Source organism: Bos grunniens, chromosome 4, assembly GCF_055505025.1.
Source record: "Bos grunniens cultivar Pamir isolate PY7600 chromosome 4, Bosgru_T2T1.0, whole genome shotgun sequence".
In the NCBI taxonomy this organism is placed as follows: domain Eukaryota; kingdom Metazoa; phylum Chordata; class Mammalia; order Artiodactyla; family Bovidae; genus Bos; species Bos grunniens.
In genome coordinates this window covers 105,793,163-105,937,341 of record NC_141168.1, presented here as the reverse complement: position 1 = coordinate 105,937,341, position 144,179 = coordinate 105,793,163, and the positions used below count along the sequence as shown (strand labels likewise).

Sequence of the window (144,179 nt, the reverse complement as noted above, 5' to 3'; positions counted from 1 at the left end):
TGTATGTGTTTCAATTGGTTACTTTGGAAATCAACGAACACTTTGGTTGCTACTTCTACTTTTCAACAGCCCTCACTTTGCAGGCACATACTATCTGCCTGCATGCACTATTGTTTCTTCTTTTTAAAACACATTACTTATTTACTTATTTGCACTATTGTTAATTTAAAATTGGGTTGGAGGAGTGGGTGAAATGAGTGAAGGAGACCAGAAGATAAAATATTCAAGTTATAAAATAAATAAGTCACGGGGACGTGATGTCCAACCTGGTGACTATAGTTAATAGTTTTGTATTGCATGTTTGAAAGTCGCTAAGAGAGGAGATCCTAAGTGCTCTCATAACAAGGAAAAAATGTAACTGTGTATGGTGATTGATGTTAACTGGACTTATTGTGGTGATCATTTTGCTATATATACAAATATCAAATCATTATGTTGTACACTTGAAACTGATATATGTATCAATTATACCTCAGCAGAACAAAATAAAATGAGGTTTAGGGCTATCTGGAATTTTACTTACAAGTTCTAGGAATCCTTGGAACTATAGAGGGGAAAGATGCTTTGTTTTTTTAAGCTCTGGACTTAAGCTCCCCACAGAATATATACAGATATTGCATTAAATCCTCTCCTAGGAAAAAAAAAAAAGGAAAAATGGAAATCAACAAATTAGTGAATAACTGATACAGGCTTTGAAAATGTTCATAGTACAATATGGATGCGCTATTCTTTCCCTACACTTTTCCCTTACCTCCTTTGTTATTTGAGTCTGTCACTGCTTCAGGGGTGTACTGTTTTATAGCTTTTTCACACTTGCTGTTTAAGAGTTTCAGACACTTTCCGGATCATGTTATAGAGTAACTGTGCTAGGTCACTGGTACTTAACCTGCGCAGTAAACTTGGAGAGAATAAGGAGAATTCTTTAGCATTGAGAAAAAGAGGTGAACTAAAGAGCTCATCATTGCTACAGTGATAATATTTTTTATAGAATTATTCCCGAAGCCAGTCAATTGGGTGTAAAACTTGCGAGAGGATATTTAGTAGTTAAAAATCGTGTGGTAATTTCCCCTTATCTTACAAGAACAATGAGAAAGATTGGAAGAGAAATCGAAAGATGGAAGCCGAGGATAGAAACTGCCAGGCATAAATGACCACCCTGCTGTTTCGGAATTAGAACAGTCATTGAGGATGGCATTTAGGAAAAATACGAGTCCACCCAAGGACTGTTTTTTGGGGGAGCACTTCCCAGAGAGGTTGCAATGAATGGGGTAGAAGGTGCTAATGACAGTTATAGTCTTTGTGACTTTCTTTTACTGGGTCATTAAATTCAACGTGGCCCTAAATATAACAGTTTAGAAAAATGTTCTCTAAGTTTTCTAGTATGTTATTGGGTTTCGTTCCTCTTCATAGTCTGATGGTGAACATTTGGCTTGTCTTTTGCAAATTTTATAGACCTTTAAATGGTTTTTTCCCAAAGGGATTTCATGTATAATTCACTTCTCTTTCCACGGTAGCCTTGAGAAGTAGCTATGTCAGACTGTTATGGGTGGTCTTCAACTTTTATATATTTGCCTTTCCTTTAACTTGGGCTTGCTCATATTCCATATTGGCACTCTTACCCAGCCCTTTATTGGTGGGTTTGAGCCATGATGTGGTGACATTGCCTGCCAGCCACTACTGTTGGGACCAAAGTGTCAGGCCTTGGTGTAAGCAGTGCCAAGTGAATGTCCCTTTCATGCCTTGGAACATCCAGGCATGGAATGTTTGGCTCATGTGGGGCTGCCGTCTCCCCCTGCCTGGCCTAATCCCTCTTTCCCTCTTGCTGCCAACCTTGCAGCCTTCCCCTGTTCCATGTGCTCAGCGTTGGGCTTGCCTAACCTCGTGCCTCCTGCAGGTTAGTGGGCACCGGCGAAAGGGAGCTGCGTGGCTCAGCTCTCTGCCTGTGAAAGATAAGCTGCCCCCTCCCTTGCACTCCAGGTGGGTGGGCCAGAGGGAGGCAGCGCTGATGGGAACCGTTGCTGCTGCTAAGTCGCTTCAGTCCTGTCCGACTCTGTGTGAGCCCATAGACAGCAGCCCACCAGGCTCCTCCATCCATGGGATTTTCCAGGCAAGAGTACTGGAGTGGGGTGCCATTGCCTTCTCCAATGCATGAAAGTGAAAGTGAAGTCGCTCAGTCGTGTCCGACTCTTAGTGATCCAACTCTTGGCAACCCCATGGACTGCAGCCCACCAAGCTCCTCCATCCATGGGATTTTCCAGGCAAGAGTACTGGAGTGGGGTGCCATCGCCTTCTCCTAATGGGGAACCGTTAGGGACTTTCTATTTGTTTAGGTCTTTAGAAATGAATGGGATTCCTGGGTGGCTCAGATGGTAAAGAATCTGCCTGCAATGCAGAGACCAGGGTTCAATCTCTGGGTCAGGAAGATCCCCTGGAGAAGGGAAAGGCTATTTCCACTCCAGTATTCTTGCCTGGAGAATTCCATGGACAGAGAAGCCTGGCAGGCTGTGGTCCATGGGGTCACAAAGACTGAGCAATGCACATGGCTGAGCTACTAACACTTCTTTTCTAGGAAGGGAATATCCACTTTCAACTACGTTTATTTTGAATAAAAGGTATTCCTTGAATGCCTATTTGACAGACTAGTAAACTAAGGCTCAACGAGTCTCCTTTAATAATAATAATACCTTGAATTTTCTTAGAGTTTTGAGCTTAAAGAATCTCAGCAAATTCTCTATAATTTAGTATTTTCCCCCACAGTACTCTTGAGAGATAAGCAGAGCACTGAGGAATCTGACTTCCTAACTCATCGGATGTACGCTGTATGAAACTCTGCTGTTACGTGAGGTTAATCAGAAATTCCCATGGTTAAAGTGCTGTCTATATCTGTTTTCCTGTTTCTGACTTCACTCCGTATGATGGTTTCTAGGTACATCCACTTCTTTACAAATGACCCAACTTTATTCCTTTTAATGGCTAGTATTCCATTGTGTATATGTACCACATATTTGCATATGTGTGGGATCTAGAAAAATGCTACAGATGAACTTATTTGCAGGGCAGGATAGAGACGCAGATGTAGAGAACAGACCTGTGGGCATGATTGGGGGAGAGGAGGGTGGGGCAAATTGGGAGATTGGGATTGACATATACGTGCTACCATGTGTAAAACTGATAGCTAGTGGGAACCTGCTGTATAGCACAGGGAGCTCAGCTCAGTGCTAAGGACCTAGAGGGGTGAGATGGGGGTGGAGTGGGAGGGAGGTCCAAAAGGGAGGGGACGTATGTATACACATAGCTGATTTACTTTGTTGTACAGCAGAAACTTAACATACTGTTTATACCCCAGTAAAAAGTGCTGTCTGTATACACACACCAAAAAATTGGTCAAAAGCAAATTTGGTACTCTTTTAATATATAAAATAACAGTATTCAGTAGGCATTTACTATGTGCTAATTATTTTGTGTTTATTTTTTCACTTCTTTATAGCAGCGTGCAAGGAGGCGCCTCATTATCCCATTCACAAGGGGGAATGTGAGACAGAGGTTAAGAATCTTAGTTATGCAGCTGTAGCTGGCAAGTTTATTACATGGGGAATCTCCAAAGCTGGAAATCCTCCACCTTCCAATAAGAGCGAAGAATTGTGGCTTTAGACACCAGGATAACATTTTTGTTGTTCCTTTTCTTTTTCTTAGTATTCTCAGACACATTCAACACATCTTTTAGTTATAATAGTTTGTTTTATCCTTTTTCTTGGCCACACCACAGGGCATGTGTAATCTTGTTCCCCAACTAGGGGTCAAATCCACGCCCCTTGGAGTGGAAGCACAGAGTCTTAGCCACTGGATCACCAGGGGAGTCCCTGTAATGGTTTGTTTACATCAACAATTTTCTTTCCTTTAATGAATCTCATTTTTTTTTAAATAGGATACAATTGATGGGTATTAATTTAGGAAGTTGAATTGAGATATGATGTAGATCTGGGTGTTCGGCAGTCCTCCGGATTGGAATCAGGAAAATTCAGGGGAAAGTTGCTCTAATAGGGAAGCTTAATTTCATAACTGATGTAATGAGCAAGTGGTCCCTGGACCTAACTAGTGATAGTCCATGTAAAACTGAGTGGGAGACCTTATTCTACCATTTTCCTCCATTCTTCACCCCCCCCGACACCTCCCCTCTTCACGTCCATACATGTATCTCATGCATCTATCTGTAAACTATTCTAACAAAATCTCAGTTTCTTATCAAAATTATGTGTGTATGCTCAGTTGCTCAGTCGTGTCTGACTCTTTTTGATCCCATGGACTGGAGCCTGCCAGGCTCCTCTGTTCATGGGATTCTCTAGGCAAGAATACTGGAGTGGGTTGCCTTTTTCTCCTTCAGGGAATCTTCGTGACCCAGGGACCCAATCCGGCTCTCTTGTGTCTCCTGCATAGGCAGGTGAGTTCTTAACCATTGCGCCAAAGTTATGTGTAGAGTGACCATGTATGGTATCCTTCACAGTGGGACACTTTTTTTTTTTTTAAGCAATGTTATGTTAGTTTCAGACCTACAAACACAGACGTTTTTGAAAATTAAAAGATGATAATAATTACCCTAGGACAAAAGCTGGAATGTTCCTGGCCAAACCTTAATTTTAGAATATATTTCTGAGACTCTGCAAAGTATTTTAGGAGGCCACCTTGGGAAGTCCTATCCAGTAGCCTGACATTATGGGAGTTTTCATGGTAGGGAGAGCAGAGGTTTTCTAGATGCCTTGGGGTTGAGCTACTGGGCCTGTACCTGAGAGGTTGGGGAGGGTCGGGACCATCACCAGAGGTTGTGAAGGTTGCACACTGCACAAGGGTGCCATGATGAAGGGAGAATGGGAACCGAGTCCCGCCTGTACTGTATTTGCCCAGCTATGTATCTAAGCGAGGGGCTGTGTCTGCCCCGGGAAAGGTGCATCTGTCTCTAGACACACCAAGACACCACATAGACTGGGAGAATCCCTGAGCGCAACAAAATTCCATCTTTTGTCCAATTTTTCCAAAGTGTTGACTCTCTATCCCTTTTTCATTTTGATTATTGTCTTTTTAATAGTCTTGGCAGAAATCACGCCTCTATGTTTTAAAAATCACTTAATCTGAGTCTCCCGCATAATAGAAAACTGCAGAGGCCTGAAACCCGAGGCTCCCAAATGCACAAAAGTATACTGAGAGGTTTTGTTTTCTTTTAAGCTTGGACCGTCCTAAAGCTTTTGAAAATCTGGTATATAGAGAGGATAAATGCTTATTCCTAAACTGACCATGCATTCAGGGGCTGTATTTCTTTTCTTCTGTGAGGCGTGCCGTATGCAACAAAGATATCTCCCTTACTGCCAAGGTTTCTTCAAAGAGTGAAACTTGGAGGACTATTACCTTTCACAAAACTTTTAAAATGTACTCATTGCCCTTGCAAAAGAAATCACTATCTGGTGCAATCATGTTGGACCATAGACCCGAAGAACAATGAATGTTTCAAACACAAATTGCTTTTGAGAATCACAGTTCTATTCTCGGCTTGAAGACATTCATGGAGGAAATTAACAGAGAATTTTAATAAAAACTCTCTGGATAAAGGAAATTAGATGAGGAATGCCAGTTTGTCTTTTAAGTTGCTTGAGCACATCTGTCATAACAGACGTTGCCCCAGATTGTGGAACCCTTTCCTTCCAGAATCTCTTAATGGTAGTAGAACTTACAGTGCCATAATTTCCTTTCATTTTTGACAGTGTTATCCTATCTTTACAGACTTACACTGACAGCATTTCATCTTAACATCATTAGATCATCTCACCTGACTTTTGCATGTGGCACACGTCATTACATTGCAGGGATGGCGCTATGCAATTACCAGTGCAGTGAATAGGATATTAGCATGATTACTGGCGAAAAAAGTTAGCACATACAGATATAGCATTCTGCATTTGAAAGCATATTATGGCTATTAGTTAGTCTGCCCAGTGCTCCTGGGATCCGGTGAAACTTACTATTCTTTTTATACCAAGTAGGCTTATGAAAGGAGACAATATTATAGGACCAGGCACTGGCTGAACTTTCCTTAACTTCTTCGACTTTTTTAAAGTTAAAAAAGTTGTATATAAAGATTTATGGTAACCAGTCATTGCCTTTAAAGGCCGGACATGTGAGAAAATTGCATTTCCCCTAGAAATTCTGCTTTACCTCTTTTCCATTGACGTGACTTTCATGGCAGTTAATAACAGGTTTTGTGAATGTTGGTTGATATGTAATCTGGAATTACTGAAAGCATCCATATTGAGAAAATAGAATTGATTTAATCTGAGAAAAATCCCTTAATATTTTAATTGAAGTATACGCTGAAGAATTGATGCTTTTGAACTGTGGTATTGGAGAAGACTCTTGAGAGTCCCTTGGACTGCAAGGAGATCCAACCAGTCCATTCTGAAGGAGATGAGCCCTGGGATTTCTTTGGAAGGAATGATGCTAAAGCTGAAACTCCAGTACTTTGGCCACCTCATGAAAAGAGTTGACTCATTGGAAAAGACTCTGATGCTGGGAGGGATTGGGGGCAGGAGGAGAAGGGGACGACAGAGGATGAGATGGCTGGATGGCATCACTGACTCGATGGACGTGAGTCTCAGTGAACTCCGGGAGTTGGTGATGGACAGGGAGGCCTGGCGTGCTGTGATTCATGGGGTCGTAAAGAGTCGGACACGACTGAGCAACTGAACTGAACTGAACTGATAGTTGATTTACAGTGTGTTAATTTCTGCTGTACCATGAAATGATTCAGTGATACATGTGTATATACATTCTTATTATATATAAATTCTTATATATAACATATGTATATGTAACGTTCTTTTCCATTATGGTTTACTACAGGGTATTTTATTATAGTACCCTGTGCTTTATAGTAAGACCTTTTTTTTTTAAATCTATTTTCTGTATAATAGTTTGCGTCTACTAACCCCAAACTCTTGGTTGATCTCGCTCTCATCTTCCCTCCCCCTTGTCAACCACAAGTCTCTTTCTGTTTCATAGATATGTTTGTTTATGTCATATTTTAAGTTCCACATATATGTAATATTATATGGCATTTGGCTCTCTCTTTCTGACTTACTTCACTCAGTACGATAATCTCTAGGTCCATTCATGTTGCTGGAAATGGCGTTACTTCATTCTTTTTTATGGCCGAGTGGTATTCCATTGTGTGTATGTGTGTGTGCGTGCACGTGTGTGTGTGTGCACATGTGTGTGTGTGTGTGTGTGTGTATACTATATCCTCTTTATCCATTCATCTGTCAGGGGGCATTTAGGTTGCTTCCATGTCTTGGCTATTGTGGATAGTGCTGCAGTGAACATTGGAATGTGCATCTTTTAGAATTGAGAGTGTTATCTGGATATATGCTCAGGGCTGGGATTGTGTGATCCTTTGGCAGCTCTGTAGTTTTTTGAGGAACCTCCATAGTGTTTTCAGTGGTGGCTGCACCAACTGACATTCCCACCAAAAGGTCGGTGGGTCCCTTTTCTCCATACCCTCTCCGGCATTTGTTATTTGTAGACTTTTTAATGATGATCATCTCACAGGTGTGAGGTGATACTTCACTGTAGTTTTGATTTGCATTTCTCTAATAATTAGCAATGATGAGCATCTTTTCATGTTCCTGTTGGCCATCTGCATGTCATCTTTGGAGAAATGTCTGTTTAAGTCTCTGCACATTGTTTGATTGGGTTGTTTGGTTTTTCTGATACTGAATTGTAGGAACTGTTTTAGTATTTTGGAGATTAAGCCCTTGTTGGTTGCATCATTTGCAAACATTTTCTCCCAGTCTGTAGACTGTTTTCATTTGTTTATGGTTTCCTTTGCTGTACCAGAGCTTGTGAGTTTGATTAGGTTCCATTTGTTTATTTTTGCTTTTTTAGCCTTGAGAGACCAACCCAAGAAAACATTGGTATGATTTATGTCAGAGAATGTTTTGCCTATGTTCTCTTCTAGGAGTTTTATGGTGCTGTGTCTTATCTTTCAGTCTTTAAGCCATTTTGAGTCTGTTTTTGTGAATGGTGTGAGGGTGTGTTCTGGCTTCATCGATTTACATGCAACTGTCCAGCTTTCCCAACATCACTCACTAAAGAGACTGTCTTTTCTCCTTTCTGTCTTCTCGCCTCCTTTGTCATAGAATAACTGACTGCAGGTGTGTGGGTTTATTTCTGGGCCTTCCGTTCTGTTCCACTGATCCATGTGTCTGTTTTTGTGCTGTTTTGATTACCATGCCATTTTGATTACTGCAGCTTTGTAACTACAGTAGATTGGCCTGAAGCCTGGGAGGATTGCCTCCTGCTTTGTTCTTTTTTCTTCAGGCCTAATTTTTAAGAAAAATTTTTATTTCTTTCTTTCTGGCTGTTCCGAGTCTTCATTGCTGCCCACAGGCTTTCTCTAGTCGTGGTGAGCGGGGGCTACTCTCCAACTGTGCTGTGCAGGCTTCTCACTGCAGTGGCTTCTGCTGTTGCAGAGCAGGGGCTCTAGGCACACGGGCTTCGGTAGTTGTGGCACTTAGGCTCAGCAGTTGGGGTGCATGGGCTTAGTCTCCCTGTGGCATGTGCCAGGGATCGAACCCTGTGTCCCCTGCATTAGCAGGCAAGTTCTTAACTACTGGACTACGAGGGAAACCCAGGCCTTAGTTTTTAATCACTAACCAGGAAGTCATGTGATCAAAGGATGACATCGAAACTGTTTTAGAGCTATAGAAATTTTGCTAATTGAAAAGCCTCAACATTTCCATCATATTTTTTCTAAAATATCTCACAAGCATAATAATGCCTGAACCAATTTGGGAGACTCAGTATTGTCTGGGTGGGAGAGGATGGGTTGATTGCCTTTTATTTAATCCCATAATTCACCATGATTTCCAATTTTAAGGTGATAAAAGAAATTGATTGAATGAATTGATCAAAAGTTTTATAAGCTTTCTGAGCCCCAGTTTTGGAATTTGAACAATTACAAAAGTATTTATTGTAAAGATTATCACGATGGTAAAATGAGATGACGAATGTAAATCTCTTGACTCAGAATCTGGACATAGTAGATAACTCAATAAAGAGGAATGATTAGGATAACTTGAGAGAGCTTGACTGGCCTGGGAACTAGGGCAGAAACTTAGTGGCTGGGGAGCGGGACTTCTCAGGGGACATTTCTTCACTCTTGGCCCTTCTTCTGCTAGGTTCACATTGCCAGGATAGGCAGTATTCCAGGATCTCAGGGTTTATTATTTTACTTGGCCACCCTCTGCAATGATTCAGCAGTGAAAGGGAGCAGTGTCAGTGGATGAACTTGTGTAGATGGATCAGAACCAGTTTGTCTGACTTTGACTAGTATTATTTTACCAAATCTTCCCCCACCCTCCTGTAAAAGGAAGAAACCAAATGTTGTTGTTGTTCAGTCGCTCAGTCACGTTCGACTCTGTGTGACCCCACGGACTGCAGTACACCAGGCTTCCCTGTCCTGCACCATCTCCCAGAGTTTGCTCAGACTGCACGTCCACTGGGTCGATGACGCCATCCAACCATCTCGTCCTCTGTTGCCCCTCTTCTCCTCTTGACCTCAGTCTTTACCAATATCAGGGTTTTTCCCAATGAACCAGTTTGTCTAACTTTGACTAGTATCTTACCAAGTCTTCCCCCACCTTCCTATAAAAGGAAGAAATTAAATGAAAAGAATACAAATTTTCACTTTAATTAAATAAAGTCATAACTCCTGGGACTATATGTATGTCTGTATGACTTACTGATAGTCATATCTATTTTGTGACAAACTAGTATTTTTAATCAAATGAGCTTTTGAGGTCAGAAATATTGTATCTTTTATTTTATGCACAACTTCAGGACTTTCCTTATACCATTGAATTTACTCTTTCCTTTTGATGCCTATGTTATCCCAAGTCCTCCTTGTCTCAAGCCCCGCTATTATAGTAGCCTCTGATTTCAGTCTCTCCATGTTCCAGTCCATCAGCCTCACCTCTGTTGTGTCTCACCAATGATAGATGTTCCCTGTGAGATCAAGCCTGAACTGAGATCAAGCCTTAACTGAACACTGTGGCATGAAAAGCTTCCACAGTCTGGTTCTGACCCCATCCATCCAGTATATTTCCATCTTGAGCTTCCCCAAACAATCCCATGTCTTCAGTCAAGATGCTAATCTCCTTGTTTCCCAATCATAGTGTATACTTTCCCACTATCTTTGACTCTCCTGATCCCAGCTGGGGTTCAGTGTAGAAAGCAGAAGTCATTCGAGATGTTCTAGGCAGCGAGGGATTTCAGGCAGTTGGGTACTTACAAAAGCATCAGGTCTGGAGGAAGAGTCTAGACCCGGCCTCCAAAAACACCTCCTGGAGCATAATAGAGGCTGCTAACAGATTTGATTCAAGAAACACTACAACAGTCCAGGGAGATCAGAAGCTGCTGCTATCACTGCTGTTGCACTTACCTCTTAACCAAGGAAGCTGGAGGGAAGAAACCCAAAGACTATTTTCCATTCCGTGTAGCTAGTGTAAAGAGCCAAAGGTTATGAAAATGGCCTTTCCTTCATGTCTGCTTTCTACATGAAAAAAAATGCGTGTCTTTGCAACCTGAATCCTTGCTGCAAAGGAGTCTTCCTGTACATGAGGGAAACTAGAAAAACGGTGGGTAGAGTTTTGTTTTTCTTTTACTTAGAGGATAATTGCTTTACAGTGTTGTGTTGGTTTCTGCCATGTCAACATGAGTCAGCCATATGTTCCCTCCCTCTTGAACCTCCCTCCCACCTCCCACCCCATCCTACCTCTCTAGGTTGTCACAGAGCACCAGGGTTGAGCTCCCTGTGTTGCACAGCAAATTCCCACTGGCTGTCTGTTTTACATATGGTAATGTATGTTTCCATGCTGCTCTCTTAATTTGTCTCACCCTCTCCTTCCCCTGCTGTGTCTGCAAGTCTGTTCTCCATGTCTCTGCATCTCTATTGCTGTCCTGCAGATAAGTTCAGTAGATGGAGTTTGAGAGAGCTAGTTGATGGTTTAACTCCAGTCCTTGCTTACCTCTCCTGCATATAAAATATATGAGATATATAGAGAGCATAAAACTAAGGTCTGCCCTCTCCCTTCTCTACCTTGAGTTACTTATTTCAAGGCTCAGTTCAAATGTTTCCTCCTCCAGGAAATAGCACGCAACGTCAATGGCAGATCTTTTTACGTCATAAGCCTCCTTAACCCACATTGCAGAGGTGGTAAATGAGTGGTTCACATAGCCACACTCTGGCTGTGCACACCCTCACCATCATCCCACGTGAATAGCGAGATTAAAGCACAGAATTTACTCAGCCTGGAATTGGCCTCAGAATCCTTTATATCACAGTGCTCAGGTCAGCCTCAATATACTGAGAAGTTGTAAAGGTATGGTTCCTGCCCTCAGCTGGGTCTTCCCTTACTCTTCAGACTTTTAAAATCACCCCTCTCTTTGACTTCCCCATCCACGGAGTCTGTCAGTGTCCTGTTCCCGAGATAGCTCCTGCAGTGCTGAGATTTTCAGCAGAGGAGCCTCTTAATGCCCACAAGCCTGGGTTCTACTTCTCTGTTTCCAGCCTCTCTTTTGAATTCCAGTTATGGATCTTCAATGGATGTTTCAACTGATTCCGTAATTACCTCTAACTCAGGCAGATTGGGGTTTCCCTGGTGGCTCAGAGGGTAAAGAATCTGCCTCTAATGCAGGAGACCTGGCTTTGATGCCTAGGTCAGGAAGATCCCCTGGAGAAGGGAATAGTAACCCCACTCCAGTATTTTTGCCTGGGAAATCCCATGGACAGAGGAGCCTGGTGGGGCTACAATTCATGGGGTCGCAGAGCCGGACATGACTGAGCGGCTGAACACACACAGGCAGATAGACTTCATCATCATGGTTCTGATTTTCCTCTTCGATGAATCCACAATTCTTCTAATCACAAAGCTGGAAAACTTTGCAGTCAACCTTGAGGACCCCTTCTCTTTTATATCTGTAACAGGAATAATATTTGTAATGGGGAGGATATGAAACAGATATATACAGCTCAACCTGGAATAATATGGCATCCCATGGCTATAGTACTCTAAGGCCTTTGAAAGGATGCCTGCACTTATAGTCTCACAGCTAAATTATCAAGAAAGTTGGGACAAGAAGAAAAAGCTGGGTACAGTGGAGCATTATTCAGCCTTTAAAAAGTATGAAAATCTGACACATGTTGCAACAAAGATGAAACTTGAAGACATCATTCCGAATGAAATAAGCTAGACACAAAAGGGCACTTATATTAAGTACCTAGGAAAACAAATAGAGACAGTGTATAACAGTGATTGGCAGGGATTGGGAGAAGAGGGGGTGGGAAGGTTTTTCTTTTTCTTTTTTTTACTATGCTGGGTCTTCACTGTGGAATGCAGGCTTCTCTAGTTGTGACGCATAGGCTTAGTTGCCCCACGACATGTGGGGGCTTGGTTCCCCAATCAGGGATTCAACCTGCGTCCCCTTCATTGGATTCTTTACCACTGGACCACCAGGGAAGTCCTCCTGGGAAATTATTGTTTAATGAGTATAGAGTTTTAGTATGGGATGATGAAAAAGTTCTGGACATGAATAGTCATGGTGGTTGCACAACAATATGAATAGATTTAATGCCAATGAACTGTACATTTTGAAATAGTTAAAGCGATAAATTTTGTTATGTTTATTTTACTAAAGGAAAAAATGTAATATTAAAAGAAACACACAGTGAGATACCACGTCACATGCACTAAGATAGTGATCATAAAAATTTTTTTTAATGGAAAAAAAATTGAAAACTGTCCCAGTGAGACCTTCAAACTGGCCAGGACTTGGCGCAGGTCTCTAAACTCTGTCCTAGATCCCTGGAGACTTTGTTTTCCTTCTGGAATTGAGAGTCTTACTCTGTGTTCTGATGCAAGTCCTCAGCCCAAAGCCTCTTTCTTTTTTGGGAACTTTCCCATCTCCTGTCCACCGCATCAACCCCTGTCACCTTTTAGGGTCCAATTCACATCCCATTTTATGCATGAAACCCTCCCAGATCACCACCCTCATTTTTGTGTCCTTTAAGCTACACTTGACCTTATGTTTGTGTAATTACTGAGCCCTTTTCATAAACTGTTTCACATCATTAAAATATTTTAAATAGTTCTTTATGTATCCAGGGGTTGATATCCACATCGGCATCTATTTATCCTGTGCTGAATGTTCACTGTCCAGCTCATCTATATACACTTTTAAAAACAGGAGTCAAATTTTGTGTCTCTTTTGTTTTCTTACAATAACTGATAAAGTAGACTGCGTATATTGTTGCTCAACAATTGTTGGTCTGTCATTTGACTCTGAGGAGTTGGTGATGGACAGGGAGGCCTGGCGTGCTGTGATTCATGGGGTCGCAAAGGGTTGGACACAACTGAGCGACTGAACTGAACTGAACTGAACTGTTTCTGCTCATATAATCTTGACGGAGCTTTTCTGAGAAAAATGCCTAAATCCAGGGTTTCTCAACATTTTTTGTCATTGCTCTGTCAACCTGCAAGGACATTTATGGGCATCTTTTTCTAATCTCCTTTCCCGTGAAATTTTAATGCTTCAAATTAGCAGTATATTTCTTTATGGAATACCTGTATGCGAACATGCTAAGTCACTTCAGTCATGTCAGACTCTTTGTGGCTCTATGAACTGTAGCCCACCAGGCTCCTCTGTCCATGGCATTCTCCAGGTAAGAATACTGGAGTGGGTTTCTGTGTTCTCCAGGGGAATCTTCCCAACCCAGCAATTGAACCTGTGTCTCCTCAATCTCCTGCAGTGGCAGGCGGATTCTTTACCACTGAGCCACCAGGAAAGCCCAAGAACATGTGACTTAGACCAAAGAGGAGATGAACTGTTAATGTTCTGCAGGAAGTCAGCGGGGGAGATGTTTAGGTGGTTATTCAGGCGTTTCGGCTCCTTCAAGCATAGCTTCATGGAGAGGTTCTTCTAGTCCAGCTTCTTATTACCTAAAAAACCCAGCTGTTTTTTCCTTCTGTGTTTTTTGCTTTCCTTCTAGTTGTCTACATTCACAAGTGAGGACAGAGCCTGAGAATGTACTTTCTAACATGTACTGATTTCTTGAACTCTCATAGTTGTTCAGTTACTCACTGGTGGAAGGGGTGGGGGCAGAATAAGCTGCTGTCGTTGACACAGGGAAACATACAGTGTTGCCTCTGCAGGTGCATGGGGCACCTTAGGAAGGATGGAGCACAGCAGACAGGGTGCAAGGTGGCTGCGAGCACACGGAGGGTCTTGCTGGAATTAGGGCAAGGAACCGCCCTCCTTTAGGTCCTAGAGCCTGGCCGACTCCCAACCTGCTCACACCTGAGCACCCTTGGCTGGGTGACTTTGGGGCGGCAGCCAGCTGTACACCCTCAAACTGTAACACCTGAAAGGATAAAGAGTTGGGAATGTAGAAATGAACACATTTAAAATACAGTTTAAAGGCTTTGAAGCAGTTTACGAGACATGCCTTGGGCAGCTACAAGCTCCTTCTCTCCGCTTACTGACTGTGCGGGGTTTGGTTTGGAAAAGCTGAGCCAAACTCTTGATTTCACATCCTTCTCTTTGCTCGGATGTGGTGTGCAACTGGCACGGGTCCCACGTTGGAGTGTGGGAGCATCCGGACAGAGAGCGTTTCCAAAGAGAACTCCAGACAAGTCATCCCGCAGAACACACATCTCTTGGGACCTTTTGCCCAGAGTTTTAACTGAATTCCGCCCCCCCCACTCCCTGATAATCTGAACATGCCATCTGAAATACTAAATTTTAGTTCAGATTAAAGTATCCCAGAACTTCACTACCAATAACAAGTGGTTAATTTGCAAACACATTTTAACATAACACAAAGTTTTGTTTTTCTAGTTACTAGTGATCAAAAAGTTCCGTTTTTTTAAGCTTAAACCTGGGATTTCTGCCAACTGTCTGATTTTCTATTGTTACCACATTTTGACCTCAAATGGAAATAACCATCTACATTCCAAATATTATTGCATCCTATGAGGGAAAATTTGCGTGGCTTCTGATAGAATAGAGGAATATTAGTTGCTTTTTGTTGTTGTTGTTGCTCAGAAGTAGCCTACAGTGAATTAACATGATTCCAAATGGAAAAACATGTAAACTTTCTTTGTGGTTAAACGTTTTACTTTATAAAGTATAGATTCCATGCTATCATGTTTTTCAGATTGTATATATGCTTTCTAGCTTGTTGCCACAAAAGAATCGATGAAAATAACTGAATGATTATAAGCTTAATTTGAGATTTATAAACCTGTGATTTATATATGTGTGATTTGTATATACTTCATGACAAACAGAACGATTCTATTTTTCTCCAATGTCAAAAGTTTTTTTAAAAAAGTTATCCATATTGTTTCAATATCTCATAGTACTTTGCCAATATAAATACCTGTTTCTTTTTATGTCTCCATTTTTACTTGCAAAAAGAAATGTGTGTTCGTTCTCTGAAATTAAACCAATGTATAAAAATCAACATAAGAACTCATCACAGTGCAAATAGTGTTTTAGAGGAGTATCAATAAATATCAATAGGGTATTTAAAATAGAGGTTAATGTACTTTGTCACACTTTCTTGGTACAGATTAGAGAGAGAAACTTCTCTGATCGTTCAGTTCTATGTTGCAAAGATGCTGCTCAAGGAATTTTTCAGCCTGACTCAGTCCTTGTAGTGAGCTAGATTAGATGGTTGGGAGAGAAAGAACATCTTTTGTTTATTGCTCTGCCCTCAGAAAGCTGGCTTCTGGCACGCTGCTGGACCGGTGCATCATGTCTGGGACCTGGAGGGTCTTTGCTCTCAGAATCTTCTGAATTCTCTACCTTGCCCTGGAACTGAAATGTCTTCTGTGCTGAAAGCACAGTGCCAGATGAACCGGGACACTGTGAGATGAATCTCTCTGATTTTGTGCTCTTAGGAGTCCAGCTGAGGAAGTAACCAAGTAGTTCTCCAGAGATGCAGATGCCTGGGGGGAAAAAGGTAATTCATCCTACAAGGCATGGAGACTTGGCTGTGCATGCCTCCCAGAGTTCCTAAAAAAGAATCAGGTTTGAACACTTCAAAAAGAAAATTTTTTTAAACTTTCCAATTAAAAAAGCCAAAGACACCCTCATGAATCTGAAGAACAATTATGCATCTTTAATCCCTTAACTCAGCTGAATGGTACTTCGTGATACCCATCTTTCCCTCCTTTATGAAAGGACTATCAGAGATAGAAGCAGGAACTGGCATGGCACGCTTCTGCGTACTCCCAGGAAAACAGGGGCTGGGAAAGAACCTGGGCGCTTCAGATGGCAGCCTTATGAATCCTTGCTTCCACTTGCATGTGTCTCTGGCTTCCCACCACCTTAATTTAAATAATATGTTTGAGAAGTAGGGGAAAAAGAACTCGAGAATTTGGGTTAAATACAATTCAGTTACCACAGGGGATGGTCATTAAATATTTCATAAGGTATTTTATACAGCATCTATTTACAAAAAGATATACAGTACTACTTAAGAGCTTTTATTAGGCAGACAAAGCATTGTTATAAGATGTGATGTTCAGAACATAAGCTATAGCCTAAACATAACTAAAATATCCCAAATATCTTTAATGGCTTGGTAATGAGGACTGTGTAAAACATGAAAGAGTATGGCTTTGAGCTTCCAAATTGTCCACTGTATTAAAAGCCACATTATGAAATGGTGACACAGATTTCAGAGATTCTGCTTGTGGCACTAGATCTGTGACACACATAATTCAAGGAAACACTCCAAGTCAGATATTAAGTGGTTAAAAAATTTTTTTTAAACTCACTTGAACTAATGCACTAAGTCAGTATGGCTGCGTATACTGCTTAAGAAGCGACAGGTCAGCCCCACACACAGCACTGCAGAGTCCCCAGTGCTAGAGAAGAAAGCTGTGTTAAAAATAAGAAAGCAGCAGTTGCAGCCAGCTTATTTTAGAAATTGTAGTATGCCCTTAGACAGGTAGCTTGAATTTATCTCCCGGGAAGAAACTGGATGTGGGGGAGATCTGGGTTGTGGAACATTTTGGCTGGAAGTATTAAGGACCTTTAAATTTTCTCTGTGTTGAGAACTATTTTAAACCCTCTGGACTGCTTAACCTTGCGGTAGGCTAACAACAGTGACATCTAGTGGTCATATTGATCTCTCTTTCTCTCTTTTCTTCTCCCCACCCCACCCCAAGAAACAATGTTAGCAGAGTTAAGTGTTTAAAGTTGAATCTCTCTATTAATTATCCATACTCAGATCAGTTTTCTGGGTCTCCAAGTTGCTTCAAATACACGTGTTGATGGATTAATACGGAAATGTTTTACTCTACCTCTTTGACTTGTGTGAAAGTCACCAAGCTGCACAGCAAAGAGGAATAATTGGGCTCAGTAATTTCAAAGGACAAGTTTGACAGCCCAAAGCACTTGGTGATGGATGGAACATAGGCAGGTACTCCGCTGGCTTCCGCACTGTCCCTCCACCTCCATCCCATCCACGCAGAAGGCTGCGGCAGACGAAGCGTCCTGCATCGTAAGGCTGCTCAGTCCCTCAGTTGCCCGTCACGCTGAATTCATACATGCCCGCCTGGCTTTTAAACAGAGTGGGCCACTCTATTTCTGTTTTAACCACCAGAGTGGTGCACTTTGTCTATTTCTCCCAGTTCCCCAGCTCGTTTGTCTATTCCAGTCAAGTCTGTTTGCTCGCTGACATCTAGACCTGGCATATTAATTTCTCCTTTACCGCCTGTGTTCTTGCTGCCTTTCTCTACTGCCTCCTATTTTTCAAGACTCAGTGTACGCCCATCTTTTCCGTGAAGCCGTGTCTTCATTACATCTGCACTGATCTCTCCGTTCTCTGAATTACTATTTTACTTATACTTAGTACCACACTGTTTAGCACTAAGCTGCCCTTCTAGTAGTTCATGTTTCTTTATCTTGTCTTATTTGCTAGAGTTTAAACCCTGCAAAAACAATGGTTGATGTCTAATGTGTTTTTTTGGATTTTCCTTAGGTTTTTTTTTTGTTCCTTTGAGGGGAGAGGAGTACTGTATTACTTTATTTGAAGGACTGCTGCTGCTAAGTCGCTTCAGTCGTGTCCGACTCTGTGTGACCCCATAGACGGCAGCCCACCAGGCTCTGCCGTCCCTGGGATTCTCCAGGCAAGAACGCTGGAGTGGGTTGCCATTTCCTTCTCCAGTGCATGAAAGTGAAAAGTGAAAGTGAAGTCGCTGAGTCGTGTCCGACTCTGTGCAGCCCCATGGACTGCAGCCTACCAGGCTCCTCCGTCCATGGGATTTTCCAGGTGAAAGTACTGGAGTGGGTTGCCATTGCCTTCTCCCATTTGAAGGACTGGTACAAATAAAAGAACTTAAGTAGATGATTTGGTACACTGTCAGCTTTTTAATGATATAAGGAAAACACGGCAGTGCCTGTGTCGCTAAGTCGTGTCTGACTCTTGCCACCCCGTGGACTGTAGCCCACCAGGCTCCTTTGTGCATGGAATTTCCCAAGCAAGAACACTGGAGTAGGTTGCCAGTTCCTTCCCCAGGGGATCTTCCTGACCCAGGGATTGAACCCAGGTCTACCTGCAGGCAGTCTCCTGAATTGCAGGTGAATTTTTTACCCCCTGAGCCAGCAGGGAAGACCAAGGAAGACATACCCTCTTCTAAACTATTTCTTAAACTTTCCTCATGTTTCAGTGGCAAAGGTCTATTTCCTTTTGTTCAACCAGCTGATAGACTATAGTTTTTATTGCTAGCCTGTAGTATAATGTTAAGCTGTTACACAAATCAGTAAAATAAGCCTTAGATCAACTTGAGTTGTTATAAAAGTTTATTCTCAGGAGATTCTCGAGGAAACATAAACATGAGATATTCTACAGACATTTGACCCTACACCAGCAGAGCGGAACGACATAGAATAGTGAGGAAATCTTTCTCAGTATTTGAAAATCTCTATTTATTTTCCTCTAGGAAGATCATCCACTCTAAAAATGTGATCCTGTATCTCTGTCTCAAGTTCTGTCCACTGTTGTTTGACATCTTGTTGCTTTTCAAGTCCTGTGTCACATGATCATGTGGTCTACCTAAGGAGCACTTGACTGTCAAGTTAAAATGAGGAATTTTTAATTAATTTTATTATTCACTTTTAATTTACTTTTTAAATAAAAAGAACTTCCCTCCCAGAATTTGAATAAGTAATATTTAAGATTCGGTTACACATACATTAAGCACTGGACAGATTAGTATCGTGTTGGTTAAGATTCAATGGGAAGATTGAATTCTCTCCCTAGGCACCACATTTAAAAGAGGCAGACAAGTTGGAGAGGGTTCAGCGGTGAAGAACAATGATCAAAGGTTTGGAAAATCAGCCCTGTGAGGAAAGGTGAAGAGAATCAGGCTGGTTCTACCCAGAGAAGAGAGAGCTGAAAAGGGCCATAATAACTCTCCAAAACACGTAAAAGGATGTTTTCAAGATCAATTATCCTCATTAGTCAACAAGGACAGGCCTGGGAGTAATGGGACTTAAACTACTGCCAAAGAAGAAAAAAAGAGATTAAATATTATGAGCACCTTCATGTCAAGGCTAGGCCTAATGCTTTTTCTGAGTGAGGGATAAAGACATCAGTCCTGCTATGATGGTTGGGGGAATATCAGAAAATTGCCAGAGGAAACCCTGACAACTCAGTAATTCTAAGGCAGGAAACAAGCAGATACTTTGTTATGTTACTTTTAACATTGAGGTAATGTTCATCTTACCAGCCCAGTGAGGGGGTTATTTTCACCCAAAGTCATAAAAACTGATACAGATTCACAGAAAGATGCAGACAGACATCCTTCACAGAAGAAAAAGATAATTACCTATTCCTGTACCATCTTGGCTCATTCTTTTCACGGAATGAACATATAAAAATAGGCTTATCTTAAAGTAATTCAGTGCTAATGCCATCTGTTCCTGGGATAAATATAATAAGTGCCAGTAGGACTGCTGGACATTTAAACACAGATAAAGTCAAGCATGAAAACAGTGTGATGGAAAGAGAATATATAGGTCTGAAAATAATCAAAATCTGCTGGCATGTGATTTGTTTATTACTTGCCATTTCCTCACTGTTTTCTTAGCCTCCTGCTTTACTGAGAAAGGGTTATCTAGCTTCAGTGCTGTGTATTCATTTATTCCACTCATAACTCATTCATTTCCTCTCTGTACAGCCCTGATTCTAAATCTCTGTTCCTCTCTCTCTGCCTTCTCTCAACACATGTGTATTGATTGTATCTGCTGTTTGACCAGAAACTGGGATGGTGTTTTTACCCAGTTTCACTGAATCAAACGCTCAGTTGTTTATTCAGCAAACACTCACTGAGTAACTCCCATATCCTGGGCACCATGCTGAACACCCTGGCTACAGCCATGGATGAGACATGTTTTGTCCCTGCCCTCGGAAAGCATGTGCCCTGGGCATAAAGACATACAGAGTGTGATGAGTGTTGGGAAGGGGCAGTTAGGAGGGCTGCGGGAGCACAGAGCAGGACAGCCTGAGTTAACCCAGGGAAAACTGCCCTCCAAAGGAGGTGAGATCAGGAAAAAAAAAATAAAGCTTAGCAGGTAAATGTTAGGGGAAGGCCACGAGGCCCATCTTCTAGGTTAAGTTCCTAGCAGGTGCAAAACCTCAGAAAGGAAAGGGAGACTTCACAATTCACATAGATTGTGAATTTATGTATTTTACAAAATTGCCTTAACAGGTATTTTTTTTTAAACACACATACAGACTTCCACAAGAGAGCTATCTACCCTGAGGGGAAAAAAAAACAACAACTCATATTTATATTTATCCCACAACTGTTAGCTTTTTAGAAACTTTTTATGAGTATGTTACATCTATAAGTATAGATGAGATGTTAGATTATTAGTATTATGAATTCATCACCTAGTTTCATTGATAATAAACATATGTGCAATCTGTTTCATCCATGTACCCTACTCCCACTACCATGTCCTAGTTGTTTTGAAGTAAATCAAAGGCTTTGTTTTTTGGTATGAAATAATATTTTATTTACCTGTCCTGGAGGGAACGTTAAGAGAGTAATCTGTATAGAATATGTTAGAAATACTGAGTTTCCTCTAGCAACTGGGGAGAGAGGGTGTAAGGTGTCCTCTTAGGCCTAAGAGAGGAAGAAATTGGAAAAAGATGTATGTACCAAGGAGAAATAGATGTCCCCAAGTTATTTCAGTCATGTCTGACTCTGTGCAACCCTGTGGACTGTAGCCCACCAGGCTCCTTTGTCCACGGGATTGTCCAGGCAAGAATACTGGAGTGGATTGCCATCTCCAGGGGATCTTCCCCACCCAGGGATCGGACCTATGTCTCATGTCTCCTGCATTGGCAGGTGGGTTCTTTACCACTAGCGCCACCTGGGAAGCCCGTGGAAAGTGAAGCCCAGGGGGAACAGTCTACCCTGCGAAATTCCTTAGGACTGGAATTTTGTTGTTGTTCTGTCACTAAGTCGTGTCTGACTCTTTGCAGCTCTATGGACTGCAGCAACCCAGGCTCCTCTGTCCTCCACTGTCTCCCAGAGTTTGCTCAAATTCACGCTATCTAACCATCTCATCCTCTGCGGCCACCTTCCTCTTTTAGCCTTCAATCTTTCCAACATCAGAGTCTTTTCTGATGAGTTCAGTTGTTCTCATCAGATGACCAAAAGACTGGGATGGGTAAAAATATTTAAGATTTAGAAAATTCTCTTTAATGTTATTTACTATTTGACTTGAAATAGTTTTCCATTTTCTCAAATCCTAGTTAAAATGTCTTTATTCGTGAAGCTTTGTGTTAGTGATGTTTGAGAAATGAAGATGGCTAACAGTGCAGAAACACTTGAAGATGGGCAGAAAAGGAGGGTGGATGAGATGATGAATATAGATCAAAAACTTAGCCAGAGCAGACATATGGACCCAAACATGGTAAGGGCTGTGAGAAATCCCAAGCTACTTTGGGATAGCTACTATAGAAATTGGAAAATAATTTAAGCCACTTCATTTGGATATTACTAGAAAGGGATATTAAAGTAGAATGAAAGACTTGGGCATTTGTTTGTTTGTTTTTTAAAATTGGGATTAACTTAAATTTTTTTTTTTTAAACTAAAGTATATTGTTGTTGTTCAGCTGCTAAATTGTGTCTGACTCTTTGCAACTCTGTGGACTGCAATATCCCAGGCTTCTCTGTCCTCCACTATCTTCTGGAGTGTGCTCAAATTCATGTGCATTGAGTCACTGATGCTATCTAACCATCTAATCCTGTGCCATACTCTTCTCCTTTTGCCTTCACTCTTTCGAAGCATCAGGGTCTTTTCAGTGAGTCAGCTCTTTGCATCAGGTGGCCAAAGTATTGGAGTTTCAGCTTCAGCAACAGTCCTTCTATTGAATATTCAGGGTTGATTTCCTTTAGGATTAACTAGTTTGATCTCTTTGCAGTCCAAGGGACTCTCAAAGGTCTTCTCCAGCATCACAATTCAAAAGCATCAATTGTTTGGTGCTCAGCCTTCTTTATGGACCAACTTTCACATCTGTACACGACTGCTGGAAATATCATAGCTTTGACTCATCACTTTGTTGGCAAAGTAATGTCTCTGCTTTTTAATACGTTGTCCAGGTTGGTCATAGCTTTCCTTCAAGAAGCAAGTGTCTTTTAACTTCTTGGCTGCAGTCATCATCTGCAATGATTTTGGAGCCCAAGAAAATAAAGTCTGTCGCTGTTTCTAAATTTTTCTCTTTTATTTGCTGTGAAGTGATGGGACCAGATGTTATAATCTTAGTTTTTTGAATGTTGAGTTTCAAGCCAGCTTTCTCACTCTCCTCTTTCACCCTCATCAAGAGGCTCTTTAGTTCCTTTTCACTTTCTGTCATTAGAGTGGTATCATCTGCATATCTGAGGTTGATATTTCTCCTGGCAGTCTTGATTCCAGCTTGTGATTCATCCAGCCTGGCATTTTGCATGATGTACTTTGCATGTAAGTTAAACCGAAGTATCGTTGGCATGTAATATTATATGTTATAGGTATACAATATGGTGATTCACCTTTAAAGGTTATACTCCATTTATAGTTATTATAAAGTGTTGGCTATGTTCCCCGTGTTGAACAATATATTTTTGTAACTTATTTTATATAACAATGGTTTGTCCCTCTCAATCCCCTGCCTCTGTATTTCCCCTCTCACTTCCCTCTCCCCAGTGATAACCACTAGTTTGTTCTTTTTATGACTTAGGGATATTTGTATTATCTGTATTTTTCATTTCTCAAATGTCAATGATTGTATGATAAACCATTATTTCAATAGTAAGTTTTGGGTATTGAAAAAGCATTTCTATGTTAAAATGGGGGAAGAAATGGATCTTGAACATATTTGTAATTATTTTTACAAAATGGGATCTTATATACACATCCTGAATCCTCGAGTATTCTTTGGAAAATGACCATATTTAAAAAAAAATGTTGTTGTTGTTGAATGTGACTGATATTCAATGTTGTATTCATTTCTGGTGTACAGCAAAGTGATTCAGTTATACATGTATATATATTTCATATCTTTTTCCACTATGATTTATTACAGGATATTGAATATAGTTCCCTGTGCTATACAGAAGGACCCTGTTGTTTACCTGTTTTATATAGTGGTTTGTATTTGCTAATTCCAAACTCCTAATTTATCCCTCCCCACCCCCTTTCCATAGTTTGTGAGTCTGTTTTGTAATAAGTTCATTTGTATCACACTTTAGATTCCACATATAAGTCACATCATGTGGTGTTTGTCTCTCTCGTTCTGACTATCTCGCTTCGTATGCTGGTCTCTGCGTCCATCCGCGTTGCTGCGTATGGCATTATTTCATTCTTTTTCATGGCCACATCCTGTTTATCTGCTCGTCTGTCAGTGGGTGTTCGGGTTATGTCTATGTCATGGCTGTTGTCAGTAATGCTGCTATGAGCATAGGGGTGCATGTGTATTTTAGACTTACAGTTTTGTCTAGATATATGCCCAGGAGTGGAATAGCTGGATCATATGGCAACTCTATTTTTAGTTTTTTGAGTAACCTTCGTAGTATTTTGCATAGTGGCTGTACCAGTTTACATTCCTACCAGCAGTGTAGGAGGGTTCCCTTTTCTCCACACCCTCTGCAGCATTTATTATTTTTTATTTAGTGATGGCCATTCTGACAGGAGCGAGGTGATACCTCATTGTAGTTTTAATTGCATTTTCTCTAATTATTAGCAGTGATGACATCTTTTCATGTGTCTCTTGGCCATCTTGTATGTCTTCTTTGGAGAAATGTCTATTTGGGTCTCTGCGCATTTTTCAGTTGGCTTGTTAGCTTTTTTTTTATATTGTATGTTTTTATATTTTGGAAATGAAGTGCTTGTCAGTCAGTTTGTAGGCTGTCTTTTCATTTTGTTTATGGTTTCCTTTCCTGTGCAAAAGCATGTACATTTGATTTGGTCTCATTTGTTTATTTTTGCTTTATTTCTATTGCCTTGGGAGACTGACCTAAGAAAACATTAGTACAATTTATGTCAGAGAATGTTTTGCCTAAGTTCTCTTCTAGGAGTTTTATGGCACCATGTCTTATGTGTAAGTCTTCAAACCTTTTTGGATTTATCTTCCTGTATGGTGTGTGGAAGCGTTCTGCCCTCCTTGATTTGCGTGTCACTGTCCAGCTTTCCCAGTACCACTTGTTGAAGAGACTGTCTTCTCTGCACTGAATATTCTTGCCTCCTTTGAATGACTGTGTTTTTATTCTGTGGGGATAAACTTGATTTTCAGACAGAAAAAGTAGTTAGCAGTGGATCTTTTGGTGTTCAAAAAGATAATGAGACTAGCTCGTTCTAATGAGATTTACAAAAATATTTCTTTGCACTGATCACAAAATGTATGGAACCTTAAGGTGTCTACTTTAATATTCTTTTGGATGTTTGCATTTGCTGCTTACCTTTCAGAGTCTTACTATTTTATGACTAAATTTGTATATTACAAATAATTTGGAAAATACAGTACTTACTTGTAAGCCTGCAGTGAAGCTAGAAGAGTTTTGTCTTTCAGAAAATCATGAAAGGAGGGTTGATTGGGTAGCAACTGAGTTAGACCTGACCACTGCTTCATGAACCCCTGTCTCCCCTACCCCATTGCTTTGTGAACCCCAGTTTTCCCTACTCTTCTCTATCTGAAATTCCTCTGGTGACCTGGCAGGCGGCATTCAGACCCTTAGTTATGGGAAGAGTTGTGAGAAGGAGTCTTAGTACACCAGAACTACTGGGGAGTAGCTAAGAGTCCTCATTTGTAGATGCTCTCTCTGTCTCTCTCTCTCTTTTTTTTTTTTGGAGTGCTGGCCTTTCGTTGCATCACACAGGCTTCTCTAGTGCATGGACTTAGTTGCTCTGTGGCAAGTAAGATCTTATTTCCCTAGCCAGGGATTGAACTCCTATCCCCTGCATGCCAGGGATCGAACTCCCACCCCCTGCATTGGAAGGCAGATTCTTAGCAACTGGATCACCAGGGAAGTCCCACAGATGCTCTTAACATCAGCGTGAAATGTGTGTTTGAGCTGCCTCACTTTGGACTCATAGCAAGTTCAGTGGCTACTCAAAGGGCATGGGTATGTGTGTGTATGTTTAGTGGGGAAAAAAAAAAAAACTTCGAATATTTTTAGCACCATCTTCTTTTTTTTTTTAATTTTTATTTATTTATTTATGTATTTTTTTACCATCTTCTATCTATAAAGAAAAGACTAAAGAAAAGGGAGACCAGAACCACACTTGGTACAGATTTTCTTCTCTTTAATTATATTATTATTACAATTTTCTTTTTTGTGAAATTATGCTGATGGTAGTACTTAGGCATTATTTGGGTAAATTAGTATTTAAATATAAAAGGTGTAACAGCCATCTTAAGTAGAGTTCTTTGGTTGCAAGTAACAAAAATCGACTCACGAATTTGAACAAAAAAGGAAATTAGTAGAAGGGTATTGTTGCCAGAACTCAAAGTGCTTGGTCTCTAAAAGAATGGGGATTAGAGCAGCTCTAGGAGGAGAGGTAACAGGAGTCAGTGGACAGTTCTTAAGGTCACAGCCATGAGGATGAATACACTTGAATTTATTTTAACCTTTGTTACTTGCTTGAGATTCAGATTCCAGGAGGAGAGCTTCAGGTTGGCCTGGTCTAGATCACACGCTGGGTTGCTTGATTTCAGTCCTCTCGAGGGCATAGCCAGTGAGGGAGACTTGGTTTTCCAGAGAGTTGGTAGGTGCTGAGTGGGCAAAAACAACAGATGTGTGCTTTTCAAAAGCATTGTGTCTTGCAAAAATATAGAGTGCCACGTGAGTAGCATTTCCGTTGTACCATGCATAGTGATTCTTGAGCATGAAATTTTGATTAAGATTCAGGCCCATGAAGCTATGATTGTCATGGCTTTTTTTTTTTAAACCATCAGTGCTTACTTCTAGATTCTGATTAATGTGGTCCAGAATGCAGACACCCAAACACAGAGATACTTCTGTATGAAACATTTTTCTTTTTAAACATTTTTATTTATTTGGCTGTGTCAGGTCTTAGCTGTGGCACACGGGATTTTTGTTGTGGTGCATGGAGTCTCTAGTTGTGGCATGTGGGCTCAGAGGTTGTGGGGTGTAGGCTTAGTTGCTTTGAGGCATGTGGGATCTTAGTTCCCTTACCAGGGATGGAACCTGCATCCTCCATTGCAAGATGCTTAACCACTGAACCACGAAGAAGTCTCAGCATTACTCTTACATACATGCAAGTCACATGCTTACCTTGAAGACCAGAAAAAAGTAAAGTTTTCCAGCATCACACACTAACGTCTTCTCCAAGATAAGTCACAGTTTTAGTTAAACTACATGGATTTGGAAGACAGAACCATACTTTTTCAGGACCTGGAGTCAGCTCTTAGCAAGAAAGGAGACAGAAATATGAGTTTGGAGAGTGTCAAAGCAGTCTTGATGTGAGATCAAGTCATTTTAAATTAGGATAATGATTGTGGAAATGAAGATAAATATGTGGATTCAAGAGATATATGTGGTCATCGTTACCATCTTTCTAAATTCTATATGTGAAACAGCAAAAGAGACACAGATGTAAGGAACAGTCTTTTGGACTCTGCGGGAGAAGGTGAGGGTGGGATGATTTGAGAGAATAGCATTGAAACATGTATATTATCATATGTGAAACAGATCTCCAGTCCAGGCTCAATGCATGAGACAGGGTGCTCAGGGCTGGTGCACTGGGATGACCCTGAGGGATGGGATGGGGAGGGAGGTGGGCGGGGGGTTCAGGATGGGGAACACATGTACACCCATGGCTGATTCATATCAATATATGGCAAAACCCACTACAATATTGTAAAGTAGTTAGCCTCCAAGTAAAATAAATAAATTAATTTTTTAAGAAAGGAGAGAGATGTGGGATTTATAGGATTCTGCATTGTAGGTTATTTTAGAAGTGAGACTCTGAAGTGACTATAGTAATACTATGCAGTATTCACTTTTTAAAATCCTCTTAACCCATACCATAAAATAGCCATCTGAGTATGAGTAACATTATTATTATTGTTACAACTCTGCAAATACAAAAGAGAAGACCTGCACGTATTTAGTGCTTTATCTAAGATGAAAAACAAGTCCTGTCACCTTGTTGATCCTCAGCTCGCTTTATACTGTGTGATAGCAGATGTGGTGTCTCATTTTTCTTCGTTTTTCTTAACTAAGGGTTTTCAAGGCATTTCCAGGTACCTTGCTATCTTCAGAATCAGCACATGTTCATCTATCTGTCTAAAAGCTCCCGTTTTTTAAAAAATGTTCTTTATTTTGGAATGGATAACAACCATGTATACGTTTTGAATGAGGAAATGGACAGCATATGACAGAAATCAGGACCTTTTCGAAAACCTGCTTGAAATTTCTACTCCTTTTACCTCTATTTTGTCGTATTTTGTTCATACTGACAGTAGTTGATGACAATTTTCATGAAAAATGTTTGTTAGAGAAGAAACCAATCATGATTTCTTTTTACCACATTTACTTTGTGGAGACTCTACAACTGCAAAAAGACAGATGGCAAAACCAATGTCTGCTCTACTGAAAACATGAGGTTTTTAGCATTTGTTTAATTAAATACGGCTGCTTCCACAGCTTCTGAGCCGGTGTTTTGAAGAAATAAACTCTCTTTAAAGAAAAACTTATTCATTTCATTTTATTTGCACAGTTGATGCCAAGTTTTCCAACCAACTCTCTTTCCAGACCTGTAATAATATCCAGGGGAACTCAGGGAAATATGTGAAAAATGGATTGACTACAGAGTGTTTAGAGTAGGGATTTGGGTTCAGCTCCGGGTGCTCACAAGTTCATATTTAGCGACCCGATTTAGCTGTAAATGCTGGTGGCATTTACAGCTTGCCTGATTTCTTGCCATTGGAACGCACACCCAGAAAGATCCAGTTGCTGAGGTCGTGATGCTTGTTGGAAGGATTTAGTGGATTAGACTAGAGGAAACAGGATTTTGGTTTCTGGCTCTGTTAGTGATTGTCTGTGTTACTTCAGACAAGTTACTTAGCTGCTTTGTGTACCCCTTTCCCACGTTTCCCCCCAGCAATGAAACGGGCAGTGAAAAATCAAGGGGAAGAATACAATACTAACTTACGTTTCAGGGCCAACAAAAGTAAATCTGAACTGATGCTTGGTGGTACCTTGTCTCTTTGTGATCAAAACAGAAAAAAGTGTGATTATTCAGACAAAATAAGAAGTCATCTTATGTAGGGTTTCCCAGGTGATGCAGTGGTAAAGAATCCACCTGCCAGTGTGGGAGATGCAGGAGACCCTGGGTTCGGTCCCTGGGTTGGGAAGATCCCCTGGAGGAGGGCATGGCAATCTGCTTCAGTATTCGTGCCTAGAGAATTACATAGACAGAGGAGCCTGGCGGGCTACAGTCTATGGGGTCGCAAAGAGTGGGACACGACTGAGCACACATGCATCTTATGTAACACGGTCCTTTTGTTTACACTTTGAGAGAATTCTTTTATTATATGCTTCCTTGCATTGTTGAACAAATTCACGTCAGTCAGCTTCTCATGGTTTATATATATCTGAACCCCATAAGCTGGCAAGTGTATCTGTTTTCAAGAGATAGTTTTCCATTATTATTTTTTACAAAGGTTTTTATTGTTCAATTTCATGCCACACAAATTTCGCTCAGAGGAAAAGATAATAATGACTGGTGTGTCAAAGGAAGTTTGTCTGGGCATGCATTAAGGATACAACTTGATGTTTTCATAAAATACTGTGCACAATAGATCTAGTCCCGTGCTTGCTTTTAGCAGTTGCCTACTTCTAAAAGAGAGCATTAGTTTTTGTCTGTGGGCAGGAAAGCACTTGGTAATTGATCACCTCCAAGTATATTCTGCCTGTTACAAATGACCACTTTGTGATGATTTGCTCCTCAACTCCCTTTAGCCTAGGGGCATTTACCCAGTTGAAGGCATGGAAATACACGTATGCTATGTGCCATGAGGTCTAAAGTTAGGGACTGTGTGATTTTCCTTAGTCCAGCTCAGGGCTATGATGTTTGCTGCTCCCTGCTCAACTGGGTTGACTCCATCCCTTGGCATTAAGATTGGCACATGGTCCAGGCCTCACAGATGAAGGTGCCACTCTGTTCCTTACCCATGGTGACTGGCTCTGTGTCTGTCACCCTATCCAGGCCAGTGATGGTCAGTTTGGGAAAGAAAGGCTCTTCGAGCTGGCACTGCTCTGCTAGTAGGAGGTAAGCCTAAAGCTAATATTGCCCATCTTTGCCATCATAGTCTATTCATTTTTGTAAAGGGACATAAGTTTTTAAGGTAGAAATTTCAGTAATTTTTTTCATACCCAGAACTCATTTATTTTGTAACTGTAAATCTGTACCTCTAATCTCCCTAATGTGTTTTGTTCCCCTCCCCAGCTTCCTCCCCTCTGACCCACCTGTTTGTTCTCTTTATCTACGACTCTTATTCCTGTTTAGTTATGTAGATTTTACAGATAAGTGAAATCACACAGTATGTCTTTCTAAGACCTTACTTCACTGAACATAATACTCTCTCGGTCCATCCATGTAGTCACAAATGGCAGAATTTCATTCTTTTTTAAGATTGCATAATATTCCATTGTGTGTATATATATATATATATATATATATATATATATATATATATATATATATAAAACATCTTCTTTATCCATTCGTCTTTTGACGGACAATTATGTTGCTTCCACATTTTGACCATTGTAAATAATGCTGCAACAAACATAGGATGCGTATATATTTTTGAATTAGTGTTGTTACTTTCTTTGGATAAATACCTAGGAGTGAAATTGCTGAATCATATACTGTTTTCCATAATGCCTGTTGTAATGTTTTTTTGAAAACAATTGAAAATACTTATTAATATTCTTTGTCAGTATCATGTTCTTTGGGAACAGACAACTGGGAACCTATTCTAAAAAAATATTTCTAGATATTGAAGAATTTTGGGCACAAAACCACAAACAACTATTGTCCAAAAACAAGAAAATATTAAGTAAATTAAAGTGGATACATTTGACATTTTAAGGTCAAGTGAAGAAAGCAAAATAAAAAAATATACTCTCATAGTCCCTAAGTATCATTTATATTATAGTTATAATTGATTTGCTATAATATGATTTGAGATAGTATGATAATATGAGATGGTTAGAGAGCATCGCTGACTCAACGGACACGAATTTGAGTCAACTCCAGGAGGTAGTGGAGGACAAAGGAGGCTGGCATGGGACTGCAGAGTTGTACACAACTTAGCAACTGAACAAATAATATAATTTGTCTCTGATATTTTGCCTTAAAATATACATATTAAACAACAACTGCTGTACACTTTGAATATCTTTCCACACGTATTCCAAGCTCTAGTGTGCTGTCTCAGCCAGCGGTACAGTGGAGTCTTAGGCCAAAGGCCTCCAGCCTCAGCTCGCCCACATTCAGCATATTGTGCGGGAGATGCTGTTTGTCCTGCCAGGGTCTCTCTTCTGCCATTCAGTGTGTACTTAGGGAAGAGTTTTGCCTTCAAATGGTTGACAAAAGTGTGTACTAGCAGTAGCGGAGCAACTGTTCCCAAGCGTCAGATCTTAAAACTAAAGTTTTCTGGAAGCTCAAGGAGTCTTCATGGAGATGGGCAGAGGCAGTAATAAATAAAAATAAAGAGGATCAGGAGATTGGCGGTTGGTGGAAATCCTCCAACCTCTTGAAATCATATACACGTCACTGCAAGTCAGCAAAATTTTTTAGGACAGCATTCCTCTCTCTCTGGGAAAACAGCTCTTTGTGGTTGTGTAACCTGTAATACATAATAAAAAAACAAAAACCTTCTACGTAATACATACCTAACACCCTACAGAATAAAAACTCTTTCAGACTGCATACTTTGCAAGATAAAAATGTGGAGCCCTTGTTTGGAAAGCAGGTGGAAAAGTGCTCTTACAGGTATACAAGAAGTATTTTCCTTTTTACCATCATCTCTCTTGACCTTTCCATGGTGTTTTATTTATTTTTTTTAAATGTCATTCTAAGTAGAGAAAAAATAGATATTAAATTAGATGTTAAATGAGTATTCCCACTTGTCTTTATATTCAGTGAGTAAACTGGTCAGTCACGTCCCAGTCTTTGTGATCCCACGGACTGTAGCCTGCCAGGCTGCTCTGTCCATGGAATTCTCCAGGCACCTATACCAGAGCAGGTTGCCATTTCCTTCTTCAGGGGATCTTCCTGACCCAGGGATGGAACCTGCGTCTCCCTCATTGCTGGCAGATTCTTTACCATCTGAGCCACTGGGGAATCCCTCTCTTTATATTGTGCCATGCCACTTTGAAATACAAATATCAGAGCACCATATAAAAATGAAGGGGAAATATTTCCTGGTTCTTAGCAGAGAAGGCAGTGGCACCCCACTCCAGTACTTTTGCCTAGAAAATCCCATGGACGGAGGAGCCTGGTAGGCTGCAGTCCATGGGGTCACTAAGAGTCGGACACGACTGAGGGACTTCACTTTCACTTTTCACTTTCATGCATTGGAGAAGGAAATGGCAACCCACTCCAGTGTTCTTGCCTGGAGAATCCCAGGGACAGGAAACCTGGTGGGCTGCCATCTACGGGGTCGCACAGAGTCGGACACGACTGAAGTGACTTAGCAGCAGCAGCAGGGGCCAGAAGAGACAAATACCAGCGATACTCAGGCAGAGTGGAAGGAGGAAGAGAGGACCCCCAAACAGGAGCTGGGGGTACTTGTGGGATGAGTGCAGCCCCTCACAGCCTCCCAAGGCCCGACAGTTATCACCTTCTGCTCCTGACAGCTCAGGAGGCAGGCCAGCAGCTTCAGTGGGAGGCGGGGTCTTGGGCTTCCCTGGCGGCTCAGCTGGTAAAGAATCCACCTGCAATGTGGGAGACCTGGGTTCAATCCCTGGGTTGGGAAGATCCCGGGAAGAAGAGAACAGCTACCCACTCCAATATTCTGGCCTGGAGAGTCCATGGGTCGCAAAGAGTTGGACTGAGCAACTTTCACTTTCACGACAGTAGCTGGGGCTTCCCAGGTTGCGCTGGTAGTAAAGAACCTACATGCCAATGCGGAAGAGGTAAGAGACACAGGTTTGATCCCTGAGTCTGGAAGATCCCCTGGAGAAGGAAATGGCGACCCACCTCAGTATTCTTGTCTGGAGAATCCCATGGACAGAGGAGCCCAGCGGGGTACAGTCCATGGGGTTGCAAAGAGTCGAATATGACTGGAACAACTTAGCACGCTAGGGAAGTTGAGGCCAGAGCAGAAAGAGGACCACCTGAGATCTTTAAAGCACAGGGCCGGCATGTGCCTCGGATCTGCATTGGAGTAGCGAAGAGGCTCGGCCGCGCCCAGACACGGCCTCTGGCGTGCTCGCTGCCCAGCAGATGCAATGCCCACCGTCATCACTTTAGTTCCCAAAGAGGCTCGGCCGCACCCAGACACGGCCTCTGGCGTGCTCGCTGCCCAGCAGATGCAATGCCCACCGTCATCACTTTAGTTCCCAAAGAGGCTCGGCCGCACCCAGACACGGCCTCTGGCGTGCTCGCTGCCCAGCAGATGCAATGCCCACCGTCATCACTTTAGTTCCCAAAGAGGCTCGGCCGCACCCAGACACGGCCTCTGGCGTGCTCGCTGCCCAGCAGATGCAATGCCCACCGTCATCACTTTAGTTCCCAAAGAGGCTCGGCCGCACCCAGACACGGCCTCTGGCGTGCTCGCTGCCCAGCAGATGCAATGCCCACCGTCATCACTTTAGTTCCCCTGCTGAGCCCAGGCTCCTGCCAGTGGCGAGGGTGGCAGCCGTCCTGGGGCACGAAGGGGGAGGTGGGACTGCCTAGTGTGGGGAGTGTGGCGGGGGGCAGCAGACCCCTGAGAACCCGTTCTGGGGAGATGCAGGGAGGCGGGGTCACACTGGAGCTGAGGCGCTAAGATCCTGGTGCATGCTCCGTTGCCCCACCGGACTTGACTCACAAAATCCACATCCAAAGATAACATTATTAAGACTTTCAAGACGGCAACCACAGAGCGTTAAACCCCAACTATGGGGCCCTTCCAGCACCTGGGCCTGTGTGACTGCGCTGGCTTTACAGCCCTGACTTTTTGCGGGAAGCACCTGGGCGAGGTAATCTTGCTGCAGCCTTCCAGTTTCAGGATATGTGGTCCCAGCCTGGGTCACGTTTCTGTCTCTGTACGCATATGGCATTCAAGATTCTATAACCTAATTCAGTACTTATTAAAAAAAATACAGCCCCAGTGAAACCACCTGGACACCAATGAGACCCTTAGGTGTTCAAGACAGTGTGGATATTACCTGTCATTTTCTTAAACTGAGGGTTCTGTCTCCCCTGCTGGCTTGTTAACGCCTCGGAGGACAGAGACCTTGGTTTTTATTTCTGTAATCCCCTTGCCTGTTATCATCACCTCCTCATTGCCTAACATGTGACCTGAGTCTTCTACGTATAGTGGTGGCAAGATGGTGTGTTTGAAGTTTTCTCTCTCCAAAGGAGGTAGTTCCCTTCTTTAGAACAACAAACTCAAACCTAGTCTTAGAGAAATATTTATGATTCCTTAAGAAAGGATATTGAGTCTTAGGATTTTAAAGTTGGAAGGAAGATGGGGGATCCCAGTGGATTTGCACTGCTGGTATAGAGTCACACAGCTTATTATTGACAGGTCAGGATGAGAAAACGTCTCAAAATTCCAGCTCAGAACCTTTTTATAATATATGATACCTCTTCTGCTGCAAGTTAAATTAGGAACCTACTTTGAATCTTCATAAGCTCAGAGCTTGTTGTACTATACACAGTGGGGAGATGACTTATGGGTATCTGAGAAAGAAGAACAGATTATGAGAGTTATTTGTTTTAGAATGTGATTTATGAGCAATTATTGAGAAGGATAATGAGAAAAAGGAATGGCTTGTTCACATAATATAAGTAATACTGCTGTCTGTATTTTTTCTGTTAAATCTCTGTGGCCTCCATGAAGTATATTCTTTGTGGTATAGAAATGGAAAATGTAAATTCCAGATCAGCTTCCTCCATCATTCTCCCATCTGGCTAGCAGCCTTCCTTCACCATTTATAATGCTAATGTTAACATTAATTTGCTGCTCCTCGAAAGATATCTCAGTTTATATCCCCCAATTATCCTGTGAATGAAACTGAACATATTTTTGCTGAAAAACTGTACTGTGTTAGATATGTGGCAGGATATAAAAATAATTAAACAAACAAACAAATCAAAACAACCCCAGGGACTTCCCTGGTGGTCCAGTGGTTAAGAGTCCGCCTTCCAAAGCAGAGGACATGGGTTCGATCCCTGGTCAGGGAACTAAGATTCCACGTCCGTGGGGCAACTAACCTGGCACACCACAACTAGAGAAGCACCCCCCATGCAGGAACCAGAGAAAGCATGAACCACAGTAAAGACCCCGTGTAGCCAAAAAAAAATTTGAAGAAGCCCAGGAACAAGGAAAAAAAACACCGAGTTGGTTTGCTGTTTTGTTTAATCTAGGTCACCTCTTACTAGGACTAATCAAAAGTTGAGATGTAATGGAAAAAACAAACAGCAGATGGGGAAGCTGGAGACATGGAATCTAGTTCTTACTCAACTTCTAATTAGCTATATGACCTTGGGCAGGTCACTTAATCACAATGGACCTCAGTATTTTTTTCATCTCTAAAATGACAGGTTTAGATAGGAAATAATTTCAAAGCTCCCTTCAAAGTCCAAAGTCTCAATTTATGATTACAATATATTTATGTGAACCAAGCAATCATCTAATTTATTCCAGATTATGTCAAAATTAACTTATAATTAACCGATGTTACCCTCACTTTAATTCAAGAGCTCTGAATAAAACTGAAATTACAAATTGAAATCAAAATGAAACAAAGCTTTTAGTGTTAGTGATGTTGGCAAGAAAGTTGATACTTAAGGTTCAATATTCTTTTTGTTTAGCTTTTGCCCAATCCATAGTTGCTGAGTGGGAAAGCCTTACTGTCTGATGTCTTTTTATTCTTCTTTAAGGTATGAAGCACATGCACACGCGCGCACACACACACACACACACAGATACAAGCCCTATTTAAGGAAGAGAAAGGTGAAAGAAGGCATTTGGACCCAGGGCTCACAATTCACCTATTCTTTGCACCAAGTGAGGGTTTCCTCTCAGCTGTGGTTGATCATGCTTTCTGTGTGGAGCCTTGGGCAGGCTGGTACAGATGCGTATACAACTTTGCCACAGATCGTGCCCTCACAGCTAAAAGCTGTGCATTGGTGGTCTTGACCCTTAGGAGCCCTTTTTGACAGGGTACAGTATAGGAGAACTCACATTCTTGCTGGTGTGCTCAAAAAAAAAAATTTTTTTTTTTTTTTAACATTTCAGCATATCTTTGCTTTCCTTTGATTCTTCTGAGGTTTAAGGGTGGTCATTGGCAGAATTACACAAATAGAGTGTTCACAGCTCAGCAGTCCTTGGAGCCACATTTGGAGTTCTACGTGGGTGGCACAAGAATAAATGCCAATAAGAAGCCAGGACAGATCTGTTAACAGAAATTAAGTGACTCAGGCTACAGCTCTGAAAGCTTCCATTAAAAAGCCTGAAACACTTAAGAATTATCATCGTAGGAAAAAGGCTGATTAAAAATTGCTTTGAATCCATTAATCTTTTCAAAAACATGTATCTTTTCATATGTCCAACAATTAGTATTTTTAATACTTTGAAAAATGAGAGGCAAAGTAGCCTTTAGCATCGAGTTTTGCTTCACATTAGATTTTTAAAAATTGAAGCCAGAAACAAAATTTCTTTGTGTTCCTACTCTGGCAAAAAAAAAAATGGGTTTGTGGAAAGTGATTTTAAAAATGAGGAAAATGTTACTCAAAATATAGCCTATGAAATACAGCATGTTTTTCTACCTTTATATCTTTCTGTGGGATGTTATCAGTTATATTCATGCAATCAAAATCATTTTCTCTGATTCAACATAAGTTTTTAATTAACTTTCCAGAGTCCTAATTAGTGCAGTATCAATGATCTGTGCTCATCTTTCTTTTTTCAAAAATATTGAGCTTGGCTGGCCTTACTGTTAATAAATAGCTTGTTCAAAAATTTTACTCAAAAATTATAAGGATTGAATGATGCATTTTGCATATGTGTAGAAGTATAGACATATATCTTTCAGAAAGTAGTCTCAATTTTAGCTGTTAGGGTAGCAGCTATTTCTGGTTCTGCTTCTGTCTGGGTACGGGCAGGATAAATATTGAAATATACAGTGAAAAGAATTAATTTTCAATATTTTCCTTTAACCATTGAACATTAGAAGCAACCTACGTTGAGAACTGTCCCCGCAGTTGCTGCCCACCTGGTTGGCTGGCCACCCATGCTGGGAAGCCACAGACCCTGATTTCTGTATCAAAGCACTATTTTCCTTCAGTAGTCCCCATACCACGCTGCTGCTGCTGCTAAGTCGCTTCAGTCGTGTTCGACTCTGTGCGACCCCGTAGACGGAAGCCCACCAGGCCCCACGGTCCCTGGGATTCTCCAGGCAAGAACAGTGGAGTGGGTTGCCATTTCCTCCTCCAATGCATGAAAGTGAAAAGTGAAAGAACGATGGCCTCAGACAAGGCTTTCCTGGGACACTGTAATGTGTCCTTCCCTTCCTCCTTGGCAGGGTGATTGTTCTCAGTGGAAAAGAACTATTTCCAGAGGGATTATAAGAGACTTGCTGGCTGCCCAAAGAGGAATTTTGAAAAGAAGTGTGATGCTGGAAGAAATGATCCTAACCGTGTGTGTTCCCTGATAATCTCACAGAGAGCAAAGCCGAGAAAAAGAGGTCCTTTAGAGAGAAGACTTATTCTCCTGTTTCACCCATTGAAAACCCCCGGGGCCTGCTGCTGTAGAGTCTGTTGTTGTTTAGTGACTTCAGTTGTGTCTGACTCTTTGCAACTCCATGGACTGTAGCCCGCCAGACTCCTCTGTCCATGGGATTCTCCAGGCAAGAATACTGGAAATGGTTGCCATTTCCTTCTCCAAGGGGTCTTCCCAACCCAGGGATTGAACCCATATCTCCTGCATTGGCAGGATTCTTCACCACAGAGCCACCGGGGAAGCCCCACTTTGGAGTTGCAGAATAGAGATTTAGGATGGGAAGCAGCCTTTAGGATGTGAAGAGCTTGTGCCGTCCATCTGTAATCAGAAGGTAACTGACATTGAGTTGAACTGGGGTCCATTGACTCTATTTGAGTCTCTGGAGATGCGCTACAGGAAGTTGGCTCATCAAACTGTTGTTTGACGAGGTAAGTGGGCATGAGGATATGAAGCCACAGTGGCATTTACTGAACACTTGCCTTGGGAGTATTGTTCCTCCTCTGTCCTGTTGATCGTCACAACCTTCCTAAAAGCTCCTTGGGCTCTTTGTAGATGTGGAATCAAAAAACTCAGGTGAATTGCTTAAATCCATCCTCTTTAGGCAAGTTGGAGCAAAAAAAGGTAAAGACTAAGCATCTTACCTCCAAACCCTGTGGTCTGTATGTGAAAATTCTCAGGCAGCGAGGCTGCAAGGCTTCTGGCCAGAAAATCTCTTTCCCTCAGGGCCCCAGCAGAATTAGGTAGTGAGCTCTGTGCTTTTTATGACTGTTCTAGTTATCTGTGCTGTGTAACAAACTACCCCAAAAGTTGGTGGCTTAAAATAACAACATATCTTATAATATTTTGTGGGTTTTGTGGGATAGTAATTCAAGAAGGGCTCAGCTAGGTAGTTTCTGGCTCAGAATTTCTCATCTGATTATAGTTAGACAGTGGTTGGAGCTGGAATAGTAGATTAGAACGTCTGGAAGCTAACCAGTCATCTGTCCCTTGCTATAGTCCTGGAGGCCTTTCCCTGTGGACTCACTGTGTAGGTTTAGTTTGGGCTTCTTTACAGCATGGCAGCCCCAAGGTAGAACCTCTTCACATGGCATCCCAGGGCTTCAGCGCAAATGTTTGAGCAATCTGGGTGGGCGCTGTCTCTGAAATTGTATCCTAGCTGGAATCTAGGCATGTGCCTCTCCCTAAGTGTAAGGAGAACTGGACACTATGATGTCAGCTTGGCAACTCGGTGTTCAGTTAAAATGTGAGATTTCTAAAAGGGAGAAGGGAGGATAGAATTAGGGGCAATAAATAGTCTCTGCCGCAAAATTATCATGGAGTTGTAGAGTCCATGTAGAAATGCTGGTAGCAGGTATGCTTACAATGAAGACACTGTGCCCTCTTCATTCTCACCTGACCTGCTGCAACCATGTATAATTTGAGTGTATTGAGACTGTAAAAGGGGTCTGGCTGGCTGAGGGTCCGAAAGGAGTGAAGCTGGATAGCTGATCAGCTCCAGATTTACAAGGGATTTTTTTTTTACTTTGTGGTATTTCTTTTTTAAAAAACTGTATTGAAGTATAATTGATTTACAATGTTGTGTTTAATTTCTGCTGTGCAGCAAAGTGATTCAGTTATACACACACACACATATTCTTTTCTATTATGGCTTATCATAGGATATCGAATATAGTTCCCTGTACTGCACAGTAGAACCTTGTTGTTTATTCATTCTGTGTATAATACTTTGCATCTGCTAATCCCCAACTCCCCATCCTTCCCTCCTCGACCCTAACCGTCTTGGCAACTGGAAGCCTGTTTTCCATATATATGAGTCTGTTTTGTTTTATATATATGTTCATTTGTGTCATATTTTAGGTTCAGCATATAAGGGATACATGGTATTTGTCTTTCTCTTTCTGACTTACTTAGATTAGTAAGATAAATCTCTAAGTCTATCCATTTTGCTGCAACTGGCATGGTTTCATTATTTTTAATGGCTGAGTAATATTCCAGTGTATATATACACACACACACACGTATATACACCACATCTTCTTTATCTATTCATCTGTTGATGGACATTTAGATTGTTTCTATGCCTTGCCTATTGTAAATAATGCTGGTGTGAGCATAACAGTGCATACATCTTTTAGAATTATAGTTTTGTCTGGATATATGCCCCAGAGTAGGATGGCTAGATCATATGACAACTCTATTTTTAGTTTTCCAAGGAACCTATATACTGGTTTCCATAGTAGCTCCACCAGTTGACATTCCTACCAGTAGTGTGAGATGGCTCCCTTTTCTCCACACACTCTTCAGCATTTATTAGACTTTTTGATGATGGCCATTCTGACAGGTGTGAGGTGATACCTCATTGTAGTTTTGATTTGCATTTCTCTAATGATTAGCAGTGATGAGCATCTTTTCCTATCGGCCATCTGTGTGTCTTCTTTGGAGAAATGTCTGTTTAGGTCTTCTGCTCACTTTTTGATTGTTTTTTTTTTTTTTTTTCCTGGTTATTGAATTGTTTGTGCTGTTTGTGTGTTTTGGACATTAAGCCCTTGTTGATCACACTGTTTGCAAATATTTCCTCCCATTCTGTAGGTTGTCTTTTCATTTTGTTTATGATCTCCTTTGCTATGCAAAAGCTTATAAGTTTGATTATGTCGCATTCGTTTATTTTTGTTTTTATTTCTATTGCTTTGGGAGACTGACCTAAGAAAACATTGGTACGATTTATGTCACAGAATGTTTTGCCTTTTGTCTCTTCTTGGAGTTTTATGGAGTCGTGTCTTATATGTAAATCTTTAAGCCATTTTGCATTTACTTTTCTGTATGATGTGAGGAAGTGTTCTATCCTCATTGATTCACATGTGGCATTCCAGCTTTCCCAATATCACTTGCTAAAGAGACTGTCTTTTCTTCATTAAATATTCTTGCGTCCTTTGTCAAGATTGATTGTTCACAGGTGTGTGAGTTTATTTTTGGTCTCTATATTCTGATCCATCGATCCATGTGTCTGTTTTTGTGCAAATACCACACTGTTTTCACTGCTGTAACTTTGTAGTATTGTCTGAAGTTTGGGAGAGTTATGCCTCCTGCTTTGTTCTTTTTCCTCAGAATAGCTTTGGCAATTCTGAGTCTTTCATCAATTCAGTCACTCAGTCATATCTGACTCTTTGCAGCCTCATGGACTGCAGCATGCCAGGCCTCCCTGTCCATCACCAACTCCCGGAGCCTGCTCAAACTCATGTCCATCAAGTTGATGAGGCCATTCAACCAGCTCATCCTCTGTTGTCCCCATACCCTCCTGCCTTCAATTTTTCCCAGTGTCAGGGTCTTTTCAAATGAGTCAGTCTTTGCATCAGGTGGCCAAAGTATTGGAACTTCAATTTCAGCATCAGTCCTTCCAATGAATATTCAGGACTGATCTCCTTTAGGATGGACTGGTTGGATCTCCCTGCAGTCCAAGGGAGTCTCAAGAGTCTTCTCCAACACCACAGTTCAAAAGCATCAATTCTTCAGTGCTCAGATTTCTTTATAGTCCAACTCTCACATCCATACATAACTACTGGAAAAACCATAGCTTTGGCTAGATGGACTTTTGTTGGCAAGGTAATGTCTCTGCTTTTTAATATGCTGTCTAGGTTGTTCATAGCTTTTCTTTCAAAGAGCCAGTATCTTTTAATTTCATGGCTTCAGTCACCATCTGCAGTGATTTTGGAGCCCCCCAAAATAAAGTCTGTCACAGTTTTCATTGTTTCCCCATCTATTTGCCATGAAGTGATAGGACCAAATGCCATGATCTTAGTTTTCCAAATGTTGAGTTTTAAGCCAACTTTTTCACTCTCCTCTTTCACTTTCATCAAGAGGCTCTTTAGTTCTTCTTCACTTTCTGCCATAAGGGCGGTGTCATCTGCATATCTGAGGTTATTGATATTTCTCCCAGAAGTCTTGATTCCAGCTTGTGCTTCATCCAGCCTGGCATTTCACATGATGTACTCTCCATATAAGTTAAATAAGCAGGGTGACAATAACAGCCTTGACATATTCCTTTCCTAATTTGGAACCAGTCTGTTGTTCCATGCCCAGTTCTAACTGTTGCTTCCTATCCTGCATACAGGTTTCTCAGGAGGCAGGTCAGGTGGTCTGGTATTCCCTTTCAGAGTTTTCCACAGTTTATTGTGATCCACACAGTCAAAGGCTTTGGCATAGTCAATAAAGCAGAAGTAGATTTTTTCTGAAACTTTCTTGATTTTTTGATGATTCAATAGATGTTGGCAAATTGATCTCTGGTTCCTCTACCTTTTCTAAATCCAGCTTGAACATCTGGAAGTTCACGGTTCATGTACTGTTGAAGCCTGGCTTGGAGAATTTTGAGCATTACTTTGCTAGCTTGTGAGATGAGTGCAATTGTGCGGTAGTTTGAACATTCTTTGGCATTGCCTTTCCATGGGATTGGAATGAAAACTGACCTTTTCCAGTCCTGTGACCCCTGCTGAGTTTTCCAAATTTGCTGGCATATTGAGTGCAATCCTTTCACAGCATCATCTTTTAGGATTTGAAATAGCTCAACTGGAACTCCATCACCTCCACTAGCTTTGTTCGTAGTGATGCTTCCTAAGGCTCACTTGACTTTGCATTCCAGGATGTCTGGCTCTAGGTGAGTGATCACACCATCATCGTTATCTGGGTCATTAAGATGTTTTTTGTATAGTCTATGTATTCTTGCCACCTCTTCTTAATATCTTCTGCTTCTGTTAGGTCCATACCATTTCTGTCCTTTATTGAGCCCATCTTTGCATGAAATGTGCCCTTGGTATCTCTAATTTTCTTGAAGAGATCTCTAGTCTGCCCCATTCTATTGTTTCATCGTTCCATATAAACGTAGTCTTTCATGGTTCCATATAAACTTTAGGATTAGTTGCTCTAGTTCTGTGAAAACTGTCATGAGTATTTCTATGGAACAACTTTTTCACTGATAGTATTGAATAAAAACATCAAGAAGCACTAATCTGTTGAGCACCAAAAATATGCAGAGTGTTGCCTTGGGAACCTAAGAGATAAAAGGAGTATGAGATGATACTTGTCTCCAAAGAACACGAAGTCTACTTGGATGGGTAGACTCAGTGTTGAAAAGTTAAAGAGGCATGAGTTTATAAAATGATTACTGAACATTTCTTTGGTTACTTGTCACATGCTCTGTAACACAAAAGGACCCTACATCCCATTGAAGATCCATCTAAGCTCTCTATTAGATGGGCTGTCTTATGCAGGCTAAAGATAAGCAAAACCAAAACAGCAGTACTGAGTGGTAAGGAGCTGGAAAGAGAAGATGCTCTGAGAGTGTGTGGACTGGGGACTGACCTGACCGTCTCACCCAATCCCAGCCATTTACCCCTTAGTCCCACTCATGGCCTCATGAGCTCTATAGAGAGAAGCATAGTGGAGTCCAAGGATAGGGGGAAATCTGGAGGTTCAAGTCCTCTTAGGGAGTTTCTCATTAAGAAATAAATGTCCCCTGAAGAATGGATAGAACGGAGAAAAGAAATCTTTTGAGATTAAGAGACAAGGGGAAGAGAGAGGCATATTCTAGGCCTCGCTAGTTATGCCGATTGACTGGAGTGAAAGGTCTTGCAGACACAGAGTGTGAGGAACAAGAGTTGTCATCAGTGTATGAAGGACCATGAATGCCCGTTCAAGAAATTTTTTTCATATGCTGTCTGTTGTGGAAAGCAGCAGGGTGGGCTTGGCAGCAGATGTTTTTAAATAACACGCTACACCTAGACAGTGAAGGCACACCACTTAGCTACATTAGACTTTAAATGTTAGCTGGAAGTTGTTAATCACAGTGGTTTCTTCTGGAACCTGGGGCATACACAAAAGTTCCATTTTGAAGATCTATATTTAACTAGCTAAGCATCTTTTCCAGACTTTGGTCTTTGAGCGTTTAATCAGTTTTTGTTTATCCTGTTTGATGAGCCTGGTCTCACAGAGCCTTCGTTGGGGGCTTCCTAAATATGAGTGTCTTCAGAAGGGAGAGGAGCAGGGGGTCCACAGGCCGTCTCTTCAAGCGTGTCCCTACCTCAAAGGGGTGTGGGGACTGCTGTACCATTACTGCTCCTTGGCACAGAGCCACAGAAAGATGGACACGAGGCCTGTACATTTGTGTTTTCCCATGGCTAAAGGCAGTTACGTTGGCAGGATCAAGGGATATTACTTTCACTAAAGATCAGAACAAAGTGATAAAGTTTCCTTAGAGTGAGTCTGCTCTCAGTGACATTAAGAAAAGGTGGAGAGGGAGGCTTTAGAGCAAGGGGATATATATATACAGACACACACATACATATGGCTGATTTGCATTGTTGTACAGGAGAAACCAACATAATGATTGTAAAGAATTATCCTCCAATTAAAAATTTAAAAAATAAAGAATGGTGGAGAACAAGGAGAAATTTATTAGAGGATCAGATGTAAGTTGGAGCCTACATTTCTAACACCTTTCTGTAGGTTAGTGAAGAGCATTTGGCTAATACTTGTTTGATAAAAACATGTATGTATAATAGTGCATTCTCATGCCAAGCACAGCGCCTGGGACATAGGAGAGTCCTAATAAATTGTGTTGAATGACTGAATTAAGTAATCTATATAAAATAGTTGTGGAACAAGTATCAATAAGAGAAATCATTAATCATGCTTCTGCTTGTGGAATAGTCTTTTATGTTTGCTTGCTTTGGTTTTAAATGGCTCTGCATACAGATTTCAGAAATTTAGGGGGAGAGGAGAAGAGACACATAATGAAAAGAATCACCTTTAATTTTACCTTTCAAAGGTAATCACCTTTATCATGTAAGTATATTTCTTCCATGGGCTTCCCTGGTGGCTCAGATGGTAAAGTATCTGCCTGCAATTCAGGAGACCTGGGTTTGATCCCTGGATTGGGAAGATCCCCTGGAAAAGGAAATGGCTACCCACTCCGGTATTCTTGCCTGGAGAATTCCATGGACAGAGGAGCCTGGTGGGCTACACAGTCCATGGGATCGCAAAGAGTTGGACATGACTGAGTGACTAACACTTTCATATTTCTTGTCATCTTCTTTTCTATATACATCTATGTTCATGTATAAATTCTAATTTGTTTAAACCAAGTGCATAACCTGAAGAACAGAAGCATAAATTAAAGAATACTGTATAGATTTATGGGCTTCCCAAGAGGCAGTAATGGTAAAGAACTCACTTGCCAATGCAGGAGATGTAAGAGACATGGGTTCAATCCCTTGGTTGGGAAGATCTTCTGGAGGAGGGCATGGCAGTCCACTCCAGTATTCTTGCCTGGAGAATTCCGTGGACAGAGGAGCCTAGCGGGCTACGGTCCGTGGGGTCACAAAGAGTTTGACACTACTGGAGTGATTTAGCATGCACACATGCATATAGATTTATTAAATCTTCTCTGCTGTAGCCTTAAGACATAAACATGATATGTAAACATATACCTATATTTTATATGAGTCACCATTCACTTAATCACACATTTGGAGCCTGCTATATCAACACACAATTCATATTATACACATGTTCATTTTTGCTCTCTGTTTTAGCAGTGTGCAGGTCTAATGTGAAAACTCAAAACCAAATCCACAACAAAAATGCAAAAACTCACGACGTTTTGAGGCCATTCAGCCTTCTGGTAATAATCCGACAGCTGTTCAGCGCGTGACCATTTGTCGGACCTTGCCTTCCTGGCTGAGACTTGAATAAAAGAAGTCAGAGTCCTGTGCATTTGCTGAGATGTGATTACCACCTCTGAAATTGGCCTGCAGAGGAGCCTCCAGGCCAGGGATCTATGGTGAAGATAGCACGGGGCCCAGTGACATATTCTAGTACATTGGCACTAGAAAATTGGACACTGTCCTTGTTTTCTATAAGTCTTAGAAGGCTGGCCATGCACTCAATGTTAAGGGTTTTGAGTGTCTCCCATTCTGTCAATAGGGTTGGAAAATAATGGGCTTTTCTTAGGTGAAATAAGGGGGGTTCCGTGAAGGGCATGTATTGCACAGCTGGGAGGTTTTGCCCTCTTTTTTCTCTTGCTTTCTCATTGAGCTCTACAGGAGGAAGGGCCATACGAGGAGGCTGGTATGTGCTCTCCTAACCCTTCACCACAAACCCGGCTGCCTAAGCTGAAGCAGCCACACAGAGAGCTAAGGAAACTTTAAAAACTTAATTAAGGGAAAAAAGCAAACAAAATAATGCTGTAGTGGATTTACTTAGGGCTGTAGCCTTGCCAGGAAAACCACAGAGTCTGCATGTATATGTTTCTTATATAAGACATATCTAATTAAAACAGGAGACGGGACAGCAAGCTTTCTTCTAAGTTCATTTAAATACATGTTTATGTTGTGTTTAAATTCCCTGTGGGGTAATGTAATGCTGATCCAAAGGCATAAGAGCAATTTGATTAGGCAACTGCAGGCCTCTGTGAATACTTTGAGCCCGAAGTACTTAAGACTTAATCTCCCCCGTACCCTATACCCCATACCAAGGTTACCCACGGAGGCTGGGCCAGCCCCACCCCTGACGGCAGTACCTCTGAGGCTGGACTGATTCATCTTCCCTTTGTAATGCCTTTTACTCTCCTGCCGTGGTTCTTTAACTCAAGGTTATCCTACTCAAGCCTTCTTTTTGCTTTTCTCTGCTCTCGATGATTTATGTTATCCTTTCAGATGACATTTTAACTTAAAAAAAATTTAAAGAAAAGAGTAATTTTTCTTTCTCTTTGCTTCTCATGCCACTTCTTTTTGAGGGCAATGAAAATATTCTAAATAGAACTTCAGTTTGCAGAAATGTAAAATGTTTCCAAGTCCGCCAAAATCTCCACATTGTATATGTCTAAACAAGAAGATGACGTTTGGGGAAGTAAAATGTCATTGTCTGTTTGCTTGTGATGTGGATTACGGTTTAGGACTTCGCTTCTTAAAGCGGGCATCGTCAGCATCATTCCCTGCAAGCTTGCGGGAGATGCAGAATCTCAGGGCCATCCCCAGGCTGACTGAATCAGAGTCTGCACTTTAATAAGAAACCCAGGTGATTAGTGAGCACGTTATCAATTAGGTACCAATTTAGGCACCACTTTAAACACCGATTTAGGATAAATTTGCCTGCTGGACACATCATTTTTCCTCAGGCCCATCTTCTTGAAATTTTATATAGGTTCTCCAACAGGAAGACTACGGAAAATGTTCTGTGCGCTCAGATTAGATTCTGCCTTGGGCATCTTGAATAGCCTTTTTATGGACTTATTAGAAATGTGCTACATGGAATAAAAGTGAAGAATCACTGCCCAAGGTTTGAAGTCCCCCCCTTTAATTACGTCTGAATTTAATTTATAATAGTTCTGGACTGAAATTAGTATATTAAAAATTGATTTACTATGCATTTATGAATATATTTAAATAGAGTACTTGTGAGCAAAATATTTTATTTAGGATAATATACCTGTATATACCAAAGTAGATTCTCTGTAGAATATTTATTCTGCATAGTTCTTGAAAAAGACTATAATTCCATCATATATCCATAAAGGAAGGCTAGTGTTATGTTCTTTTTTTTAATCCTTTCCCTCTTCATATTTTCCCCTTTATTTCATTTTTTTTTGTTTTTCTACTTTTTTATTGAAGTATAATTGCTTTACAATGTTATGTTAGTTTTTGCTGTACAACGAAGTAAATCAGCTATATATGTATACATTTTTCCTATCTTTTTTATTTTAAATTCATTTTTAATTGGAGGAGAATCGCTTTACCATATTGTGTTAGTTTCTGACCTGCAACAACTTGAATCAACTTTAAGGACATACAACCCCCTCTCTTCTGAGCCTCCCTCCTACCCCCACACCCAATCCCACCTGTCCAGGTCATCACAGAGCAGCGAGCTGAGCTCCCTGTGCTACACAGCCTCTGCCCACTAGCTCTCTATTTTACACATGCTGGTGTATCTATGTCCATGCTAGTCTCTTCATTCGTCCCGCTCTCTCCCGCCACCTTCCCATGTCCACAAGGCCATTTTCTGTGTCTACGTTTTTATTCCTGCCCTGAAAAATAGGTTCTCACGTTTTAAAGTTGTATCTTTCCTGCCCCTGTTAATCTGATTATGTCCCACCAACCGTGAGTTTTGGAAGCTCCGATTCCAGGCCCAGTTATTTTAAGCCACTTTCTTATTAGGTCCAAGGACTGAGATCCATACTCTGACACTTACTGTCGTACTTTCTTTCATCTCGAGTTGACTTGGGGGGTGTGTCCTCTCATTTCTCCTTGCCAGTCCCCTCTTCCTTCATAGCGTCTCTTAAACTTGCCTCCTTGAGCTTTCCACACCCTCAGGTTTTCAGCAGCAGTAGGACCTCAGTTGGAATACGGTGTTGATACCTGCTGTGGTTGTTATTGGTTTTTAAATTTTATTTATTTTTAATTGAAGGATAATTGCTTTACAATATCATGCTTTTGGCCGTACATCAGCATGAATCAGCCATAGGTACACACATGTCCCCTCCCTATGTTCTTTTTCTTCTTAAAACTTGTGTTAATATAGACCCTATCAGACCTAACTGAAATGGATATGTCATTACTGACTGCATGTGGTATCACCTTCTTGAAAGAGGCTATAATTCCAGCATATGTCCATTTTAAAATAATCTCATCTGCTTAAAAATATTATTATACTATCTGAAAGGCCATTTGGGGTTCAGTTAAACAAGTGACTAAAATAAATTTATGATTTCTTCTAAAGCTTGAGTTGAATTCTAACACCTATATAATATTTGCTGTTACATTTTAAAGAAATACAATAACCACTCACTGCCGAAGTCTGGTTTTATGGAGGAAGAACAAATGCTTCCTTGTTTAGCCATTCTTACTGCAATCTTGAAATTAAGTTTTAAGAAGTTATTGGTTCAGAATTATGTGGTTTCCAGAATTATCCAGCCCCTCACTCTATTCTATAAGTGATCCTCGTTCCTTATCCTTATGGCTACAAAGTCGTAGACAGAGACTAAACACTATTTTTCATTTGATTTGTCAGAAAAATAATAGCCATCATGAATAATAGCAATTCAAGTGATTTCAAAACACAAGATTGAACAGTCCTGTTCCCATTGTTGATGCTGAGGGTCTGTCAGATAATCATAACATTGTACAGGAGGTGGTGACCTAAACCATTTCAAAGAAAAAGAAATCAAAGAAGGCAAAGTGGTTGTCTGAGGAAGCCTTGCAAATAACAGAAAAGAAGACAAGTGAAAGGCAAAGGAGAAAGGAAAAGATATACCCAACTGAATGCAGAGTTCCAGAGAATAGCAAGGAGAGATAAGAAAGCCTTCTTAGATGAACAATGCAAAGAAATAGAGGAAAACAATAGAATGGGAAAGACTAGAGCCCTCTTCAAGAAAATGGAAGATACGAAGGGAACATCTCATGCAAGGATGGGCACAATAAAGGACAAATGGCAAGGATCTAACAGAAGCAGAAGATATTAAGAAGAGGTGGCAAGAATACATAGAACTATACAAAAAAGGTCTTAATGACCCAGATAACCAGGATGATGTGGTCACTTACCTAGAGCCAGACATCCTGGACTGTGAAGTCAAGTGGGCCTTAGAAGCATTACTACGAATCAAGCTAGTGGAGGTGATGGAATTCCAGTTGAGCTATTTTAAATCCTAAAAGATGATGCTGTTAAAGTGCTGCACTCAATATGCCAACAAATTTGGAAAACTCAGCAATTGCCACAGGACCGGGAAAAAGTCAGTTTTCATTCCAATCCCAAAGAAAGGCAATGCCAAAGAATGCTCAAACTACCATACAGTTGTGCTCATTTCACATGCTAGCAAGGTAGTGCTCAAAATTCTCCAAGCCAGGCTTCAGCAGTATGTGAACCAATAACTTCCAGATGTTCAAGCTGGATTTAGAAAAGGCAGAGGAACCAGAGATCAAACTGCCAACATCCATTGGATCATAGAGAAAGCAAAATTTCAGAAAAATCTACTTCTGCTTCAATGACTATGCTAAAGTCTTTGACTGTGTGGATCACAGTAAACTGTGGAAAATTTTTAAAGAGATGGGAATACCAGACCACCTGACCTGCCTCCTGAAAAACCTGTATGCAGGCCAAGAAGCAACAGTTAGAACCAGACATGGAACAACAGACTGGTTCCAAATTGGGAAAGGAGTACATTAAGGCTGTATATTGTCACTATGCTTATTTAACTTATATGCAGAGTACATCATGTGAAATTCCAGGCTACATGAACTACAAGCTGGAATCAAGATTGCTGGGAAAAATATCAGCAACCTCAGATACACAGATGATACCACTGTAATGGCATAAAGTGAAGAGGAACTCAAGAGCCTCTTGAAGAAGGTGAAAGGAGAGTGAAAAACTAGCTTAAAACTCAACATTCAGAAAACTAAGATCATGGCAAATAGATTGGGGGAAAAAGTAGAAACAGTGGCAGATTTTATTTTCTTGGTCTGCAAAATCACTGTGGATAGTGGCTGCAGCCATGAAATTAAAAGACACTTGCTCCTTGGAAGGAAAGGTATGATGAACCTAGACAGCACAGTAAAAAGCAGAGAAATCACTTTGCCGACAAAGGTCCATATAGTCAAACCTATGGTTTTTCCAGTAGTCGTGTATGGATGTGAGAGTTGGACCATAAAGAAGGCTTAGTGCTGAAAAATTGATGCTTTTTAACTGTGGTGCTGGAGAAGACTCTGAAGAGTCTCTTGGACAGCAAGGACATCACACCAGTCAACCCTAAAGGAAATCAACCCTGAATATTCATTGGAAGGACTGATCCTGAAGCTCCAATACTTTGGCCACCTGATGTGAAGAGCTCACTCATTTGAAAAGACCTTGATGCTGGGAACATTGAGGATAGGAGAAGGGGGCAACAGAAGATGAGATAGTTGGATGGCATCATGGACTCAACAGACATGAGTTTGAGCAAACTCCAGGAGATAGTGAAGGACAGAGAAACCTGCCATGCTGCAGTTCATGGAGTGGCAAAGAGTCAGACACGACTTAGTGACTGAACAACAACAGGTACTCGGAATTTATCTTGCATCAGTAAACACTGTCCAGATTTACAGGAGGTGCTCACCCCAAGAACAATTGTTATTGTTGCTCAAAGAAAGCCATCATGCTTGTAGGAGCTCAGGCACAAACTCGGGTTCAGAATTTTAGATGTCACAGTATAATTGTATTGTATCATTTCAGTTCCATATCGCTAAGACTGTTACATTCTGAAGCAGCAAAAAGTTTAAAAACCTTACTTTTAAAACTAAGATTCACGGTTTTTACTGGCTGTCATTTTATGTCACCATCGTTATTTGTAACACCTTTTGCACTTTCTATGTGCTGTAGACAAGCTAGTCTAAATCCCTTTTCCATATCAAATCACTAAAACACGTAGGATTTTTAGAGACATGATATTATTCTCATTTTAAAAGAGGGAAACTTGAGACCCAGAGAGCTTAAGCCTCTATCTAGTTCCAGGTCACATAGTTAAGAAACAATAAAGCTGGAACCTAACTGTATATGAATGTAGAGTTTATTCCTCTTAAATTTGTGAGCATGAAAAACACATATTGTGAAATTATTCCAGTTTGGGGTGGTGGAGAATGCCTTGTCTTGGAGGACAGTTATTTTTCGCATTTGTTTATATACTTTACTTTTGCTTTCTTCAGGTTAAAAATATAACGGTATTATAAAGTTGAAATCTCTGTCTGAATTTATCATTTAAAAATTTTTCCTTCAGTTTTAAGAAAATTGGATAATATACAATATTATAATGAAAAATGTACTTTTATACATGTATAATATAATGAAACAGTGGATTAATAATAGCTACTAGCCTTGCCTTTGGTTGCAATGTGATTTTTAAAATCCAGTTTTATATCCTAGGAACATATATTTTACCCCAGAAAAGGACAATGGAAAATCTTTCAAAGATTTTGAACAAAGGAAATCCAATTAGAAGACTGTTACAATCTTTTAAACAAGGGATAGAGTCTGGAAAGGTGGGTAAATGACATGGGAAAAAGTGACTGATTTAAAAAGAAGTCTCAACAGAGGTTCCTCAGTAACAAGATATATGAAAAGAGTGAAAGATATTACAGATCCTTTGTAAGCCTTGAGTCTAGGTAAATTTAAGAATGGTGGATAGAGAAACATCTTTGAAGAAAAATGACAAGTATAATTTGGGACATGGACTCTGAAAGGTTGACAGAGCATCCAGTTTGAACCAGTGGTTAGAAAAGGAAGGTTGAACCTGGAGATGTCAGGTTAAGATGCCCTGGCATTTTTCCAGGTAAGGGTCCTACGAGGGCCTCCGGAATGGTGAGAATGGGGTTGGCTGGGTGGGGGCAGCAGAGCCTCACCGATTACTGAGGACAGCTGGCCGGGACAAGGGCACAGACAGTGGATGTTTGGACCGAGCCTTTGGATGTGCTCTCACTTGGAGGCAGGTGGCAGAGGACACTGAGACCACGGGGCCTTAGAAGTGACCTGCACAATATAAACCACGGAAGCTGAAAGATGGACGGTTTCTAGACGGTCAGGGGAGAGTAGATGCGCCGTCAGAAGCAAATAACCAGGGACTCTGGAGAAAGTGATTTTAAAAGAGTAGAGCAGCCAATAATAGATTGAAAGGGGTTCAGCAGGAAATGAGAATGGAGATGGAGAAATATTTTTTTCAAGTTTGCAATGAAGGAAGCAGGGTGATAGGATGGTGGTTTGAAGGGGAAGGAGTATAGATGGAGTGTTTTTTTGTTGTTGAGGTATTCTTGTGAATGTTTATGAGCTGAATGGACTAATCTGATGAAGGGAATAGTTGAGGATTCCAGTGAGAGAAAGAATGAGGGATAATTATGAAGCTCCCTCTCAGAGCAGTTGGGGATACAATCAGGAGTTCTAGTGGAACGCTTGGGTTGGAGGAGAGTACAGAGAACAGAGGTTTTGTGCATCTTTATTAAGAGCACCAACTGTGGGTAAGAAAGCTGTGTTTCGAATGTTCATTTGGAAAGCTTAAACCATTTCCTTGGGGGAAATACGGTAGTGTTGTGGATGTGGCATGGGGGACGTGGGATGACTCTGCCATGAGCTCTTCAGACGGCCCTTAAGGTATTAATCCCCTCCTGTCAATAAATGTGCATACAGCCTGGAGTTACAGCATTTCTTTTTTCACTCTTACACTCTCTTTCTCACAGGCGTTTAGTTTTTTTCCTTTCTCTCGCCTTCCCCCCCACCCTACCCCCCAAGAGAGAGTCTGATGACTTTAGTTTTTTAAAATGTATTTATTTTAATTAAAGGATAACTGTGTCAATATCGTGTTGGTTTCTGCCATACATCAACACAAATCAGCCATAGGTATACATATGTCCCCTCCCTCTTTCTCTTTTTGATTATATTTTTAAACTTTTTTATTGGAGTATAGTTCCTTTACAATGTTGTGTTAGTTTCAGGTGTACAGCAAAGTGAATCACTTATACATAGATCCACTCTTTTTTAGATTCTTTTCTCATATAGGTTATTACAGAGTATTGAGTTCCCTGTGCTATATAGGGGGTTCTTATTATTAACAGTTATTTATTTTATATATAGTAATGTGTATGTATCGATTCTAGTTTCCAAGTTTCTCGCTTCCTCCATTTTATTTTTAGGATATTTTTAGCTGTGTCAAAATCTTTATCCCCATTATTGCAGGAACACTTTAGTATTAAAGCACTAGATGTTTAGTAACCAATTTTTAACAGTGTCTTAATATCCTGAATACTCTTCCTAGAACCCAAATGTCTCCAAGTTGGAAATTTAGACCACCGGTTCTCAATCCTGGCTGCACATTAGACTCACTTGGAGGGGCTTCTAAGCAAAAGCAATGCCACTCCCCACTCGCAGAGATTCTGATTCAAGTGGTTTGTAGTGGGGCCCTATTATCAGTCTTTTTAAAACCATTTTCCCCTAGTAATTGTAATATACAGTCAAAGGTAAAACCACTGACGTAGACAAATGGCAAATTGTTCGTCTGTGCTTAGTTGCTAAGTGGTGTCTGACTCTTTGTGCCCCCTTGGACAGTAGCCTGCCAGGCTCCTTTGTCCATGGGATTTTCCAGGAAAGAATACTGGAGTGGGTTGCCATTTCCTACTGCAGAGGATCTTCCCCACCTAGGGTTTGAACCCACATCTCCTGCATTGGCAGGCAAAGTCTTTACCACTGAGCCACCTGGGAAGCCCTAATAGCAAATTACACTGTTACTATCAATGGCACCCCACTCCAGTACTCTTGCCTGGAAAATCGCATGGACGGAGGAGCCTTGTAGGCTGTAGTCCATGGGGTCTCGAAGAGTCAGACATGACTGAGAGACTTCACTTTCACTTTTCACTTTCATGCATTGGAGAAGGAAATAGCAACCCACGCCAGTATTCTTGCCTGGAGAGTCCCAGGGACGGGGGAGCCTGGTGGGCTGCCGTCTCTGGGGTTGCACAGACTCGGACAGGACTGAAGCGACTTAGCAGCAGCAGCAGCATTAGGTAATTTGTTCAATGCATCTTTTAACATAGGCTGTCCCTGCAAACTCAGTAGGACTAAAGTAAAATGTGTTTCCAAAAGCAATTTCCCCTCCTGATTTTTCTTTGTCAATTACACCTCCATAAAGGAAAATATGGAAACCTCTTTGATTCAAGTTTTGAGGAATTTTCCCTTTGTTTTTAAATAAAAATCTTTTCAACACAGTTATTTCAGAGTGGGTTACATATCTGCTTCTGTGTGCTGAATCGCTCAGTCATGTCCGACTCTTTGTGACCCCATGGACTGTAGCCCACCAGGCTCTTCTGTCCATGGGGATTCTCCAGGCAAGAATACTGGAGTGGGTTGCCATGCCTTCCTCCAGGGGATCTTCCGACCCAAGGATCGAACCCAGGTCTCCCCAATTGCAGGCAGATTCTTTACCATCTGAGCCACCAGGGAAGCCCTATCTGCTTCTACTTTTGCAAAAAAATTTGGAGGGGAGTGGGTACAAAACATGATTAGACTAGCAGTTGAAACCTGAGAATTAACCTAACCCCACTTTGACACATGAGAAAATCTAGGCCCAGAGTGATTGAGTGACTTGCCGAGTAATACAGAGGAAAACAGACTACATGGAGGAAGGATAGGGAAAGGTTTGCATGAAGTGTACTTATCTGGATTAGTGGCCAGGAACAGAACTCAGATCTTAGTTTTAGTTCATGGCTATTTTGACCACAAAAGGAAAACTGGTCAGCCTAAACTGGAAGGCGAAAGAAACAGAAAATTTTGTCCTCAAAACATAACTCACTGTCCAGCCCACCATAAAAAATAAAGGTCATATACCATTATTCTCACCGTTATTCTGGATTTTTCTCAAGGCCTAACCACACCATTATGTCTTGGCTTCTCTCTTACCCATCATTTGCCATTTTTGAGCATTGATTGCCCAAAGCTTTCTGGACCTTTTCTGCTTCCTTTATGCTGAATTAATTCTTTTATTGTTATTTTTTATTAATTTATTGGCAGAATTTCCCCCACATTTTTATAAGAGCTTTGGCTCTGATAGAAGTATTTATTATACATGTACTTTAACCCCAAAGGAAACCAGAAAAAAAGTAAACTGGAACAATAAATTAATTTTTAATTTACAGGGATATTAGGAGATGAAGTATGGTTAGAAAAAATTTCCTGAAGTAAAATAACCATGCTGCCATTCAATCCTTGCCATGAATGTGGTTTGTCAAAAAACCAAATTAAATCCATTAAAAAAAATTTTCTGTGCTCTTTTAAATAAATATTCTTCCAAAATTTAAGCAAAAGGAAAAAGTCCATTCAAGGTAATAAATGTTAGAGTGCTTACTATTTGTAAGGCACTGCTGCCATGGGGCCTGAAAAGAATACTAAAATGAGTACACCCTTGCCTTTGGAAGAGAGATGTGCGTCTTTTTGTCTTTCAAAAGTCTTTGCATAAACAAACCTCTGGAATCTGGGAGGGAATCACATAAATTTCCCCCCACTCTTGCCCCTTCATCACCAGCAGGTCATTTAAGTCACTGACACACATAGAGTCACAAAATCCCTGCCCTCCTGGAATTTGTAATCTAGTGGGGGCAAGGGGGAGGGCAGGCAATAAACAAACAAGTAAAATATGTAAGTGTTATAGAGAAAAATAGGGCTTCCCTGGTGGCTCAGTGGTAAGAATCTGCCTGCAATGCAGGAGACTGGGGTTCGATCCCTGGGTTGGGAAGATCCCCTGGAGGGGAGGGCATGGCAACCCGCTCCAGTATTCTTGCCTGGAGAATCCCCAGGACAGAGGAACCTGATGGGCTACAGTCAGACACGACTGAAGTGACTTAGCAGCAGCAGCATAAAGAAAAATAAAGCCGAGAGGGACTTAGAGACTTTTTTGCATGATGTGATAGCAATATTAAATATGGTTGCCAGGGAGGGTCTCATCAGAACCAGACCTGAAGTAATGAGCTTGTTAGCGGAAGACTATAGAGACCATTTCTCCTGTGGACCTCACGTCTTGGTAGGGACGCAAAGAAGAATCTAAGGTCTTATCTGTTGCAAGGAAGTTTATTAACCATAAGGAAAGAAAGACCAGGTGGCAAAGAGTTGGATACGACTGAGCTACTTGAGCACACCCAAAGGAGAGAACAACTCAAGAGAGAAGGGGCCACACCAAGGGAGGCAAATGGCCCCAGAGGTCTGGAGTCCAGTTTTTAAGGCAGAGTCATTTGCATAATCCAGAAGGGGTCATTGATTGACAGCCTTGATTGACAACTGCAGGTTATATAAAAAGATGTGCTAGCTACCATTCACATCCCATAAAGGTCATAATTAGATGTATGAATTCATGGACTACTTATGAGCAGTAAAAGAGTCCAGTGGCCGCCAAAGGTTACTTTAGTACAGGATAGTGTGAGGTGAGCGCATGTGCCAGAGTAGGGAAAGTCCTGGCAGTCTCTGGTGAGTTCCCCCCCCCCCCCCCCCCCCGCCCCACTGGGCCCCTTATGTGGCAAGAGTGGTAAAGAACCTGCCTGCCCATGCAGAAGAGGTAAGAGACACAGGTTCAATCCCTGGGTGGGGAAGATCCCCTGAAGGAGGGCATGGCAACCCACTCCAGTATTCTTGCCTGGAGAATCCCATGGACAAAGGAGCCTGGTATGCTACAGTTCATGGGGTCACAAAGAATGGGACACGACTGAAGCTACTTAGGATGCATGGACTATTTTTGGAGTCCTGGTGGGGGCCTAGAAGGGGCCAGGCTGGTAAATGGCTTGGTGAGATTAGGCGGCTGCTGCTGCTGTGAAGTCGCTTCAGTTGTGTCCGACTCTGTGTGACCTCATAGACTCATTGGAATTGACTCATTGGAAAAGACCCTGATGCTGGGAAAGATTGAAAGCAGGAGGAGAAGGGGACGACAGAGGATGAGATAGTTGGATGGCATCACGGACTTGATGGACATGAGTTTGAGCAAGCTCCAGGAGTTGGTCATGGACAGGGAAGCATGGAATGCTGCAGTCCATGGGGTCACAAAGAGTCAGAATGACTGAGCAACTGAACTGAACTGACTGAGGACCAAAGTTGATCATGGCAGAAGCAGAAACACAAAAAGTTACTACCACATCCAATAAACAGACGATAGTGGTGGAGGGACTAGTGAGAAGTGATCAAATTCTGCATACATTTTGTTGGGGGAGCCATCAGAGTTTGTTGAAGGACCAAACGTGATGGGACAGAAAGAACGAGGCCAAGTTGCTGCCAGCTTTCATTGGTCACACTCTATAGCCTTTGTAAAAGGTGAAGATTTGTGTACCTCCCGATTCTACATTTTCCTCTCAGACTATTTAATCATAATCTCCAGTATCATGGCCTTGGAAACAATACATTTAAAAGGTTCCCTAATGATTCTTCTTCAGCCAACCCGACTTCAGCTAAGGGTTGCTACCTGCTGGCTCAGGTATCACTTGAGTTACAGGAAAGAATCCACTCCTTTGGGGCACAAATTAGGAGCACAACACTGCAAGGTATGTAGGTGGTTGGGCTTGTGGATGAAGAGATTCATCTCATTGCTTGAAGGCAGGAACACTCTGCTGCTAAGTCGCTTCAGTCGTCTCCGACTCTGTGCGACCCCATAGACCGCAGCCCACCAGGCTCCGCCGTCCCTGGGATTCTCCAGGCAAGAACACTGGAGTGGGTTGCCATTTCCTTCTCCACTGCATGAAAGTGAAAAGTGGAAGTGAAGTCGCTCAGTCGTGTCCGACCCTTAGCGACGCCATGGACTGCAGCCTAGCAGGCTCCTCCGTCCATGGGATTTTCCAGCAAGAGTACTGGAGTGGGGTGCCATTGCCTTCTCCGGAGGAACACTCTAAGACATCTTAAATGGCTTGAATTAAGGCATGGGAGGCTTCCTGGAGGAGCCCGATTTTGACGACGGCTTTTAGAGAAAGGGGTAAGATTAACGGACAAGATGATGGGGTGTGAATGAGGGGTGACAAGAGGTCCAGGTCAGACTCTTGGTGGAGGACCCCCTCGGCCCAGGACTCAGTCCTTGAGTGGTAGCATCCCAAGCTCTCCACGAAAGCCACGCCCCTTTGGAAGGAGGACGGGCCCGTATCCCGCCTGCTGCTCCCGCTCGTGTTTCAGGAAGGTCCTCATATTAGAACGTACCAAACCGGATGAAGGTCGCGTGCCCTCTTCCGCTTGTGTTCGGGTTACTTATATCCGGCTTGGAAAGAGAGGCAAGCGGGCGCTGACCTTCTGCGCAGGCGCGGCCTGGGGTCCACGCGCGGCATTATGTCTGCTCTGCACGTCTCGCGTGTCCGGGCCTTGTATCGGCGCATTTTGCTGCTACACCGGGTTCTGCCCCCAGACCTCAAAGACCTTGGCGACCGGTACGTGAAGGACGAATTTAGGAGACACAAGACCGCTGGTTCTAAAGAGGCCGAACGATTCCTGCAGGAATGGGAGGCAAGTAACTCTGGTTTTCATCGCCCCAGACCTTTGGGGTCCCTCGGAGATGTCCCGGTTTGTAGTTAGGAGAGACCGCCTGACCTGGCTGGTTTCCCGGGCCCCACACAAGCTCGGACGGAGCGGCAGCCTGTTCCGTTTGAATTGAACAGCGCAGAGCCGTTTAAACAATACCTCCCAAAGTTACATCCCAAGCCGGTCTCTGTCCCGCGGGTCCTCGCTGCAGCACATCTCATACACCAGCGCTTCAAATTCAGTTGACTTTTGCCTGGCGCTGGAGGAGTGAGGATGGAGGTTACAAAATTGACTAAGTCACCTGGTCAAGTTTTTAAAGAGCTTCCCGTTTGGCAGCTTTTTGTCCCCTCCAGTGCCTTGCACTTAGCAAGCGCCTGTTGATAATAGTTTTCTCCTTACTGGTTTTCAGAATTTTAGAGGCTTGTTTCTATAATCACCATTTTTAAATCCCAGTGCTCTTTGTTGGGTCTTAATATTCTTATTTTATATCATGACTGATAACAGAAATGGGAAAAGCCTGGGGTTTATTACAAGCGGTGGGCAAAAATGCTGGTCAGAGTTAAGTTAGGTGAAAGTTGGTTTCTTCGTAATCATCTACTTCGTTTCACGTAGTCACGTTACTTTTTAATTTGTATCATTGCACTAGATCTTAAGCAGGCAGAGGCATTGGCTCCTTTGATTTCCCTTCCTTTTTCTGAGTGAAGTCAGAAGATATTCAGAGTATATATTTTTAAATAACTTTATTTATTTTTTTGCCATGCTGGGTCTTGGCTGCTGCGCGAGTGTTTCTGTAGTTGTGGCCAGCGAGGGCTACTCTCTGGTTGCAGTGCGTGGGCTTGATTGCCGTGGCTTCTCTCATTGCGGAGCTCGGGCTCTAGGCACGCGGGCTTGGTAGTTGCCCGCAGGTGGGCTCAGTAGTTCCGGCTCCTGGGCTCTAGAGCACAGGCTCAGTAGTTGTGGCCCACGGGCTTAGATGCTCCCTGGCACGTGGGATCTTACCCAATCAGAGATTGAACCGTGCCTCCTGTATTAGCTGGCGGATTCTTTACCACTCAGCCACCAGGGAAGCCCCCAGAATAGAGTATTTCGTGGGGTTAGGAGCCATGCAGGATTACCCCTAGATACGCTTTGCAAATAGCAAGAAAGGAATGGAATTGACTATTAAAGGGACAGGTATTTGAAAGCACGTAGTAGTGCTTGTTGGTTGAAGAACCTAGTTAAGCAATTTCTTACCCTAAAAAGTTGATGACTACAGAAACTACTGAAGGCTGTTTAAAACAAAAAAAAAAAATGCCAAAAGAGTGAACATTAGGGTGAACACAGAACTTTTTAACTGAGTCGCAGGATTTTTTATTGTACAAGCCTCATTGACGCTTTCAAAAGGGACATTTAGGACGAGGGTGAAATGTAGAATTTGCCTAAAAATTATATGTATTAGATGCAATAAGGTCGCCTAGAGCCAGGGAAGTTGAATCTTTTTAAATGCAGACTGCTTTCTTCTAATATGGTAACTTGATCTTGAAGTCAGAAGAACTGGATTCAAATTAAAGTACTGGCATTTATAAATGTTGTATCGCTTTTCCTAATTTTATTATCTCATCTGCAAAATAATAACAGTAATTACAATATGCACCTCTAAATTAGGGCCTCCCAAGTGGCTCAGTGGTTAAAAAAACAAACAAACAAACAAACAAAAACCCACCTGCCAGTGCAGGCAATGCATGAGAGATGAACTGGATACCTGGGTGGGGAGGATCCCCTAGAGGAGGAAATAGCAGCCCACTCCAGTATTCTTGCCTGGAGAACGCCGTGGACAGAGGAGCCTGGTGGGCTACAGTACATTGTGTTGTAAAGACTGGGACCCGACTGAGCACACACACACACAGCTCTAAATTAGTGTATGTAAATATAAGTGACATCTTTTAAGCCAGATCAGTTTGTGGCAGGAGCAGGAGTTTAGCTTTATATTGGGAAGAAATAAGGGCATTTTGGGAGGTCCTAAAACTGGGAAACTTTTTAGGGAAAGAATAGGAACCCAGAATACCAGTAGGCTGAAAGTTGCTCAGAAGTGTCCGACTCTTTGCGACCCCATGAACTGTACAGTCCGTGGAATTCTCCAGGCCAGTGCACTGGAGTAGATAGCCTTTCCCTTCTCCAGCAGATCTTCCCAACCCAGGGATCAAACCAGGGTCTCCTGCATTGCAGGTGTATGTTTTTTTGTTTTGTTTTAACCAACTGAGCTATCAGGGAAGCCCGATAATAGGCTAGAGACAGTAATAAGAATATACATTAAAAAAAAACTAGAGTAAAAAAAAAACACTGTTGATCAACCCATTAGAATTGGTGTCAGGAATTCAGCTTAAAAAAAAAAAATTATTCCAGTGCTGTGTGGCTTGGTCTCTGGGATTCTTTCACACACTTCTAAAATTAGTTGTGAACTTGAATTTGTTTTACTTTAAAGAGCAAAGTTGTGTGTGGGTACTACTGGAGAAGAGAAAGGGGAAGGATCAGGAATGCTAGGGGGCTCAGTATTGGGAGGAGGGTTCTCTATTCCCTTCTCTGATCCCAGAAAACTGTTACAAATCTTAGAGCGAGTTCAACTGGGCAAATTTCTCTTCACGGACCATTTGAGGGATGGTAAAAGGAAAGTATTTCATTTTATCTTAAGGATAGAAATGTAAATGCATATTTGCAAAGTAGTGAACTAATGTTAATTTCTTACGATAAAAGAAAAAAAAGTTAAGTTCAGGAAAATATGTTGGGATTCTATGGAGAATGATAACTGGTTAGTAAAATACCCATTGTAATCTTACTCCCAAGTCTTTTAAGAGACAACTCTATAAAGAGTGGAATTGGGGTTGGGTGGATCGGGTGGGGTTCTTACTTATTATAGAACTTTAAAAATTCTAATTATGCTCAGTTTTGAAGAATAGCTGATTTAGGTAATACTTCCCATTTTTCCTTCTGTGCTGACCCAGTTGCAGAGAGAACAACTTTTTACCATTTATTTTCTTGGAAATCAGAATAAGCACTGAAAATTAAATAGCAAGTATGACACGTTTGTGTTAGAATGTGAGACGTTTCTCAGAAACAACTTTGAAAAGTATATTTAATTTTTCATTTTTTGGGCCCCACTTACTGCTTTCTTGCCTGGTTTCAGTTGTTTTCCTTAAGTAGCTGCTTTGTTCTGTGTCTCTGGGCAAGGCTGATAGTGAAAGTTTCTGGAAAAAGCAAAAATTCTTCAACATTCTTTAGTTATTGATCACTTATTGCGAGGCAGAGTGCTAGCATTGTGGGACACAAAAATGAATAATATATGTATTTCACTTATATGGTGTCCAAGTTTCAAGTTAGTAAACGTTTATAGTATGGAAGGATGTCTGTTAAAATGCTGTGGGACCAAAGAAGGAATGGAAGTCGAGGCCACGTGTAGTGTATGAGAGGACATTTGGGCAAATCAGAGTTGCCTTGTCAAGAAAAAGACCCTGGTAAAGTGGAAATAAAGCATCTGCAGAGGTATTGAGGTAAGAAACAGTCAAAGTTTTTCCAGGATCTGCAGTGACCAGAATTTAGTGTATTATATGGGAGATTAGAAAGAGATTAAAGATAAAGAGGTGACAAGAAACAGGATATTCTTCTAAGGATTTTAGGTCTTTATTTTGAGTCATTGAAAGATTTTAAGCAGTGGCGATGAAAATGATTCAAATTATATTCTAGAAAGATCATTGCAACATGAGTAGAAAGGAATGATTGAAGAATTAAGCCAGATTGAAGGCAGGGAGAGCTTTTAGGAGAGATGTAGTAATCCCAAATATGAGTTGGAAAAAAGTTCACCTGAGTTTTTCTGTAAGATTTAAAAAAAAAGGTTTTACAGAACTTTATATATATATATATATATAAACCCTAATATATATAACATGTATTAATGTAACTATGTATAAACTATTCATTTATATTTTATATAGATAATATGTTATATAGATATACAACATATTTATAAACACCTGATATATATTAATAAATATAAATACAATATAAATATTAATATAATATATTCAAATATATTTAATATGTGATGTATAAATATTTTATATTGATAAAATAATATAAATATTAACATATTAATTTATGTGTATAATTTGTATATATATAAATATATATGTTTATGTATATAAGATATATATAAAATGTAACCAACAGCCCTAATATATTTATGTAATTGAACCAAGACAGAGCTGTTGAGCATGGAGAGTATGGATTTTTGTGTTACTCTTTTTACAGTAGACTAGAACTTGAGTTGGTGACCAATACAAGATTAGTTAGAGGGGAGGAAATAGAATGGATAACTCTTAAGTTTTGGAATATGATACCAATAACCAGAATAGGTGTGTGTGTGTGTGTGTGTGTGTACAGAGGGAACAGTGGCAGATGAGTTCATTATCGTTCATTTTTGTGTTAAAAATTCTGATGGGACAGTCAATTGACAATGTTCTGAAATACATATTCCTCTGATACTCAGGTGACAGATTGTGACTGGAGATAGGGAGTTAAAATTTATTACTTGTAGTCGGTCGGTAGGCCAAAGATGTGAATGGAAGTGCCCAGGCTGGAAGGTGGTCAAAGATAGAGCACTAACCTTGAAGAGAATGAAGGTGGTAGTGTAGTGCTGGAACGCTCTCTCCTTTCCTTTTCCTGTGTTCTGTTGTTCCTAGCTACTTCTGCAAAGCAACGTACTCTTTCCTTTCCTGATGATGTTTAAGTCTTTAGGCTTGTATGATAGTCCTTATTATAATATTTGCTTTTTTTATTTTGTTGTACTCATTTTTGAGACAAGAAAATGCTTCAGATTCATGTAATTGTCCATTTGTAACTCCTATGAGATATCTTTTTCTTATTTATAACTTTGATTATCAGATTTAACAGTGTATGATGAAGTTGCATGTCATCTATGTTCAGAGTTTCCTTAACTTCATATAATTAGGGTTAGGTGGGTATTTTGCAGTTTTTATAATTGTACACCTCTCTTACCTAATTTGAAGACCTCATTGTTTTTTTTGCTTTTGGACATCCTGATTTGTACTTTGTACTTTAGTTTGTGGGAGAAAGGGAATGAATCACCTCTGTTGATGGATTATACATGTGGGGGATCATCTACCAAGTGTGAGGGAGTCATCTGGGAGCCTCTTGGTTGCACCGTTTGCTGTGCGTGTTCCTCTGTTTTTGTGATGGTTTACTGGATGATGATGGTTGATTGGATGGTGATGTGTTACACATGTGTTTTCTACAGTAAGCTTTACCATTTAAAAAATTTTAGCTGGGCTGTGGTCCTTAACTAATGGTTGAAAAAGGGTTGCTGCTGCTGCTGCTGCTGCTAAGTCGCTTCAGTCGTGTCCGACTCTGTGCGACCCCATGGACGGCAGCCCACTAGGATCCTCTGTCCCTGGGATTCTCCAGGCAAGAACACTGGAGTGGGTTGCCATTGCCCAGTCGTACCCGACTCTTAGCGAGCCCATGGACTGCAGCCCACCAGGCTCCTCCGTCCATGGGACTTTCCAAGCAAGAGTACCGGAGTGGGATGCCATTGCCGTCTCCAGAAAAAGGGTTAAAGGAAAGGATTTGAAACAGTATATCCTTGGAATATAAAATGTTGCTGTTTTAAATTTCTGAACCATTTGAAAGTTTTTAAGATACTGTTTGTTTAGAGAAATACTTTTAATTGGTGTCATGAGATGTGTTAGAACAGTGCTTATCTTTGAAGTAGCTAAAGATGTTTTTAAAAAATAATAGTTTGATCAACATTGCATGTATTATCGACTTTATACTATGTTACTGGAACATAGGGGTATGTCTTTTTATTTAAATGATTTTAAATGTATTTAAATTTATAGATTTAAATAATGATAATAGCATGATAATATGCTAGTGGTTATGGTTCTAAAACAAGACTGTATGTGTTTGTAGAGGTGTGTGTATCTGTATAGCACACAGAGTTAAGAATTTGAAAGTTTTGCGTTGAATTTAAAGATTTTGTATGCATAGTATTAATCTTACTGGTTTACTTATTTTATGACATAATTATGTGTTACAGTTGCTTAATAAGAGCAAATGTCTGAAATTTTACATAGGGAGAGTATTAGAATTGATTGAAAGGACTTCAGTAAACTTTTTTTTCAGTTAATGCACTTAAGCTTTTTTGAAAAACCAAAGTATGTATGCATGTGGTTAAAAAAACTAAGTTGTGTAGAAGGGCTTACAATAAGGGCCAATATTCTTTTTTATTCCTTAATTTCTCTCCTGGGGACAGTTTTTATTTTACTTTGGTGTCTTTTTTTCAGTTTTCCAATATCTTGTGAACTTTGGTTATCTGTCTAAATTTATAAGTAAAGCAATAATAAACTAAGAACTCTGCATATAGTGAGGTGTGTGGATTAGAAAGTTAGCATTTATTTGTTTGTTTTTAGAGAATTACTTTTTGAATTAGAGTCGCAGTTAGTCTCCCTTGCATTTGCTTCCGCCTCCCCCTCCTCCTTACCTCCCTGTGTGCGCGTTCAGTTGATTCTAGCAGTTTGGCTTTGTCCTCCGATCTTTTCTGTTTTGAAGCTGTGACTGCTTTTATCGAGGCTATTTTATTCATTACACTCCTCCACCTGCTTTCCATCTTGAGAAATTTATTGAACTCTGTCTTCTAATGGCTCCTTTCCTTAATTATTATGGATTGCTCCTTTAAAAGTGTCTTTATTATCAGATCACTGGAATTTTGGAAGGGTGAAGAAGTAGGAAATAAGCTGCTGTGATTTCTCTAATCTGCTGTCTCAAACTGGGGCTCCTTAGATTTTTCGTTTTAAAGCTGAAGAAACTAAGGCTTGTAGAAGTGAAATGCCTTGTGTGGTGTAACACAAGTAGTTGCAGTGAAAACCTTGTGCTCTTACCTCATGATCATCAGTTATTTTTGAAATGTTTCCCAAAAACGATTCAACTTTTGTTTAATATAGAATGATTACATATTTTTTTCTTACTACAGTTTATTTGTATATTTGGTTTGTTTTCCATTTTGGATATTTTTCTTAAGGGACAGGGAAATTTTTTAAAGTCATATTTCTATCAAATACACCTCTAGCTTAATAGGGAAATGTTTAGGTGTTGTTTAGGTAATTTAATGTTTATTAACCCAAGATGCTAATTGGGATACATTTCTCTCTCAAAGATTGTTTTCCTTAACGAAATGAGAATGGAAGTTACTGCAGTGTCAGACAAATGTGTCCTGTGTGATTATTGGGAATTTTCTTTGGACCTTATTTTTGTCTTTGTAGGGGAAGTAATATTTTACCCTTGAGATTAAGGATGGACCGAGTTCTCTTTTACCTAAGATATGGTTATATTAGGAGATGAGTTAAAACTGTATCAAATGGCCTAACCTACTTTATACTTTTCATTGGCACCACTGATTTTTCTCTTTAATCTTCTCTTTTAGTTTCAGGGCTTTGTATTACTATAGTGAGAGAATGGATAATAAAAACAAAATATATTTTATTTGTAATAGTTACCATTAACATAAAATTAATAATTCCTGAATTAAAAATAATAGAAAGGCAAATGAAATACATTTGGGATTAATGTGGTAGATGATTGATAGCATTAGTATAGGAAGAGCTTGGATTAGGAAAACACTGGTAGCTTTAATAAAGGAACGGGCAAAAGGGACTCTAATAAGAGGTCATTCTGATTTATATACAAATTTAACTGCTGTGCTTAATGTATATGATAATAGTGAAAACTTTAAAGCAGTGTGGATATCCAGTGATGGGAGAAGAATGAAATTATAACATAGCCATATGATGGATGGGTTAGTATGGAGCTCTTAGTAATGGTGCTTCAGAAAAATTAATGCTGTAGAAAACTGCTCATGATACAATTAAACATAAACAGTGTTTATCTTTGGATGATAAGATTAAGGATAATTATTATTTTCTTCCTTGTATCTCAAAATTCCAGATCATGTGCTACTTTAGTAATTATAGGAAAGCCAATAAATGTGATTTTTTAAAAAATGCAGTTGAATATGCTCAGTATTTCTGTTTCTGATTATATCACAAAGCATAGGCAATCTCATTCAGTGAGTCAACCAGAACATTATAAATATATTTTGTAATTTTACCCTTTAAATTATTTAGGGTAAACTTAGACTTCTTCATGTTTAATGAATCTCAGTGATATATTTTATTATTTCTTGCTGAGCTTTGTAAAATTAAAACAATCTAAATGTGTAGACTTTTAGTATTATAAATAACCACTGAAATAAGACAAGAGAAGAAATAAAAGGCATCCAGATTGAAAAGAAAAAAATAAAACTGCCTTTATTTACAGGTGATAAGATTATGTAGACAATTTGATGTAATCTACAAAGAATCTTCTGGAATTTAGTAAGTCAGTTTAGCATTGTTGTATGATACATGACTAATATATAAGAATTAACTGTACTTTTTTATACTAGCAGTGAAAACTTGGAAAATAAAGTTTTAAAATACCATTTGCCATAAAAAACTATGAAATACGAAGGGAAACTTCAGATAAAGGATGTACAAACCTGTACACTGAAAACTATAAACTCTTGCTGGAAAAGAATAAATATGTGTGGATTAAAAATGAAACTTTAGTTGTTACTCTTTTTTCCCTAACCACTAGAAGATATATTAAGAATTTAGAACCTTTAGAGCTGTAAATTGAGATTAGAAAAGAGTCAGCAGGACTATCCACCTGGTATAGTTTTAAGTCTTTTTAAGCAAGGTGAAGAATCTTCTCATGTTAATTTCTTAGAGATCATGTTTAAATAGTGATAATTCTCCAATAATTTAATTTGATCAAAATTGTTACTTAACTTAGAAATCCATTTTAATTTTTTACCTTTTCTTTTTCTAACTATTGTAGAAGGTTGCATGAAGGCTGACAGTGAATTATAACTGGCAGAGGAGATTGCTTAACTGTTAGTTTGTCTTCTGGCAGGTCAGACAGAGGATGGAAGGTGGCTTGGAAGACAGTAGGCTTAGGATGGAGATTCTAGACAGATTTGTGCCACCTGGGCTTGTCAGCATAAGCCCTGGTAATTGTTTTTGTAGATTTGGAATTGGACTTTTATCCAGTATACCTAGAGATGATAACATATTCACACTAACTTCAGTTCAGTCGCTCATTCGTGTCTGACTCTTTGTTACCCCATGGACTGCAGCATGTCCGGCCTCCCTGTCCATCACCAACTCCCAGAGTTTACTCAAACTCATGTCAGTCGAGTCGGTGAGGCCATCCAACCATCTCATCCTCTGTCAACCCCTTCTCCTCTTGCCTTCAGTCTTTCCCAGGATCAGGGTCTTTTCCAATGAATCAGTTTTTCGCATTAGGTGGCCAAAGTATTGGAGTTTCAGCTTCAGCATCAGTCCTTCCAAAGAATATTCAGGACTGATTTCCTTTAGGATGGACTGGTTGGATCTTCTTGCAGTCCAAGGGACTCTCAAGAGTCTTCTCGAACACCACAGTTCAAAAGCATCAATTCTTCGGCACTCAGCTTTCTTTACAGTCCAACTCTCACATCCTTACATGACTACTGGAAAAACCATAGCTTTGACTAGACAGACCTTTGTTGACAAAGTAATGTCTCTGCTTTTTAATATGCTGTCTAGGTTGGTCATAACTTGTCTTCCAAGGAGCGAGTGTCTCTTAATTTCATGGCTGCACACCATCTGCACTGATTTTGGAGCCCCCCAAAATAGTCTGTCACTGTTTCCATTGTTTCTCCATCTGTTTGCCATGAAGTAACAGGACCAGATGTCATGATCTTAGTTTTCTGAATGTTGAGTTTTAAGCCAACTTTTCCACTCTCCTCTTTCATCAAGGGGCTCTTTAGTTCTTCTTTGCTTTCTGCCATAAAGGTGATGTCATTTGCATATCTGAGGTTATTGATATTTCTCCTGGCAGTCTTGATTCCAGCTTGTGCTTCATTCAGCCCAGAGTTTCTCGTGATGTACTCTGCATATAAGTCAAATAAGCAGGGTGACAATATACAGCCTTGACGTACTCCTTTTCCTATTTGGAACCAGTCTGTTGTTCCATGTCCAGTTCTAACTGTTGCTTCCTGACCTGAATACAGATTTCTCGGGAGGCAGGTTAGATGGTCTAGTATTCCCATCTCTTTAAGGATTTTCCATAGTTTGTTATGATCCACACAGCCAAAGGCTTTGGCATAGTCAATAAAGCAGAAATAGATGTTTTTCTGGAACTCTCTTGCTTTCTCTATGATCCAACGGATGTTGGCAGTTTGATCTCTGGTTCCTCTGCCTTTTCTAAATCCAGCTTGAACATCTAGAAGTTCACGGTTCATGTACTGTTGAAGCCTGGCTTGGAGAATTTTGAGCATTACTTTACTAGCGTGTGAGATGAGTGCAACTGTGTGGTAGTTTGAGCATTCTTTGGCATTGCCTTTCTTTGGGGTTGGAATGAAAACTGACCTTTTCCAGTCCCTTGGCTAGTGCTGAGTTTTCCAAATTTGCTGGCATATTGAGTGCAGCACTTTCACAGCATCATCTTCCAGGATTTGAAATAGCTCATCTGGAATTCCATCACCTCCACTAGTTTTTTTCGTAGTGATGCTTTCTAAGGCCCACTTGACTTATTCCAGGATGTCTGGCTCTAGGTGAGTGATCACACCATCGTGATTATCTTGGTCGTGATTCTGTATAGTTCTTCTGTATATTCTTGCCACCTCTTCTTCATATCTTCTGCTTCTGTTAGGTCCATACCATTTCTGTCCTTTATCACACTAACTAAATTTACATAATACTGAACTATATGGATCATAGAAAAAGCAAGAGAGTTCCAGAAAAACATCTATTTCTGCTTTATTGACTATGCCAAAGCCTTTGACTGTGTGGATCACAATAAACTGTAGAAAATTCTGAAAGAGATGGGAATACCAGACCTGGTCTGCCTCTTGAGAAATTTGTATGCAGGTCAGGAAGCAACAGTTAGAACTGGACATGGAACAACAGACTGGTTCCATATAGGAAAAGGAGTTCGTCAAGGCTGTATATTGTCACCCTGTTTATTTAACTTATATGCAGAGTACATCACGAAAAACGCTGGACTAGAAGGAACGCAAGCTGGTATCAAGATTGCCGGGAGAAATATCAACAACCTCAGATATGCAGATGACACCACCCTTATGGCAGAAAGTGAAGAGGAACTAAAACGCCTCTTGATGAAAGTGAAAGAGGAGAGTGAAAAAGTTGGTTAAAGCTCAACATTCAAAAACGAAGATCATGGCATCTGGTCCCACCACTTCATGGGAAGTAGATGGGGAAACAGTGGAAACAGTGTCCGACTTTATTTTTCTGGGCTCCAAAATCACTACAGATGGTGACCGCAGCCATGAAATTACAAGACGCTTACTCCTTGGAAGGAAAGTTATGACCAACCTAGATAGCATATTCAAAAGCACAGACATTACTTTGCCAACAAAGGTCCGGCTAGTCAAGGCTATGGTTTTTCCAGTGGTCATGTATGGATGTGAGAGTTGGACTGTGAAGAAGGCTGAGCGCTGAAGAATTGATGCTTTTGAACTGTGGTGTTGGAGAAGACTCTTGAGAGTCCCTTGGACTGCAAGGAGATCCAACCAGTCCATTCTGAAAGAGATCAGCCCTGGGATTTCTTTGGAAGGAATGATGCTAAACCTGAAACTCCAGTACTTTGGCCCCCTCATGCGAAGAGTTGACTCATTGGAAAAGACCTTGATGCTGGGAGGGATTGGGAGCAGGAGGAGAAGGGGATGACAGAGGATGAGATGGCTGGATGGCATCACTAACTCGATGGACGTGAGTCTGAGTGAACTCCAGGAGTTGGTGATGGACAGGGAGGCCTGGCGTGCTGGGATTCATGGGGTCGCAAAGAGTCTGACACGACTGAGCGACTGATCTGATCTGATCTGAACTATATGGTAGAATGCTGATTTCTCTGGGTAGGGGAATGGGGCTGGTGAAGCCCAGGAGTCAGAATATTTATATTTAGATCCAGGGACACTTCTTTCAGAGGTGCCTTAGAATTTAGAATTTTTATATTTTAGAAAGGTAAGGAGTGTGATTGGATTGTAAGAAACCCTCCAGTGGGATCTGGAGTGGCACCCTATAATCAAGTAGATTCATATTTCTGCAGCAAAGCTTTCAACTTTTCATATTAAGTGGAGTAAATAAAAGCTGCATGGCCATTTAGGTCAGGATTTGCCACCAGATGAGTTCTAAAAGGAGCTTTTGTTTTTTGAAACTTCTTTGACTTCAGAATTGTGAGTCAGGGATGGTGGACCTCTGTTAAGCTTTCTGGGAAAGTGAATTAGTGTTTAGAAGGTTGCCTGGTAAACATGGAATTAAAATAATGGGAAGCAAGTCCGCATGAGAGATTGCTCACCAGGGCTCACTGTGCTCGTAGAAGAAAACATCCATTTAGTTAACAGTGGAAAACATCATGGGGCCTCCTGCGTCTCTACCCTTTTCTCCTGGATGGTGCAGAACACATATTTAGGGAGTTTGCCCCCTCTTGTTACTTTATTTTAAGCACCTTTTTCTTCTGTCAAAGCATTAGTATTATTAGTGTGTGTTAATAGATTAAGCTACCTGATCTGTCTTCTGGGCCTGAGAGAATTCAGGTATTTCCCATTGCATGTTGATTTAATTAGCTCAGTTCCCAAGGGCTGCTGCTGCTGCTGCTAAGTTGCTTCAGTCCTGTCTGACTCTGTGCGACCCCATAGACGACAGCCCACCAGGCTCCCCTGTCCCTAGGATTCTTCGGGCAAGAACACTGGAGTGGGTTGCCATTTCCTTCTCCAATGCATGAAAGTGAAAAGTGAAGGTGAAGTCGCTCAGCTGTGTCCAACCCTTAGCGACCCCATGGACTGCAGCCTACCAGGCCCCTCCGTCCATGGGATTTTGCAGGCAAGAGTACTGGAGTGGGGTGCCATTGCCTTCTCCGGTTCCCAGGGGAGGATCGTATTTATCTTATTTACAAGTCTTTGGTCTTCTTTGGTCTTGAATCAGTAGAACTTGAAGCATTTCTAAAATAAATTGAATTTTGGCTTTCAGGCACTGAAATATTTTTGCTTTATCTGAATAGATTTTAAACATGTACACAGTCTTTTTTTTTTTTTCCAAAAAAAAACATTATAAACATACAAAAAAGTAGACTGTTGTTTGCTGTATGGTTAAGTTGCAAAGGATTCTGGACTTTGCTTTAGTGATGCTTTGGTGAAGATGAAGCTGTCCACAGTTTGTTTAAAACTATCCCATTGAATGAAAAAAATCATGCACTTCTGATAGGAACTTCTCCCTTTTCAAACTAAGATTGGCAGCTTATCACACAGCAAATACATACATGTATATATATGTTTATATATGTATATATAAACAACTACAGCCACATCAGCACACAGCATCCGTGGGTGCAGCTTCACAGCACATGCCCAAAGCTCTGACACCTCCCAAAGGCACCGTGTTCACTGCCTCACGCTTCCCAGCCTGGCTGTCTGAATTATTTATTCTGTAAGGTACAGATATATGCAATTGATAATGTAGGATTTCTAGCCAATAGCCATATTTAACACCATTCAAAAACACCATGAGTCTTCCCAAGTGGCGCTAGTGGTAAAGAACTCACCTGCCAATGCAGGAGACAAAAGAGGCACGATTCATTCCCTGGGTTGGGAAGATCCCCTGGAGGAGGGCATGGCAACCCACTGCAGTATTCTTGCCCGGAGAATCCCATGGACAGAGGCGCCTCTCGGGCTACAGTCCATAGGGTTGCAAAGAGTCGAACAGAAGTTCGGTAACGTAGCACACATGCAGAAATACCACAGGCGTTTAAATGCCTTTACAAAGCTAGTGTAAGCAAGATGCACAGAGTGAGCAAAGCTTCTTATTTTAGAATGTTTGGAAATATGTACAATTTTGATATAGTTTCAGAGTGTTCATAACACCCTTGGCTACTTCATGTAAACTGCTTAAAATTCCCAGTGCACTTTTAGAAACTGCAATAGGATCATAATCTAATTCAGTCTAACGCAGGCAGAGCCACCTCAGAGAGGTTTGTTATGGGGTTTTCTCTGCTCTGGGATTCATATGGCGTTAGATGCTCAATTTTATTTCTCTGGTCTTTTCGGCCCTCTCCCCCTCTTGTCCTCCGGTCCTCCTCTTCATCTTCCTTTTTTTCAGGCAGCACCTGTCTCTTTTGCACCAGATTTCCTCAGCTGGCTAAGTGTTTCTCCTCCGGCCTCACTGCCTTATTATTGGAAGGCTCCTTTTTTGCTGTCCAGTTACTCCGTGTGTGTCTGGTCTTTGGTGGAGGTGCGGGGCTCGTGGGCGTGGTCCCAGGGTGGAGCATGGAACAGGGAATACACCCAGTAGTTGCCCACTTGGGAACGTTAGGAGTCCTTCCTGCTTCCTTCAGTTGTTCCAAAATGCTCCATGTCTAGATCATCAGATTTGGATTTCCTTTTCCCAGACGTTGTCTTCTGTATCTCAGAGCACTTCTTCAGTTCAGTTCAGTCGCTCAGTCGTGTCCGACTCTGCGACCCCGTGAATTGCAGCATGCCAGGGCTCCCTGTCCATCACCAACTCCCAGAGTTCACTCAAACCCACGTCCATCGAGTCGGTGATGCCATCCAGCCATCTCATCCTCTGTCGGCCCCTTCTCCTCCTGCCCCCAATCCCTCCCAGCATCAGAGACGTTTCCAGTGAGTCAACTCTTTGCATGAGGTTGTCAAAGTACTGGAGTTTCAGCTTTAGCATCATTCCTTCCAAAGAACACCCAGGGCTGATCTCCTTTAGAATGGACTGGTTGGATCTCTTTGCAGTCCAGGGGACTCTCAAGAGTCTTCTCAGAACACTGCTGAAGCAAAGCAACAGCTGCAGTGCTGATGGGATTCCTGGATATTTCTTCTTTTTGTACCTCTGGCTTGCCTACACAATGAAGGCAGAGAAGCCCCGTTGCTCTTTGGTTTCTTAGGTTACTTTTAGCCATATTTACTCATTGTTTGCTAGCCTCTGGATAAAATTTTAAAGAAGAATTGGGTAGTTTCTTGATGATTAGGATAGTCGTGCACGTATGCATTTAAAAACTATAGTAAATACACCTTTCTGTGCCATTTTAAGCAGTTGTATTTAATCTTTTTGTGTCCCAGGCTAGATTAGTCAAGCAATTGAGACAGTTTGTAATAATAACATATTGGAAGCTTGATACTTTTGTAACTACTTTTATGCTATGAGTACATTTCTGAAAAGTTGTTTATAAGTTGGTTTTTAAAAATTTTAACTGTATTTTAAGTATACTGGCAGGATTAACTATTTAAAGAAATTCTTTTGTTAATCCTTTTGTAAAATGAATAATCAGCCCATAATTTCTTTCTCTGTGTAAACCTGCATTTGCATACATCAAATTTGTTTTAAAGAGGGTATGTCTACAAATGTCAAGACATGTGTCTAAAAAGAAGAAAATTTAATTTCTGTTTGATGTGAAGAACAAAATTCAGATATGGCACCTTTGATAAGTGAGACATACCGGATTCTTTTAGTTCTTTTCTTTTCAACTAAATGCTATCAAAATATGCTCTACACCTTTAATTAAGAGGTGGCAAGAAGTTCATATATTAAGATTGAACTGCAGTATGTTTTTAAACTATATTTTCTTAAATAGTAATAGGGCTAGTATGAAGTTATATAAAGTTTAAAAAGTTATTTAGTAGTTTTATCTTTTTTTAAAGCATAACTGGAATCTCACATCTTAATGATTCTTTTCCTTTAAAAATTTTGCTTTGCCTTAGTTATAGAAGTAGATGTATTTGTTGGTTTTAATTATATTTGTTAGCTTTCTACTTAAGTGTAGTTTGGTGATAATACTCAGAAGTTTATTGCTCTGCTTAATACCTGGATGGTAATTCATCCTTTTTTTAGTATGAATACTGAAGTCTTATTAACCAGTATTAACCATAAACAGCTATTTATTTAGTCCACAATATAGCATAAATACAGTAGATTTATCATGAAAAAAATAATGTAGTTGCCATTGTGTAATACTTTAACTGCGCTGTGGTTAAATAGATTTTTTCTGCAGGGCTGTCTGGAAGCCTAATTACCAGTTGTTACACTGTTTCTCTGGGAAAGTATATGCAAATTAAACTCTAGAGTATTGGAAACTTGACCCCATCTCTCAGACCCTCTGCACAGCCTATTGGATAGTCAGTCAAAAGAGAATCCTCTCCTGATTTCAGATGGGTACCGTTTGATTCCATGGAAAGTAAAGCCTTCCCTCCATAACTGAGGAAGAACACAGTGGGTTAGAGAACCGTTGGAAATGTTCTGGGATCCCGTACAGACATCTCCCAGTATACCAATAAATAAGGCCAGGCATTTGTTTGTTCATGGCTTTAACAATTTGAGTGTCAGGGGTAATGTAGAAGACATTGGTAAGGACAAAAACTGGAAAGCAGAGAAGCAGGAACAGAGGTTTCAGCAATGAGTTCATGGAGAAATTGTTCCAAACGTAGGTCTTGAATTGTGTGAGGATGTTGGTCACACTCTGCCAGGGAGAACTAGACAGAAGGAATTCAACTGAGTTTATTTGTTCCCTCATTCATTCAGTACCTACTGTTTTTCAGGGGATACAGAAGATATATGTGGTCAGTATATTTAAGGGGTTTTTAAGTCTGGTACAGGTCTGTATAAGACTAAGACTCATCGTATTCTAAAGAATCGTAGTTTAGAATGTTGGTCTTTTGGCACCGGGGCAAACTGGTATGAGTACAGGAGGAAACTTCTCTTTCCCTTAGCCATCCAGTTTATGATTATTAGATAGTTTTCTGCTCACTGTATCTACCCTGTCACTTGCTGTTCCTTCATCTGACTCTCTCCTGTTAGATTTTGAAGATCTTTTTATCTTTGAGTTTCTTTTTAAAATATAACTGTCCTGTGAGAAATTTCATTTTAAATTATTGTCAACTAATACTTTAATGATTAACAGTGACATTGATTAACATCTAACTGTTTACTATGTGGCTCAGAGGTAAAGCCTCTGTCTGCAGTGCGGGAGACCCAGGTTTGACCCCTGGGTCAGGAAGATCCCCTGGAGAAGGAAATGGCAACCCACTCCAGTACTCTTGCCTGGAAGATTCCGTGGGCTACAATCTATGGGGTCGCAAAGAGTCAGACACAACTGAGCGACTTCACTTTCACTTTCACTTACTGTGTGAACTTGGATAGTGAAGCCTCAGTTTCCTCATCAGTAAAATGAGAATACCAACAGTACTTACTTCAGAAACTAAGGATTGAATAGGATAATAAATACATGCACAGTAGTTGCCTTGCACATAGTAAGTTCTCAGTAAATGTTAGCTGTTTCAGCTCTAGTGTGTGGTAGGAAGGAGATTGCTAGGAAGAAATCTCAAAGGTACTGAAAACGAAGTTTGTAATTTCATTATTCTTACTTCTTCCTTCTCTCCTGTCTCCCATACCCAGTTAGTTGTCAAACCTGTTGATTCCTTTTACAATATCCGAACTCTGAGCTGTTGCCTCCATTTCCATTGCCTCTGGATGTTTGTAGTAATTTCATGAATAATTTTGCCTTTAGTCCCTTTTAACTAGCAGCTTGTAAAACACAACTTTGATCACATTATTGCCCTTGTGAAAAGCCATCGCTGTTTTCCTGTTGACGTCTCTTTAACATGGAGTTCAAAACTATTCAAAATCTGACTTAAGTATGTTCTTCCTGCCTTACATCTCAAAATTCTTTGTCAAGTCTCCTCAGTTTCAGTCATATTCAACTGAGCGTTGTCTCTAAATGTGGCCTAATGTTGTCTTGGCCTCACTATTCATTCGGCCTAAAGGTTTTCCTGTCTTTTTCTGTATAGCCAAATCCAAAATGTCTTTCCAAACAGCTCTAGTCCTTTGCTATCAACTCTTTCTTGATTAATTCTCCCAATTAAAAGCAAAATTCTATATTTTTTCTTTTTGATTTTTTACTGAATGCTGTTTACAGTGTATTATAGTTATTTGCTATACATCTTTTTCTTGTGTTCAGATCAGATCAGTCACTCAGTTGTGTCCGACTCTTTGCGACCCCATGAATCGCAGCATGCCAGGCCTCTCTGTCCATCACCAACTCCCGGACTTCACTCAGACTCACGTCCATCGAGTCAGTGATGCCATCCAGCTATCTCATCCTCTGTCGTCCCCTTCTCCTCTTGCCCCCAATCTCTCCCAGCATCAGAGTCTTTTCCAATGAGTCAACTCTTCACATGAGGTGGTCAAAGTACTGGAGTTTCAGGTTTAGCATCATTCCTTCCAAAGAAATCCCAGGGCTGATCTCCTTCAGAATGGACTGGTTGGATCTCCTTGCAGTCCAGGGGACTCTCAAGAGTCCTTCTCCACCACCACAGTTCAAAAGCATCAATTCTTCAGCGCTCAGCCTTCTTCACAGTCCAACTCTCACATCCATACATGACCACAGGAAAAACCATAGCCTTGACTAGCCGGACCTTTGTTGGCAAAGTAATGTCTGTGCTTTTGAATATGCTATCTAGGTTGGTCATAACTTTCCTTCCAAGGAGTAAGCGTCTTTTAATTTTATGGCTGCAGTCACCATCTGCAGTGATTTTGGAGCCCAGAAAAATAAAGTCTGACACTGTTTCCACTGTTTCCCCATCTATTTCCCATGAAGTGATGGGACCAGATGTCGTGATCTTTGTCTTCTGAATGTTGAGCTTTAAGCCAACTTTTTCACTCTCCACTTTCACTTTCATCAAGAGGCGTTTTAGTTCCTCTTCACTTTCTGCCGTAAGGGTGGTGTCATCTGCATATCTGAGGTTATTGATATTTCTCCCGGCAATCTTGATTCCAGCTTGTGTTTCTTCCAGTCCAGCATTTCTTGTGTTAGTAGAGGGTAAATTCCTTGGGAACAAAAATGATGTTTTACCTATCTTTGTGTGCTTTAAAGCTCTTAGGACAGTATTTTGCTTATAATAGATGCTCAGTAGATCTTGTTTTTTTTTCCTCCAAAAGAAAAAATGTAATTTTTCAGGTGAAGACCAACAACATGTTGGATTAAAAACTTAACCATTCGAATATGTGAATTATAGTTTGTAAAAATTAATAATTTAAGGAAAGGCTTTTATCCTGATTATGGGAATTCTTAAATTATATTTTGTAAATAAATGAGAATTCAGTGTTATATTTCATAGCATACTAAGCTTATTGCAAGCACTTTAATCCGTGTGTTTAATCTAGATATACTTTCAAGTCATCAGGCATATGAATGTATGAATAGCTGGTTCCTTTTTAAATATGTATATATATGGTTGTTTTTTTTGCTATGTGTGAAACTTGTATCAAGCATCTGTGGTTCCTAATGATTCAAGATAAAGTAGCTTACTCTGATTTTTTTTTTTCCCCTTTTAATATAGTGTTTTACGTGCCTAAGGTTGGGGAAAGATAAGTAAAGAGTAAGAAATTTACGATCACAAACTGGGAGAGTCATAGGATGGCCGGAACTGCAGAGAGTCTTGGAAACAGAGAAAGAGGCGGCGTGTCAGGCATGCAGTTTCCATAAGCTACAGTGAACATCATCTTCCCTCCGGAAGAAGAGAGAAGATAGTAACAGCTGTGCCTGGTCATTTTCACTAAATTTTTCTAAGAATACTTACCTTGTTTACAAGTGGAGTCATTCTTGCTAGTATTGACTGGAATACTCCAGTCAGATAAAGGAATTTTTTGTGTAACTGTAATTTCAAAAATTTCCACATGATGGCAGAAGATCCTTTTATCTAGAAACACATTATTGAGTGAAAGTCAGAAAACTTTGTATTTCAACTTTATCTAAAATAGTATGTGTCTTTTCATATCTCTACTAGTAATTTTCATACTTGTTTTATCTGATAGTTATGTTATTGCCATTTAAAACATTTTAAATGTCTTCACTGATTTAAAATTTTAAAAAGAATTTTTTTTTCTGATTTCTTGTGTATAATTTTATTTTTGAAGGTTTCATGGGTTTCCCCTGAATAGTGTTTTAAATACTTGTTTTTGTAAATGTCTTTTTTTTTTTTTTTTAGTAAGACAGTTTGAGAAAATTGACTGCAGTTATTTACTCTTTATAAATAAATGTATGAAACTGAATACGTGTACTTTTATTTGACTTTATTTTAGAAATTAAGGAACTGACTCAACATACATTCTTTTGTGTGAATGGCCACCTAATGCTGTCTTAAGTGTTTTGTTTTTTTGGCTCCCTTCTCTATCACCGTCAGGTCTTCTCTAAAATCATCCCTGTCTTAATTTAAGAAATTCATTCATTCTGGGAATGAATGGGTCCAGTGGTGAAGACTCTGCGCTTGAACTGCAGGGTTTGGCTGGCTTCCCTGGTGGCTCAGACGGTAAAGAATCTGCCTGCAGTGCAGGAAACCCAGGTTCAGTCCCTGGGTTGGGAAGATCCCCCGGAAAAGGGAATGGCAACCCACTCCAGTGTCATTTCATTCTTTCATCATTTTCTCTCACTTTCTCTCTCATCCCCTGGAGAAGGGAATGACAGCCCACTCCAGTGTCATTTTTTCCTGGAGAAAACCATGGACGGAGGAGCCTGGCAGGCTACAGTTCATGCGGTCACAGAGAGTCAGACGGGACTGAGTGACTAACACTTTCACTTTCACTTTGGGAACTAAGATCCTGTACATTGCATGGTGTGGCTAAAAGAAAAAAGAAAGAAATTCATTCATTCTATAAATGTTTATTAAATATTTGGTTTTTCATATACTGCCCTCAACATTAATAATTCATAGTATTAGAAAAAGTCACCAGATATAATCCTCATTTTTTGGAGTTCACATCTTACAAGGCAGATAACTACCAATTAGATGATTGTGGTTGAGTTAATTTTTGTGATTCTTAGTAAAACAGTATGTTTTTTTTTTGTTTAGTTGCTAAGTTGTGTCTGATTCTTTGTGGGCCCATGGACTGTAGCCCATCAGGCTTCTCTGTCCGTGGGATTCTCCAGGCAAAAATACTGGAGTGGGTTGCCGTGCCCTCCCCCAGGGTATCTTCCTGACTCGGGGATTGAACCCACGTCTTCTGCTGCTTCTGCATTGCAGGCGGATTCTGTACCTGTTGAGCCAGCTGGGTAGCCACCTAAAATAATATACTTTGCTTAAAATTTTAAGGAGTATGCATCTTTTACATAGGTATGGTAGATTAATTGTGAAAGCATGAGTTAGATGAATGATGACATGAGAAAGATCAAAGTAAAGATTTGGAAATTTTGTGCAAGCTTAGACCAAAGTATTTTTGTTTATTTTTTGAACACTAGATGATAGATTATCTAGTTTAAAAAGTGAAGGGGGATTACATGGCATTTTTTGTTTTGGTTAGTAATAGTCTGCCCCCCCCCCCTTTTTTGTAAATGATGTATATCAAGAAACTTCTATTTTTATTTTTTGATGTTCATTAAACTTTATTTTTTATTGTAGTTGATCTGACCTTTTCAATGTGCAGATGTTTTATATGTGAATTTGATTGTGTAATTTGTTAAAATTAGGACACTTGAGAGTTCAGAAATACTAAAATGAAATCATAAACATATCTGAAATGTTTATTTACTTATAAATTTGGTTTATTGATGGAACTATAAAATAGTTTTTTATGAAAACTGTTCTCAAAAATAAGTTTTTAAAATGTAAAAACTATATATATATATATCTATGTATCTGTTTAAGGCTAAAAATAATTGCCTTTTATAATGACTAAGCACTACAAAAAGTACATAAATAGAACAGTTATACTTGGGACATATTACTTTCTTTTTAGCTGTTTTTCCCCATAATATTGTCAGTTTTTCCTGATTTTGCAATATGGTTTTATTTAAATTTTTTTCTTAAAATTGCCTGCCAGCTTTATCAGAGTTACATTTTATAATGAATACAATTGAATTGTTGACTTCTTTAATTGAGAAAACCATCTTTCTGTAAGTGTTGAAATATCAAAGGAACTCAGGGCAAATTCTTCTTAATGGAGGATATTTTAAAATCAATATTTTTTGTATTGGAATTGTGTAAATATTTAAGCCCCAGTATTTTGACAAGTACTTTTCAGTCTTCGTTTATGGTAGCTTTCAGATTTCTCAGGTGGTCCAGTTGTTAAGACTCTGCACTTGCACTGCAGTGGACATGGGCTTGATCCCTGGTCAAGGAATTGAGATCGCATACGCTGTGCAGCCTGGCCAAAAAAAAAATAGAGATTGTTGTATGTAGTAGCTTTCTTTCACAACAAGAAAAATTTTTTGGCTGTGCCACGCAGCTTAACGGGATCTTAGTTCCCTGACAAGGAATTGAACCCATGCCCTCTGCAGTGGGAGCTCAGAGCCTTAACTACTGGACTGCCAGGGAAGTCAGGACAAGTAGTTTTATGAGACAAAACTTGTCAGGTAAATTGTCTTTTTTATTGGTTGTTTCGAATGTTTTATCAAATTCAGATGATCCAAAATCACATGCCTTTTAAATTTTCATCCATTTTTGTATGAATATTATTGTTGTTCAGTTGCTAAGTTGTGTCCAACTCCTTGTGATCCCATGCAGCATGCCAGGCTCCTCTGTTCTCCACTATCTCCTTGAGTTTGCTCAAATTCATGTCCATCAAGTCAGTGATGCTATCTTAACCATCTCATTCTCTGCTGCCCCCTTCTCCCTCCAGTCTTTCCCAGCATCAGGGTCTTTTCCTATGAGTGGGTTCTTCACATCAGGTGACCAGGGTATTGGAGTTTCAGCTTCAGCATCAGTCCTTCCAATGATTATTCAGGGTTGATTTCCTTGAGGATTGTCTGGTTTGATCTCCTTGCAGTCCAAGGGACTCTCAAGAGTCTTTTCCAACACCACAGTTCAAAAGTGTCAGTTCTTTGGCGCTCAGCCTTCTTTCTGGTCTGACTCTCACATCTGTACATGACTGTTGGAAAAACTATAGCTTTGACTGTATGAACCTTGGTCAGCAAAGTGATGTCTCTGCTTTTTCAAATGGTATGAATATAAATACATCCAACTATAAATATTGGCACTCCTTTAAAAGGTTGTTCCTGTAAGTTGAGATAAATAGGCAATGATAAAATTTCAAAGTTAAATCTTGTATACCATTTGTGTTCTTAAAATTTAATTATATTGTTTCTTGTTTTTTAAATTTATTTTAATTGGAGGATAATTACTTTACAATATGGTGATGGATACATCAACATGAATTGGCCACAGGTATACATGTGTCCCCCCCATCTTAAACCCCCTCTCACCTCCCTCCCCACCCTATCCCTCTGGGTTGTCCCAGACAACTGGCTTTGGGTGTCCTGCTTCTTGCACTGAACTTGCATTGGTCATCTGTTTTACATATGGTAATGTACATGTTTCAGTGCTGCTCTCTCAAATCATCCCACCCTCCCCTTCTCCCACTGAGACCAAAAGTCCGTTCTTTTTTAAAAAAAAAAAATTTATTTAAATGAAACAAAGATGAATAGTTTTAACGATAAAAGGTACAATTCACAAAGAAGATAGACATCATAAACCACTAGACACTTCAACAACAAAGAAACAAAGATACATAAAGCAAAAATCAGAAGAAATATACGGAAAAGAAAAATATATAATCATAGACATATTAACATTTCTGAGAATATTTTATCAAGGGCAGAAAAAAAGAATAGCGTCTTGAATTTTGTCATTAATAATTTAAATATAATAGGTTTATATTTAATTTTATATTAATCATATCCTACATAAATGTATGTAAAATTTTGTATCTCATACATTGTTATTAGATGTCCATAGGACATTTGGAAAAACTGGCAAAAAGCTAAACATTACTAAATTTCAAAAAGTAGAATTCTTTTTTGTGTGTGTGATTCAGTTATACTCATGTTATTTTTGAAACTATTTTCCATTAAAAGTTATTACAAGATATTGACTGTAGTTCCCTGTTCTATACAGTAAACCTTTGTTGCTTGTTGCATATCTGTTTTTTTAAGTTAGAAATCTAGCATTCTGTTCATACTAAGTCACATAAAATTAAAATGTCATAAATTTTTTAGGCAAAAATTTGTAAGTTTTCTAAAATATATTTTATATGTATATATATGTATACAAAAGCTTTTCTACTATGCTTGCTAAAAGTTTGAGAAAGAACATTTAAAAAAAAGAGATGGAGAAATTGGAAAACATAAACTAGATGAATTGGGAGCACTGAATATGAAATAGAAAAAGTGAAACAAACTAGATAAAAGTAGAAGATCCTCATATAGTCCAGTTCTTTTTAAACATGGATGCTCGTTAGAAATATATCTGGAGCTTTGGCAAAAAAAAAAAAAAAAAAAAGGCAGTACTTGGGCATTTGTATTTTTAAAAAAATTCTGAGATAATTCTGATATGCATCTGGATTTTAAAAAGTGATTACAGGTTTTTCTATTAAATGGTAGTTTTAGTGATATAGAGGGCTTCCCTGATAGCTCAGTTGGTAAAGAATTCACCTGCAATGGAGGAGACCCTGGTTCAGTTACTGGGTCGGGAAGATCCTGTGGAGAAGGGATAGGCTACCCACTCCAGTATTCTTGGGGTTCCCTGTTACTCAGCTGGTAAAGAATCACCTGCAATGCAGGAGACCTGGGTTCAATCCCTGGGTTGGGAAGATCTGTAGAGAAGGGAAAAGCTACCCACTCCAGTATTCTGGCCTGGAGAATTCCATGGACTGTATAGTCCATGGGGTTGCAAAGAGTCAGACATGACTGAGCAACTTTTACTTTCACTTTCAACTTGGTGATACAGAATTCTATAATTTCTCTATTGACCAATCATGATACAGTGGTATTAAGTGAGTAATAGTTACATAATCACAATAGTAAAAAAGATGTTTATCAGTTTTTACAATCAATAACCAGATGAAAAATAAAAGGTAATTACAGTTGCAGGTGATAATGGGAACACGATTAACCAAAGAATATAAAATAATTACAATTTGAGGGGTCAAGCAGAATGATGAGGTAAGTGGAAGTGCATACATGCACGTGTTTTTAGCTAGTCTGTGTCTTTTTAGTTGGTGCATTTAATCCATTTACATTTAAGGAAACTATATAATATATATGTCCAACATATGTATGATGCTGTTACCATTTTCTTAATTGTTTTGGGTAGGGCTTTTCATTTTCTTGTTTTCTGCCTAGAGAAGTTCCTTTAGCATTTGTTGTAAAGCTGGTATGGTGGTGCTGAATTCTCTTAACTTTTGATTTTCCATCAAATCTGAAGGAGAGTTTTGCCAGCTAGAATCTTCTTGGTTGTAGGTTCTTCCCTTTCAGCACTTAAAATATGTCATTCTGCCATTCCCTTCTGGCATATAGAGTTGCTGTTGAGAAATCAGCTGATAGCCTGATGGAATTTCCCTTGTGTGTTGTCATTTTCCCCTTGTTGTTTTTAATTTTATCTCTGTCTTTAATTTTTGTCAGTTTGATTTCTGTGTGTCTCAGTGTGTTCCTCCTTGGGTTTATCCTTCCTGGGATTTTCTGGGCTTCCTGAACTTGGTTGACTGTTTCCTTTCCCATGTTTTCAGCTATTATCTCTTCAAATATTTTCTCAGTTTCTTTTTCTCTCTCTTCTCCTGGGGTCCCTATAATGCAAATATTCATATGTTTAATGTTGTTCCAGAGATCTCTTGGGCTGTCTTCATTTCTTTTCATTCTTTTTTCTGTATTCTGTTCTGCAACAGTGATTTCCACCATTCTGTCCTCCAGGTCGTTTATCCGTGTTTCTGCCTCAGTTATTCTGCGGCAGAATTCAGTTAATCACTGTGGATTCCTTCTAGTGAACTATTCATCTCTGTTTGTTCTTTAGTTCTTGTAGGTCTCTGGTAAACATTTCTTACATTTTCTCAGTCTTTGCCTTCATTCTTTGAGATCCTGAATCATATTCACTATCATTATTCTGATTTCTTTTTCTGGAAGATTGCTTATCTCCACTTCATTTAGTTGTTTTTCTGGGGTTTTATGTTGTCCCTTTTTCTGGGATGTAACTTTCTGCTTTTTCATGCTGATTAATTTTCTGTAATGTGGTTTTGTTTTAGTTGGTGTGGGATTGTGGTTCTTGCTGCTTCTGTCTGCCCTCTGATGGAGGAAGCTGAGGCTCCTTTAAGCTTCCTGATGGGAGGGAGTGGTGGTAGAAAAAACTGGGTGTTGGCTCTGGTGGGCAGGGTCTTGCTCAGTAAAGCTTTAATCCAATTATCTGCTGATTGGTGGGGTTGTGCTCTCTCCCTGGTATTTTTTTGGCCTGAGGTGGCTCATTGCTGTGGTTGGGTTAATGGCGACCCATGGTGCTGCAGTCCATGGGTTTGTAAAGAGTTGGACAGGACTGAGTGACTGAACAACAAGAAGAGTGTTTACACCAAGGGTAAGTTTCTTAGACACCTGCTGCCAGGCGCCCCCACCGCCCCACCCCGTGGAAGTCTTGTAATCAAATCCCTCTGGGCTTCAAGGTCAGATTTCCTGGAGGTTCCCATTTGATTTTATCATGATTGTGGCCCTCCTGCCATCTCCCTTTGGCTTCTTCTTTGTCTCTGGACATGGGATACTCTTTTTTGGTAGGTTCCAGTGTCCTGTCAGTGGTTGTTCAACAGCTAGTTGTGATTTTGGTCTCTTGCAGGAGAAGATGAGTGCACATCCTTCTACTCCACCATCTTGAACTGGAAGGAAAACCCCCAAATCTGTTCTTTACATCTATGTCTCCTTTGCGTGTAGAATCGTCGGTACCATTTGTATGCATTAATACACCATATTCGTCTTTCTAACTTACTTCACTCTGTATAATAGGGTCCAGGTTCATCCACCTCATTAGAACTGACTCAAATGCATTCCTTTTTATAGGTGAGTAATATTCCATTGTGTATATTTACCACAACTTCCTTATCCATTCATCTGCCAATGGACATCTAGGTTGCTTCCATGTCCTAGCTATTGTAAATAGTGCTGCAGTGAACGTTGGGGTGCGTGTTTCTCTTTCAGTTCTGGTTTCCTCAGGGTATATGCCCAGCAGTGGGATTGCTGGGTTGTATGGCATTTCTATTCTCAGTTTTTCAAGGAGTCTCCACACCATTCTCCGTAGTGGGTGTACCAGTTTGCATTTCCACCAACAGTGTAAGAGGGTTCCCTTTTTTCCACACCCTTTCCAGCATTTACTGTTTATAGAGTTTTTGATGGCGGCCGTTCTGACCATTGTGAGACGATACCTCATTGTGGTTTTGATTTGCAGTTCTCTAATAATAAGTGGTGTTGAGCATCTTTCATGTGTTTATTAGCCATCTGTATGTGTTCTTTGGAGAAATACCTGTTTAGGTCTTTTGCCCACTTTTTGTTTGGGTTCTTCATTTTTCTGATATTGAGCTGCGTGTATATTTTGGATTTTAATTCTTTGTCAGTTGTTTCATTTGCCGTTATTTTCTCCCATTCCGAGGGCTGTCTTTTCACCTTGCTTATAGTTTGCTTCATTGTGCAAAAGCTTCTTTCTTGTTTTTGTAGCAGTAAATTTCAGTTTTTCTGTTTATAAGCTTTACTTTTAAAAAATGCCATTTAAGAGTTAAAAGCTTAAGCTTTTTGCCTGTATCTCATATTTTAAGAATTCCTACTGATTTGAACAAATGCAACCAAAACATAAGAAATTCCTTTACAAAAATTCAGTATCACTGTGGGGACACTTAGGTTAATTTACAAATTAGTTTTTTAAAAGCTCCAGTGTTTCTAAAATTTGTTCATGGTAGGCAGCACAAAGAGAAAGTTCCACAGCCATGCTGAATAATTGTGTTCAGTGTCAGCCTTGTCATAAAATTTTGTAGATTATTCTTTCTGTATAAAAAGAATTTTATTTTTTTAAGTGTCAGTTTTGACAACAGATTTTTTTTTTTTTTGAGTATTAGAATGCATAAATTTGGTGTAGCTATAAATTAGGTACACAACACAGTCAATGCCAAGTGCCTTCCTTCTCTAGGGGTCTCTAAATTTAATAATAATATTTCTTCTTGGCATTCTGTTCTACCAAGATTTATATTCCTGTTATCACTTTAAAAACAAATAATTTTGCCTTTCATGCTGAACTTTGAAACAGAATTTATAGTAGCACTCAATAATGTCAGATGTGTCACCTTTAAGGATGAATTTCTAATAGCTTTACTTTGATTCCATGAACTGGATAAAAAAAATAAAGCTGTTATTCGATTCAGTGTAATTGGTTTTCTATTTGAAGCATCTGGTATCACTGATACCAAGCTGATATCATTTAACTTTTTGCAAAGTTGTTGTTTTGCAAACAATTTCATGATTGCTTTATATTTAAGCATAAGATAATCTAAGATAAAAAAGAGTAAAATTAATTTAGATGATTAGGGATTTGAGCTAATTGAGACAAATGCTATTAGTATAATGTATAAACATTCTGTCTGTAGCTATGTGTGTTAGATTGTTTCCATGTACAGCCTTCTTAAAATAATTTAAAATATCTTTAAACTAGATACTGGTGCTGAATCAGTGAATTTGTATCATCTGCTTTTCATGTGGTCAGTGATACTACAGTAGTGTCCATGTTGCATATTTATTATCAAATTATTTTAGGAATGGAAATTCCATACTTAATTTTTTATTTAAGATGCATTTTTAAACACTGATGTCAAAAGTTTATGACAAAATGAAAAAGCATTCAGTTCAGTCGCTCAGTTGTGTCCAACTCTTTGCGACCCCATGAACCGCAGCACACCAGGCCTCCCTGTCCATCACCAACTCCGGGAGTTCACTCAGACTCACGTCCATCGAGTCAGTGATGCCATACAGCTATCTTGTCCTCTGTCGTCCCTTTCTCCTCTTGCCCTCAATCTTTCCCAGCATCAGGGTCTTTTCAAATGAGTCAGCTCTTTGCATCAGGTGGCCAAAATATTGGAGTTTCGGCTTCAACATCAATCCTTCCAATGAACACCCAGGACTGATCTCCTTTAGGGTGGACTGGTTGGATCTCCTTGCAGTTCAAGGGACTTTTAAGATTCTTCTCCAATACCACAGTTCAAAAGCATCAATTCTTCAGCGCTCAGCTTTCTTTATGGTCCAACTCTCACATCCATACATGACCACTGGAAAAACCATAGCCTTGATTAGACAGACCTTTATTGACAAAGTAATGTCTCTGCTTTTTAATATGCTGTCTAGGTTGGTCACTTTCCTGCCAAGGAGTAAGTGTCTTTTAATTTCATGGCTGCAATTGCCATCTGCAGTGATCTTGGAGCCCAGAAAAATAAAGTCAGCCACTGTTTCCATTGTTTCTCCATCTATTTGCCATGAAGTGATGGGACTGGATGCCATGATCTTCATTTTCTGAATGTTGAGCTTTAAGCCAACGTTTTCACTCTCCTCTTTCACTTTCATCAAGAGGCTTGTTAGTTCTTCTTCACTTTCTGCCATAAGGGTGGTGTCACCTGCATATCTGAGGTTATTGATATTTCTCCTGGCAATCTTGATTCCAGCTTGCGCTTCCTTTAGCCCAGCGTTTCTCATGATGTACTCTGCATGTAAGTTAAATGAGCAGGGTGACAATATACAGCCTTGATGTACTCCTTTCCCAATTTGGAACCAGTCTGTTGTTCCATGTCCAGTTTTAACTGTTGCTTCCTGACCTGCATACAGGTTTCTCAAGAGGCAGATTAGGTGGCCTGGTATTCCCATCTCTTTCAGAATTTTCCACAGTTTATTGTGATCCACACAGTCAAAGGCTTTGGCATAGTCAATAAAGCAGAAATAGATGTTTTTCTGGAACTCTCTTGCTTTTTTGATGATTCAGTAGATGTTGGCAATTTGATCTCTGGTTCCTCTGCCTTTTCTAAAACCAGCTTGAACATCAGGAATTTCACGGTTCATGTATTGCTGAAGCCTGGCTTGGAGAATTTCGATCACTACTTTACTAGTGTGTGAGATGAGTGCAATTGTGCGGTAGTTTGAGCATTCTTTGGCATTGCCTTTCTTTGGGGTTGGAATGAAAACTGACCTTTTCCAGTCCTGTGGCTACTGTTGAGTTTTCCAAATTTGCTGGCATATTGAGTGCAGCACTTTCACAGCATCATCTTTCAGGATTGAAATAGTTCAACTGGAATTCCATCACCTCCACTAGCTTTGTCCATAGTGATGCTTCCTAAGGCCCACTTGACTTCAGATTCCAGGATGTCTGGCTCTCGGTGAGTGTGAGTGACCACACCATCGTGATTATCTGGGTCGTGAAGATCTTTTTTGTACAGTTCTTCTGTGTATTCTTGCCACCTCTTCTTCATATCTTCTGCTTCTGTTAGGTCCATTCCATTTCTGTCCTTTATTACTGGAAAAAGCATTACCAGGCAATATACATAAATAGTTGTAAACAGAGATTCGTGCTGTATGTTAAATGACAGAACTGCTCTGGTAGGATGGAACTCTCGTATACTGGGTTTGTTCCCTTGCATATTTCACAGGTATCTAACCTGTAATGTCCCATATTTCCCGCTGAGCCTGCGGAATGGCCGCTCTGTATTTGACTGAAGCACAGACCGGAGCAGAACCGCCTTGTAGATTAAGTATCTGGTGAGGGAAGTAGAGTCAAAAACTTATTTGACTGTTCTAGTCCAGACCAGAAGGAGTTGTATCTCTGGACCAGTGTACTTGCTTTTACTTGTTACATAGCTGGCCAAAGCTATACGCTCAGGTCTTGTTAAAAATTGTTTACATATTTTTTATTTGACATATAATTGATTTAAGGTAACTGATTTTATCAGTTCTTTAACTTTTGAGAGGAATCTTACCAAAATCACTGTTTACTAAATATATCTCTCCAGATTTTCTGTTATCTGTAAAGTACTTTTTTACAGGCCTGGGACCAGTCAGGAGGGGAAACCACACAGGAGATGGGAATAACAGAGAGATTGGCCAGCAAGAAGTGAAGAGACTAGGATCAACATAAACGGAACCACCACTCCCTTCAGAACTGAGAAAGAGTGGACACAGCTGAGATCCAGACCTTGTTGGAGGGGGCACAGCCATGGTTGTCGGGATAGCAGAGAAGTTGCTGTGGTACCATGCTGGTGGAACTTGCCAGAAATGAACACCTAAGCGTGCTAGGAAAGCGTTTACAGGGACGTGTCTCACTGCGGACATCTGAGGGGGTGACTAGAGGAGTGTGGGCTGCTGGTTGCTCTTGGCCACTGGGTACTGCAGGAGATGCGAGTCCCACAGGAGAGGGTCTGGAGAAAACTGCACGCTCCAGTGTTCCAGATAAGGAGCGAAATCTTCCCCCTGCGCTCTCAGCTGTGCCCCCTCCTGACTAAGCTTTATGTCAAGCCTGCTGGTAAAGGAAACATAGTCAGAGGGCCCAAATTCATTTCACAGAGCTGGCTTTGGGTGAATTTGGAGCTGTGGCTATAAATTAATAACTGGCACAAAAACGAGCACCCTTCTCATTTTGTTGTGCTCTAGTAAATTTTAGTTTCAAATTTCAATGTGAAGTTTGTAATACCTTCTTCTGTTTTTGTTTTTTTTTTAATATTTTGGTCATAGTACTAGATTTTGTATCTGCTCGATTCTGCATCAACATGTCTATTAAATTTAAAAAGTTGTGCATATTATTTTTTAAGCTTAAAAATTGTATTTTAACTTTACAAGTATTTTGACTTAATTACCAATTAATAGATATCATTGTCATTCTGTCTTGCATAAAATATTCTAATATACCTTACATTGTTGCCTATGAAAATGCCACTTGAGCTGAACCAGTCCACTCACGCTAACTGGATTGGAGGTATGCTTGTGTGTAATACTAGAAGTCATGGTTGTATTCCCCTCTCCTTAGTATAATACAATAGCGATATCTTACACAAAGCAACTGTTACACTGAAATCAAAACAAAGTTGTATTTACTGGAAGATATTTTATGCAGGTTGTTTTTTCTAAAAACTTTATTTTGAATTCAGTATAGATTCATAGGACGTTGCAAAGAAGTGTACAGGGGCCTTGACTTGATTTTGCCCAGTGTTAACATTATGTATAACTTGCAGTACCGTATCAAAACCAAGTCACTGGCATTGTTTACAATCCAGAGAACTTACTCATATTTCCCTAGTTACAAATGCCCTTGTGTGTGTGTAGATCTGCGCGATTTTAAACGGGTAGGTGAGCATCACCACAGTGAAGATACAGATCTGTGCCATCGCTTAGGGCTTTTAGTACTATCCCTGTGTAGCCACGTTTACCCCATCCCTGATTTCTGGCCACCAATCTGACCTCCATTTTCATAATTTTGTTATTCAAAAATGTTATATAGATGGAATCCTGTAACTTTTTGAGGTTTATCTTTTTACTTAGTACAGTTCTCTTGAGGTTCATCCAAACTGCTTTGTGTATCGCCAGTTCTTTATTGCTGAGTAATACTCCATGGTGTAGCTGTACCACAGTTGGTTTAATAAACCACTGTTCATTGAAAGACATTTAGGTAGTTTGCAGTTTTTAGCTATTCTGAATAAAACTGTTACGAACACTTGTATGTAAGCTCCTATATGAAATGTCTTGATTTTTCTGAGCTAAATCCCCAAGAGCACAATTGTTGGGATGTATGGTAAGTCTATTTGAAAGGAATTTCCAGGCTATATTCCAGAGTGACTATCATTTTATATATCTGCCTGCAATATATAATTGTCCAATTTCTCTATATCCTCATTAGTGTCTGTTGTCACTATTTTTAATTTTAGCCATTTTGGTAGGTGTGCAGTGATATCTCATTGTGTTTTAATTTGCAATTTCCTAGAGACTAAGGCGATGGCACCCCACTCCAGTACTCTTGCCTGGAAAATCCCAGGGACGGGGGAGCCTGGTGGGCTGCCGTCTCTGGGGTTGCACAGAGTTGGACACGACTGAAGCAACTTAGCAGCAGCAGCAGAGACTAAGGTGGTGAATATCTTTTCATGTGCTTATTTGCCATTTGGTAAAATGTCTGTTCATGCCTTTTGCCCATTTTCTTTCTCTTGAGTTTTGAGAATTCTTTTTATATTCTAGTTCTAGGCTTTTGTCAGATACATGAGTTGTACATATTTCTTCTGTAGTATCTTTTTAAAAAATCGGGATATAGTTGCTTTACAATATTTTGTTAGTTTTTGCTGTACAATGAAGTGAACCAGCTGTATGTGTACATTTGTCCCCTCAGTCTTAGGCTTCCCTCCCACCCCCACTTCCATCCCACCCCTCTAGATGGTCACAGAGCATGGAGCTGAGCTCCCTGTGCTGTGCAGCAGGTTCATACTAGCTGTCTGCTTTATCCATTGCAGTGTATCTGTGTCAATCCCAATTCATGCCACCTCCTTCCCCCTCACCTCCCAAGTCTACACATCTGTTCTCTACATCTGCATCTCTGTTCCTGCCCTGCAGATAGGTTCAACTGTAACGTTTTTCTAGATTCCACATATATGCGTTCATGTAGAATACTTGTTTTTCTCTTTCTGACTTCACTCTGTATGACACACACCACGTTCATCCACCTCACTACAACTCACCCAATTTTGTTTTAATGGCTGAAGAATAATCCATTGTGGCTATGTACCACATCTTTATCCATTCCTCTAATCAGTGGACACTTAGAGTGCCTTCATGTCCTGGCTGTTGTAAATAGTGCTGTGGTGAACATTGGGATGCGTGTCTTTTTGAATTATGGTTGTCTCTGGGTGTATACCAGTAGTGGGATTGCTGTATCATATAGAGTTCTGTTTTTAGTTTTTTGAGGACCCTCCATACAGTTTTCCATAGTGGCTGTATCAATTTACATTCCCAGCAATGGTGCAAATACTGCTGTGCTGAGTCACTTCATTCGTGTCCAACTCTTTGTGACCCTATGGACTGTAGCCCACCAGGCTCCTCTGTCCATGGGATTCTCCAGGCAAGCATACTGGAGTGGGTTGTCATGCCCTCCTCCAGGGGATCTTCCCAATCCAGGGATCGAACCGGCATCTCTTATGTCTCCTGCGTTGGCAAGCAGGTTCTTTACCACTGGCCCCACCTGGGAAGCCCAGTAGTGCAAGAGTTCCCTATTTCCCTCTCCCTCTCCAGCATTTATTCATAAAACTTCTTTTCTAAACTATCCTCCACAGTGGAGGATAATTACTTCACAGTGTTGTGTTGGTTTCTCTGTGCATCATTGTGAATCAGCTGTGAGTGTACACATATGTCCTCTCTCTCGAGCCTTCCTCCCACCCTCCCGTCCCACCTTTCTAGGTTATCACAGAGCACCAAGCTGAGCTTCCTCGTGATACAGCAGCTTCCCGCTTGCTGTCTGTTTACACATGGCAGTGTTTATGTGTCAGTGCTACTCGCTGTATCTGTCCCACCCTCTCCTTCCCCTGCTGCATCCGTGAGTCTTCTCTATGTCTGCATCTCTGTGCATGCCCTGCAAGTAGGTTCATCAGTGCTGTTTTTCTAGATTCTACATATATGCGTTAATACAAGGTTGTTTTTTTTTTTCTCTTTCTGACTTCACTCTGTATGACACACACTACATTCATCTACCTCATTCCACCTGGCTCAGTTTTGTTCTTTTTATGACTAATATTCCGTTGTATATATGTACCCCGACTTCTTTATCCATTCATCTATTGATGGACGTGTAGGTTGCTTCCGTGTCCTGGCTCTTGTAAATGGTGCTGCATTGAGCGCTGGGGTACATATCTTTTTATGTTTTTTTCAGGGTATACGCTCAGAAGTGGGGTTGCTGGGTCATATGGTAACTTTATTCCTGTTTTTTAAAAGAATCTCCCTACTCTTCTCCATAGTTGCTGTATCAATTTACATTCCTACCAGCAGTGCAAGAGGGTTCTCTTTTCTCCATATCCTCTCCAGCATTTATTGTTTGTAGATTTTAAAAAATAATTTAATTTATTTGGCTGTGCTAGGTTTTCGTTGCTTTAAGGCCATTCCCTAGTTGCGGCGAGCAGGGGCCATTCTATCCATTTAGGCTTCCTGTTGCGGTAGCCTCTTTGTTGCAGAGCACAGGTTCTAGAGCATTTGGACTTCAATATCTGTGGGTCCCGGGCTCTGGAGCACAGGCTCAGTAGTTGTGGCACACAGCTAAGCACACAGGCTTAGTGCCCTGGGGCATGTGGGGTCTTCCAGGGATTGAATCTGTGTCTCCTTCAATGGCAGGCAGGTTCTCTATCTCTGAGCCACCAGGGAAGCCCTATTTGTAGATTTTTTGATAATGGCCATTCTGACCAGTTGTAGTGACTCCTCATTGAGGTTTTGATTTGCACTCCTCTAATAATGAGTGATGGTGAGCATCTTTGCATGTTTGTTGGCTGTATCTGTTTGTCCTCTTTGGAGAAATATCTGTTTAGGTCTTCCACCCATGTTTTGATTTGGGTTGTTTGTTTTTCTGATATTGAGCTGCATGAACTGCTTGTATATTTTGGAGAGTAATCCTTTGTCAGTTGCAATTATTTTCTTCCATTCTGAGGGTTGTCTTTTCATCTTGTTTATGGTTTCCTTTGCTTTGCTAAAGCTTTCAAGTTTAATTAGATCCTGTTTGTTTTTATTCTCTTTAGGAGATAGGTCAAAAAAGGTCTTGCTGTGATTTATGTCAGAGTTTTCTGCCTGTGTTTTCCTGTAAGAGTTTTATAGTGTCCAGTTTTACATTTAGGTCCTTAATCCATTTTGAGTTTTTTTGTGTATGGTGTTAGAGAATGTTCTAATTTCATTCTTCTGCACAGAACTGTCCAGTTTTACCAGAAGCACTTATTGAAGAGACTGCTTTTTTTCTCCACCGTATATTATTGCTTCTTTTGCCATAGATTAGGTGACCATAGTTGTATGGGTTCATCTGTGGGCTTTCTGTCCGGTTCCATTGATCCTGTATAGATTCTATATAGATCCTGTTCCATTGATCTATGTTTCTGTTTTTGTGCCAGTATAATACTGTCTTGATTGCTGTAGCTTTGTTTGTAATACAATCTGAAATCCGAAGCCTGATTCCTCCAGCTCCATTTTTCTTTCTCAAGATTGCTTTGGCTATTTGAGGCCTTTTGTGATTCCATAGAAACTTTAAAAATGTTTTGTCCTAATTTTGTGAAAAATGCCATTGGTAATTTGATAGGGATTCCATTCATTGAGTCTGTAGATTGCTTTGGGTGGTATAGTCATTCTCACAGTTTTGATTCTGCCAATCCAAGAACATGGTTTATCTCTTCATCTAGTTGTGTGTTGATTTCTGTCATCAGTATCTTCAAGTTCTCTCTCTGGGTATAGGTCTTTTGGACCTATACACCTTAGGTAGGTGTATTCCTAGGTATTTTTTTTTGTTTTTGTTGTGATGGTAAATGAGATTGTTTCCTTAATTTCTTTTCCTGATCTTTCATTGTTAATGTATAGGAATATAAGAGATTTCTGTGCAGTAATTTTTGTATCTTGTAACTCTACCAAATTCATTGATTAACTCTAGTAGTTTTCTGGTGGTGCTTTTAGAATTTTCAGTGTGTAGTACCATGTCATCTGCAAACAGCGACAGTTTTACTTCTTTTCCAATTTGGATTCCTTTTATTTCTTTTTCTGCTCTGATTGCCATGGCTAGGACTTTCAAAACTATATTGAATAGTGGCAAGCATGGACATCCTTGTCTTGTTCTTGATCTTAAATGCTTTCTGTTTTTCTTTATTCAGAATGATGTTTGCTGTGGGTTTGTCTTACATGGCTTTTACTATGTTGAGATAGGTTCCTTTTAAACTAACTTTCTGGAGGAGAAGGTGATGGCACCCCACTCCAGTACTCTTGCCTGGAAAACCCCATGGACGGAGGAGCCTGATGGGCTGCAGTCCATGGGGTCGCTGAGGGTCGGACACGACTGAGCGACTTCACTTTCACTTTTCACTTTCATGCATTGGAGAAGGAAATGGCAACCCACTCCAGTGATCTTGCCTGGAGAATCCCAGGGATGGGGGAGCCTGGTGGGCTGCTGTCTGTGGGGTCGCACAGAGTCGGACACGACTGAAGCGACTTAGCAGCAGCAAACTAACTTTCTGGAGAACTTTTGTCATACATTGGTGTTGAGTTTTTGTCAAAAGCTTTTTCTGCATCTATTGAGATGATCATATGGTTTTTATTCTTCAGTTGGTTAGTATATCACATTGATTTACATATATTGAATCCCGCTTGATCATGGTGTATGATTCTTTTAATGTGCTGTTGGATTCTATTTGCTAGTATTTTGTTGAGGATTTTTGCATTATGTTCATCAGTGATATTGGCCTGTAGTTTTCTTTTTGTGTGATATCTTTGTTTGGTTTTGGTATCAAGGTGATGTTGGCTTCATAGAATGAACCTGGGAGCATTCCTTACTCTGCAGTTGTTTGGAAGCATTTGAGAAGGATGGGTGTTGGCTCTTCTCTAAATGTTTAATAGAATTTGCCATCTGGTCCTGGATTTTTGTTCATTGGAAGATTTTTCATCACACTTTTAATTTCACTACTTGTGATTGGTCTGCTTATGTTTTCTTTTTCTTCCCAGTTCAGTCTTAGAAGGTTGCACTTTTCTAAGAATTTGTCCATTTCTTCTAGGTTGTCCATTTTATTGGCATATAGTTGATTGCAGTAGTCTCTTACGATCCTTTGTATTTCTGTGGCATCTGTTTAATACCTCTTGTTTCATTTCTAATATTATTGACTTGAATCCTCATTTTCTTGATGAGTCTGGCTAAAGGTTTATCAATTTTGTTTATCTTAAAGAACCAGCTTTTAGTTTCATTAATTTTTGCTATTGTTTTCTTCATTTTTATTTCATCTGTTTCTGCTCTGATTTTTATTATTTCTTTCCTTCTACTAACTTTGGGTTTTCTTTTTTCTTTCTCTAGTTGTTTTAGGTGTAAGGTTAGGTTGTTTATTTGAGATTTTCCTTATTTCTTAAGGTGGGATCATACTGTTGTATAAACTTCCCTGCTTTTGCCGCATCCCATAGATTTTGGGTTGTCATGTTTTTGTTGTCATTTCTTTTTATGTATTTTTTAATTTCCTCTGATTTCTTTAGTGATCTCTAATTAGAGTTTCTGTCTCTTGAGCTTTGAGAATCCTTTGTATATTCTAATACTAGTCTTCTGTCAGGTATGTGGTTTGTACATATTTCTGCTAGTCTGTAGTTTGTTTTTCATCTTCTTAACAGAGTTTTTCTTAGAGCAGAAGTTTTACATTTTGATGAAGTCCAATTTATTGTTTTCTTTACTTTTATGGGTCATGTGTTTGATGTCAAGTCTAAGAACTGCTAATTTACTCACAGGTCCGAAGATTTGTTCCCATTTTTTTTAATGTAAAGTTTTATAGTTTAAAACTATAATTTTATAGCTTCAGGCAGTGAATCCTTTTGAACTAACTTTTGCATATGATGTGAGGTTTAACTCAGTGTTCATTTTTTGATGTATGGGTGTCCAGTAGCTTCAGCACCATTGGAATTACCTTCCATTGAAGTACTTTTGCGCCTGAAAAATCAAGTAGGTATGTTTAAGTGAGTCTGTTTCTGGGTTCTCTGTGTAACGTTGATCTTTGTGTATATGCTTTGTGTATATACTGTGTTGTTTGCTGTGGCTGTAGAGTGAGCCCTAACATCAGGAAGTGTGATTCCTCTCACTTTTGCAAAACTGTTTTGGCCATTCCAGGACCTTTCCTTTTCCATATACATTTTAAGATAAGTTTGTCTGTCTAAAAGAAAAATAATTTGTAGGCTTTTAACAGCAATCTTGTTAAACTTTGGAAACTTGTCATTTGGAGCGTTGAAATCTTTACCACGCTGAATTACTTCAGTTTTTAAATTTAAATGAGATAAAATTAAGAATTCAGATTCTCAGTAATCCTGTTTCAGGTACTCAGTAAGTCATGTTGGCTTATGGCTGCTCTGTTAGACAGTGTAGTTCCAGACTCTTCCCTGTTTCTGGAACACCCTTCTCCTGTTCAAGAAGCGTTAATCAACTTCTTACTCTTTTAGACTCAGCTTAGATGGCACCTTGTCCTAGACATGTTCTCTGTCCCATGTCTCATTTCTTAGCCCAAGTCTTCCCATCGAACTCCATGTTCATTTCTATTTATGTTGATTATTATGTACTCACTCCTGTTCAGGGTTGCATTGTATGCTGATTACCTTTTTACTTGTCTGCTCCATCACTAAATTATAAGCTACTTTGAATCAAATTGTGTGATTATCCTTGTATCTCTAGTACCTCACATATAAATAATTGGGGAGATATGAATAGTTGTATCACATCTAGTTAATTTGCTTACCATTTTCTAGAATTGTGGCCCCTCAGCTTTTGGAGCATGTATTACCTATGGTATATATATTTATTATAAAATCTGAACCTGTGTTATGATTAGCTAATATCTGCAGCATATTATAGTTTAGAGTGGAGCATTTATCATTAACAACAGTGGCTGTAAATTTGTGTTTCAAATAGTCTTGATACTTTTGAAAATTTGTGGCTGAGTTTTTCTTTTTTAGATCTGATTATATTTCCATTTTTAAAAAGTATGGTACCTCTGTCACAACGAATGAACCAGTATTGAAATACTGTTACTTACTGAAGTCCATTCTTTATGATTATTTGCTCAGATTTTACCTAAGGACCTCTTTCTGATTTAGGACCCCATTCAGGTGACCATATTACATTTAGTTGTCACATCTCTTTAGCCTTTTCTAGCCTTTTCTCACCCTGTTGTTGATTAATGTAACAGTTTGAGAAGTCAGAGTATTTTGTGCGATGTCCTCCAAATGGAATTTAATGTTTTTCTTCATGAATAAACTGGAATTACAGATTTTGGGGGGAAGATCACAGAAGAAGTAAATGCCATTATTGCCATTGTTTTTGCCTCATTAATGTGACTGTTAATGTACTAGTCATTGGAAAAGTGTCCATTCTTCATCGTCGTCTTTGCTTGTGCTTGCATTATTAATACCGTATTGAACGAGAAGTTTCTCTGTAGACATCTTTTAAAGCCATTGTTCGTTTTGTGTTAGTTTACTTAAACTTGGTAATATAAGCTATAAATCCTTTTAACTTGCCTGTCACAGTAGAGCACATCCAAATACAGCACGCCAGGAGCAGATGCACCGGTTGTATGGTGAGGTCTCTATCAGTCTGGTGACTTGGAGGTACTGGAGAACTAACCTCACGTTATTTTTTTGTCTGAATTTTACATGACTTTGAATATATTATACAGTTATGAGGATGCCAGTGACAGCCTGTAATTTAAATACCACAAAAATAAAATTTCTCTTATATTTTAAATGAGAAACTTAAATAGAAGTTCTGATGTTTTCTTCCCTTAATCCCAGTGGATTACCTTGCTGTAATCCCTGTATCCCTGAAGTGCTCACATCTGACTCTGGAGACAAGTGATCTAGAGAACTGGAAGAATTTCAAAGGTCATTTTACTGCCTCCTTAAATTGATTCTTCTCTGCATCCTCCAGACTTCCTCACATTATTATTCCTTTGTGCACCATATCCTTGTTATGACATTCCTTCTGTTTTCTGCTAACAAGACTGGATATACATTACTACATTCCAGTTACTTAGAACCTGGAATCCATATAGAAATCCCAGCCATAGCTAGATTACTTGTCTTAAAATTTTTCTTTTGGGGAGTGGGTTAATTAGGAGGGCATTTCTAGGAGGCTGACATTTTTATATTCTCTGCTGCTGCTGCTGCTAAGTCACTTCAGTCATGTCCGACTCTGTGCGACCCCATAGACGGCAGCCCAGCAGGCTCCGCCATCCCTGGGATTCTCCAGGCAAGAACTAGGAATATAGAATTTGAATGATTTCACTCTTTTGCCTTTTAAGTCTTCAGTGCTTTTCATCTTATAAACACCTTCCTATTTCCCCAATGGTTGTGAATAATTCTTTGAAATGGGAAGATGCATGTGTATAACACTGGGAAAAATTAGAAAATAATACAGACCAGGATCATTTTAAGGACATGCAGTATACAGCATATGAACCTAAATCATGATGAATTAGGACTGATTATTTATCTCCAAAGGGATTTTTTTAACATTAACAAAGTATTTAGGAGAGAAACCCATTCATTCCATTCATTGTATATAGTTCATTTAATATAATTCAACTTGTCAAAATTTGTTTCATGAAACTTTTTCAGAATTTTCCACTATACAGTGAGGCATATATCTCTAGGCATTTATGACTGATTCCTGTTGTTACTGAAAATCGCTCAGTTGTGTCTGACTCTTTGCAACCCCGTGGACTGTAGCCTGCCAGGCTCCTCTGTCCATGGCATTCTCCAGGCAGGAATACCAGAGTGGGTAGCCTTTCCCTTCTCCAGGGAATCTTCCCAACCCAGGGCTCGAACCCAGGTCTCCCACATTGTAGGCAGATTCTTTACCAGCTGAGCCACCAGGGAAGCCCTGTTGTTAAGAGTTTCCAGTTAATGGATGCTATATAAGGCAGTACTTGGACAATCTATACTACTGTATGTTATTATACTTAACAAATGTAATATCAGAAGTTAATGATACACATTTTATTGGGGGGTCTTGATTATCTATAATCTTTTTAAGAAAACTAAGTATAATGTATTCTGTTTTACTTCATATAATATTATATATATATTATATAATATTTCTATGTGACTTTTACTTATTTCAGCATTTGTGGCCTATGTAATAATCAGAAAATTCAGCTTAACACTAACTACATAATACTAAAATCAAAGTCTCTAAATATGATAGATAAATTACAAAATTTAGAAACTGGCATTTTGATGCAACAGTAAGGGAAAGAAATTCATGATACTTTCTAAGTATGGTGTATGGCAGCATGCTCAAGGAAGTTAGTATTTTATGTCTGTTTGACATTTTTTGGGATGCTGCTTCCTGAATTCTTTTTTTTTAGTGCATGTGTGTACGTTTTAACAAATTTTATGACACTTGTTAAATTTTTTGTTTAAAAATATTTATTGAAGTTAAATGCAGATTTTGGTCATTCCTGGTAAACTGTTAACAATTTCATGTTTTTTCATTTGTTACTTTGCCTTCCCATTGTTTCAAATGATTCTCTTTTTATTATTGAGAGCTATTCTATTCTCTTGTCATATGTTCCTCATCGGAAGCATTATTATTCAGAAGAATAACTGAATGAATTTGAATACACTCTGAATAGATTTGTGTTGACTGTGTTATCTACAACTTTAGCTCAGAACTAGTCATGGTTATTATTTTCAGTTATTTCTTCCAGTTGCTAATACTAAAACTCTGACTCACATGAAACTTTCCTTATAAGATAGATTCTAGCAAAGTTAACTTGAGCATATATAATTCCATTTACCTAATGATTTATATTACAAAATATAAGATTGGTGGCAGTGGCCAACATACACTGCTCTAACTTACTGAAAAGTATATCTATATACACATTTAAACAGCGTTTTTGTTTTTTTGTTTTCCCTTTTGATGTTTTTGTTAGTGAGTCAACAATATAAATAAAATATAATTGCTGAGAGCCTAAATAAACAGCAACATATAAAGAATCAGTCATTTTTCTTTAAGCAGGTTCTTTTCTTTTACAATAGTATAGCATGTATATCTTCCAGGTTTTTTAGATTCTAGGTCTGTATTACTCATGTAATTAACACCAACTTGTGAAGCACATAATCCCCAGATCTTAGTGGCTTAATATAAAAATTTTTGTCTTGGTCTTGAGAAGTGTATGTAGATGTTTCTGTTTAGACAGCTTTCCCAGAAGGATCTCCTCTAAGCAGTGACTCTGGAGTCTAAACTCCTTCAGCATTTTACACTGTGGCCAATTGTGTGACCTTTTAAAGTCTCAGAAATATGTGGGTGTTTTTCAAAACTCTTATTTTTTTTTGAACATGGAAACATTTTGTATTTGGGTATAGTCAATTAACAATGTTGTGATGGTTTCAGGTGAACTGTGAAGGGACTCAGCCGTACATATACATGTATCCACTCTCCCCCGAACTTCTCTACCATCCAGGCTGGCACATAACATTGAGCAGAGTTCCATGTGCTATACAGTAGGTTTTTGTTGGTTATCCATTTTAAATATACCAGTATGTACATGACTTTCCCAAAGTCCCTTCCCCGTGGCAACCGTGAGTTTGCTTTCTCAGTCTGTGAATCTCTTTCTGTTTTGAAAGTAAGTTCATTTGTATCATTTCTTTTTAGATTCCAGATATAAGGGATGTCATATGATATTTCTCTTTCTCTGACTTACTTCACTCAGGATGACACTCTCTGGGTCCATCCATGTTGCTGAAAATGGCCTTATTTCCTTCTCTTTACTGGCTGGGTAATAGTTCATTGTGAATCACCAAGGCATCTCATTCAACAGCCTTTCCTTCTTGGGCTTTTGGTTATCCTGTTGTTTGCCTCAGCTGTTATCCCTTGCCCCAGGTATCAGTGTGCATTTACCTTACATGTTTCTGACAAATGTGTCTTGGAGGTCCCCCAGCACTGGGCAGGTTTCAAGTAGGAGGAGATAAAGGAATGCTGCTCCTCCAGGAGTGGAGAAGGCAATGGCACCCCACTCCAGTACTCTTGCCTGGAAAATCCCATGAACGGAGGAGCCTGGTGGGCTGCAGTCCATGGGGTCGCTAGGAGTCGGACACAACTGAGCAACTTCACTTTGACTTTTCACTTTCATGCATTGGAGAAGGAAATGGCAATCCACTCCAGTGTTTTTGCCTGGAGAATCCCAGGGATGGGGGAGCCTGGTGGGCTACTGTCTATGCGGTTGCACAGAGTCGGACACGACTGAAGCGACTTAGCAGCAGCAGCAGCAGCAGCAGCTCCTCCAGGGAGTCACCAAACAGGTCACAGCAATCCCAGTTGTTCAAGGATAAGGTTTGTTCTATTCTGTCTGATACTGGGTACCTGTGCTGGGACCAGGAGCTGTTGTCTTCAAGACCAGCCCCTCATCTGGAGAGCATGGGACAGAACCAGACTTAGTTAACATACACAGAGGTCTCTGACTGGGATTCAACTTTTTTCCCTTGAGTTTCCATAACATTTACCTGATTATCACAAACTTATTAGTTTCTAGGGTTCTGAAAAAGTTGGTTTTGACAGTTTTTGCAAGTGTATCTGTTACTTTTGTGGAGGAGTTAATTATTGGGGAGTTCCCTGTTCCACCATTTTTGCTGACATCTGGTTCTACAATTTTTAATGTTCAGGAATGAGTCTATCCTAGGACATTAGGAAACAAGAGGTGATAATGACAAGGAGACGCTACACATAGGATACTAATGGAAGAGTACCCAACTGGAGGTACACCGTTCAGTTCCGTTCAGGCGCTCAGCCGTGTCCGACTCTTTGCGGCCCCATGAATCGCAGCACGCCAGGCCTCCCTGTCCATCACCAACTCCCGGAGTTCACGCAGACTCACGTCCATCGAGTCAGTGATGCCATCCAGCCATCTCATCCTCTGTCGTCCCCTTCTCCTCCCGCCCCCAATCCCTCCCAGCATCAGGGTCTCTTCCAATGAGTCAAGTCTTCACATGAGGTGGCCAAAGTACTGGAGTTTCAGCTTCGGCATCATTCCCTCCAAAGAAATCCCAGGGCTGATCTCCTTCAGAATGGACTGGTTGGATCTCCTTGCAGTCCAAGGGACTCTCAAGAGTCTTCTCCAACACCACAGTTCAAAAACATCAATTCTTCGGCGCTCAGCCTTCTTCACAGTCCAACTCTCACATCCATACGTGACCACTGGAAAAATCATAGCCTTGACTAGATGGACCTTTGTTGGCAAAGTAATGTCTCTGCTTTTGAATATGCTGTCTAGGTTGGTCATAACTTTTCTTCCAAGGAGTAAGCGTCTTTTAGCCAAATTCAGGTACACTGTAGGCAGTTGTAAATGTGGGACTGTAGTGAAAGGCAGAGGTGTCAGGGTTTGAGGTCAGACTTTGGATTTGGTGATGTTGACCCTTGGAACTTGGAAGTGAATTTGTAGAAAGAATAGTAAAGGGCTGCTGAGGCCTTAGATTTGGAGAATGGCCTATAGTATAGTTGTGTAAAAGGAAATAAATTAATGTGGTGCAGTAGAACTTCTTTTTCAAAAATTATTTTTGGAATTTGATGTAAACTAGCACATCAGTTTCTAATTGAGTCAATTTCTGTCATTTCTGAAAAAGATAGTGTACATAGTCTTTGGGACTCCACAATTAACTGTTATCGGTTGGGATTGGAAGAAGGAATTATTCCAATTGTAGTATATCTCTGCTTAGTTTTGAATCAGAGGACTGCTGATTTGTCATTTTTCTTTCACTTTGTCAATTCCTTACCCCTTTTCAAGCTCAGGTAGATTATTTGTAGTTACCATTAATGCCGGAACTTTTAAAATCTCTGCTGAATCATTTTGAACAACCAATTTAGTGAAACTAACAATGGAAATCCACTCCAGTATTCTTGCTGGGAAAATCCCACAGACAGAAGAGCCTAGCATTGGGTCGCAAAAAGTCAGACACAACTGGGCATACACACACAGCTTTCTGTTATCTAGCCAGTCCTTCAAGTATTCAAACCAATCTTACCCTGTTTTCCACTTCTTCCTATTCTCCTTTCCCTTCCAGTCTTTGTTTCTCTCATATTTAATTACAGACATTTATGGAAAGGCAATGAGATGAAATTTATAAAAATTCCAGTATACTTCACCAATTTCCAGAATAAAATACTGGAGGCTTTAATTATTTGCAATTGCCAAAAATCCCATTAAATTTCAAGATTGTAGTTCATAAATATAATATAGACTGAATCATAACCTCTTGGGAATTTCAAAAGTAATTTCTCTCTAGTGACTTGTAAGTTATTTGTCTTTTAAAAATCAATCCATAATTAGACTGTAAGAGAAAGGATATGATCAGGGAAGTTTTAATTGCTCCCTATGTGTATTTTACCAAAGTAGTAACATTTTGGGAAAATTGGAATAGGACAGTATACTATATAGACTGGGTTTTAGAAACACCAAAAGCATTTCCCCTTGCGCATTGGTTTAGATCATGTTAACAATTTGTAAATGGACTAATAAAGTATACAGGTTTTAAGGAAAATTCTGTTTATAACTGAATATTGGCTTTTGTGAATGTGTATTCTTTATTCTTACACTGTCTGTAGGAGTACCATAAAAACTTATGCTGTCTCTATGCACTGGAGGTCGTGTGCGCACCTTGGAAGCTGGTCTCATAAGGCCGGGGCCTAGCTCAGTGAAATGGGGAAGCTTGTAAAGGGACATAAGGACAAGAATCCTGTGGCCTGCAAGTGCAGCATCTCCACTTCCCTGTGTTTTCTTACTGTCTTAATATGACCTTACAAAACTGGGGAGTGAGGACGGTGACAATTAGAGCATGCTGGCGGGGTTCCCCCTTACTCGGCAGCGTGGGAGACGGGTCCCACCTACTCAGTCATTGTCTCATTCTTCTTGGAATGTGTAGGGACTGAGATTTTTAGTAGCTCTAGTGATTCTATCTCAGCTTGTTTAAAACTGGGGTCTAGCAGGGCAGACCACCTTTGGAAAAAGATCCTAAGAGAAGTGACCATCGAACTTAGTGGAGTGTACATCAGTTTAACCCTGTGTGATCTGTATGTCTCTTCAGTACTATGATAATTGAGAATTGCTTGTTATGAAAATTAATAATGTTTACATTTTACTGGGATTTTGTAGTTAAGTTATATTTGAGTCTTTTAAAAGATCTGAATTCTGTTTAAGTATTTTTTTAAAAATGGATAAGACTGTATGAAATGGCATATTTGTTTTGTGAAAGAATTATTTTTCTTAAGCTGATTTTATTACAGTACATAAGCCAGAACTTACAGTTGAACTTAGAGTAGGCAAATGCATTATAAATGATCAGAAACATTTTCATGTTTTTCATTTTGAGTCATTGTAATGATTGACCATCATGCAAACGTGTCTAGTTTCTCCTTATGATTTAAGTCTAGAATTTTTACTTAATAACTGTGGGATTATTTGGTATATGTAACATAACCTGCACCACTTAGTTTCTCATAAGTCTAGGCTAATGTGTTTATGTCCATGAATATCCCAGAAGCTTTCCTGTGCAAAATGATATATAGAAAGCTGTATATTGTAGAATATTTTTCTTAGGTTAATAATGAATTATAAGTCTCTTACTTTCATCCTGAGATCATATTGAATATGTTAAATTTCCATTTTAATATATTGAATAAAGATTTTGTTGAAGAAAGTAACCCCCCCTCTAAGCCCTTGATAGCATCCGAATGTTAATATTTTTGTGTTTGTTTAAAATTTGAAATTTAGGATGTACCAGAGTAGAATAAAATTACAAAAAAATCTTACTAAGTAAAACTCTGGCCTTAATAGTCACTGTAATTTTATACTGATAAACTAAAACTAGTGAAAAATTATGATTTTAGTACCTCTATTGAAACTTACTTTGGTACTAAGTTAAACTCCATTTAACTCTATTACTTTCTTTTCCAACACACATTCAGTTGTTTCAGTAACATTCCAGGGTCCACGTTAGCTTTTTATCTTGATTTTTCCAAGTATTTATTGGTGTGACGTATTTAAGACACGTGATGTGACTTTAAGAATAGTAGTATTTTTATTTGGATAAGCTTTGCTATTATAAAGTTTTTGAAGTTTAAAAATATTCCTTAGAAGCTATGTCTTGATTTATTAGCATTTACGAACATATGCTACAGAATATGTTCTGTGGTTTTATTTGATTGTAAGAATTAGAAGATAAGTCAAAGTGGTAAAAAGTGTGATGTTTAAAGTAAACCCACTTTTTTAGTGTATTTAGAGTATTGATAGTTGTCTTTGTACCTTATGGTTAAGGAGGGTACTTTTATTTGGTGAAAAGATCTCTAAGGCATCCTTTTTGTACTAATTCTTTTCGTTAAACACTTAAAGACATTTCAGATTTGTGACTAAATACCTGTCAGTTCCTGGATATTAAAGGGCAGAATAAAGAGCGGTATTTATCACAATTGGTGCCTTCTCCCTAGGTATTTATGTTAAGAGAACTGAGCTTCTGTGTGGACTGTGCACTTACGTATATGGTTGTGTGGAAATTGACAGGACGCAGCCTTTGTGAAGCAAGGAGTCAGGAAAAGAGAGTGTCAAGCCATCAGAGTAGCTGTTCTCAAACTTTAGGGTACCTAAGAATCGTCTGGAGGGCTTCTTAAACACACGTTGCTGGATCCCAGTTGAGGTTTCTGATTTTGAAGATCTGGGATGAGATATGAATATTTGTGTATTTAACAAGTTCTCGGGTGATGCCAACACTGTTTTTTGTTTCAGAAACAAGACGGATAAGGTTGACAGGGAAATCAGAAGGAAGACTTCACTTTAAAAATGAAGGCAGGTTAGAAATCTAAGAGGCAGTTAGGTAACAGGGTTATGGAAAAATTGGTTCTAATTCACAAACACCTATCCTACCTGCCAGAGAGACAATGTTATCAAATGTTCTTTTAAATTTTTTTAAAGGTTTTAGGCTTGCATAGTTTCAGAAGTCAATTTTATAAAAACCTTTGTTTAATAAGTTAAAACATATATAATTTAAAAAAAATCATTACCCTATCCTCTCCTTTTTCATTCCTGCATTTTTGCCTCTTAAAGGCAATCACATTTCATTCTTAAATCCTAAGTCACATTATTAATGTTCAGCGGATAGATCTCACTCGTGAACACTAAAATGCCTTTTTACTATATGTATGTTACCTATACTGAAGAATTGATAAGCATATGGTTGAAATACAGAAAAGGGAAAGCATAAACATTTCTAATATTACAAATAAATAGAATTGAGTGAATAATACTGATTTAATATGTATAAAATATCATTGATACTGACCTTACTTTGCTGTCTACGATTGTTGTTCTTTTTATAATATGAACCCCAAAATATGAAGGGCTTTTATAGCTATAGTTTCAGCCTTGGTCTCCCTATCATCCCTATAAAGTTTTAGATTAATAAACAAGAAAAAAAGGGCATTTTAGGTGGAGAGAATGGCTAGAGTAGAAGTTTAGAGGCAGGATAAAGCAGATAGAGAGATTGCTCCAATGAGAAAGGTGATTTGGTATTTATTTGCTTGCTTAGTTCATTCATTGATGGTTCATTGTCTATTATGTGAATAAAAAAAACATTTTTCCTTCCAAGGAGGAGATTTAGGCTCAATAGCTGTGATAGATATAGAAATGAAAAATGAATAAAACTGTGATAAAAGCCAGAGTAGAGTTGGATATATATATATGTATGTATGTATGTATGTATGTATTACATTACTGTGGGAATAGATAATACCAATTAAATTTAAGTTGAAAATAATTTTGGATTGGTTGTCTAGGGTTGGTTGATAGAATTTAAATTTGATCCAGTGGGAACTGGAACACCATTGTGGTTTCTAATATAAAAGAATGACTGTGTTAATGTCATTGTTTCTGAATGTGTTGTGGCAAAGTAATAATTACCTCCAAACTAAACACAAAGTGATTGATGGTTCTTTTACATTGCTCTGACTGTTAACGCCATCAGCCATCTTGATGAATTGTTTGAGTTGTTCACAGTGAATCACTAGGGGTGAAGTTTCAGAGTGAAACTAGCTTATAATTTGGGGAAGAAGAGAGGATAGGATAGACTAACATAATTTCTCATAATTTTGCTGCATACTGAAGCCAATATATCATCATCATATAATAACTATATAGTGAACTTAAACTATAGGAAAGACAGCAAAATAAGTTTATTAGGAACATAGTTTAAAGTGATGCATCATGGCTATGAAGAAATTCTAGTGGAAAGCAGTAGCTTGGAGTTCCTTGATCAGTGGAGTAACTCACTTTTTAAAAGATTAAATAGTAGCTGTGAAAAGCAAAGAGACAGTGTCTTTATGAGAATCATGTCTGAAAACAATGGTTTTTGTTAAGCAGTCAAGGATTTATCATCAATTGAAAAATTGACACATAAATCAAGTAGCTACATTGATAAAAGTGAAATCGCTCAGTCTTGTCTGACTCTTTGCAACCCCATGGTCTGTATTGCCTGCCAGGCTTCGTGTCCATGGAATTCTCTAGGCAAGAATAATGGAGTGGAGATCCTTCTCCGGGGGATCTTCCCAACCCAGGGATGAAACCTGGGTCTCCTGCATTGCAGGCAGATTCTTTACTGTCTGAGCCAAAAGGGAAGCCTCACTGATGCTAACTACCCTTTAAATAAAAATAAAACAAAAGCTAAAGGAAACTGATGTGATAAATTATTTACTACAGAGACCATTATTTTTAGTGATGCAGGTTTCACATGTATAGAGAGAAAAGAGAAAGGCATGGACATTCTTAGAGCTGTTTTGAGGTTGAATTTTTAAGAGGTCAAGCTACAATTGTACTTATACAACTGTATAAATGTATATACAGTTAAGTTTTGCTGTATATACAGCAAAATTAATTTCTTGACTTCAAATTAGAATACGAAACTTTTTTCCTGTTTTTGTTTTGTAGCTTGTTTTGCTTTTATTTTGGTTGCTGTTTAGTATTTTATTAATATGTTTTTTTAAATATTTTATTTATTTGAAAGTTAACAGTTGACTTTCAAATATAGGATTAAAGAGACCTTTCTGTCTCTTTAATAATATTTTTTGGTTAAAAAATAAAGTGATCTTAGGGGAGATATTGTAAAACAGTATAAAGGGAAATTTAAAACCACCCTCAAATAATCATATTTATAGTAATCTTCAATGAATAGCCTTTTTATTGGGATAAATCAGAGTCTGAAGTCTGATTTTAAATTTGCAAGTTTATTCAGATTGATGTGTCAAGTTCCCTGTGTTCTTGTGGTAATTTAGACTACAGTGCTGAATTGGCAATTTCCTTTGTGAAGCCTTCAAAGTCTGACACAAACAACATAATAACATAAATAAACTGCCTACCTTAAGATGAGTGCTGTAAGAAATATGTACAGAGTGCCCACAGAGCACTAGAAGCAAACCTAGGGCGAGGGTACAGTCATCACAGAAAAGAAAGTGACATTTGAGCTGAGTCTCGAAGTTTTCTGCCATGAAGTATAAGGACAGTCCACACAGGGGGAATATGTGGCTGTTGATGCATGAATGAGCCGGAACGTATCTAGGAACTACAGGCAGTTTGTTATGAGGCTGGTGATGTCAGCAGGGGCCAGATGATGAAGGGTCTTATTAGTAGATTAGTAGAAAGAATTGTTACCATCATCGAAGTTTGAAGAATCAAATGCATATCTGAAAGTTATTCATTAAGCATACTCATTTTCTTGGGGTCCAGAATCAATGCAGATGGTGACAGCAGCCCTGAAATTAAAAGATGCTTGCTCCTTCGAAGAATAGCTATGTCAAACCTAGACAGTGTTTTAAAAAGCAGAGATATCACTTTGCCAACAAAGGTCCCTATAGTCAAAGCTGTGGTTTTTCCAGTAGTCATGTACAGATGTGAGAGTTGGACCAGAAAGAAGGCTGAGTGTCGAAGAATTGATGCTTTTTAACTGTGGTGCTGGAGAAGACTCTTGAGAGTCCCTTGGGCAACAAGGAGATCAAACCAGTCAATCCTAAAGGAAATCAACCTTGAACATTCATTGGAAGGACTGATGCTAAAGCTGAAGCTCCAATACTTTGGCCACCTGAGGCAAAGAACTAACTCATTTGAAAAAACTCTGATGCTGGGAAAAATTGAGGGCAGGAGGAGAAGGGAGTGACAGAGAATGAGATGGTTGAAGGGCATCACCGACTCAATGGACATGAGTTTTAAGGAAACTTGGAGAGACAGTGAAGGACAAAGAAGTCTGGCATGCTGCAGTTCATTGGGTTTCAGAGTCAGACACGACTTGGTGACTGAACAACGGCAGCAGCAACTATGTAAGGGCTTTTACAACTAAGCTTTTACAGTGATATGCCTTTTCTCTCTAAGGTTGTGCTCTTACTCTCTTACTCTAAGGTTGTGCTCAAGGATCGAAACACTCATTTCTAGCCTTTCACTTGAAAATGCTTGATAACATCTTAAAACTTTCAGTGCCTTTTTTCACGCCAGGGCAGTGAAAGAGGGCTGTATTCAGATGGATTTACACTTGGGCTTTTTGTTTTCCTCATGCCTTTTACTAGTTTTAAAAGCATTGCTCTATAAACGGATTTTTGTTTCCTCATCCTGTTATTTTTCTTTTTAAACCTATGAAGAAATATCCTAAAGTTCATTTTTTGTATGCTTCATCATGCAGTCCTCTTTAGTGATTGAGTTATTTTTTGTTTGCTTGTTTCTGTTTTAGTTATAGATACGTGTTTTCTGGGTAGCTTGCATAACATAATTGTTGTGATGATAATGCTACATTCCCTCGTCTGGTTCATTCAAATAATATTTAAGTGTAGAAAAATAACTTAAGACATAGTATATTTTAATTTTCTGTTAAAATTTGTCTTTCAGAAACAAAGTAGTATTTAATGTAATAATAGTCTGTTTTGGATCGTGGCATACAACCCAACATTGAAGTGTGAAATTACTGCCAATTTCATGTGATCTTTAAAATACATTTTTAATTTGATAAAGTAACTCACTTGATCTTGTAATAGATATCTTTGGAGAGTGTCTGAGAATTTTGTGGGTTAATACGGGTTTTTTTCATGTACCTCAGAATATTAAACAGTAATTATTTAGAAAACATACTGCTCATTGTATTTTCTTGATAAAATCTTGAAGATTTTCTAAAAAAAGATTACATGAAAGTATGATTTGAATGCATCATTTTTCTTAGTTTATGTAATAATTTTATTTATTCTTTTTTAAAATACAGAATTATCCTGTGTTGTAGATAAACAGGTAACAGTAAAAAAAATTCTCTATTGGTAAATGAAACAAATGGAGTTTAGGAAAATATGCAGAATTTATAAACTTTTCATCTACAAAATATGTGGCTGTAGAGTGAAAAAGAAAAAGTGAATTATAAAAATTTTACCATTTTATTTCTTGTATGTTTTTGTGGTTTTTTTTTTTCCCCTTGTATAAATGAAATAACAGGGCGGGGGTGGGGGGCGGTGGCGTGTGGTAGTTATATCAACTTGAAAAGAAAAATCAAAGTATAATGTTGAATTCTGTGTAGTATTATCTTCCCATTTACCCCCCCCCCCATTTTCTTGTTTATTATTAAACATTGTTTTTGATGCTTTAAAATTCTAATGGTTAATACGTATTTGATAAGGAAAGAGGATTTTTTTAAATGCCTTTTGAATTTTGTCTTTGATCAGTGTATCAGCAATGAAAGCTAATTTATTACATCACTTACGTATATGCATTCTTATTTCATTGTATTCTTGCCATCTTTAGCTATTATAGCTAATTTCATTTCCTAGCTAATTTTCTGTCCTCTCCTCCCCTTCAGTGGCATTAAGTTGTGAATAGGGAGTAGGTAAGGAGGGAGTTGGCTAGTTCCTTTTTCTTAAAAGCTTTATTGTGGTACCATTGATGTATGGTGAGTTGCACATATTAAAAGTGTAAAATGGGGTGAATTTTGGCCTGTGTAGACACCCATGAAACCATCATGGGTTACCACAGTAACAATATAGCATCACTCCAAAAAGATTCCATGAGCCTTACTTTATTCTGTTCTCTATTGCACCCCTCCCCTTACTCACGGGCCCAAGACAGCACTGTTTGTTTCTCTCTTTTTTTTTGGTCACTATAGATAAGTTTATATTTTTTTAAATTTTATATAAATAGTACTATTCAGTAAGTACTTGTTTTTTTCTGACTTTCACTCATTATACTTATTTTGGGGATTTGTCAGTGTTGCCAGAGAAGGCAGTGGCAACCCACTCCAGTATTCTTGCCTGGAGAGTCCCAGGGACGGGGCAGCCTGGTGGTCTGCCGTCTACAGGGTTGCACGGAGTCAGACACGACTGAAGCGATTTAGCAGCAGCAGCAGCAGCAGCAGCAGTGTTTGTAGCTGACTAATGTGCTGTGTGTGCTCAGTTATATCTGACTCTCTGAAACCCCATGGACTATAGCTTGCCAGGCTCCTCTGTCCATGGAATTTTCCAGGCAAGAATACTGGAGCGAATTGACATTTCTTACTCCAAGGGATCTTCCTGACCTAGGGATTGAACCCCCAGCTGAGTAATAATGCACTATATGGCCCTAACAGGATTTCTTTATTCATTTATCCCTTGTTGAACAATTTGGGTTTTTTATAATTTTGGTTATTATAAAGAAATCTGCTATGAGCATATGTGCTCAGGTCTTTGTATGGTCATATGCTTTTATTTCTCTTGAGTAAATATCTAGGACTGAAATAGCTTGGTCATTTTTTTCTTTCACATTTTAAGAAACTACCCTACTGTTTTCCAAAGTGGCTGTACCATTTTACATTGCCACCAGCAGTGTTTGAGAGTTCTAGTTGCTCTGCATCCTTACTAACACTTCATATGGTAAGTCCTTTTAATTTTAGCCATTCTAATAGGTGTGTGAATACGGCTCATGTGGTTTTAATGTGCATTTCTTTAATTTCTTTTTTAATAATTTGTGGCTGCAGTGGGTCTCTGGTACTGCACCCAGGCTTTCTCCAGTTGTGGTGCAGTGGGGCTTGCTGTGGTGCGTGTGGGCTTCTCATTGCAGTGGCTTCTTTTGTTGCAGAGTATAGGCTCCAGGGCTTGTGGTCTTCAGTAATTGTGGCGCATAGGCTTAGTCGCTCTGACCACTGGACTACCAAGGAAGTTCTGCATCTTCTTGATAACTACTGATTTTGAGCATCTTTTCATGTGTTTATTGTGATCCCTATATTTTTGGTGAAGTATCTGTTCAAATTTTTTGCCTTCTTCCAGTCCTTTTAAAATTGAAGTATAGTTGACTTACAGTATTGTGTTAGTTTCAGGTGTATAGCACAGTGATTCTGTTATATATATTCTTTTTTAGATTATTTTCCATTGTAGGTTATTACAACATCTTGAATATCATTGCCTGTGTTACAGCAGTAAATCCTTGCTGCTAATCTGTTTTGTATAGAATACTGTGTATCTATTAGTCCCATACTCCTATTTATCCCTCCCCACCATCCGCTTTGGTAACCATACATTTGTTTTCCATGTCTGTGAGTCTGTTTGTGTTTTGTAAATAGATTGATTTGTATTAATTTTTTTAGATTTCACATGTAAATGACATCGTAAAAATACTTGTCTTTGTCTAACTTCACTCAGGATATACACTAGGTTTATCCATGTTGCTGAAAATGGCGATCTTCTTTTTTATGGCTAATATTCTATTGTATATATGTACCACGTCGTCTTTATTCATTCATCTATTGATGGTCACTTCATTTGCTTCCATGTCTTGGCTGTTGTAAATAGTGCTGCTATGAACACTGGAGTACATGTATCTTTTCAAGTTAGAGTTTTTATCTTTTCAGGATATATGCCTAGGGGTGGAATTGCTAGATTATCAGTTCAGTTCAGTTGCTCAGTCATGTACTACTCTTTGCGACCCCATGAATCACAGCACGCCAGGCCTCCTTGTCCATCACCAACTCTCGGAGTTCACTCAAACTCACGTCCATCGAGTTGGTGATGCCATCCAGGCATCTCATCCTCTGTCGTCTCCTTTTCCTCCTGCACCCAATCCCTCCCAGCAACAGAGTCTTTTCCAATGAGTCAACTCTTCGCATGAGGTGGCCAAATCATATGGTAGCTCAATTTTTAGTTTTGTAAGGAACCTCCATGCTGTTCTCCATAGGGACTGTACCAATTTACATTCCCACCAACTGTCGCAGGGAGTTGCTTTCCTGCACACCCTCTCCAGCATTTATTGTTTGTAGATTCTTGGATGATGAGCATTCTGATCTGTGTGAAGTAATACCTCATTGTGGTTTTGATTTTCATTTCTCTAATAATTATCGATGTTGAGCATCTTTTCATGTGCCTATTGGCCGGCTTCTTTGGTGAAATGTCTATTTAGGTCTTTTGTCCATTTTTTGACTGGGTGGTTTGTTTTTTTGGTACAGAGTTGTATGAGCTATTTGTAAATTAACCCTTGTCAGTCTCAAGGTTTTATTTGAATTGGTTGCCTCTTTATTGAATTGGTTGTCTCTTTATTTTTGAGTTATTAGTATAAGTCCTTTGTCAGATATGCTTTGATAAATATGTTAATCCAATCTATGCCTTGCCTTTTCATTTTTCTAACAGTGTCTTTAGAAAAGCAAATGCTTAAAATGTTTACTAAACCCAGTTCACCATTTTTTTTCTATATGGATTTTCTAGTGTCATGTTTAAGAAAGTTTTGTATACCTGAAGGTCACAAAAATCTTTCCTTGATTTTTTTACCCTAGAGGTTTTAACTTTTGGATATGTGATGAATTTTGAGTTAATTTTTCTTAATTGTGTACTGTGTGGATTGAGTTTCACTTTTTTGCATATGAATCTCCAGTTGTCCTAGTACATTTTATTGGAAAGATGATCCTTTTTCCATTGAGTCGTTTTTGTACCTTACAAAAAGTCATTTGGCTGTGGGGGCTAGGCCTGGCTTCTCCATTTCATTTTGTTCTTTGTGTCTGCCTTGTTTTGCCAGTACCACACTATCTGGATTATTGTAGTTTTACAGTAAAATCTTTAAATCAAGTAAGCAAATCTTTCAACTTTGTTGTTGTTTTCCAAAACTGTACTCTTCTAGTTCCTTTGGCTTTACTACATAGATGTTTTGGAATCAACATGTCAGTTCCTGTACAAACATCATACTGTCATTCTGATTGTGACTACATTGAATCTGTGAATCAGTTTGGGCAGAATTGACATAGAAATGTTTTAATTTTGCTGTGCATTTGGATACTGACTCCTTTTTCCTGAGTGCCTGTATTTATCCTAATAATTTTGGTCAATTTTTTAAAGTTTCATTAATAACTATGTTATATGCAAATAATTTTCCTCTTTTCCAGGAGTTTTATCTCACTTATTTTATATCTTACCGAGTTGCCCATACATCTCATTTTGACTTGTGTTTTCTCCTAAATAGAAGTCAAAAAGATTTGTGTTTTTTAATAGATTGTATTTTTGTTAAATCCTTACATCAGATAGATAATTGACAACTGAAGTAAGCATTTAATGAAAGAGAAATGCAGACTCAGGAAAGAATAGTGGCTGTTCTCTGAGGCAAGGTGGAATCTTCATTTTAGAGTTTCTAATCATAGTGATATGTTTGCAGATGTGTTCTTTGAGATCTTTTTAATTTCCTCATTAAAGAGGTTCTGTAGACATGTTTTTGGGACATTGTATTAATCAATTTTATAGTTTTTATTATTATTATTTTTTTTTACTTTGGTACTTTTCAAACCCTTAATAATGGCATGTAATGTGCAGCATTTTCCAGATACATCTAAACAGAGAATTCTGTTTTCTAAGGAAGAGTGGTATTAGAGATCCATGGAAGACACTTTGGGAAAGAGTGTAATTGATGGTGCAAAACCAGTGTTAGGTAGAACTACTGGCACCTGAGCAGAAATTGAGGCATGGCACAGGTAGTATTCTGTTCATCTCTGCCTTGCACTTGCACTTTTTAAAAGCCAATTTTAATACTTGCCTTAACAAAACAGTAAACATTAACAATTTTATTAAACCCTGACCTTTGAGTACATGTCTTTTTAATTTTCTCTGTAAAGAAATGGGAAGCACTCATGAAGCAGTTCGGTTTTGTTGGGTAGTTAGAATAGGAAAAAGGAGCCCAGAATGGTGGTGGCTAAAAGACAAGGAAGGGAAAAGCCCATGAAAATAGAACAAAGGAAGGTCCGAGGACCAGAGTGAGGACCTCAGGTAGAACAAACAGCATTCCTGTCTAGCCCAATTTACACAGGGCAGGCCCAGGGAGGGAGGAAAATCACATAAAAAGAGGAGCCAAAGGGCTCTCTCCCTCTCTTCTCTTTGGGTTGGCATGCCCTCGCGCCTCAAGGATATATTTTTCTGCTATTTTCTAAATAAAACTGAGCTGTAATACGGAGCTGTAACAGTGATCTAAGAGCTGTAACACGGTCTGTTCAAGACCCCAGAGCTATAAGACCGTCTGTCTTAGAGCTGTGACACGCTGAGGGCTTTAATGTCCGTCACTTCAAATTTTTGTTGAGACGAGACAGAACTGAGGAGATTACACTTGCCTGACAGTTTCATACCAAAGTATCATGATTGTCATGAGTAAAAGCATTTGTGCATATATTTGAGTTGCATGTCAGTCACTTTTTAACTTGTGCAACATTTTTATCTAAAAAATACAACTGGCAAATAATCATTATTCAAACTTGGGTATTTGCATTTTATCAAAAACTAGTGGAATGAGCTTGTCACTTCATGGAAAATAACTGACATTCACTGCCAAAGATAAAATTTGAGCTTTCAAGAAAAAAAATTAGGATTTTTTTGCTTATATTTACCACTGTAAGCTTGACAGTTCCCACACTTAAATATTTCTCTCATTTTTATCAGTGGTGATATTAACAAGTACATATTATATTGTATAATGTCAGGATTTGGGAGATCAGCATAACCCAGTAAGCCAATGGTTTTCAAATGACCAGTGCATGATATTAGAGAATTATGTATGGATCAAAAAATTTATTCAGAAGGTGAAATACAGCAATGAATTTTTATGCAATAGAGTAAAAAATGTTCATTGATATGATATATTGCAACTAACATTTCAGAAACTGGCACTGTCCAGTTTTCTTGTAGTGTCAAGAAATTCTATCTACAGTTATCAGAAAAAAGTATTAAAATACTCCCTTTTCCAACTCTTATGTCAGTGTGAGGCTTTCTTTATATATACTTCAACCAAAATTATATATATCCCAGCACATAAGCTAATCCAGCTGTCTTTTAATAAGCCAGACATTATATTTGCAGAACTAGAAAACAGTGCCATTCTTCTAAGAAGTTTTTTCTTTCTGAAAAATCTTTTTTAATAAAAATGTGCTGTTACTTTGGGATTATATTTGTCAAGCTTATGAAGTCATGGGTAATACCTATATTATTTTTAATGAATTTTTTAAAATCTGTTTTAATTTCTAAGATAAATATTGATAAATGTTTAGATAAAATAGGTAAAATCCACATAACAAAAACTCTTTTCTTTTTTAGAAGAGTACAAAGGAATTCTGAGACCAAAACATTTGAGAACCACTGAGCGGAGAAGGCAACCTTTGAAAATGTCATCAGTAAGAAATAGGATATTAAGGGCAGTATCACTGTTTCCATAAAGTAAAAATATAAAAATCTTGTATTATGAATTCTTTTAAAAAACTAGAGTGTATTTGAAGATTAGACATTTGACATTGTGCCTGGAAGAGTAGTTTCTAGTAGATGTTTGGACAGCATTCATTTATTCATCTTTAAGATGATAATTACTGAACAGTTTTTTTTTTTAATCCAGGCACCATGCGAGATCAAAGAAATTCAGTAGTGAGAAAGACATATGTGTTCCTATCTTGTGTGGATTTTTTCATTCCAGTGAGGGAATTAAAATAATATATTAGGGTAAAAGCCAAGCAGGAAATTTAGGGTACTGAGAAAGAGAGTAATGGTTACATAAGGTGAATAAGGAAGCCCTTTCTGAGGAAGTGACATTTAAGCTGTGACCTGAGGGAGAAGCAGCAGCCAGCTACAAGAAGAGCGTTTCAAGTAAGTGTACTCCCAAGACATATAACCACCAAGAGGATTCTATAGTATTTTGCAGCCTAGATACAAACACCTTTTAAAAAATAGTTTGTCATTTAATCTCACAAAAGTATTGTACAGTACACATTTGGTGGGTCTAATAAGAATGTCCAGTTAATTAGAATGCTTGGTAACATTTTAAAATCATTTTTCAATATCCTGTGTTAATGGGTCACAGTATTATTGCTTGATTCTATTATCTATAACATAATTGAATATTGTAAAGCTTGGTTGTTGTTCAGTTGCTAAGTTGTGTCTGACTCTGCGACCCCATGGACTATATCCCTCCAGGCTCCTCGGTCCATGGCATTTCCCAGGCAAGAATACTGGAGTGGGTTGCCATTTCCTTCTCCAGGGGATCTTCCCGACCCAGGGACAGAACCACATCTCCTGCGTTAACCAGAGGATTCTTTAGTGCTGAACCACCAGGCAAGCCCCTATTGTAAAACTTAGGCAAATTATATAAATTACAGAAAGAATAAAGTTATTATATAAAGCATAAAATGTACACATAATCCATTTAATTTCATAGTTCTCTAAGTGATCAGTAAAATGATCATCGAATTACTTTTCTGAATATATTTTTAGGTGGTGGGGGGCTTCCCTAGTGTCTCAGAAAGTAAAGAATCTATCTGCCTGCAATGCAGGAGACCTGGGTTTGATCATCATCAAAGTACTTTTATGAATATATTTTTAGGTGGCGAAGAGTTGCCTTTAAGTAAAATGCTACATAGTAATATTCACCTTAAGTACAGTCTGTTGTTAATAGGCTTCTAGGAACTTTTAGCAGAGAAGGCAATGGCACCCCACTCCAGTACTCTTGCCTGGAAAATCCCATGGAGGAGCCTGGTAGGCTGCAGTCCATGGGGTCGCTAAGAGTCAGACACGACTGAGCGACTTCACTTTCACTTTTCACTTTCATGTATTAGAGAAGGAAATGGCAACCCACTCCAGTGTTCTTGCCTGGAGAATCCCAGGGACGGGGCAGCCTGGTGGGCTGCCGTCTATGGGGTCGCACAGAGTTGGACACAACTGAAGCGACTTAGCAGCAGCAGGAACTTTTAGATGAATTTCATAAATAGGAATGTGCTTATTTGTTTGTGCTGACTTCCCATTTCTGCCATCATGACATATTTGATTTGTATATGTCTATAGAATTCATAGTAAACAAGTGTACAGAGCATTTGTGAACTAGATGGTCTACATTTCCTTACTATTTCCCTAACCAAGAACTCTCCATGCTCTGGTTTTTAGTCTTTTTTTCCCCCTGCTTTAAGTACAGCTGCAACTAATACCCTTTTTTGTTCGTCTCGAGTCACAAGGTGAGTCCTTAGTCTGATTTACTGCGCTGGGCAGGTGAACCTGGGGAACTCACTTCCAGAGGGGCCCAGTGTCATGGCCACCTGAGAAATACTCTGGTGACGCCAGTGCTACTTTCTGTTCTTGTTTGTGTTCTGTGAGTCAGTGTGATGCGTAAAAGTGTTTAGGGCCTATGAGATTGCATGGGTGGTGTTTGATCTGTGTGTGTGTGTGTGTGTGGTGTGAAAATGGATAATCTGTCATCTTTGACTTGAAAATCATAAAACCTAAATAAAGAGAGCCAGGAAATCAAATTTATTATCATGGTCAACATAGATTCCTTTTTCCTGTAATGTAAAATACTCTGTATTAATGACTTGGGCAGCTGTGCCTCAAATCCCCACGGTGTCTTTGAATTTAGTCATTGTAATTCAGGTAACTTCAAGGTTTCTTACAGGGTGGGTGTTTTTGTTGCTTTGTTCTGTGAGGAGGAGGCATGGCATTTTAATCAGTTCTCTGGGGGAAAGCTTGACTACATGCTCCAAACTTAAGTTTGTTGATTCAGTGTTGCTAAATAAAATTTTAAAATAATTGAATAACTTGGGCAGAAAGATCTTTGTCCTTTTAGATCTAATAGCTGTCATCCAGTTTGTGAGTTTATATTAAGGAATATAAATAGTTTAGTTCTCCAAAACTGAAAAATTATTGTCATTTTAGCCTTTCAGGAAATTGTGAGTATGGCAGCACTATATATGTCTTACAATGGAACTAATAATAATGATTTATGTAGTTCAAAAGCAAAACAGGTACCTTAAACCATTTGGTTTCATTAAAGGGGTCTATGATAAATACATTTCTAAGTATGAATATTTTGGGGGGATACAATTGTCCTTTTATTTACTGAATTTGACAGTTTCAATTTTCATGTGTCATGGTTTCTTACAGGATCCAAAGTGTCTCTGACTGTACTTTTGGGATAGTTAGTTGTAATTTTCTTCAAGGAACAAAGAAGGACAAATGTGATTAAACACAATAATGAAATTTGAGTTTCCTTTTGTTAATCTTTATCGCTGAGTTAATTAAGTACAACAGGCAACTTGTACAAGTGATGAAAAAGCACTTATAAACTTCCTCCATTATAAAATTTCTCCTATAAGCTTCTCTCCTCTTTGCTTTCTTTCCTTCCCATTTAACTACTTAAATAATGTTAACTGTTGAGATAATGTTCACTTGTAAAAGATCAAAATGATACAGAGATGAAATGTTCAGAAAAAATGTGAAAGACCACGCCCCAAACTTTGGTGGGCATTCTGTCAGCTTCTCTATTTACATAAATATATAAACATCTAGCACGTAAATTTGTACATATTTAAAAATAAACATAAATGGCATGGTGTTTACATAGTATTTTGCAAGTTGCCTTTTTCGCTTGTCTTGGGAAACTATGTCAGTACATTTTTTATTCTTTTTAACTGTTGCATACTATTCTATAGTATAGTTGTACCATAGTTAATTTGACCAATCCTTATATCTTTTTCTACATACGTATATTTCTTCAAGATACGAATATGTCAGTAGCTTTTCTGCCCTAATTCTCCTGTTGTTGTTGTTGCTTAGTGGCTAAGTCTTGTCTGACTCTTTTGCAAACCCAAAGACTATATAGCCCACCAGGCTCCTCTGTCTGTGGGGTTTCTCAGGCAAGAATATTGGACTGAGTTGCCGTTTTCTTCTCCAGAGGATCTTCCTGACCCAGGGATTGAACCTGGGTCTCCTGCATTGCAGGAGGATTCTTACTACTCGGCCACCAGGGAAGCCAGTCTTCCTATTGCTTGCACTTAAAGTCTCTGTTCTCTGAAATCTGTAGATTATTGGCATTCTGAGACTCCGTCACCATCTCATATTCAATTTCATTCTCTTCTCTTCTTGCCAGTGGTGTTTTTATTGGCATCTTAGAAAGTCGTGGCCCAGATATGTTTGTAAGAACCAATCAGTCTCAAGTTTTATATGTCAGGTGTATAAGGAATTTTATTGCACTTTGGTGCTAGCCTGTGGGATCAGGTAGCACAAATCCAGTGATTCACATTAATTATAAATACAGATGGTAATTAAATGGTGCACACAGTGAATTTATTCAGCAGTCAAAAGTGTGTGTCAAAGTAACTATTAAAAATTCTGTTCTTTTGGTGAGGAAATTGTTGTTAAATCTATTTTTAAATGATTTTGATATGTTTTACTTAGATTTAAAAATGACTGTCTTAAAAGATAATATTTCTAAGCTATTTAAGAACATTTCCAGAAACAAAAAATAGAAAAACTGATGGTAAGTGTAGGGTTTTTCTGAACTAAAGAACTGTAGTGTGCTCTCTAATGAACACTTAAGAGACAGGAAGGACAAGCCTAAAGAAATGGTGAATTGGCAGCAGGAGAGAATGAGGCTCATGTAGGAGTAACAGCAAGAACTGAAAGGGATTGAACTTTGTTACCCAGGGGATCACTGTGGCTTCACTGCAAACAGAGTTCTCAAGATTGAGAAAAGATACCCTCAAAGCTAAGTAGCTTTCTTATTTGAACCCTGACGAATTCACAAACAAACCAAAAAACCCTGAAGAGTTTTAGAAGTTGAGATAGCAAAGAACAAATAATATTTGTATCTGAATAAAAGTTTGCTTTTTTTCTGTGCTGCTTCATAAAAATTAACTTAAATTTAGCATTGAAGACACTTAATCTCTCTCACTCATTGAAAGAAGAATTGAGGGCTATGATTTTCGGTTTGAGAAGTTAAAGCAGTGTGAGAGAACTCTCTAGAGTTTTGGGGTTAGATTAGGCCAAAGGTGGCATTTCAGTGTTTGGGAAGCTCTGTTAGGCAAGTTAAATTTCAAACTCATAGTTTAAATTTACAAGTGATTGAAACAGTTTTAGTTGATTTGCTATTTATACATTGTTAATTCTATTTATGTGTTGTGTGTGTATACACACATAGTTAATTCTGTTTAAGGTATGTGTTGTGTGTGTATATACATACACACACTTTTTTTTTAGTTAATGGAAAAATTTTCAGACATGGACAAGTGTAGAGAGAAAATCATGAACCACCGTCATGTACCTATCACTCGGTTTCCATCATTTATCAATTTAAGGCCAATCTTGTCTCCTCTGTACTCCCACCTACTGTTCCTCTCAACCCTAGGTTATTTTAAAACAAATGACAAGCATATAATTTTAATCACAAATATTTAAGTATTTCTCTAGCAGACTTTAATGGCCATAATACCATGGTCATTAATAATAATGACCATAATACCTCCAAAACTAGAAATAATTCCTAATAACATGTATCATCAAACATCTAATCAGTTTTTAAAATTTCCTGGTTGTCTTTTTGTCATGTTTGACTCTTTGCAACCCCATGGACTGTAGCCTGCCAGGCTCCTCTGTCTATGGGATTTCCCAGGCAGGGATGCTAGAGTGGGTTGCCATTTCCTTCTCCAGGGGATCTTCCCAACCCAGGGATTGAACCTGTGCCTCCTGCCAAGGCAGGCAGATTCTTTATCACTGCACCACCTGGGAATCCTTGTTTCAGTAAGAACCCAAATAAACTGATGCACTGTAATTTGTTAATACATCCATTAAATGTCTTTTTGAAAAAAAATTTTTTTAGCTTTATATTTTCAGTTAATGTTTTGCGGGTTTTTTTATTTTGGCCATGTTGCTTGGCATGAGGGATCTCAGTTTCCCAGGCAGAGATTGAACCTGTGCCCCTTGCAGTGGAAGCATGGAGTCCTAATCATGGACCGTCAGGGAATTCCCTTGAGTTAATTTTACAGAAGGGTTGTAAAAATAGTACAGCTTCCCTACCTGTTAACATCTTACATAGTTATAGTACAGTTATCGGAACTAAGAAATTAACATTGGTGCAATATTAGTTACTAAGTGTATTATACTTCCCGTTTTTACACTGATGCTCCTTTCCTGTTCCAGGACCTAATCTAGTGTTCCACATTGCATTTGGTTGTCGTGCTGCCTTAGTTTCTTCTAATCTGATAGTTCTATAGTTCTTTCTAATCTTTGGGACATTAAAACTTTTGAAGGCTCCTGGTCTGTTATTTTGTCGAGCGTCTATTTTGATTAGATTGAGGTTGTACATTATTGTGAAGAATATTACAGAGTCAATATACATGTCTCAGTGTGTACCCATCTGAGGGAATGTGTTATTACCACCTGTTGTTTTTTATTTTTCTTTATTGAGGTAGCATTGGTTTATAACTTTGTTTTACATATACCTTATAATTTTACTTCTGTATACAGAACAGTGTGCTGACCGCTGAAAGTTTAATGTCCGCTGTCAGCATACAGTCCTTCCTCTTTACTCGTTTCACTCTGCCCTGCACACTCTTCCCTCTCCGGCAACTACTACTCTCTTCTCTGTGCCTATGTGTTTATTTCTATTTTTTCTGTTTGGTTTGTCTTCACTTATTTTGTTTTTTATATTCCACACGAGTGAATCATATGGTGTTCGTCTTTCTGTCTGACTTATTTTGCTTAGAATAATACCCTCAAGGTTTATCTCTTTTGTCACAAGGCAAGATTTCATCTCTTTTGTGACCGAGTGGTTATAGACACACACACACATATACACACCCCGTTTCTTCTTTAGCTATTCATCTGATAATGGGCATTCGGTTTTTTCCATCTTTTGGCTGTTGTATAATATGCTGCCATTAATAGAGGGAAGCACATATCTTTTTGAATTAGTGTTTTCATATTCTTTGGATAAATTTCCAGAAGGGGAATAGCTGGATTGTTTGTCATTATTCAGTTGCGGAGTCCTGCCTGACTCTTTGCGACCCCACGGACGGCAGCGTGCCAGGCTTTCCTGTCCTCTACTGTCATCCAGAGTTTGCTCAAATTCACATCCATTGAGTCAGTGGTGCTATCTAACCATTACATTTATGCTGCTCCCTTCTCCTGTTGCCTTCAGTCATTCCCAGCATCAGGGTCTTTTCCAATGAGTGGACTCTTCACGTCAGGTGGCCAAAGTATTGGAGCTTCAGTTTCAGCAGCAATCCTTTCAGTGAATATTCAGGGTTGATTTCCTTTAGGATTGACTGGTTTGATCTCTTTGCAGTCCAAGGGACTCTCAGGAATCTTCTCCAACACCACAATTCAAAAGCATCAATTCTTTGGCTTTCAGCCTTCTTTATGGTCCAGTTCTCACATCCATACATGACTGCTGGAAAAACCATAGCTTTATGGGCCTTTGTCAGCAAAGTGATGTCTCTGCTTTTCAATACCCTGTCTAGGTTTGTCGTAGCTCTTCTTCCAAGGAGCAAGCCTCTTTTAATTTTATGGCTGCAGTCACTATCTGCAGTGATTTTGGAACCCCGGAAAATAAAATCTGTCACTGCTTCCACTTTTTCCCCTTCTGTTTGCCATGAAGTGATGGGACCAGATGCCATGATCTTAGTTTTTTGAATATTGAGTTTTAAGCCAGCTTTTTCACTCTCCTCTTCAGCTGGATTATATTGTAGTTCTGTGTTTTTTTTTTTTTTTTTTGCCTAGTGGTTCTGCCTTTATTTATTTTTTTTAATTTAATTTTTAAACTTTACACAATTGTGTTAGTTTCACCAAACATCAAAATGAATCCATCACAGGCACACATGTGCTCCCCACCCTGAACCCTCCTCCCTCCTCCCTCCCCACACCGTCCCTCTGGGTTGTCCCAGTGCACTAGCCCCAAGCATCCAGTATCATGCATTGAACCTGGACTGGCATCTCGTTTCATACATGATATTTTACATGTTTCAATGCCAGGAGTCTCCATACTGTTTTCCAAAGTGACTGTACCAATTTACTTATTGCCAGCAGTGTAGTGTTTTCTCCAGATCCTTGCCAATGCTTGTTTTTGACAATAGCCATTCTGACGTGTAAGAGGTAATGTCTCATTGTGGGTTTGATTTGCCTATCCCTAATAGTGATGTTGAACATCTTTTCATATGTCTTTTGGCCATCTGTACGTCTTCTTTGGAAAAATGTCTATTCAGTTCCTCTGCCTATTATTTAATCAGGTTGTTTGAGTTGTATGCATTCTTTATGTATTTTGAATATTGATCCTTTATCAAATATATGATTTGCAAATATCTTCTTCCATTTGATAGATTGTGTTTTATTTTGCTGGCGGTTTTCTTTGCTGTGCAGAAACCTTTTTAGTTTGATGTCCCATTCCGTCATTTTTACTTTTGTTGCTTCTTGCTTGAGGAGACATATCCAGAAATACATTACTAAGACTGATGTCAGAGTGTACTGCCTATAGTTTTTGTTTAGGAGTTTTATGGTTTCAGGTCTTACATTCAAGTCCTTAATCCATTTTGAGTTAATTTTGTGTATGGTATAAGATGAGGGTCTAGTTTCATTCTTTTGCATGTGACTATCCAGTTTTGCCAACACCATCTGTTGAAGAGACCGTCCTATTTCTGTTGTATAGTTTTGACTCCTTTGTCATAAATGAGTTGACCACATATAAGTGTGTTTACCTCTGGGCTCTCATTTCTGTTCCATTGATCTATGTATCTGTGTGTGTTTTTTTTTTTTTTCTCAGTTTCCATTTTTTTTTTCCCCTGTAGTTTTTGCTTCGGCTCTGGATTTCTGTTTTATAGTTATGATGAGGTTTGTATAGAATGTCTCATAAGTTAAAATAGTCCTTTCTCTGATGATAGCTTCTTGTCTTCATTTGCCTATATGGGTTCTGGCCTTTTCCTCTCCTCTGCCACCCTTGTTTTTGTTGTCTCAAATTATCCTTTTTTATGTTGTGAGTTTATTACCAAATCGAAGTAGCTATAGTTACTGTTACTGCTTTTTTTTCCTCTTTAACATTTATGCTTTAATGTTTTTTTATTTTGTGGAAAAACCTATTTTGAGGCTTGAAAGTTCTAATGCAGTTCTGAGAATATAAAGAAGTATTGTTTTAAAAAAAAGCAAACAGGAAAGTAATGTGTAATATAGTATTATTAACTAAAGTATAGATTTTTTCAGATTTCACAAAATTTTATGCTTGTGTCCATTATTTGTTTTCATACCTTATTCAAAATTCTGCACTCTGGTTAGTTGCATAGAGCAACTCAGTTGCATGCCACAAGTTCTGATAAATTCTCTTTTCACTTTCATTCTGTTACAGGTATTTTCTAATTTTACTTGTTATAGCTTCTTAGATACACCCATCATTTAAAAATGGACATTTATTTTCCAAATACATGGGATTTTTAAAGTATCTTTACTAAATTTTCATTTAAGTGCATTCTTCTTGGCAATCACCTACTGTGTTTTTTCAGTCTTTTAACTTTATCGAGGCTTCCAGTGGCTAAGTCAAAGATCTCTCTTGATAAGTGTCACACTGCACTTGAAAATATGTAAGTTACTTTTGAGTATCTTTTGATACTGATTTCTAACATAATTTAGTGATAAGAGAACAGACTCAATATGATTTCAGTACCTTTAGACCATGAAATTTTTGCATCTTGTGTTACGTCCCTGAATGTGTTCCAGTGTCTCCTGATTTGTAGTCTCTTGAATAGAATTTATATCATGCTGTTGTGTGAAAATTGTATAAATCTTAATTGTGTTGAATTAGTTCATAGTACTTTTCAGGTTTATATCCTTCTACTTCTCTGTATGTTCATTCTATTAGTTTTTTAAAGTTTGATACTGAAACTCCCAACTAAAAATCTTAATTTTCTACTTAAAAAATAATTATAATATATTGTAGAACTATATGTAATTTTGCTCTGTATTTTCCAAGTCTCCTATAAATGTGTTATCATACTTTCATAATTTAAAAGAGAAAAAAAAAACACCTGATATAGAGTTGAAATCTTTGATTTCTGCCTACTCATCACTTTATTCAGAGTCCTCTGTACTCTTGTCTTTTGTTTCTTGTAGAAGAGCTCCTTTCTACATTTCTTGTAAGGCAGGTCTGATGTTGAACTCCTTCAGCTTTTGTTTGACGGGAAAGTATTTGTCCTGCATACCTGCATAACTTTGCTGGCTAGAGGGTCTTTGGCTGACAGTGCTTGTCTTTGAGAATTTTGACCTTTTCATTTCACTGTCGCCTGGGCTGTGGCATCTGCTCATTTCCTAGTGGTGGTGCCTTTGTCGGTTACCATATGTTTTTTTCCTGGCTGCCTCTAAATTTCATTATTGACTTTGACAATTTTAATATAGTGTGTCTTGGAGATGTATTTTTGCACTGAGGTGATTATGTGTTCTTGTAGGTTCATGGACTTGTATATCCAATTCCTTTTGGGGATTGGGAAGTTCTCAGCTATTATTTCTTCAGACAAACTATGCTTCCTTCTCAGGTGCTTGTTATCCTAATGTTGCCTTTCCTAAAAGAGTCAGATAGTTCTTACAGAATTTCTTCTTTTTAAAAAATATTTTACTTATTTATTACTGAAGAGTATTTGATTTACAGTATTAGTTTCTGCTGTACAGCATTGTGAATCAGCTATACATATGTCCACACTTTTTCTGATTATTTCCTCTTATTAGGTCATTACAGAGTATCAAGTACAGTTCCCTGTGCTGTATATTACAGTCGGGTCCTTATTAATGATCTGTTTCATATGTAGTGGTGTATGTATGTCAGTCCCAATCTCCCAGCTTATCCCTGCCCTCCCACTTTCTCTCTCAGTAAACCATAGGTTTGTTTTTTACATCTGTGACTCTCTTTCTGTTTTGTGAATAAGTTCATTAATACTTCTTTTTTAGATTCCACGTATAAGCAACATCATGATATCTGCTTTCCCTGACCTCACTCAGTGTGACAGTCTCTAGGTCCATCCATGTTGCTGCAAAGGGCATGATTTCTTTTTTCTCTTTTTGATGACCTATTCCTCTGCTGGTTCATTTGAAGTAGCAAACGTCTTTCTTCTTTAGGTAGTTTTTGGTTTGGGTTTTTTGTTTTTGTTTTGGTTCTAAGGAGTCAACAGTTTAGAAATTAGAGTCTTTTTTTGCCAGTGGGTGGTACTATAACACAAACTTTTTGTTTTTCTTAACCTTAGCTGCCTCTGGTTATGTTTGAGCCTTGGCACTGTGCACCTCTGTCACAGGTGTTGCCCATTGACATTGTTGGTGTGTTGCTGCTGTGGCATTGCTGGCATTGCCACCTGGGACACTGGGATGGTGACTGCTTCTGCTGTGTCCAGGATCTCTCAAGCCGCAGGCCCTGCCGCAGGTGGGGAGGAGCTGGGGCAAGGTTGCCCTTGCTGTGTCTGGGATTGTTGTCTTTGCAGGCAGCACTGCTCTGGGCAAGGGGTCAGAGTTGTGGGTGCCTCTGTACCTGAAGGAATGGCGTCATAGGCCCCTCTGCCACTGCTGTCCAGTTATTTGTGACCATGAGAGCCACTGTGGCCAGGAGGCTGGAGTCACATGTGCTACCTCCTCTGCTGCTACTGGCTTCCCTAGGGCTGTGGGCTCAGCTGCTGCGACCAAGTAGCTGGAATGGCAGGCACTGCCTTTGTATTCTGGAGAAGGCAATGGCACCCCACTCCAGTACTCCTGCCTGGAAAATCCCACGGACGGAAGAGCCTGGTGGGCTGCAGTTCATGGGGCTGCTAGAGTCGGACACGACTGAGCGACTTCACTGTCACTTTTCACTTGCATGCATTGGAGAAAGAAATGGCAACCCACTCCAGTGTTCTTGCCTGGAGAATCCCAGGGACGGGGGAGCCTGGTGGGCTGCCATCTATGGGGTTGCGCAGAGTCAGACACGACTGAAGCGACTTAGCAGCAGCAGCCTTTGTATTCCTCTGGTCTGTTTCCTCTGTGTGTTCCAGTCTACCCACCTTTAGGTGTTCCGATGTGTGAAACTCGGGCATCACAGCGTGTTGGGCAGAGGTACCTTTGTTGAGTGCAGATGTTTAGTGGTTGCAGATTAAAGAGGAGAGACAAAGGTAGCATCTCACTTCATCACGATGCTTTCAGTATCACTCATTACTGGTGGTGTTAATCGTGATCATTTGCTCAGTCTTCTAGATTTCTCCACTGTTAAGTTGATGTTTTTTCTTTATTGATTCTAAGACTGGGGTTGTTTGTTTTTGTCTTTTCAGAGTCTCCATTTCTCTAATGGAATTTCCAGAGTGATATTTCACATATTCTGTAAGTTGTCTTAAAAGTAGAGGCTTATTCCGTACAGACTGATTTTCAGTGTAGGTGGTTAAGTACTTCCATCAGGTGGTGGTGGTTTGGTCGCTAAGTTGTGTCCTACTCTTGTGACCCCATGGACTATAGCCTGCCAAGCTCCCCTGTCCATGGAATTTTCCAGGCAAGAATACTGGAGTGCATTCCCATTTCCTTCTCCAGGGGATCTTCCCAACCCACGGATCAAACTCAGGTCTCTTGCATTGCAGGCAGATTCTTTACTGACTGAGCCACCAGGGAAGGTACTTCTATCAGGAGGCCATGATATCTGATTGTTTCTCTTGTGTTATTCCTTTAGTTTTTTAGGTCTCAAATCTGGTTTAAAAGAAAATCAATACAGTTTATTCGTAAAAAAATCTTTGCCAGCATTTTGCTGATACTTTGATGTAATTTTATTACACTGATAGCTTATTTTTAAATCTTTTAAAGTCATATTATAAAAGATTCTGTCTAGTTTGTTCCCAGTAATTCAGTGGTATCAGTTGATTTCAGACTATAGACAAGTTGAATTCATAGGTAGAGAATAAAAGTACAATGAAGTCATAACTAATCTCTCAAAATATTTGTAATTATTATCCCTATAAGACTAGGTACCCTGGTACTCTAGGTCCTCTGCTTTTTCAAAAACTCTAGTGAGAAGCAGAATTAGCAAGCCACACTTAATTTGCCTTTTTGGTAACAATTTGTTATCATAGCATGAAGGGTAGTTTTTCTCGTTACAAAAGTTCCCTGACGTGTTTCTGTAGTTTACTGCTGTATTAGTTTCCTGGGACTGCTGTGACAAATTAGCACAACTTGGTGACTTAACAACGGAATTTTATTCTCTCACACAGTTCTGGAGGCTGTATGTCCTAATTAAGACGTTGGGGGTTCTCAGCGAGAATCTGCTTTGCTGCTCTTGGCTTCTAGAGGCTGGGGGCATTCCTTGACTTGTGGCGACACCATCCTGTGTTCACGACACCTGCTCCTCTGGCGTATCTAATTTCTCTCAGCCTCCCTCCTTTAAGAACGTGTGTGATGATATTTAGAGCACACCAGGATAATCTCCTCGGTGCAGAGATTCTTAATTTAAATACATCTGCAGACTGTGTGCTGTATAAAGTAACACTCACTGGTTTCAAGACTTGTTATCTTTGGAGGACACCATTCAGCCCACTACATCTTCTCTCACTATACTCAAAGACTCTTTCTTTGTTTGACGGCTTTCCTTATGTCTTTTTTGTCTTAAAATCTGTCTTATCTGATATATAGCTACCCTAGCTTTGTTTTGGTTTCCACTTGCATGGAATATCTTTTTCCACGTGTCTTTGTGTGTCCTTAAAGCTGAATTGAGTTTCTTATAGGCAGCATATAGTTAGGTCCATTTTTTAATCCATTCAGCCCTCTGTATCTTTTGATTGAGTAATTCAGTTTATTTACATTTAAAATAACTATTGATAGATATGGACTTACTATTGACATTTTGTTAATTGTTTTCTGTTTTGTGATTCTTTGGTTACTTTTCATTCTCTCTCCCTTTGTAATCTGAGGATTTTCTGTAGTGATATTGTTAGATTTCCTTTGTCTTTTGTGAATCTCATAGATTTTTGCTTTGTGTTTACTGTGAAGCGTATATGAAACATTTCAGATTATTTTAAGCTGATAACATCAAATGCACACTAAAACTCCACGCTTTTCACTCTTCTACTCCATGTTTTCTATTTTTGATTTCACAATTTGCACCATTTTACCATCTGTATCCATTAATAATTTTTAAATACTTTTGTGTTTCAACTTCATACTAGATTTATAACTGATTTATCCACCATCATTATAACATTAGAGTATTCTCAGTTTGGTGGCACTAATGGTAAAGAATCCACCTGCCAATGCAGGAGACATAAGACATGCAGTTCCAATCCCTAGGTTGGGAAGAGCCCCAGGAGAAGGAAATGGCAACATGCTCCAGGAAAATTCCATGGACAGAGGAACCTGGCGGGCTACAGTCCATGGGGCTGCAAGGAGTTGGACACAACTGAGCACCCTATACTACTACACTACTTACCTTCACCAGTGACATTTGTGTTTCTGTGTTTTCCTGTTATTTATTAGCATCCTTTTGTTTCAGCTGGATAGGTCTTTTATCAATTCTTGTGAGGCTGATCTAATACTCATGAACTCTTTCAGCTTTCATGTCTCTGGAAAACTTTTTCTCTCTCCTTCAATTCTGAGCTGGGTAGAATATTATGAATTGACTTTTTTTTTTCTTTTTTCTTTTAGCACTTTGCAGGCAAGAAGAAAGTAACACAATGTAGTCAAAGTACCTACTGAAAAATCTGCTTAAGTCTTATGGGTGGTGTACATAACATAACAAGTTTTTGTTGTTGTTGTTGCTCTTAAGATTCTGTCCTTTAATTTTTTATAATGCTGACTTTGAAAAATACATAATGTGAGAGTTATGAGTTAAGTTTTACTGGCAATATGAGGACTATAGCCCAGGAGATAGCGTTTCAGATAGCTCTGAGAAACTGCTCCAAAGAGATAAGGGGAAGGTCAGTATGTATGTGATCTTGGTGAAGAGGGAATACTTGTAATCAAGCACATATTTTTTGCAGAAGAGATTTCTCCTAGTCACGAGGAGCAAACATCATCATGAAGGAATTTAGTGCTTTTCTGGATATGAGGAGATGCAAGAATTGGGCTCCTGAATATATCTATGTGAAGACCTGTTCTGCCAGTTTTCCAGAGCACAGAGTGCCTCATTTCTGCCTCCACCCTGAACTCCCCTCAGGGGTGTTGAAGGTCAGCAGCTGCAGTGGCCATGACTTAGTCTTGTAGAGGTAGGTGGCAAGTGCCCATGGCAGGTGCCGGTTTGTAGTTGACAATAAGTTAATCATAGTGTGTCTTTGTCTTATGGAATTTTCTGGGATTCCTGGCTCTGGACATTTGTTTTCTTTTCCATGTTAGGGAAGTTTTCGGGCATTATTTCTTTAAATATGCTTTCTCCCCCTTTTCTGTCTTTTCTCCTTCCATTATCCCTGGTAATGCAAATATTGATTCAAAGATGTTGTACCAGAAGTCCCTTAAGCTGTCTTCACTATTTTTCATTTTGTTCCTCTGAGTGGATGAATTTCACTGTCCTCTTGTGGAGTTCACTCATCTTTTTCCCCCCCTATATCATCTAATCTGTTTCTGAACCTCTCTGTGGAGCTTTTCATTTGTTATTGTATTCTTCAGCTCTGTGATTTCTGTTTAGTATTTTCTTATATTTTTCTCTTTGTTGAAATTCACTTTATTCATGCATCATTCTCCTGACCTTGATAAGCATCTTTATTGTCATCATTTTGAGCTCTTTATAAGGTAAATCACTTATCTCCATTTTATTAATAAGGCTTTTCCCCTGGGGTTTTATCTTGTTTTTTATTTGGAACATATTTATTCATTTTCTTGGACTCCGTGTTGATTTCTGTGCATTAGATAAAACAGTTAATTTCCTCCATTCCTGAACGAGCGGCCCTGTTTAGGAGATGAAGCTTATCGTTCAACCTTCCCTGTCTTTTGTCTCTGAAACTTTTGCGATTGTCTAAGGAGCCCTCTGTGTCTTAATGGCTCTGGGTACTTGGGGTGTGCCAACTCATATCAGTGTCCCGAAGTGGGATCTCAGTCAGTACCTCGATGCACACTGTTTAGAATTTGGGCCATCAGGCAAGGGCTTTAGAGTGTGCAGATAGATCTCTTTCAGGGGAAGATTGGGAGGTGGGCGTTTCTGCCTACTCTGTCTGCACGGAAGCCCTGGATGGTGGTTACCGATTGTTCCCTCTTTTACTAATGTCCTTCTGAAACAGTGAAAGCAAGCCTAAGTGGCCACCAGAACCAGGCTGTCAAGAGAGGTGTCCTCTTGGCAGCAGCTATGAAGATTGGGACAGCAGACCTGTGCGCAGGCTGCTTTTATAGTTACTGACAACCTGGGAGCATGGGACAAGCTGGGAGTGTACCAGGATGGTGCCTGCCTATTTGCAGATCCTCAGGGCTGAGACGGGGTTTATGGGGAGAATGTCTCAGCCTCTTACCTGTTTCAGTGTGGATTTTTTTTTATTTATCCAGTATGTAAGAGTCATGCAGCTAGTTTCTGCATTGTTTTTCAGAGGGAATTGTTCCATATGTAGTTGTGGATTTGGTGTGTTTGTGGGAAGAGAGGCATTCAGGAGCCTTCTTTTGTTACCTATCATCTTTAACTGGGACCACCTCTTCACACTTCTTTGTGAAATGCATTTCTAGTTTTCTCAAGAAACATAGAGTTGCACTGAAACATATGCATTACCATGTGTAAAATAGGTAGTGGGGATTTGCTGTATGACACAGGGAGCTCAACCCGGTGCGCTGTGACAACCTAGAGGGGCGGGATTGGGGGGGTGCGGGGGTAGGGAAGATGGGGGAAGGAGGTTCAAGACGGAGGGGACATACTTATGGCAGGGCAGAGCCGCAGGAGACATGGGGTAGATCCCTGGGTCCAGAAGATCCCCTGGAGGAGGGATGGCAACCTACCCCAGAATGCCATGGACAGAGGAGCCTGCTGGGCTACAGTCCATAGGGTCACAGAGAGTGGGACACGACCGAAGTAACTTAGCATGCACGCGTGGCTGCTTCATGTTGTAATGCAGAAACCAACACAAGGATGTTAAACAATTATCCACCAGTTAAAAATAAAATTTAAAAAATTTAGATAAGCATTAGTTTGTTACCTTATTATAAATTATACCCCAGTGAAAATTTCTGGTATTTTACATTTTTAAACTTATAAGTGTAAAATTAGAAAAAATTCCAAAATATACAGGAAGAAGAAAATTATATACATGTGTGTATCCACCACCCACATTTAATACTGACATTTTACAGTATTTGCTTTAGGTTAGCCTTTTAAAAAGCAAATTGAATACTAAAAGTACAGCTAAAACTTTATCCCAGTCTTTGCCTCTGCAGAATAAGGAAGGAGGAAATCAGTGTCCTGACGTTGGTATCTCTTTCCATACTTGTTTTCATTTATTTTGAGCATATGTATGTATCTACAAAGAATATATATTTTCTATACATGTGGTCATACTGTTTATAAATTTCTTTATGATTTTAATTTATGGATCCTTTTCAACAATCTGACTACTATATGCCTAGGTGTGTCTTCATTTGAATCTATCTTGTTTGGGGCTTGCTAAGCTTTATGAACCTATATACATATTTTTCAGATATTGATTTTCCAAAAATATTTTTGCCTCATTTTCCTGTGGGATTCCACCGAAACATGTTTTTGACACTGTCCCACAGATATTTGATCTTAAGTTCATTTTTAATAGCTTTCCAGATTGGACAACTTCTCTGTTATACTTTCAAGTTCATTGGATCTTTTCTCAATGCCAGTATGCTATTAACATTCAGTGATAATGTATAACATTCAGTGTATAAACACCCACAGGAGACTTGCCTGTGGGTGTCCGGGAGTCTCTGGTGAAGGTGTGGGTCGGTGGTGGCCTGCTGCAGGGCTGGGGGCATGGACTGTAGCAGTACATGCATAGGATCTTTTGAGGGAAGTCACCATTATCTTCATTACCTCCACCATAGTTTGGCCCCAGGTAAATAGAAGAGGGGGAACACAGCTCCACCCATCAACAGAAAATTGGATTTAAGATTTACTGAGCATGGCCCCGCCCATCAGAACAAGACCCAGTTTCCCTCTCAGTCAGTCTATCCCATCATAAGCCTCTTACCCTTCTCCATCAGAGGGCAGAGAGACTGAAGCCACAATCACAGAAAACTAACCAGTCTAATCACATGGACCACAACCTTGTCTAACTCAGTGAAACTATGAGCCATGCCATGTAGGGCCACCCAAGATGGACAGGTCATGGTGGAGAGTTCTGACAGAATGTGGTCCACTGGAGAAGGGAATGGCAAACCACTTCGGTATTCCTGCCTTGAGAACCCCATGAACAGTATGAAAAGGCAAAAACATACGACACTGAAAGATGAACTCCCAGGTCAGTAGGTGCCCAATATGTTACTGAAGATCAGTAGAGAAATAACTTCAGAAAGAATGAAGAGACGGAACCAAAGCAAAAACAACACACAGTTGTGGATGTGACTGGTTATTGAAAGCAAGGTTTGACGCTGTAAAGAGCAATATTTCATAGGAACCTGGAATGTTAGGTCCATGAATCAAGGCAAATTGGAAGTGGTCAAATAGGAGATGGCAAGAGTGAACATCAACATTTTAGGAATCAATGAACTAAAATGGACTGGAATTGGTGAGTTTAACTCAGATGACCATTATATCTACTACTGCGGGCAGGAATCCCTTAGAAGAAATGGAGTAGCCATCGTGGTCAACAAAAGAGTCCAAAATGCAGTACTTGGAAGCAATCTCAAAAACGACAGAATGATCTCTGTTCATCTCCAAGACAAACCACTCAATATCACGGTAATCCAAGTCTATGCCCTAACCAGTAATGCTGAAGAAGCTGAAGTTGAATGGTTCTATGAAGACCTACAAGACCTTTTAGAACTAACACCCAAAAAAGATGTCCTTTTCATTATTGGGGACTGGAATGCAAAAGTAGGAAGTCAAGAAACACCGGAGTAACAGGCAAATTTGGCCTTGAAGTACAGAATGAAGCAGGGCAAAGGCTAATAGAGTTCTGCAAAGAGAACACACTGGTCATAGCAAACACCCTCTTCCAACACACAAGAGAAGACTCTATACATGGACATCACCAGATGGTCAACACCGAAATCAGATTGATTATATTCTTTGCAGCCAAAGATGGAGAAGCTCTATACAGTCTTCAAAAACAAGACCGGGAGCTGACTGTGGCTCAGATCATAAACTCCTTATTGTAAAATTCAGACTTAAATTGAAGAAAGTAGGGAAAACTACTAGACCATTCAGGTATGACCTAAATCAAATCCCTAACGAATGTGGGATTATACAGCGGAAGTGAGAAATAGATTTAAGGGACTAGATCTGATAGAGTGCCTGATGAATTATGGACAGAGGTTTGTACATTGTACAGGAGACGGGGAGCAAGACCATCCCCAAGAAAAAGAAATGCAAAAAGGCAAAATGGTTGTCTGAGGAGGCCTTACAAATAGCTGTGAAAAGAAGAGAAGTGAAAAGCAAAGGAGAAAAAGAAAGATATACCCATTTGAATGCAGAGTTCCAGAGAATAGCAAAGAGAGATAAGAAAGCCTTCCTCAATGATCAGTGCAAAGAAATAGAGGAAAACAATAGAATGGGAAAGACTAGAGATCTCTTCAAGAAATTAGTTGCTGAGGGAACATTTCACACAAAGATGGGCTCAATAAAGGACAGAAATGGTAGGGACCTAACAGAAGCAGAAGATATTAAGAAGAGGTGGCGAGAACACACAGAAGAACTATACAAAAAAGATCTTCACAACCCAGATAATCATGATGGTGTGATCACTCACACTCACCTAGAGCCAGACATCCTGGAATGTGAAGTCAAGTGGGTCTTAGGAAGCATCCCTATGAACGAAGCTAGTGGAAGTGATGGAATTCTAATTGAGCTATTTCAAATCCTGGAAGATGATGCTGTGAAAATGCTGCACTCAATATGCCAGCAAATTTGGAAAACTCAGCAGTGGCCACAGGACTGGAAAAGGTCAGTTTTCATTCCAATCCCTAAGAAAAGCAATGCCAAAGAATGCTCAAACTACCGCACAATTGCACTCATCTCACACACTACCAAGGTAATGCTCAAAATTCTCCAAGCCAGACTTCAACAATATGTGACCCGTGAACTTCCAGATGATCAAGCTGGTTTTAGAAAAGGCAGAGTAACCAGAGATCAAATTGCCAACATCTGCTGGATCATCAAAAAAGCAAGAGAGTTCCAGTAAAACATCTGCTTTATTGACTATGCCAAAGCCTTTGTGTGGATCACAATAAACTATGGAAAATTCTGAAAGAGATGGGAATACCAGACCACCTGACCTGCCTCTTGAGAAATCTGTATGCAGGTCAGGAAACAACAGTTAGAACCAGACGTGGAGCAACAGACTGGTTCCAAATAAGGCAAAGGAGTATGTCAAGGCTGTATATTGTCACCCTGCTTATTTAACTTATATGCAGAATACATCATGAGAAACGCTGGGCTGGAAGAAGCACAAGCTGGAATCAAGATTGCTGGGAGAAATATCAATAACTTCAGATATGCAGATGACACGACTGTTACGGCAGAAAGTGAAGAGGAACTAAAAAGCCTCTTGATGAAAGTGAAAGAGGAGAGTGAAAAAGTTGGCTTAAAGCTCAACATTCAGAAAATGAAGATCATGGCATCTGGTTCCATTACTTCATGGCAAATAGATGGAGAAACAGTGGAAACAGTGTCCGACTTTATTTTTCTGGGCTCCAGAATCACTGCAGATGGTGACTGCAGCCATGAAATTAAAAGATGCTTACTCCTTGGATAAAAAGTTGTGACCAACCTAGACAGCATATTAAAAAGCAGAGACATTACTTTGCCAACAAAGGTCTGTCTAGTAAAGGCTATGGTGTTTCCAGTAGTCATGTATGGATGTGAGAGTTGGACTATAAAGAGAGCTGAGCACCAAAGAATTGATGGTTTTGAACTGTGGTGTTGGAGAAGTCCTTGGACTGCAAGGAGATCCAACCAGTCCGTCCTAAAGGAAATCGGTCCTGAATGTTCATTGATGTTGAAGGTGAAACTCCAGTACTTTGGCCACCTGATGCGAAGAACTGACTCATTTGAAAAGACCCTGATGTTGGGAAAGATTGAAGGTGAGAGGAGAAGGGAACGACAGAGGATGAGATGGTTGGATGGCATCACCGACTCAATGAACTTGAGTCTGAGTAATCTCCAGGAGTTGGTGATGGACAGGGAGGCCTGGCCTGCTGCAGTCCATGGGGTCACAAAGAGTCGGACACGACTGAGCGACTGAACTGAACTGAACAGTCAGTGAAGATTTTTAAGTTTCCAACAGTGCATTTAAGAGTTCTAGAGTTTTTATTTGGTTCTTACAGTTTTTTACTTGTGCTGAGATGTCTCATCTGTGCATTTATTATGACCATATTTTATTTTATGTATTTAAACATACTCATAATAGCTACTTTAGAATCCTTTGCTGCTAATTTTAATGTCTGAGTCATTTCAGGCATTGTCTTTTCTCTTGATTATCAGTCACATTTTCTGTTTCTTCATGTTTCTTGTGATTTTAGATATTTTTCTGGACACTGTGATGATATATAAATTGTAGAGACATTCTTCCACTATATTCTTTCAAAGTGTATTGAATGTTGTTTCATCAAGCAGTTAACTTGGTGTAACTTGTTCTCTAAATTCTTTTTTATTTATTTATTTAATTTTATTTTATTTTTAAACTTTACAAATTGTATTAGTTTTGCCAAATATCAAAATGAATCCGCCACAGGTATACATGTGTTCCCCATCCTGAACCCTCCTCCCTCCTCCCTCCCCATACCATCCCTCTGGGTTGTCCCAGTGCACTAGCCCCAAGCATCCAGTATTGTGCATCGAACCTGGACTGGCGACTCGTTTCATATATGATATTACACGTATTTCAATGCCGTTCTCTAAATTCTGTGTTCACCTTGACAAGAACCACCGGAAGAATTATCTATTAGTTCTTTTTGCCTTAGCTGACCTTTGTCCTGGGCATACATAGTTAAGGGGTTAACTAGAGATTTTGTCAGAGTTTATTTACAGAATTTGGGGATCCTCTTTTGCAGATCTTTTTCTGAGATTTCCCTTTCTTATTTTTCAGCTCCTCCTGTTCTCCCACACTGCTGTGAGTCCTCAGTCACCTTGCAGTACCAACTGGCATCTTCCCTCAGGAAAAAAGTCATAAAAATGGCAACCTGACCCAGTGTTCTCTGCCATTCTCCGTTCTGTCAAATCCTTTCTACTTTCTGACTGGTTGCTCTCCAGCGTCTTTGGATTGCTGTTGGATTATGTTTTGTCTGGACTTCATGTTACCTGTAGAAGGGTTGGTCTGAGAGAAGGCACTCCTCACATACCTTTTCTTTTTAGTGTGGTAGAAATATATTTAAAGTTTGCCTTTTAGCCTTTTAAGTGTACATTCAGGGGCGTTAATTGCATTTACAGTCTTGTTCATCAGTTCCCACTGTTTTTACCCCAAACATTTTCTTATCCAAATAGAGACTGTGTCCCAAAAGCAGTGCATCTCCGCCCGCTCTCCCCTACCCTCTGATAACCTCTAATATACTTTCTGTCTCAATAAAATTGCCTGTTCGACATGTTTCACATGAGTGGAATCCTACAATATTTGTTCTTTTATGTCTGGCGTATTTCAGTTTTAGCATGATGTTTTCAAGTTTCATCCATGTTGTAGAATGTATCAGAACTCTTTTTAAGCCTGAATACCGTTCCATCGTACAGATAGGTTTTATGTATCCATTGGTCTATTAATATCCATTTGGGTTGTTGCCACATACTTGCTGTGGTAAATAATGGATGCTGTAATGAATATGGATGTAAAAGTGTCTGTTTGAGTTCCTGCTTTCATTTATTTAGGGTATATATCTATTAGTAGAGTTGGATTATATGGTAATTCTTGAACTTCTTGAGGAACTAACTGCCAAACTGTTTTCCACAGTGGCTATACTATTTTATATTCCTACTAATAATTATAAGTTTGCAGTTTCTTCAGATTCTCGCCCACATGTATTTTCCTTTTATTTATTTATTATTATAGTCATCCTAGTGGGTATAAAGTGGTGTCTCATTGTGATTTTGATTTTTGTGTCTCTAATGACTGACTTGGAGAAGGCAATGGCACCCCACTGCAGCACTCTTGCCTGGAAAATCCCATGGACAGAGGAGCCTGGTAGGCTGCAGACCACTGGGGTCGCGAAGAGTCGGACACAACTGAGTGACTTCACTTTCACTTTTCCCTTTCATGCATTGGAGAAGGAAATGGCAACCCACTCCACTGTTCTTGCCTGGAGAATCCCAGGGACGGGGGAGCCTGGTGGGCCACCGTCTATGGGGTCACACAGAGCCGGACACGACTGAAGCGACTTAGCAGCAGCAGCAATGACTGACTGTGTTGAGTGTCTTTTCATGTTCTTGTTGATGGTTTATATATGTTTGGAGAAATGTCTATTCAAGTTTTCTGCCCATTTTTTGAATGGTCTTTTTTATTGTTAACTTGTCAGAATTCTTTATATATTCTGGTTATTAAATGCTTATCAGACATGGTTTGCAAATATTTTTTCCCATTCTGTAGTTTTTCCACTTTGAGTGTCTTCTGATGCACAAAAGTTTTTAATTTTGATGAATCCAATTTATCTAGTTTTTCTTTTCTTGTTTATACTTTTGCTATATTTTAGACTCCACTGCCAAATCCGAGGTCATGAAAATTCACTCATTTTTTTCTAGGAGTTTTATGATTTTAGCTTGTTCATTTATGTTTTTCATCCATCTCACAGCATTAATTTCTATATATTGTGGGAGGTAGGGATGCAGCTTTCCATGTGGAAATCCAGTTTTCCCAGCAGTATCTATTGAAGAGATATTCTTTGCCCTCATTGATGGACTTGATTGCCTTTATCAAAAATCAGTTTGCCATATGTGTAAGGGTTTATTTGTGAACTCTCAGTTCTATTCCATTGGTGTATATATCTACCCTAAAGCCAGTATCACACTATTTTGATTATTTAGTGTAACTTTGTAGTAAGTTTTAAAATTGAGAACTGAATACTCCAACAGATTGTCTTGGCTATTCAAGGCTTCACATTTTCATATGAATTTGAGTTTTGGTTTTTCCATTTCTGTAAATGAATAACTTCTTAAAAAACTTGCTCTTTGGATTCTGATTACTTTAGAGATTTAATCAGGTCAATACAGACATTTAATTCACATAATGGCTTATAAAGAAGTGTCTAAACACTTGTCCTTTCTTCTGTTGAAGTACAATTGAATAGTTTCCAGTGTTTTGCTTTTATAAACAATGCCATAATGAACATTCTCTGCTTGATACTTGTCCATGTGTTGGAAAGTTTTGTTAGGACAGTAGTTCTCAACCTGGGCAGTTTTGTCTGCAAGAGAACATTGGCAGTGTTTGGCAGTGTTTGGAGACGTTTTTGACTATCAAGACTGAGGAGGAGTGCTACAGGCACGTAGCAGGTGGAGAGACCAGAAAGTGAAAGTGAAGTCACTCAGTCGTGTCCCACTCTTTGTGACCCCATGGCCTGCAGCCTGCCAGGCTTCTCTGTTCATGGGATTTTCCAGGCAAGAATACTGGAGTGGGCTGCTATTTCCTTCTCCAGGAGATCTTCCCAACCCAGGGATGGAACCCAGGTCTCCCGCATTGTAGGCAGATGCTTTTACTGTCTGAGCCACCAGGGAGAGACCGGAGGTGCTGCTAAACATGCCACAGCGGTGGAGCAGATTCCCACCCACCCAACTACAAAGCATGATCCAAATTATACAATTTGTAAATAGTACCGAGGTTGAGAAACTCTGCTCTGGGGCATATACTTAGAAGTGGGATTTATAAAGCCCTAGAATGCTTCCCTGGTGGCTCAGGTGGTAAAGAATCTGCCTGCAAAGTTTGAGACCCAGGTTCGATCCCTGGGTTGGGAAGATCCCCTGGAGAAGGAAATGACAACCCACTCTAGTGTTCTTGCCTGGAGAATCCCGTGGACAGGGGAGCCTGGTGGGCTGTGGTCCATGGGGTCACAAAGAGTTAGACACAACTGAATGACTAACACTTTGACTTTCAGGATGTGTACAGTTTTTTTGTTATTATATTAATGGATTTCTATAAAACATGAAGAAGATATTATTTCCTATTCAAGTAAAGGTTTTATTTGGAATACCTGGAATTAAAATGAAGGTTTCTTTGGTGATGCTGGTAATCCATCAGTTATAAGCAATTTAATTGTCTTAAACCAGATGAAATAGCAGCATTATCCAGAGTTCACTTAATTTGTTTACTTGCCCAGAGGGGGCACATAATTTTTTAACTTTGTGAACTGTACTTCCTGCCTGATTACAATGTTGATTTTAGAGTAAGAATCTGCTGCTAATTAATCTGTGCTGAACAATGGTTGACTGAATGAGAAAAAAATTAGTGTGAAATATGTAGAATTTTTTTTCTGACAAAGATGTTTGTTAAATATTGAAAGCTTAAAGTTTGCAAAGTTTCTCTCTGTGATTTAAATTGGTTTTTAAATTGAAGACAGAGGAATGAACCTTAAGAATTTCGAGACTCACTTTTAAGCCTGTAAGACCCATAGTTCTGCATCTGAAAATGTGATGGGATTTATGCCTGGGAACTGTGTGCTTTTGTGTACGTGCCATTTTGCATATGATTTTGGGTGGTTTATGTGTGTTCCCGAAGCCTGTTCGTGGACCACTCCTACTCCCTTTGAAACTTCCAGATTTTCAGATTCAGGACTTTGGTAAAATTCTTAAAATGCTAATAAGATACAGGGTATTTGAAATTATCACTGAGTAGTGAAGACACAGCTATATATTGTTCATGTCTGATTTGCCAAATGCATAAGACTCGGTGGTAGAATTAAGTCCTTCAATGTTAAATGAATGAATACAGATCTTATTTTAATATCTATAACCTTCATTTTTTTGTTGTTGTTGTTCTTTTTACTAGGCATATGCAGCAGTGCTGTGGCAACAAGCTAATGAAAGCAGACAAGATTCAACTGAAAAAGTGTGTTTTGGAATCTCCCTACCAGAAGAAAAACTTAATGACTTTCGTGATGAACAGATTGGACAATTGCAGGAACTGATGCAAGAGGCCACTAAACCCAACAGGCAATTTAATATCACTGAGTCTAGGAAACCAAAGCTTTAGTCTATATAATAAAGCTTAAAAAAGCATTTCAAGTTCAGAGCCCTCTAATTGGTTTTTAAAATTTGTTTCTTAAGCATTTAGGTTTTGAGAATGCCTGGTGTTAATGAAATATTCTTTTATTTGGGGATATTTTGAATGTTGTAATATACAAATCAGGATCATGAGTGGATGAAACTACATTTATTGAAGTAGTAACAGTTGCTGGATAGGATTTGTGTTTTGGACTACATAAGAAAGAATGGTTGTAAACTGGACAAGCTTGTGAAATTTTCCCCAAAATTTTATATGTAAATTTGTTTTAATGCTATTCATGTTTAAGCATTAATATTGTGGCTCTAGCTGTATCAGATAAGTATATCATAATCATGATAGATACAGAATTCCATGGTCATTATTTAATTCCTATTTGCATGGAATACCTTTTTCTACCCTCTCA

The 144,179-nt window shown here is 39.4% G+C and overlaps 1 protein-coding gene across 2 annotated transcripts; it reads left to right on the top strand.

Moving 5' to 3' along the window:
• The first annotated feature begins 58,278 nt into the window (after nucleotides 1-58,278).
• SDHAF3 (succinate dehydrogenase complex assembly factor 3) lies at nucleotides 58,279-143,780 on the top strand. 2 transcript variants are annotated; one of them, XM_086397726.1, is made up of 3 exons: nucleotides 58,319-58,582; nucleotides 139,667-139,690; nucleotides 143,540-143,780. In XM_086397726.1, exons 1-3 carry the CDS (start codon nucleotides 58,409-58,411, stop codon nucleotides 143,741-143,743), a joined length of 402 nt encoding a protein of 133 aa, XP_086253852.1. In that variant the 5' UTR covers nucleotides 58,319-58,408; the 3' UTR covers nucleotides 143,744-143,780. The 2 variants fall into 2 exon arrangements, with proteins under 2 accessions (XP_086253853.1, XP_086253852.1); XM_086397727.1 differs by lacking the exon at nucleotides 139,667-139,690 and having other exon boundaries at nucleotides 58,279-58,582.
• Nucleotides 143,781-144,179: the final 399 nt, after the last annotated feature.

Coding starts and splice junctions, on each gene's coding strand:
- SDHAF3 (XM_086397726.1), top strand. CDS start 58,409: ATGTCTGCTCTGCACGTCTCGCGTGTCCGGGCCTTGTATCGGCGCATT. Junction 58,583..139,666: donor GATTCCTGCAGGAATGGGAG/GCAAGTAACTCT, acceptor CTTATTTTTCAG/CTCCTCCTGTTCTCCCACAC. Junction 139,691..143,539: donor TCCTGTTCTCCCACACTGCT/GTGAGTCCTCAG, acceptor TCTTTTTACTAG/GCATATGCAGCAGTGCTGTG.